Source organism: Lactuca virosa, chromosome 5 (assembly GCF_052849685.1).
Source record: "Lactuca virosa cultivar CGN04683 chromosome 5, Lactuca_virosa_CGN04683_v6, whole genome shotgun sequence".
NCBI lineage: Eukaryota > Viridiplantae > Streptophyta > Magnoliopsida > Asterales > Asteraceae > Lactuca > Lactuca virosa.
Genome location: NC_136430.1, coordinates 83,829,113 through 83,973,291, shown reverse-complemented (window position 1 = coordinate 83,973,291; position 144,179 = coordinate 83,829,113). Strand labels below are relative to the sequence as shown.

Below are 144,179 nucleotides of genomic sequence, written 5' to 3'. Positions count from 1 at the left end.
GCAGTTGACGAGCTTCTGCCCTAAGGGGTCGAAGGTCCGGTATGCTGCAGGGTGCTTGAGAGACAGAGCTAGGGACTGGTGGGAGGCGGTCAATGATTTGTTGGGAGCCCCAAACATTAAAGCTATGACTTGGTCAGATTTTGTTACCAGATTTAGGGCTGAGTTTGCGCCAGCTGTGGAGATTCAGCAGATGGCCGGGGAGTTTCTTGACATGAGACAGACGACTGAGTCGGTGGCGGAGATTACCACCAAGTTTAGGGAGAGTGCCTTACTGGTACCTCAGTACGTGGGGGACGAGGAGATGAGGAAGCCCGATATAATGATATGTTGAGGGCTGATATCCGAAAACATGTCAGCTACTCAGCATGCCCGACTTTAGAGGACATGATAGCGAGGGCGAGAGAGAGGGAGATTGATATAGAGCACATCTGGAAGAGGAAGGCGGAGGCTGGGCAGGTTACTGGGGTTTCAGGGAAGAAACCCAAAGGATCCGACACTAGGTCGAAGGGCCAGCAAGGCCGGAGCCGCTGTGGGAAATGCGGAAAGACTCATGACGGAGTTTGTAGACTGGGATCATCGGGCTGCTATTAGTGCGAAAAACTTGGGCATTTTGGTAGGGATTGTACTGCCCCTACGCCCACCTTTCAGACATCAGACCTGATTTGCTTTCATTGCAATCAGAAGGGCCATAAAAAGCCCAACTGCTTGATATTGACAGCAGCAACGCTAGTGGCGGTGCCAGCTCCAGCGACGCTGTGGATCACGGATGGCCGGCAGGACACGACGGATGTTCCAGTAGTAAGAAGTCGAGCTTTACAGTTGAGCACCGAGGAGGCGCGTGCCGCACCAGATGTAGTGACGGGTATGTTTTCTTCTCCCTAACTCTTATTACATGTCAGTTATGATATTTATGTGCTATGTTTATGTTTTTTTTGTTTAGGATCGTTCCATGTGAACGGCATCCCAGTTCAGGTGTTATTTGACTCGGGGGCTAACCGATCATTTGTCTCTCTTGATCTTAGCAAGAGGTTTTCTGAGCCTTCAGGCATGTTAGATTGTCCTTTAGAGGTCGAGATTGTTGACGGCTGATCTGTGCGAGCATCAGAGGTTTTCAGAGATTGTGTGTTGAGGTTGTATGACGAGCGTTACCTCGTGGATTTGGTTCCCATTCCGTTGCATGGGAACAAGGTCATCATCGTCATGGACTGGTTGAGCCCTAATGGGGCAGTGATCGACTGTGCGTAGAAGTTGGTACGTATCAGGACCCCAAGTGGGGGAGAGTTGGTGGTTCAGGGCGGGAGACCATAGCGTGGACCAACTATGTGTTCGGTAGCGAGGGCTAGGCGCTACCTTCAGCAGGGTTGCGCATGGTACGTCGCCTACGTTATGGATACCCGGGAGGCAGGTAAGGTGACTGTGAGTGGTGTACCAGTGGTGCGAGAGTACCCAGACGTATTTTCAAAGGAGTTGCCTGGGATACCTCCGGAGAGACAGATGGAGTTCAGGATCAACCTAGTCCCTAGTGCGACTCTGATAGCTAAGGCACCATATTGGTTGGCTCCTCCCGAGATGCAGGAGTTGTCCACACAGCTGCAGGAGCTATTAGACAAGGGATTTATCAGGCCGAGCAGTTCGCCCTGGGGAGCCCCAATCCTGTTTGTGAAGAAGAAGGACAGGTCGCATCGGATGTGCATAGATTACCAGGAGCTGAACAAGGTAACGGTGAAGAACCGTTACCCACTCCCGAGGATTGACGATCTCTTCGACCAGCTATAGGGGGCATCTTGGTTTTCCAAGATAGATTTGTGTTCGGGCTACCATCAGATGAGGGTCAGAGACGAGGATGTTCAGAAGACTGATTTACGGACACACTATGGCCACTACGAGTTCGTGGTGATGTGCTTGAGGCTCACCAATGCTCCTGCCGCGTTCATGGAGCTCATGAACCGTGTATGCAGACCGATGCTGGATCGATCTGTGATAGTCTTTATCGATGACATCTTGGTTTACTCCAAGACGCAGGAGCAACATGAGGATGAATTGCGGGAGGTGTTGGATACCCTGAGGAGGGAGATCTTGTACGCCAAGTTATCTAAGTGTGAGTTCTGGTTGCGCGAGGTGCAGCTTCTGGGGCACCTTGTCAACCAGAACGGGATTCTGGTCGACCCGGCCAAAGTAGAGGCCGTGATGAGATAGGAGGTTCCGAAATCTCCATCTGATATTTAGAGTTTCCTTGGGTTAGCAGGCTATTACCGGAGGTTCATTTAGGACTTCTCAAAGATAGTAGTACCCTTGACCCGGCTGAGGAAGAAAGTCGTTGTCTTTCGCTGGGGGGCCTGAGCAGCAGGCAGCATTCGAGACGTTGAGACAGAGATTGTGTGAGGCGCCTATTTTAGCCATGCCAGAGGGCGTGGAGGATTTTGTGGTATACTGTGACACGTCCATCTCGGGTTTGGGCGTGGTATTGATGCAGATGAGGCACGTCATCGCTTACGCCTCGAGGTAGCTGAAGCCTCACGAGGCGAACTACCCGACACATGATTTAGAGTTAGGGGCAGTTGTTTTCGTACTCAATATTTGGCGGCATTACCTCTATGGGGTCCGTTTTACCATATACACGGATCACAAGAGATTGAGGTACCTCATGGATCAGCCGAATATGAACATGAGGCAGCGTCGGTGGCTAGAAGTGGTGAAGGACTACGACATTGAGATCCTCTACCACCAGGGGATGGCCAACGTTGTGGCCGATGCACTTAGCTGCAAGGCAGCCCCGATCAGAGACATTTGCTTGAGGACGACGGTGGTGACTCCGCTTTTGGAGAAGATCCGGGAGGCCCGATAGGAGGCTATAAAGGAGGAACATCGGAAGAGCGAGCGTATTGTGGGTCAGGTTTCCTCCTTCGACTATGATAGCCGCTGGTTGTTGACACTACACCATAGAGTGTGGTTTCCATATCATGGAGGTGTACGCCAGGTATTGATGGAGGAGGCACAAAAATCCAGGTTTTCCATCAATCCCGGGGCGACGGAGATGTACAAAGATCTTCGTCCTGATTACTGGTGGCCCTGCATGAAGCAGGATGTAGCCTGGTACGTTAAGAGATGCCTGACCTGCAGGAAGGCCAAGGAGGAGCACTAGAGGCCTCACGACAAGACGCAGCTGTTGGATATCCCTATGTAGAAGTGGGAGGACATCACTATGGATTTCATCACGAAGCTTCCGAAGACCGCACGGGGAGTGGATTCGATTTGGGTCATCGTGGATCGATTGACCAAGAGTGCCCATTTTATTCCGATCCAGGAGAGCATTTCGGCCGAGAAGCTGGCTGACATCTACATCAGATAGGTAGTAGCTTGACGCGGAGTGCCAGTCTTCGTGATTTCTGACAGAGATGTGCGATTTACTTAGATTCTGGAAGAAATTTCATGACGAGTTGGGTACTCGTCTGCACTTTAACACGACCTTCCACTCACAGCCGGATGGTCAGAGTGAGTGGACCATCCAGAATCTGGAGGATATGTTGCGGGCATGCGTCCTGGACTTCGGTGGTAGCTAGGATACCTACCATCCCTTGGCAGAGTTTTCCTATAATAGCAGTTACCACGCGAGTATAGACCGTCCTCCCTCCGAGATGCTGTATGGGAGGAAGTGTAGAACCCCAATATGTTGGGGTGAGGTTGGACAGAGGGTCATGGGGAGTACTGAGGTGGTACTCAAGATGACGGAGAGGATCCAGCAGGTCCGGAGCAGGCTTCAGACTACTCAGAGTCGGCTGAAAAGTTATGCCGACAAGCGCCGTTCGGACCTAGAGTTCCAGGTCGGAGATATGGTCCTTCTGAAGGTGTCACCTTGGAAAGGTGTCATATATTTCAGAAAACGGGGAAAGCTCGGCTCCCGGTACATCAGAACTTTTAGAGTTGCAGCCCGGGTGGCCAAGGTGGCGTACAAGCTGGATCTGCCGGCCGACCTTAGTCGGATACATGCCACATTCCATGTCTCCCAGCTGCAGAAGTGCTTAGTAGATGACTCTTTAGTGGTGCCTCCGGAGGATATTCAGGTGGACGACAGCCTGAACTACATCGAGCGGCCAATAGCTATTCTAGAAAGGAAGACGAAGGCACCGAGGAACAAAGAAGTAGAACTGGTGAAGGTGCAGTGGCAAGACTGTAAGGGCTCGGAATGGACGTGGGAGACAGAAGACGAGATGAAGGAGCATTACCCCGAGTTATTCCCGGCAGCAGCAACAGACTTCAAGGACGAAGTCTAATTCAAGTGGGGGAGATTTGTAACATCCAGGATTTATAAGCCATTTGAGAGCATCTTAGTGTTGTTTTGGTGTTTTGGAAGAGAAAGGAGTTTGAAGAAGAAGCAAGGATTCAAAGGGAGCTTGTAGATCCAGGAGATTGGCACCATTTTGGACTCATTTGAGGTATCAAGCTTCAAACTTGATCATTCCATGTTTAGATTTGATTTTGGGGGTGTTTTAGGTCACTTTTGGACTCCATTGTTGAGGTTGCTTGAGTCTTGATAGTTTTAGAACATAAGAGCTGTCCTATTGGGCTCTTAGAAGCACTTAGAGCAATAAAAATCAGACCTTGATGGTTAAGCCACAACCATGCAAGTGTTTGAAGGTCACAAAGTTGGGTTAAGGACCAAAAATCATGTTTTGACCCCAACCATGCATGCAAGCACATATAGTTTGTGACTTTATGGACTAGGATGCCTTAAAGGACCTGGATCTACATTCTGGACATGAAGACTTAATGGGTTAAGTCACAAATGAAGTCCCAAGAAAGCTGGTCGGTACACCGTGCGTACACCCTAGTACGCTCCGCGTACTGGGTTAACTTCCCATTTTGGTCAAGGCCAGCGTACGCTGGGCGTACATGCCAGGTACGCCGTGTGTACACATGCAAATTGGAGAACTTGGGATTTTGGGCCTTTGAAGTCTGGTCCTGGATAGTTGGGCCCCATGGCCCACTGTGGAGTAGGGTTTCTGGGCCTAGAACTGAGACTTAGGGTATTGGGCCTTTTGGGCCATATTGGGCCACTCGAGATTATTTATTTTGGGCTAAGCATTTATTGGGCTTGTGAAAAGGCCTATTTGAAGAGTTGGGCCTAATTTAGAAAATTGGGCCATTAGTGGGTTAATAGTGGGCTGGGAAAGATAAGATGGAAATGGGCCTTGGGTATGGTGCAAATTAGACCAAGGGGTAAAATGGTCGTTTTACCCTACGAAGTATTATGGATTTTGACTAAGTGTTGTTATGATAATGATAGCCGGGGAGTCATCGGAGCAGCTGTTAGAGATTCCTTTCAGTGATATTCGACGTTCAGCTTTACGAGGTGATTTACCTTCCAGCAGAAGTGGGTCTAAGGCACCAAGGCCGGCCTACTAGTAAGAGTTATAGTATAGATGATTGTCTTTGTGATAATTATCTAGTATGTTATGATGTTATGTGATATGTGATAGAAGGGGTAGGACAGACCCCAGTACCGGTCGATAGGGACGAAGGGGTATACCACCACCCAGATAAGCTAGGCAGTATATGATTATATATTTATGCACTAGTATGCTATGTGGTAGAGTAGGGGGTGAAATAGTCCCACGTACCGGTCGAAAGGACCGAAAGGGTAGGCCAACACCCTGATATGCTAGGCAAGGTACCGATCGAAAGGACCGAAGGGGTATGCCAGCACCCTGATATGCTAGGCTAGGTACCGGTCGATAGGACCGAAGAGGTAGGCCAGCACCCTGATATGCTAGGCAGTTACCGGTTGAAAGAGACCGAAGGGGTAGTTCAGCACCCGAATATGTTAGAAAGTATGTATGTTATATGGCATGTGGTATGATTAGGGAACTCACTAAGCTTTGTGCTTACGGTTTTTAGTGTTTGTTTCAGGTCCCTCTTCTTCGAAGGGAAAGGAGCCGGCACGGTAACAACGCATCACACACATGATTTTCCGCACATGAGATTCTTTGGATTTGTACTATGACACTATTATTATTTGATGATATGGTTTTGAGACATGTGATTTATGGTTTTATGAAATGGAATAACTTTATGATCTTTTTCTATAAATTGTTTTATGAATCGTTATATCAAAAATGAATTTTTTGGTTTGAAATTATGGGATGTTACATACCTAGCATATCTAGGTGCTGGCGTCCCCTTCGGTCTATCCGACCGGATACGGGGTCCATTTCACCCTCTACCACTACCACATAATAACATACATAAATATACTGTCAAGCATATCTGGGTGCCCGACTTACCCATTCGGTCTCTATCAACCGGATACTGGGTCTATTTCACCCCTACCATTACCACATACATCATAGAACATAAGAAAATAAATCATGACCGATAGTGGCATACCATACAATTATCACACAAACAATCATCTAACTACAAACTCCTACTAGTGGGCCGGCCTTGGTGCCTTAGACCCACTGCTACAGGAAGGTAAGTCACCTCGCACTGCTGAAGTCCCACGCACAAAACCCTAGCTGCTGAATGATAGGTTCTCGAACTGTCAACATCAAAACAACACCCAATTAATAATTGGGTTCCAACACATAACCATAAGTCCATGCTTGGGGTAAAAGACTACTTTACCCCCATCTTAGCTTGATTCAAGCCCAAGGCCCAATCCAAAGGCCCAAAAGTGAAACTATGAACCAAAGCCCAACATATGGCCCAATTTTCCAAATTGGGCCCAAACCTCTACATAGTCTGACCCTAAAGCCCATCAAAATATTCTAGTCCATATGCTTGTTCTTGGATGGCCCATAAATAGCCCAATCACCAAAGCCCAATAGAAAGGCCCAACTCAAGGCCCAAGCAAAATTAGGGTTTTCACATAAAATGACGATTAGGGTTAAGTGTTTCTTACTTAACCCATTAAGGACTTAATCCATTAAGTCCATCACTCTACTAGTTCAAACGTACAATGTGGTAAGGATTAATTCATAATTCCAAGTCAGTGGTCCAAACATGCGAGTCCCGACAATTCCAAATTAACATATCCAAAATTAGGGTTTTCTAAACCCTAATTAGGGTTTCCAACCCAATCGCGATCCAATTAGTCCATTTGTTAAGCTTTTAGGTTAATTAATTGTTAATTAAGTCGGGCACCAGCCACTACCACCTCGGGTAGTGGTGGTTAATGGCTGCTCACGGCGGCGGCCACCACCTTGCGGTGGTGGTGACGGATTTCCTTGATTATTTTGGCAAAAATACAATTATACACACAATATCCAAACGAACACACACACAAAATAAAACACATACACATGCACAACCACCCTTGTGGCGGCTAGCAGTGGTACAAGGTGGCAGCCACCACCTCACGGTGGTGGTGATGGCTTTTCTTCATTTTTCCGGCCACCCATCGCATACTCTCACATACACGATCTACAACAGTAACACACGACACTAATAGGGGGTATAATCACATAAAAACACAACCGCCATGGCTGTCTTCAAGGTGGAAGCGGCGGTCGGAGCAGCGGCAGCAACTCTTCAGCCGCTAGGAGCGGCGGTAGCAACGGTGGTCATGGCTAGAACGTATCACCGGCGACAAGGAGAAGAATGGTGGAACCGTGAGCGACATAAGCATCGGCAGAAAAGGCGCCCACTCAGTCTTTGTTGACGGCAAAAAGGAGCAACCGACGTCGCTGGGAATGGCAGTCGTGACGTCCAGTGGTGGTTCTGTCTTCACTGAAGCGGTAAAGCGACAACAACACTCCCGTCCTTCACAACCCATGTATCCATGTTCATAGCTCCGATTCTGGTCTCCGACGGTTCTCTCTCTCGGCTGTTTACAACGTACGGTGATGGTGGTGGCGTTAAGATGGCAAAGCTGTAGGTGGCATGGTGGCAACGGCTGGAGGTGAAGGGAGGCATAAGGGTGGAGGCTGCATCTTTTTCCTAGGGTTAAGGTTTGCACCCTAAGTTACCATTCAGCCCTCGACATTCCATAATTCTTCCAATTTAGGTCTAATTTTTACCAAACGCCCCTTAGCTTTTGAGATTCTTTGCAAAGCCAATCCAGAAATTACCCTTTTAACCCCCAAAATCTCAATTATGACATATTCAGCCCTTCCTTCTCTTTTTCTTTCAAATTAAATCCAAATTTACTCAAATAGTCCCTCCTCTACAAAATATTTTACATATAAGTCCGAAAACTACAAAACGAGCCCAATTGATTATCCTTTAGCCATATGTTCAAATATTCTTTCCACTACGAACCCCGAAAGCCCTTTATAGACCTCCAAAACAAATTAGAACACTAATTACACACTTTTCACTAAACTCTTTATTTAAAATATATACATATATCAGAATAAAATAATGCTTAAAACACATCTTCAGATTTTAGGGTTTGTCTTAGAAATGGGGTGTTACAATATGTCATCTGTTTGTGTGGTGTTACTTTGGGGAAACTCACTAAGCTTTGTGCTTAGAGTTTTTGTTTATGGTTTCAGGTAGTTCAGAGAACCATGGCAAGGCGAAGGCGTGACCGTAGACATCTTGATCTTACGTTATTGATCTTGGGAGACACTGATTTTTAAATAATGTTATGGAAACAATGTTTTGTAAACACTTTTATTAGTAAATGGTTGTTTTGAAAAGTTTTAATTGGTCGAAATTTTTCGGATGTTACAGTATGTTTAAGTGTAAAGTTCTACAATTCCCTAAAGTTTAATTATCCATATTCGAGTTTGGTAGGCGTTTGGTTGATTTCAAAGGCTCCACATTGACAATATAAGAGTGTTAATGAGATAATTTACACTAGTTAGGTTATAAATGACCTTAATTACTAAAATATGGGTTAATTAGCGGTGTATTATGCTTAATTAGCGAGGGGTTAATTAGTGGTGTATTATGCTTAATTACCCATGTGTTTGATATTTCACTCATTTGTAATAGTTTTTAGTTGTAGCATTTGACACAAACAAGAACCTATCACCTGATGACTCACTTGGTAAGGTATTGGATCCCCATAGGGGATGCCCCAAGTTCTAATCATGTGGGATTAAATTAAGTAGCCATGAGGAGGTAATGTAGTATCGCTTGGAAATGAAAGACAAGATGTATGTGTGTCTTGACCAAATTGGTGAACCACCTTAGGGAGGGGCGGGGGGGGGGGGAGGGGGGCTGCTCTGAGCGGGAATACCTTCTTGTAAAAAATATACACAAACAAAGTGAGTATATAGTAACATGAGAACATTTATAATAACTATGTCATGTGATGACATCTTGTCTAGACTTGGTAAATATGTGGTGTCAACCCGTTTAATCAATAGTTGAATAAGAGGCTCCATAACCTTCCTAGGGAAGGTTTGGACGAATTCTATATGGATAATCTGGGGTTTCTAAATTATCCCATGTGGATAAATAAGGAGCTGGATAATTACCAATTTGAAATATTATTATTATATTCAGATTAGGGTTATCCATGGCATCCTTGTTGGACTATAAATAGACCCTTACTGCTAAGGAATTTTGGCCACTCATAACCTTGAAGAGATAGCCGAAATTCTAAGCTCCCTTCTCCTCTTTCCTCTCTCATCCTCTTGCTAGTGTTGGGTGTAAACCACTAGAGGCACGACATTGGTGGTGCTTGCTCTCAAGGCTTGAACAACACAAGGATTCTTTGTTATTTGTCAATGACAATCAATGTATGTTTCTCTTAACCCTAATCATATTTTTTAAAATGTGCTAGGTATCTTAGGGTTTCCTTTTTGATGTTCAAATTTGTATGTTCAATTAGAGAAAACATAGATCAAGAATTAGGGTTGCGAGCACACATATGAATTTTGTTTGTTATGCTCAAAAGCCATCAGTGGTATCAGATCATTGGCTTGTTTTCTACTGAATTGATTGCAATGGTTGAATCGATCAATTAGGGTTTGTGGCAATTAAACCGTTATTGACTAGGGTTTTAAAAATTAGGGTTGCTTAGGCCCTGAGTTTCGAAATTTAGGAAAGGGTTGAAACCCTTTGCCTTGCCCTACCAGTTTCGATTTTGGAGGGTTTCTTGCCCCCCAAGATTTCTAAATTTAGGTAAGGATTGAAATCCTTACCTTCTTCCCCAAGCTACAAATTTCGAAAAATTGCAAGATGGTGATAGGGTTATCTTATTTTGGTAATTATCATTTTGTCTCATTAAATAGGATAATTATAAAAATGGATATATCCCTATCCATTATTTTCGAAATTAGGGGGAAGGATTAGGATTAAATTATATTGATTAATTTAATTGGATAATCCTAAATTGATTTAATAAATTAATTAAATGTTTAATTAATAGATAATTATTAAATCATTTGGTTTAATTTCATATTTAAAGTAAGTTTTTTTAATTTTCGAAATTTAGTAATTAAAGCTAGTATTTTGAAAAGTTTAAAATACACCTTATGCTATGTGTATAATTAAAAGTTTAATATATATTTTATGTATAAGAAAAGTCAGTCAAACCGGTAGTATGCCTCATTCACGAAGTCATACTATAATGAGAGTTTAAGGAAGTGACCTATAAAATAAACGTCACTGGGTATCCATTCTTACCCACCGCTCTCTTGCATTGTGGAGGATCGTTAGCCGAACGGGTTTGATAGACAATTAATTCTCATTAATAAGTATAATGCGATTAAAAAGTAACTAAACTATATTAAAATACCACTCTTAGTTACTTTAGGAAAAATGTAAATTTGTATGCTAATCCATGAAATTGCACACTACACTTTATAAGTCGTTAGTGGAGTGCGTGTGGTTAACCGACACACTAATGGGGGACTAATAAAGAGTGGTAATGGATGTCTCGAAAATTATAGTTGATTAATGGAGCGTGTGTGGCTAACCGGCACATTAAAATGAGATGATAAATGACATCGAGAGTACCAAGCTAATTTGCATGGTTATTCACATCTCGTTCGTGATCATCAGCATCCCAGTCACAAATGTGAGAGCATAATTTGAGATTAAACATGCCATTGATTAGATTCAATGAATCTCAAAAGATCTAGGAGTTTCATAAGATTGAAACTGGTAAAAGCATTACCTACCTAAAATAGATTCGAATTTGACTACATGTAACACCTGATTCCTGGTATGCATTTAATCCAACTAATTCTTATATCTTTCTCTGGGACTCGGCGAGTTGGGGGCCCAACTCGTCGAGTAGACTCGTGATCCGCGGGAAGTTTAAGTGATCCACTCGACGAGTCGGGAGACCGACTCAGCGAGTTGATGCTGTTTGAGTGAAACCCTAAATTTGAGGGTTTGCACCCTATTTAAACAACTTATCCCTCCCCATCTCAGCCTCCATCATCCCTTATACTTCCAGAAGACATTAGCCTGAAACCCTAGCCTTGTTTGAGTGTTCTAAGGCCATTTTTGTGCATTTTGGTGGATTGTGAAGCTTGAGAAGAGGAAAGGAGCTTGGGAGTTCAAGTTGAAGCTAGAAGATCCAGAGATTGTGTTCCATTTCTAGCTCATTTAAGGTAAAAAGCTTCTATCTTGATCTTCCATGTGTTTATTCATCATTAGGGCTTGGATTTTGGTATATTCAGGGCATTCTATGCCATTTTCGGGTTGTGGAGTGTATTATAGAGTTATGGCTTCAGATCTTGGTCTTTGGAGGGGTCTCATGGCATAAAGGTGCCAACTCTATGGCCATGAGAGCCCCATGCATCTTGTGGGTCTCATTTTTGGTCCTTTTGAGCGTAAAGACCCATGCATAGACGTAAAGTTCATGTCTTTACATGTTGTATCGACCCTAGGAGGTCAGATCTACCCTTTGGATGATATGACCTTAGCAGAAATCGAGTTTATGGGCATGGACCTTAGTGGACTCGGCGAGTTGTTCTTGGGACTCGGCGGGTCGGGTAGTGGTTCCCCAACCTTTACTGTTTTGGGGGCTGGTTGAGTCTAGAGAAGGACTCAACAAAGTTGGACGAGATTATAGACCTGGAAATCATGGGGCTCGGCGAGTTGTTCTTGGGACTCGGCGAGTCCAAGGCAATCTCCCAACCCATGAAGATGAACTCGACGAGTTGTTCATATAACTCGGCGAGTCATAGACTGGACACATTCATAGGAGGGAGATGAACTCGACGAGTTCAAGGATGAACTCGACGAGTCGGATGAAGATGGTCCCGATGGTATGATTGAAGGAAAACCCGTCGAGTTCTTTCTAGACTCAACGAGTAGAGTCAGGGATTTTATTGGGTTAGATGAGTATGGACTCGACAAGTTGGTAGACCAAATCGGCGAGTCAAGTCAACTGGATGTTGACTTTGACCAAATTTGAGTTGACCCTGTTAAGGGTTACTAGTACGATTTGATAACTTAGAAGAGTTGTCGTGTAGTAATCAAGGAGTCGAGGAGAGTCGATTTTCACACCGAGGATAGTTCAGACACTACACGATATCGATGTGAGTTACCTTCCAGTAGAAGTGGGTCTAAGGCACCAAGGCTGGCCCGCTAGTTGTTGTTTAGTTGAGACGATTGTCTTTGTGACAATTGTCTGGTTTCTATGGTTGATATATGTGTAAGATAGAATGATGTGTTATATGTGATAGTATCGGTAGGAGGGGACTAGTCCCCGATTTGGTCGCTAGGACCAAGGAGTAGGTCGGACGCCCCAGATATGTCTGACAGCATGATTATGATATGATATTATATGCTAGAAGTAGGGGTGAAATAGTCCTCGTGACCGGTTGAAATAGACCGGAGGGTAGTTCGGCACCCCAGAATGGCCTAACATGGGTAGGTCAGCACCCCATAACAGCTTTACATGGGTAGGTCAGCACCCCAGAACGGCTTGACATGGGTAGGTCGGGCACCCCAGAATTGCCCGACAATATGTATGTTGTTTGCTATGTGGTATGATGGGGGAACTCACTAAGCTTTGTGCTTACAGTTTCAGTTTTGGTTTCAGGTACCTCTTCGTCCAAAGGGAAAGAGCCGGCGGTGTAGCAGCGAATCACACACACATGATTTCCGCATGGAGTTTATTGGGATTGTACTCTGATTTATATTATTGTTCGATGTTTGGATTTTGAGACATGTTCATGATGGTTTATGGATTGATATGATATTGACAATGTTTTCTGTAAACGATTTTATAAATTACTTAATTACAAAAGAAATTTTTGGACTCGAAATTTGGGATGTTACAAGTTGGTATCAGAGCCTTGGTTTGAGGGATTCGGACACACCCTCGGGGGTGTCTGAACTCAAATCGAGGGCTTGAAATATTTTTACAAGAAAATAGTTTTTCAAAAATCTAAGTTAAAGAATTTTGAGAAAGAACGAGGTGTGTGATGCGTGCGACCGGCCGAGCTCAAGTAATTTTTCCCCAAGATACCCATACTTGTTATATGATATGATTATGAGAACTGCATGCTAGATTAGGGATAAGGATCTAGAAGGATGCCTTGTATGCCTGTTATGTCCTTATGAGAACTGCATGATAGAGTAGGGCTAAGGATCTAGGAAGGATGCCTTGTATGTCTGTTGTAGGAGCTTATTGAGCCGTATGTTAGAGTTGCTAGTCAGGAGTGAGATAGCCTGATTATGTTATGCTTGATTTGGTTACTCATTGAACGAATGTTGCTTACTTTGTGCTATAGGGGTTCTGGCTAACTTTAACTAATTAGTAAGCGAATATATAACAGTATTCGCAAGCCAGTTAGGGAAAAGTGGTAGGGACTCCTAGTGCAGCTGATGGCAGAGAGTAGGATGAGATTAGCGGGAAAGCAGTATTGGTAAGGGACTTGGTGAAGTTGAAGCAATCCTTGAGGAAAGTACGGATAGATGTGGAAGGTAGTATGGGCCCGTACTACTGGAAGCAGAGGATCCGTACTCGAGTCAAGGAGAGCCAAGATGGAACCAGGAATCTTGGGGAGTGTGCGAGACCCCTCAAGAGTATGTATGATCCTGACGTTTATGTGTTTACTTTCAGTATGGTGACCATGATTCATGGAGCGGGAGGTTCAGGGTCTGGATCCGGTTCTGGATCAGGCTCGGGTGCGGGATCCGAGCAGGTTGATGACAGTTTACGCGAGTTCATCACTTCCGAGATCACTTAAGGTATCCTTTCGTCGAACCCTATAATTTTCGGGTCGATCAAGGAGGGGATTATCGAGTTGATGGAGGAACGCCTCCAGGCATTCAGTAGGGACTCGGCCTCCAGCCAGTCGGGTATGCGCACACTTTCCTTCAAGGACTTCAGTGGGAGTGGTGCGCCAGACTTTCACGGGGTGAAGGACCCCATTGCTGCCAGGAGATGGATCACAAACATTGAGTCTGCACAGTTGATGAGCTTCTGCCCGGGGGGGGGGTCGAAGGTCTGCTTTGCTGCAGGTTGTTTGAGGGATAGAGCTAGGGATTGGTGGGAGTCAGTCAGTGACTCATTGGGAGCCCCAGCCATCGAGGCTATGACTTGGTCAGATTTCTTGACTAGGTTCAGGGCAGAGTTTGCGCTAGCTGTGGAGCTTCAGCAGCTGGCCAGAGAGTTTCTTGACATGAGACAGACGACTGAGACAGTGGCAGAGATCACTGCCAAGTTCAGGGAGAGGGCCTTGTTGGTACCTCAGTATGCGGGGGATGAGGAGATGCGGAAGACCCGCTACCATGATATGTTGAGGGCTGATATTCGGGAGCATGTCAGCTATTCACCTTGCCCGACCCTGGAGTCCATGATTGCCAGGGCGCGGGAGAGGGAGATTGATTTGGAGCACGTCAAGAAGAGGAAGGCAGAGACTGATCAGGTTACGGGGGTTTCAGGGAAGAAACCCAAGGGATCCGACGTTAGGTCGAAGGGCCAGCCGGGCCAGAGCCGCTGTAGGAAATGCGACATGCCGCATGAGGGAGCTTGTAGAGCGGGATCGTCAGGCTGCTACAAGTGCGGCAAGAAGGGGCACTTTGGCAGGGATTGTACTGCCCCCGCCCCTACAGTTCAGACATCAGACCTGATTTGCTTCCATTGCAATCAGAGGGGCCATAAAAAGGCCAACTGCCCTAGATTGTCAGCCGCATCAGCAGCAGCGCCAGTGGTGGCGCCGACCCCAGCGACAACACGAGTTGCAGATGGCCGGAAGGTCAAGACAGATGCTCCAGTGGTGCGGAGCCGAGCGTTTCAGTTGACAGCCAAAGAGGCACGCGCCGCACCCGATGTGGTGACGGGTATGATTTCTTCTCTCAAATCTTTTATGTTATGTCGCTATGATCGTGATATGTTATATACATGTGCTCTGTTTAGGATCGTTCCATGTGAACGATATCCCAGTTCAGGTATTGTTTGATTTGGGTGCTACCTGATCGTTTGTCTCTCTTGCGCTTAGCAAGAGGTTTCCTGAGTCCTCGGGCATGTTGGATTGCCCTCTAGAGGTTGAGATTGCGGACGACCGGTCAGTGCGAGCATCAGAGGTTTTCAGAAGTTGTACTTTGAGATTGTTCGAGGAGCGCTATCTGGTAGACTTGGTTCCCACACCTTTGCGGGGGAACAAGGTTATTATAGGCATGGATTGGCTAAGCCCCAATGAGGCGGTGATCGACTGTGCGCAACAGCTGGTGCGGATCAGGACCCCAAGTGGGGGAGAGCTGATGATTCAGGGCGAGAGGCCACATCGAGGACCAACCTTATGTTCAGCAGTGAGGGCTAGGCGCTACCTCCAACAGGGTTGCGTAGGATATGTCGCCTATGTTATGGATACCCGGGAGACGGGTAAGGAGATGGTGGGTGATGTGCCAGTGGTGCGAGAGTTCGCGGATGTATTCCCTGAGGAGTTGCCTGGGATACCTCCAGAGAGGCAAGTAGAGTTCAGGATCGACCTAGTCCCTAGTGCGGCTCCGATAGCCAAGGCACCGTATTGGCTGGCTCCTCTTGAGATGCAAGAGTTGTCTACACAGCTGCAGGGGCTGTTAGACAAGGGATTCATTAAACCGAGCAGTTCACCCTGGGGAGCCCCGATTTTATTTGTGAAAAAGAAGGACGGGTTGCGTGGGATGTGTATAGATTACCGTGAGCTGAATAAGGTAATGGTGAAGAACCGTTACCCACTCCCGAGGATTGATGATCTCTTTGACCAGCTTCAGGCTATCATCAGATTAGAGTCAGAGAGGAGGATGTATAGAAGACGGCTTTTCGAACACGATATGGTCACTATGAGTTTGTGGTGATGCCTTTTGGGCTCACCAATGCTCCTGCCGCGTTTATGGATCTCATGAACCGCGTGTGTAGGCCAATGTTGGATAGGTTTGTGATTGTTTTCATTGACGAAATCTTGGTTTATTCCAAGACGCAGGAGAAGCATGAGGAGCACTTACGGGAGGTTTTGGGTACTTTGAGGAGGGAGAGCTTGTATGCTAAGTTCTCCAAGTGCGAGTTCTGGTTGCGCGAGGTGCAGTTTCTTGGGAACCTTGTCAACTAGAACGAGATTTTGGTTGACCCGACCAAGGTAGAGGCCGTGATGAGGTGGGAGGTTCCGAGGTCTCCATCTGAGATTCGGAGCTTTCTGGGTCTGGCAGGCTATTATCGGAGGTTCATTCAGGACTTCTCCAAGATAGCCGTGCCTCTGAACCGATTGACGAGGAAAGCCATGGTCTTTCACTGGGGCCTGAGCAGCAGGCCGCATTTGAGACGTTGAGACAGAGATTGTGCGAGGCGCCAATCTTAGCCCTGCCGAAGGGCATGGAGGATTTTGTAGTATATTGCGATGCGTCTATCTCGGGTTTGGGCGCAGTATTGATGCAGAGAGGGCATGTTATCGCTTACGCTTCGAGGCAGTTGAAGCCTCATGAGGCGAACTATCCGACGCATGATTTGGAGCTGGGAGCTGTTGTTTTTGCCCTCAAGATTTGGTGTCATTACCTCTATGGGGTTCGTTGTACCATTTACACGGACCACAACAGCCTGAGGTATCTCATGGATCAGCCAAATCTGAATATGAGGCAGCGTCGGTGGCTTGATGTGGTAAAGGATTTTGATTGTGAGATCCTCTACCACCCGGGGAAGGCCAATGTCGTGGCCGAGGTGCTTAGCCGCAAGGCAGCGCCGATCAAGGATATATGTATGAGGAGGACAGTTATGACTCCGCTGCTGTAGCAGATTTGGGAGGCCCAAGAGGAGGCCATGAAGGAGGAGCATCGGAAGAGCGAGCGTATTGTGGGTCAGGTTTCCTCGTGGGTTGTTGACTCTTCACCGTAAGGTGTGGGTCCCATATCATGGAGGTGTGCGCCAAGTATTGATGGAGGAGGGGCACAAATCCAGGTTTTCCATCCATCCCGGGGGGACGAAGATGTACAGGGATCTTCGTCCTGATTATTGGCAGCCCTGTATGAAGAGGGACATAGCTTGGTTTATGGAGAGATGCCTGACCTGCCGGAAGGTCAAGGCAGAGCACCAGAGGCCTCATGGCAAGATCCAGCCGTTGGATATTCCGTTGTGGAAATGGGAGGATATCACTATGGATTTCATCACAAAGCTTCCCAGGACCGCACGGGGGATGGATTCGATTTGGGTCATCATGGATCGGTTGACCAAGAGTGCCCATTTCATACCGATCTAGGAGAGCATCTCGGCCGAGAAGTTGGCCGATATCTACATTCGAGAGATAGTAGCTCGGCGCGGAGTGCCAGTCTCAGTGATTTCGGACCTAGACGTGCGGTTTACTTCCAGATTCTGGAAGAAGTTTCACGACGAGTTGGGTACTCGTCTACACTTCAGCACTGCTTTTCACCCGCAGACGGATGGTCAGAGTGAGAGAACCATCCAGACTCTGGAGGACATGCTGCGGGCATGTGTTTGACTTCGGAGGTAGTTGGGATACTTACCTTCCTTTGGCTGAGTTCTCCTATAATAACAACTATCATGCGAGTATTGACTGTCCTCCTTTCGATATGTTGTATGGGAGGAAGTGCAGGACCCCGATATGCTAGGGTGAGGTTAGTCAGAGGGTCATGGGGAGTACCGAGGTGGTACTCAAGACTACAGAGAAGATCCAGCAGGTTCGGAGCAGGCTTCAGAGTGCTCAGAGTCAGCAGAAAAGTTATGCCGACAAGCGACAATCAGACCTGGAGTTCCAGGTCGGGGATGTGGTACTCCTGATAGTGTCGCCGTGGAAGGGCGTCATTCGATTCAGGAAGCGGGGCAAGGTAGGCCCCAGGTATATTGGACCCTTCAGGGTCGTGGCTCGAGTGAGCAAGGTGGCATATACGCTGGACCTGCCAGCCGAACTCAGTCAGATTCACGGCACTTTTCACGTCTCCCAGTTGTGGAAATGTCTGGTGGACGATTCGACAGTGGTTCCTTTAAAAGATATTCAGGTTGATGGCAGCCTGAACTACATCGAGCGGCCAGTGGCGATCCTTGACAGGAAGTCGAAGGATCCGAGGAACAAGATAGTGGAGCTGGTAAAGGTGCAGTGGTAGCACCACAAGGGCTCAGAATGGACCTGGGAGCCAGAGGACGAGATGAGGGAGCATTACCCAGAGCTTTTTCCAGATTCAGCAGTAGACTTCGAGGACGAAGTCTAAAATAAGTAGGGGAGATTTGTAACACATGATTCCTGGTATGCATTTAATCCAAGTAATTCTTATATTTTTCTCTGGGACTCGGCGAGTTGGGGGCCCAACTCGTCGAGTAGACTCGTGATCCGCAGGAAATTTAAGTGATCTACTCGACGAGTCGGGAGACCGACTCGGCGAGTCGATGTTGTGTGAGTGAAACCCTAAATTTGAGGGTTTGCACCATATTTAAACAACTTATCCCTCCCCATCTCAGCCTCCATCGTCCCTTATACTTCCAGAAGACATTAAACTGAAACCCTAGCCTTGTTTGAGTCTTCTAAGGCCACTTTTGTGCATATTGGTGGATTGTGAAGCTTGAGAAGAGGAAAGGAGCTTGGGAGTTCAAGTTGAAGCTAGAAGTGTTGGAACCTGAAAGTGAACCTCTAGCACTCCTAAGTACTCATTCCGAAGTGTGTATGTTCCGAGGTGAAGAGTGGTCCGGAATCTGTCCGTACAAGTAGAGAAGAAGACATGAAGCTTAAGGCATTCCGGAATGACTCTCATGTCCGGAATGGATGCTGATCCGGAGTGACGCTATTTTGTCTTTTGTGCATTTATTATATTTGTCCTTGTATTGATATGACTTTTCATAGGACTTAGTCTTTTGTTGTATTTAGACAATCAGAATGTTAGAAACATTTCTATTGTCCAGTCCTATGTAAGTACTTTAGTTAATTCACTGTAACCTTCACTCCTATTTATAGGAGAAATCAATACAAGTCAACAATGGATCTTTCACTCAACTTTTGGCACTTTTCTAAGATATTTCAAACCTCTTTCAAACATTCTTCTTGTTCTTCATTTATTAACATTACCTTGATCATTTACTCTCATTCTTCATTTAATGACTTGATCATTTGTTGAATATATTATCTAAGATTTGACTGGTCTTTCCAGGCTTGACTTGAACACTTATTAGCAAGCAGACATTGATCTTAAGCATTCACTCAAGTTTTGAGTTTTCAAACCTTGTCTCTGCGCATCAGATAGATCTTGTTCTTGCAATTGGTATTAGAGCTTGAGTGGTTGTCCTTTGAATCCATAAGATCAGATTATAGTTGGTTTGAAATTACCTTGGTATATCAACCATTTCTGTGATAAGGATAAAAGTTCTTCTATATACCACTTTAGCTTGAAGATATCTTAACATCAATGGCTGCTTCTAATCCTCAGCAAATGATTTCAATGCAAATCGCAAATAGTGTGGGTGGCCCTACTCGTACCCCATTACTAGTTGTGGAAGAATATGATCACTGGAAAGTTAGAATGGAAAGGTTTTACTGGCCAAAGATAAAGGTGAACAAATCTGGAGATCCTTCAAAGAAGGTCCTGATGTTCCTATAAGAACAGTTGTAAGAGATGCAGCTACTCAGCTCATGCGAGAAGATGAAGCTCGCCCAGCTCCTCTAACTGCAGATGATATCGAGAAGCTGCATGCTGATCAAGTTGCTTTCTCAGAAATGGTGTTTGGTGTTCCTCCTTCACTCTTTGAGCACATCAAGCTATGCAAATCAGCCAAAGAGATTTGGGACACTCTTCAGGACCTGATTGAAGGTTCGGAAAATATGAAGGACAAGCGCCTCACCTCAGTTGTCAACGACTTCGACACCTTCACTACCACTCCTGGTGAATCAGTGGCCTCAGCCTCCAACTGTTACCGAATCGTTGTCAACAACATGACTGCTCATGGGATTTTCCGAACTCCTTTGGAGTACAATCTCAAATTCATAAAAAGTATCGGCAAAGGATGGGGAAATGTAAAATCTTGTCTTCAAATCAATGGTTCCTTAAAAAAGTTGAAGCTCTATCAACTTTTTGATGAACTTCAAGGACAAGATTCCAATGTTTCTCAAACCATAAGGGAACTTTCCGGAGGACCTTTTGCCCTTGTCAATTCTTTCGAATCAACCATTCCGAACTCATCTACTTCGGATCCCTTCAAACCCATTGTTCCATCTGTTCAAACATCCACACCTACCTTACCCACACAAATCTATCCTGTTGATGATTCCGAAGCCATGGACTCAGAACTCCGTTTCCAACAGGAGTTCACTCTACTCTCAATGAAGTACAAATGTCCTTTCAATCCTTCTTACAAACCATACCAAAACCGATTTCATGCTCCTCACCAGAACAACCCTCAACCATACTCAGCTCCGGAATCTAAACCAACTTCGGAAAATCCTCCTGCATACAAACCAAACATCACTAAGCCAAACTCTACTCAGGAACCATCTCAGAGTTCTAAATCGGACAAACCAAAAATTAAGTCATAAGTGTGGACATGCAAACCATTTTGCTAAAGATTGTCTGGCTGATGCTCCACAGAAACCAAAAATCAAGGATTCGGCTTACTACGTCTGAAAAGCACAAGAGATGGCTGAAAGCGAAAAAGCCTTTGTAACAATAGTTTCAAGAAATGTTGAAGGATATTGGTCCTCTGGCGATGATGATGATATGGTAACTGGAAGGAACATGTGTCTGATGGCAAGACAAACGGTTGAATGTGATGAAGGATATTGGTCTTCTGGGTCAGAAGATGAAGATGATGTCGCTTAACCTCACTACTGCTACATGGCCGCCAATGATCCACCAGGTCGAAGCATCATTCAGCAGGTAAAATCTATGATCTCTAATAATAAATTTGACTTGTCTCTTTGTGAACCTTATCTGATCCAAATCCAAACAGATATGAGCACCATTTATAAAGCCTATGAGTCTGCCATAAAAGCCAGTGAGAAGAAGGACTGTGAACTAAGTCGTCTTAGGTTACGTTTTGAGGATAAAAAATTGAAAATCGAGTCTTTAGAGCATGAGCTTGTAATGTCAAACGATGAATGTATCATTTTGAAAGATAAATGTGAAATCACCTATTCTGAACGAAATGTTTTAATTTCTGATAACAAACGTCTCAATGCAAAGATAGATGCTTTGCATAACTCTATAGACAAGCTAGAAGCGGACATTCAGACGACTCATAATTTTCGTCATCCATGGTCTAAAGCACCTGGTCTCGGAAGCGAGTTTCCGAAACCAATTGTTAGTCCCTTGAAGGAATTGCAAAGTTTGACATTCATGGGAGAGGTTTCGAACATCAAACATTCGGACACCCCTGTTTCTCCCTTGTATCCACTTCCTGAGACTACAGACCATTTTGAGTCCCTAATTCCTGAGTTCAAACCAATAGTTTTCAAGTGTCCCGATTCCACGCCTCTTCCGCCTCTGATAATCCTGGACCTGAATCGGACCACAGATTTTCATCACAGTCTTACAAATTGTGTAGATTATGTTCCTAGAAGTAATCACGTGAACAATTGTGTGATTGAAGAAATTATTCCGGAGACAACTAAAACTACTGCCTCTGAGTTTATATGGGAATCCTTAGATTATAAAGTTGAAGTCTCAAGATGTGCGTCCTCCGATTCCTACGAATATGACTCCTTAGTAGTCACAAAAACGAAATTGGTTCCCATTACTCCTGAGTTTAGGAATCCATCCGAAGGACAAACCTCAAAATCCTCATCTAATCCTAAGAGAAAACCAATGCTGAATAGGAAGGATATTGTAGATCCCAAAGTAGAAGCTCAAAATGCACATAAAAAGGAAGTTAAGACTAGAGAAAACTCCAGGTTCATTGCAAACTCCAAACCAAGGTTATCTCATAATTCTCATCCATCAACCCTTAGTCAAAACTCCTTTGTTCCCACTAAGATCCTCAAAAGACCTTCTGAATCTCCTAGTCGTGTAGAACCCAAGAGAATAGACAGTTCTACTCAGCCTAAGTCTCGTGTCAATGCCACAACAGTCCAAAACACTTCTCCTCGGACTGTTTCATCTGTTTTTGTTGCAAAATCTGATGGCATAAATTTTAAACCCAATCTTTCAAAAACCAATATGTCATCAAACAAATCCATAAATGCAAGGAAAACAACTATTTCAAAATCTTCAAAGAAAAATCTTGTGTGGAAAGTCAAAACTCTTGTTAATGAAACACAAATTCCGGAGGTGACAAATGTTACCAACACTCCGGATGTCAAAGGTCCGAAGAAGCCAGTTCGGAACCTTCAAGTCATTGAATATGACTACTGGATAGATGAAAATACATTAGCCTTCCGTCTGTTTCCAAAGAATTCAAAGAATACCACCCAGGAACACAAAGTTGTTCCTAAGTCACAATCAAAGTCCAAAGCTCGTGCCTACGTCCCAAAGTCTAATTCGGAGCCTAAAAACTCCATTACTCATTAATTATGCAGGCACTTTGTGCTTTGGAGCAAGAAACAATATGGTATATTGATAGTGCTTGCTCCATGCACATGACGGGGCAGAAAGATTTTCTGCGACATCTAAAGCTTTCTCCAAATGCTGGTTATGTGACGTATGGCAACAACTCTAACTCTCAAATTCGTGGTTATGGGACTCTCACCAATGGAAACTTCCATATTTCACATGTGGCTTATGTAGCTGATTTAAAACATAATTTGATAAGTGTTGCTCAGCTCACTGATTCGAATCGACGTGTGGAATTTTGCAAAAAATACAGCTATGTAATGACTGAAGACCGAAAGGAGTGTTTAATCAAGTCACTTCGTAACAAGAAAATGTACCCGCTCGACATCAACATGATTATTGGCAAACCACAACTCTGCCTTCTCTTCAAAGCTGTTCCTGACATCAGCTGGTTATGGCACCGAAGGCTCGCTCATCTAAACTTTCGGTACATGAATGATCTCGTATCAGGCGAAATGGTGAGAGGTTTACCTCTTCTCAAATTTGAAAATGATCATTTATGTGCTGCTTGTGAGTGTGGTAAGCAATCGAAGAAGGGTCATCCTGTTATCATCTAAAAGTCCATTTCAGAACCATTGGAGCTTCTACACATTGATCTTTGTGGACCATCCACTGTAGAAAGTCTTCATCATAAGAAATACATTCTTGTGATTGTTGATGATTTTACAAGGTTCACTTGGGTCTTCTTCCTAAGGCTGAAATCCGAAACAGCCTCTGAGCTCATCAAATTTATCAAAGGAATAGAAGTTCTTATCAAACTCCCAGTTAGGAGAATCCAAAGTGATAATGGATCGGAATTCACTAATTCCACCATTGAGAAATTCCTCACTGAAAAAGGAATCGACCACAACTTCTCAGCTCCCTATACTCCACAACAAAACGGTGTAGTCGAAAGACGCAATAGAAATCTCGTTGAAGCTGCTCGATCCATGCTGAACTTCGCAAATCTACCACTCTATCTTTGGGCTGAAGCCGTATCCACTGCTTGCTTCACTCAAAATCGGAGTATCATCAGTTGACGCCTCAACATGACACCGTACGAAGCAATGAATGGTCGGAAGCCAACAATCTCGTTTTTGCATGTATTCGGATGCAGATGCTTCATCAAGAACAACCGTGATCAGCTTACCAAGTTTCAACCTAAAGCTGATGAAGCCATCTTCCTTGGGTACTCTTAAAAATCGAAAGCTTACAGAGTTCTTAACCGGAGAACTCGTGTTCTGGAAGAAAGCTTTGACATTACTTTCGATGACAACTTCGTTCGGAATTCTGGCCCCACTCACATTACAACTCACATTATGGAGTCTGATGCTCCTCCGCCAGGATGTCTGATCCCTCAAACAATTCTTGAAGTTGACTTTGAAACTCTCTTTGGTCTTTCCGAAACCGCTCTTGATTCGGAATCTCGATCAAGACCAACTCTCATTCTAATCCTCACTTCGGAAGCTCCAGTCTCACAAAATGTCTCCGGTCCGATCCCAAGCCTCCCTCCATTTGATTCCGAACAATTTCAACCTTCTCAGGTTGAGGGGGAGAATGCTAATCCCTCTCTTGAATCAAATGTGGATGGATTCCAAGATGTAGCTGCTGATTTTGATGACTCCAATCCTCTCAACATTGATGAAAATGAAAACTTCTTTGAGTTCCCTTCTGATGATGATGTCAACCTCTCTGGTTCAGAAGTTCAGGGGGAGTATCTTCGTCACATTCAAACCATTCAGGGGGAGAAAATCAATTCCACTGTTGATATCGGATCGACGGTTGCACAAGAACTCCCACGATTACATGTTTGGACAAAGGATCATCCTCCAAACCAAGTAATCGGAAACCCCAATGCTGGTGTACAGACTCGTTCTGCTACTAGTATCCAAAATGAATGTCATTTCTCAGCATTATATCCATGGTTGAACCCAAATGCATCAAGGAAGCATTGGAGCATGCTAGCTGGATTACAGCCATGCAAGAAGAACTGGCATAATTTGACCGAAATGAAGTTTGGACTCTCGTGCCTCCTCCTCAGAATCATCCCATTGTTGGTACAAGGTGGGTATTTCGCAACAAACTAGATGATGCAGGGGTGATCATTAGAAATAAAGCTAGATTGGTGGCAAAAGGATTTACTCAGATCGAAGGGCTCGACTACGATGAGACCTTTGCTCTTGTTGCACGTCTTGAAGCCATCATAATCTTTCTTGCTTATGCTGCTCATAAAGGCTTCAAAGTTTACCAAATGGATGTTAAGAGTGCTTTTCTTAACGGTGAACTTGACACTGAAGTATACCTTCAACAGCCCCCCAGATTTATTAATCTCTCCTTTCCAAACTACTGTTATAAACTCCAGAAGGCTGTCTACGGACTCAAGCAAGCTCCTCGGGCATGGTACAAGACACTCACTGATTTTCTCAAACGCTCCGGTTTTCAAAGAGGAATTCTAGATCCCACCTTATTCCAAAGATCAAATGAAAAGCATCTCATGCTGGTACAAATTTATGTGGACGATATCATTTTTTGATGTACGGATTCATCTGTGGTTGCTGACTTTGCTAAACTTATGATCAATCGATTCCAAATAAGCATGAATCGGGAGTTAAGCTTCTTTCTTGGCCTCCAAGTCAAACAGACTAACAGAGGAATCTTCATTCACCAAGAGAAGTACATTTCGAAACTCCTCAAGAAATACTCAATGGACACATGTGCCTCTGCCAAGGTACCAATGGGCTTTGGACACAAGATCTTTGTCGACCCTTCAGGTGTTCCTGTTGATAAAAAGAAGTACCGCAGAATGATTGAATCTCTGCTCTATCTCACAGAAAGTCATCCGGATATCATGTTTTCTACATTCCTATGTGTCAGATTTCAATTCAACCCAAAGATGTCTCATCTTTTGGCTGTGAAACAAATTTTCCGATACCTCAAAGGTACAAAGAGTCTCGGAATCTGGTATCCAGCAAATGAGAGCTTCCTACTTCAAGCCTATTCAGATTCAAACTATGGTGGTCTTCAACTTGATAGAAAAAGCACTTTAGGTGGTTGTCAATTCTTAGGTGGTCGTTTGGACAGTTGGTCATCCAAGAAACAGAACTGCATTGCACTCTCTACAGCCGCAGCCGAATACATCGCTGCTGCCAGCTGTACATCTCAGGTTCTGTGGATGAAATCTCAACTCTTGGATTATGGTTACCGCTTTCAACGCATTCCTATCTATTATGATTCTCAAAGTGCCATTGCGATTTCCCACAATCCAATTCAGCACTCAATGACAAAGCACATCGATATAAGGTACCATTTCATAAAAGATCATGTACTTAATGGTGACATTGAACTCATTTTTGTTCCATCTGATGATGAGATTGCTGATGTCTTTACCAAGGCATTAGACGAAACCAAATTCAACGGTTTTCTGAACAAGATGGGTATGATGATACCAGATCCTCTGTTCTTTCAAGAGACTTGCTCTCTTTGATAGACGTATTAGAAAGAAATCTAGTTCCGATCTCAAAATATTTTCATCTCGGAACTACTTTCTCTCGGAATACATAGGATCATTTTACTTGTCTTTATTTCTGACCTTCACTTGAGTTTTTAAGTTGTACAGTTCATCCTGATTGTTTGCTATTTAAAGTCCACATTGTCATAGTGCTCGAATTCTCATCTCGGAATATACTTCATAATAGCATCCCGAAATTCCACTCCAAAATCTCAAAATTCACTCCGGAAGGTCTCTCAATCTCACCCCGGAATGTTTTACAAAACTTGATCCAGAATTTTGTTAAAAATCTCACTCCGGAATGCTTTCCCAATCTTGTTCCGGAAACTCTTTCAAATTCACTCCAAAAATTCTTGAATTTCTATCCCATAATCTTTACTCCGGAATCTCAAACTTTTCAAAATCAAACAAGATTTCCGTTCCAGAATCACACATCTTTTCCTAAATGACACTGAATTTTTTGACTCCTGAATCGAAACTCTCTCCGGATCATTTCTCATTCAGGACCTCTTTTCAAAACGAGCATGTTCCGGAACACAATCTCTTCTTCTCTGGATCATACTCTGTCTGGAACAGCTCATCTGGAATACCAAAGGATTATAAGGTGAAACGTTTTATGTCTCAACGGTTACTTTTTCTGAAGATCCTATCCTATTCTCCTTGATTTTCGTGACACGTTTGCACGTCCCCATAAAGTAGCCATCGACTCGCCGGTTATGAACTTCCATTTTTAGCCACAAACACCCGTACCTTTCACCTCCCAAGTCAAATCAGCCCCCCTAAACCTCATTATCATTTAATGCGACCCATTTCACTTTCGGAGCCTCATCATTACATCCACTGACCCGACCCACTAACCTTACCTATAAATACCAATCCAAACCCCCTTTTTTCCCTTTACGCACCCAATACCTCCAAATCCTCGATTTCTCTCTGTGTTCTTCGTGTTCTTTGAGCATTCATCTTCCCGCAACAATGGCGTCTCCACAGAAACCCACTCAAACTGCCTCAACCCCAAAGAAATCTATTGCAAGAAAGAAATCATCCAAAGGTTCCAAGGGTTCATCATCATCTGCCGATCCATAACCTTTTCTGAGAGACACCACTCAACTTTTTTCAATAAATCCCATGGATTACGATGAATCCATCAGGGTAATGATCGAGTTTATTTCAAATCACCCTATCTCCCTTCCCCTCACTAAAATCCCTGAACCTCCACTACCACTTCATCATCTTCACCATGCTTTTACCAGTATCAAACTCAAAGATGGTGCTCTAGAGACTACAATCATCGGTGACAGAACAGTTCCCATCTACAAATCGACCTTCCTTAAGGCAATTGGTGTAAAAGCAAACCCAAGGGGTTTCAAAGTCCAAGAACCAACGACTGAATTACATCGGGTACACTCAAGATTACAAGGCTAAAGATTTCAAGAAATGTGTTGTCTCCAGACTCTGGACCGTGCTCATGCACTTCATCATCATAGGGATGTCCGGAAAGCATGGAGGAACTGATATGCTAAGCAAAGACTGGCTCAACGTCGTCTGCAACATCTACTCCGGACGCGACAATGCATTGGATCTTTCAGAAGTCTTATAGCAAGATTTTTGCAAGTTTGCCATCAAGAGGAAGAACAATGAAATTTCAAGCCCTATATTCTGGGCACTGATGCTTCGACAAATCTTCAAGGAGCTTTCCGAACCACTTCCAGTTAACACAATTCCTCCGGAGGTATGTGTCTCATTCAAAGTTGTTAAGGCTTATAAGATTCCGGACCAATCCTCTTTTGGTCCGGTCAGACGACTTCCGGACCACATGTTGGCCCTAATTCCTTCAGATTCCATTTATCTTAAACAACACTTAGAGACTTCGGTTGTGTTTGACCCAACACAACCTGCCCCAGTCTCAGTTGAGCCGATTTCGGAAGAGGCCAATCCTACCACGTCCGGACCTAAGGTTAAGAAAGCTGCCAAACGAAAGGGTTCTCCCACCAAGCCAAAGCCTAAAAAGAAAGCCAAAAGTCAGTTCCTCCTCTCAATAGGAAGGCACCCATGACATTCCGGCTGATTCTGGCCGACCGAACACCCCACCTACCCACTCATCGGAGGTACCCCTCGATGTTTCAAAATCACATGCACACACTCACGAGGAGTCTCCATATAATCCACCCTCACCTTCCCAAAAAGGTGATGCCGGTGTTGACCATAGTTCCTTGCAACCCCCTGGAACACACCCACGAGTCACATTTGATATTCCTTTCGATTCCCACACAAGCACACACTCCGGAACCCCTGTTCCGGACCCTAAGCTTTCCGGAGATGGAGCAGTCTCTCTGACTCCGAAAGCCCCAACTGGTCTGAAACCCAGAAGGCGTACAGGACGACCAAGTGCTAATGATCCCCAATGGGAAGATTTTGTTAACAGGGCCGCATCAACACGTCCGGATCTCACCAGAGCTCAAGTGGAGTCAACTCTTATCTCCATGAGGAACAGGGCCATCCAAAGCAATATGCCTTATGTTCCTCCCACTGACGCCGATGCAGCCAACGAACTTACTTCTAAACTACCGCCTGTTACAACTCACCAAAGCATCTTCCAAAACGATCCGGATGAAGAGGTCTCCGAAGAAGTCATGCTAGATGATGAAGCAAAAACCGTTCCGGACGCAAATTTCATGACCTCAATCCACTTTCAATCCAGGGCATCTGTATCCAAGTTTGCCTATGACTTCGGATCCTCCTCCTCAACCACTCCGATTGGTGGTTCGAACTCCAAAATGCAAGAAGATGATGTTGCAACCAAGCCGGGTCCATCCACAAATCCTTCCTCACGCCAAGCTCCTCCGCAACACTCAAACTCTGATTCTGAATCATCAGCTGGTGACTATATTGACCCCTTCGCTCTCCTCGAGATTCAGACCAATGTCTCGGACACTATGAAGAAAGTGTCATCTATCGAAACTTCCGTTATAGAGCTCAACACGAAAATGCATCAAAAAGTCTCCGGACTTGACTCCAAACTTGATGTCATTCTTCAGTCAATATCACAGCAGTCCGGACCATCTGTTGCTGAAAGAGAAGGCCAGCTGGATCAGTTAATATCCCTCCAGATCAAACACACAATGGAGGAAGTTGACACCAAATATGACATTCTGGTTGATCACTACCTCAACACCATTACCTCCATGCTCAAAGTCCATGACGACTTGGTGGCTGCTACCAACGACTTGATTAAGCAGACCCACATTCGTCATGAGAAACAAATCCAAATAATGGAGAAGGAGATCAGAAAGAAGGATGAAATGAACATGATCATTCAGCAAGTCCTCATCAAGCTTCTTCGCTCCACTTGGAATACCGTTGATGTTCCGAATAGGAAGTATGATGAAATGTTAGCCATTCTAGGGCATCTGTTTGATCACCTTGCTGCACAAGCTCCTACGTCCGAAGCCTACGATACCCTCACTCTTCATCTCAACATAGGCCTTCAGAAAGTCTTCATAAAATTTGATGATCTCCAGAACACTTTGGTACTTGCACCTGTTCCAAAGTCCACCGATGCAAGAGGGGGAGAAGGCCCAATCAAACCTTGGAAACCCGCCTCGGAATTTACACTCTGAGATGAAGACCTAGATTCCAAAGAAGAAGTTCAAGTCATCTCTGGAATGCTAGGGAACTCCGTAGAAAAAGAAGGAAGTGAAGATGAAGACGAATATATTCCGGATAAAGCTCCTATGGGAGTTCTTGGTCTTCAAGCTCCCAAGTTGACCATTCCGAAGGAAATGACAGAAGAACAAAAGAGAATATGGTATGTTGTTTCCTGGACATCCTCTCTTCCTGATGCTATCCGAATGGGCATTCAAATGGCTAAGGCAAAATCCTTTCTAACCGCTCAAGCCTTCCGAGCCACTCCTTCCATGCATCCCCCCATTCCGGACCCAAAAATTGCTCCATTCGACCAGGGCTCTCCTCTACAGATCCCTGATGAAATTCCGAAAGAACCTCTTCCAAATCCCACTCTGGAATTTACGGTCGATGAAAACATGAAGCTCGTTATATCTGCACTTCAAAGAGACAAAGGGAAGAAACCTATGACTGATGAGCAACAAGACTTCTTCTCTGGACCTCCTCTCAAGCGAAAACATGGATGGTCTCAGAAGGAAATCAACTATCCATTAGAGGATAGCATTCGGATCCAAGCTCTAAAAGACAATCCCGATCCAATGCGTGGCATCTCTCCTCTTTGCCGTGAAGGCATTCTCCAGGCTGAAGAAATAGTTCCGTACATGTACTACGACGTTCCCACCAATGACTCCAAACAACTGGATCTTCCTCTCTATCCCTACAGCAAATTCTATACCAAATTTGCCCCTCTTCACCCAACAGACAATCCGGAAGTGATTATCATGACTGAGCGAGAAAGACTTAAAACTTTCTACTCTAAGCACGCTCAACCTTTCAAGGAAGTGTGGATGAGGAAGAGAATTACCAAAGTTCAGGGTTTCGGAAGAAAAATTTTGGTCAAATTTGATCTCAATTGTCCTCTATTCCGTTTTCACCTACTCCGGAACAAGCCAACACCTCGGACTGTTACTGATGCTGATTTTCCCACCATGAATCCTAATGACATCCTCACTTTAGCTGCCTACTTCAGAGAAAATCAAAAGGAAGACATCAGTATGGGAGCTTACCATGCTACTCTAAGATTTCTGAAAGATTATGTTGCGGAATTTAGCCGATGTGATTATGATCTTGCACACCTATACGGAACTGAACAATTTGTTGCCAAAATCGACTTTGTTCTTCTGGAAGCTGAAATTCTTGCAGATGGTCCTATTGAAGAACCGGTTCTAGGGTTTGTCTACACAACCAGAAGGACAAACAAGAAGGACTTCTTCCGAGTCCTTGATAAACATCTAGTTCCGACCAAAGCTCTGAAGAAGTTCATATCCCGGGAGTCCAAGTCTGATGCTCCGGAACAAGTCAAGGCAAAGTTTGTGAGTCAATTGGTGTGGTACATTGCGGTCCGAAAGTATTTGTTCAGAGCCTACACCTTCATCAAGGAAGAAATGAACTAAGTTTGCTGGATTGCTAAGTTCACTTACGGGAGATTGTTGGAACCTGAAAGTGGACCTCTAGCAATCCTTAGTACTCATTCCGAAATGTATATGTTCCGAAGTCAAGAGTGGTCCGGAATCTGTCCCGACCAGTAGAGAAGAAGACGTGAAGCTTAAGGCATTCCGGAATGACTCTCATGTCCGGAATGGATGCTGATCCGGAGTGACGCTATTTTGTCTTTTGTGCATTTAGTATATTTGTCCTTGTATTGATGTGACTTTTCATAGGACTTAGACTTTTGTTGTATTTAGACAATAAGAATGTCAGAAACATTTCTATTGTCCAGTCCTATGTAAGCACTTTAGTTAATTCACTGTAACCTTCACTCCTATTTATAGGAGAAATCAATACAAGTCAACAACGGATCTTTCACTCAACTTTTGGCACTTTTCTAAGATATTTCAAACCTCTTTCAAACATTCTTCTTGTTCTTCATTTATTAACTTTACATTGATCATTTACTCTCATTCTTCATTTAATGACTTGATCATTTGTTGAATATATTATCTAAGACTTGACTGGTCTTTCCAGGCTTGACTTGAACACTTATTAGCAAGCAGACATTGATCTTAAGCATTCACTCAAGGTTTGATTTTTCAAACCCTTTCCCTACGCATCAGATAGATCTTGTTCTCACAAGAAGATCCAGAGATTGTGTTCTATTTCCAGCTCATTTAAGGTAAAAAGCTTCTATCTTGATCTTCCATGTGTTTATTCATCTTTAGGGCTTGGATTTTGGTATATTTAGGGTATTCTAAGCCATTTTTGGGTTGTGGAGTGTATTATAGAGTTATGGCTTTAGATCTTGGTCTTTGGAGGGGTCTCATGGCATAAAGGTGTCAACTCTATGGCCATGAGAGCCCCATGCATCTTGTGGGTCTCATTTTTGGTCCTTTTGAGCTTAAAGACCCATGCATGGACGTAAAGTTCATGGCTTTACGTGTTATATCGACCCTAGGAGGTCAGATCTACCCTTTGGATGAGATGAGCTTAGCAGAAATCGAGTTTATGGGCATGGACCTTAGTGGACTCGGCGAGTTGTTCTTGGGACTCGGCGGGTCGGGTAGTGGTTCCCCAAACTTTGCTGTTTTGGGGGTCTGGTTGAGTCTAGAGAAGGACTCAACAAAGTTAGACAAGATTGTAGACCTGGAATTCATGGGGCTCGACGAGTTGTTCTTGGGACTCGGCGAGTCCAAGGAAATCTTCCAACCCATAAAGATGAACTCGACGAGTTGTTCATATAACTCGGCGAGTCATAAACTAGACACATTCATAGGAGGGAGATGAACTCGACGAGTTCAAGGATGAACTCGGTGAGTCGGATGAAGATGGTCCCGATGGTATGATTGAAGCAAAACTCGTCGAGTTCTTGCTAGACTCGACGAGTAGAGTCGGGGATTGTATTGGGTTAGATGAGTATGGACTCGACGAGTTGGTAGACCAACCCGGCGAGTCAAGTCAGCTGGATATTGACTTTGACCAAAGTTGTAACGCCCCGTTCGAAAAGTACTTATTTATGAACTTCCGAGATCAAGAGTAAGGGCGTTTCGGTCTTTTATGGGCAATGGGTTTTATTCGAGAAGGTTTTGGGTCGGGGAGTGTTGCTAGAAGCATAGGGCTTCTCGCCACCTTTTCATGGATATAAAGTTCGTCGGAAGCGGACTTAGAATAAAGGAGTTATGACACTTTGAAGATAGTGTCAACAATGGTCCCTAAAGGAAATATCTGGCAAATGGGTCCTAGGCATGCATGGAGTGCATGCGTGTAATTGGCTGGGTACGCCCAGCGTAAGATAGGTTACGCCCAGCGTAGAGTGGATAAATGAACGCGGGTGTTGGGGGCGTACGCCCAGCGTATAGAGTCTTTAAACCCCAATTTGAGGGTGAGCCACTATATATATAACATAATGGCTTCAACCCCAGCCCCCATATCAGCCTCCCTAACCTCAGAAGAAACCCTAGAACGTTCCAACCTCCATTTTTAGAGATCTTGGCCTTGGAAAGCTCATCTTGGTGGTTTAAGCTTAGAAAAGGAAAAGAGGAAGTTGTCAAGGAAGGAGTTGGGTGGCTGGAGCTCGTGGATCTGGGAAGGCATCATCTTCTGGAGCCCTTTTGAGGTATAAAGTCTCTTGCTTGTCATCTATTTTGTGTAGATCTTGGTGTTATGAAGTTTTGACATCATTTCTTGTCCTAAAACCCCAAAGTGATGCATGATGTGAGTTGGTTGAGATTAGCTGTCCTTTCAGACTTTAGGAGAGGTCTTGAGTGAGAAAAATGAGGTCCCAAGGGCTTTGGTTGTCTCATGTATGATGTAGGTGGGTCTTAATGGATTAAGACCTTGAGTTAAGAGCTTTATGGACGTCCCAAGTGATAAAGTTTGAGACTTTATGGATCCTAGGCATGTTTGGTCGATGGATCTGAAGTTTGGGCTTAAGAGCTTAAGCCATTAAGAACTTATGAGGACTTTTAGTTCAGCGAGTTTAGGCCCCGCGTAAAGTGATGTACGCCCAGCGTACTCACCATTCTGCCTGTACGCTTAGCGTACATGGGGGGTACGCCCGGCGTACTCTGTCTGTATGGATCGTGAGTTTTTGAGCCATGGTTTGGGGCATGTTTGGGTATTTGGGCCTTAGTGGGCCATCAGAAATCATATTATATGGACCAAGGAATATATTTTGGGCTTAGAGTGAGGCCCATTAAGGGATTGGGCCCGATGTAGCAAATTGGGCCATTAGTGGGTCACTAGTGGGCTTGAGAAGCTTACCTAGTGTTGGACCCTTCATATTATGGTGTTGGGCCTTAGTCATGGACCAGATTGGGTTAAGGGTAAAATGGTCAATTTACCCTTAGAAGGATATTGTTTTGGGCTAAGTGTTTTAGTGGCATTGATAGTTCGGGGAGCTAGAGGAGCAGCAGTGCGGGGATTGTCAGATAGCAGCCAGAAGGGTACCAACAGTATTTCGGCAGTCGCAAGGTGAGTTATCCTCACTATATCGACAGGGTCTACGGCACCAAGGCCGGCCCTTTAACGGATGGAAATCCGGGTATTGATTGTTATGTGATTGTTTTGCTAGATCTGCATCCTGGTATTTAGGATGGTGTTATGTTAGCGACCTGGTTAAGGTCGGTACCCGGGATATAGGGTAATGGTATGCTAGTGACCGGTTAGGTCGGAATCCTGGTTAGGATGTTGATATGTTATGTGATCTGTTAGACTGTTGTCTGGTCGAGGATTGTTATGTGATTATTTTTTTTATGTGCACATGGTTGTTTGATGGGGGTTGGGTTGAGGCGGGTCTTGCTTAGTCCTGTAGGCCAACATACCCAGGGCGGACCGGACATTCCGAAGGCCCAGCGAGCGGTCCGGATAGGCTGAAGGCCCCGAGAGGACGGACCAGACGTGCCGAGGCTCGGAGAGTGGACCAGGACGACTGAAGGCCCGGTGTGGGCGGACCAGTCATACTGTAGACTCAGAGAGTGGACCAGGTGGATTGAAGGCCCGGTGCGGGCGGACCAATCACACTGTAGACTCGATGTACATGGCTAGACTCGGAGGGTGGACCAGGTGGACTGAAGGCCCGGTGCGGGCGGACCAGTCACACAGCAGACCCGATATGCGTGGCTGTTCCATTTGTGATATGATATGAGTATGTTATGTATGGTTGGTATTTTGGGGGTAACTCACTAAGCTTTCGGGCTTACAGTTGTAGTGTTATGTTTCAGGTACTTCTGGAGATCGTGGCAAGGCGAAGGCGTGATCGTACCGCTCCTCATGTTTTACGATTTTTATGATATGGTTCTGGGGATACTCTGATAATAAACTATTTTGAAAACGAGATGTATGAAGTTAATGGTTTTTGAATGAATGAAAATGTTTTAATTTGACTCAATTTTTATGGGTGTTACAAGTTGGTATCAGAGCCTTGGTTTGAGTGAATTGGAGGAACATTCGTGTGAATCCAGTCTCAAATCAAGGAGGGATTTTCAAAATGGTTTTCAAAAGGTTTTCGAGATAAGTAAAGGAGGATGCAGAGGGTACGATCAGCCAGAGCCAGTAAGTAGACCCCAAAATACCATTCAAGCTATTTGATTATGTGATATGTTAGAACAGAATGCTAGTGATAGGCCAAGGATCTTCAGGAATTTGCATGATAGAATTGCCTGATTATATGATGCCTATTAGCCTAGGGTTATTCTTATATGAGATATGCAGCTTTCCCTCTAGGAGTGAGGTTTGAGCGGGTGTGTATTTATATGGTTAGAGTGTTGTGGTGATACTTGAGACAAATATAGGTAGGTGTGGAAGGTAGTATGGGCCCGTACTACTGAAAGCACAGGACCCATACGCGTATCAAGGAAGTCACAACTCTCTAGGGTATCGGTTATGTGATAGTTCCCCGGGTGGATATATGATGTGTCTAAGGGTCTTGTTGGTGTATTGCAGTATGGCGATTACGAGACATTTCGGGGCAGGATCCGATTTGGGATCGGGATCAGGAGAGGGTGGTCAGGATGGAGCAGTGCCACCCGAGGTCATCGGTCAGATGAGTACAGACAAGTTGGATGCCAGGATTCGTGAGATCCTGCATGATGAGGTTGCTGCTATGTTCCGGGCTGAGTTGTCGGAGATGTTTGGGTCGATCAAGACCGCCATGGTTGAGTACTTTGATGAGCGCTACGCAGCTCTTGCAGAGACGGCTGCCGCGGCAGCTACAGCGGCTGTAGCAGCGGCAGGGGGAGGAACCGGTCGAGGTTTTCAGTATCGGGACTTCGATAATACGAAGCCCCCTACTTTCGATGTTGTTCAGGATCCGATCGTTGCGATGAGATGGTTGTCATACGTGGAGGGTTGTTTCTTCACGTGTTCATGCCCTGCGGATCAGAGGGTGAGGTGTGCTCTGAACCTTTTGAGGCTCGGAGCGAAGGATTGGTGGAGGTTGACTAAGGGATCTTATTCTAACACGCAGCGGGCTGCGGTTACGTGGGATCAGTTCCGGGAAATGTTCAGTACCCGTTATGTTCCATGGGTTGAGAGAGAGAGGTTGGCTCAGGAGTTTCTGGAGCTGAAGCAGGATTCAGAGTCGGTGACGGAGATCACCAGGATGTTTACTGAGAGGGCGATGTTTTTCCCGTAGTTTGCTTCGGAGCAGGCTCAGATGTCCCGATATCTGAGTATGCTCAAGAGGGATATCAGGCAGTTTGTGTCTACGCAGAGGTGCGAGACTTTGCTGGAGTTACAGGAGGCCGCTCGGCGGCGTGAGTTGGAGATGGAGTTGCAGTTGCGAGAGCAGAGGCAGGCCCCGGTGCAGTCGCAGCCGGCGCCGAAACGGTTCAAAACCGTTGACTCTAGGGTTGGAGGTCAGAGCAGCCACACTTGTGAGAAGTGTGGGAAGGGTCATGCCGGAATTTGTAGGTCCGGTGGTACGTGTCGCAAGTGCGGAAGGTAGGGGCATTATGCGAGGGATTGCCGACAGTCAGCCCCGGTACAGGATATGAGGATTTGTTATCACTGCCATCAGGTTGGACACTTGAGGGCCAACTGTCCACAGCTTGTTACAAGACCGGTGCAGGCTCCAGCGCCGGTCACTTTGAGGATTACAGGTGGAGGTCAGGGTGGAGCGGAGCCTCCGAGGGCTCAGGGACGCGCATTCCAGCTTACGGCAGAGGAGGTCAGGGCAGAGCCAGATTCAGCTGCGGGTATGTTTCCATTTTGATGTCTTGTCATCTATTGATTATGTGGTATTGTAAATCTGTCTGCCTTGTTCCGCATGTTTCATAGTATGATTGAGGATCTTAGTAGTTAGGAGTTGTAGTTAGCGTTCAGGAGGACGCTTGGACAAAAGATAAGGTACATGATCTTGTTGCTAGGAATAGCGACTGCGATGCAAGAAGTGTTCAGTTGGGATTCGAACTTCCTTAGAGTTCGGGTGTATAATGGCGGAAGGGTCATTCGGTGGAGGCTACTCACTCCCGAAGGAGTCAGTTCATGGATAAGAGGGAAAATATGGAGTAAGGGCGATTGAGCTATGCCGGTTTTGGGCATCGGTGGTTAGTAGTCAGTGCACTAAGTGGGGAGAATTGGAAAATTCTCCGGTAAAACAGCAAGTATCTAGGGTTGGTTAGCTGTTTAGATTTATCAGTGTTGTTAGCCGAGAGTGTGGCATGATTAGAGCAAGTGATAGACAAGTGGGGCAGGGAACAGACCATGATTTCAGTTAAGGTAGTTGGTCGATGTGAGGCCTGGCTTTAGGCCATGGAAAGGATTCCGGGAATGGAATTGGAGTTCGGAACCCCAAGAGGGCTAGAACAGACTGCATGGGAGAGATTCCCGGGAAGAATGGATCAGGGTGATGTGCGACAGTCTTTGATCGGTCCGGATAGACTGAAGGCCGGTAGGCGTACCAGTCAGGCCGAAGGCTCGGGGAACGGTCCAGATAGGCTGAAGGCCCAGGAGGGCGGTCCAGACATGTTGAAGGTTCTGAGAGCGGTCCAGATAGGCTGAAGGCCTGGAAAGGCGGTCCAGTCATGCTGAAGACTCTGTATGTGATAGTGGATCGATATGAGGAGAATGAGTAAAAATGTCGCCATGCAATAGTAATCGATATGGTCTGGCCCCAAGTATTGATCGGGATGATGGAGATGGCTGGAGGCCGTACGTGGGCCTTGTTAGTTATGTGATCGGATTCAGAGTATATGGGAGTTAGAGAATAACGGTTGATCTACATGGATAGTGTAGAGCGGAGTATAGCTCTGTGGCACTTATAGGTGCGGTAAGGGTTGATGAGTAGACTTCCTGGAAAGGAAAGGTATGTAGCTCCGGAAGGAGTGTGGGTCCTCTGATAGGAAGGCATGCAGAGTAAAAGGATGATCGAAGATGCTTCGGTTATTGGTAGTAAGCACTGGGATTGTACCATATATATGGAAGCACATACGGGTTGGATGCCCGTTGAGATGCCCGTTGTAGCAATGTTGGATGATGCGCATGCATGTGTTCGGTCTCCTTGGAAGAGGAGAAGGGAAGGGATTCCCGATTGGAGATTGGGACAGAAGTAAGGTAGTGTCTTCAGGTGGCACTCAGTTGATGAGCGTTGTCATCAGAGAAAAGAAGCCGGTGACCGGCTTGAAGCAGTTGATCGGAACCCTACAAGGGAAGAGATGGATTTAGAGATTCGATACCTGTGTTTGAGGGAAACTGAACCAGTTTGAGATCAGTGGATGCATTGTAGGAGTATCATCCGGAAGTTTGTGTTGCCGCAGGCTTCGAGGACGAAGCCTAATTTAAGTGGGGGAGAATTGTAACGCCCCGTTCGAAAAGTACTTATTTATGAACTTCCGAGATCAAGAGTAAGGGCATTTCGGTCTTTTATGGGCAATGGGTTTTATTCGAGAAGGTTTCGGGTCGGGGAGTGTTGCTAGAAGCATAGGGCTTCTCGCCACCTTTTCATGGATATAAAGTTCGTCGGAAGCGGACTTAGAATAAAGGAGTTATGACACTTTGAAGATAGTGTCAACAATGGTCCCTAAAGGAAATATCTGGCAAAGGGGTCCTAGGCATGCATGGAGTGCATGCGTGTAATTGGCTGGGTACGCCCAGCGTAAGATAGGTTACACCCAGCGTACATCCAGAGTCTTTAAACCCCAATTTTAGGGTGAGCAACTATATATAGAACATAATGGCTTCAACCCTAGCCCCCATATCAGCCTCCCTAACCTCAGAAGAAACCCTAGAACGTTTCAACCTCCATTTTTAGAGATCTTGGCCTTGGAAAGCTCATCTTGGTGGTTTAAGCTTGGAAGAGGAAAATAGGAAGTTGTCAAGGAAGGAGTTGGGTGGCTGGAGCTCGTGGATCTGGGAAGGCATCATCTTCTGGAGCCCTTTTGAGGTATAAAGTCTCTTGCTTGTCATCTATTTTGTGTAGATCTTGGTGTTATGAAGTTTTGACATCATTTCTTGTCCTAAAACCCCAAAGTGATGCATGATGTGAGTTGGTTGAGATTAGCTGTCCTTTCAGACCTTAGGAGAGGTCTTGAGTGAGAAAAATGAGGTCCCAAGGGCTTTGGTTGTTTTCATGTATGATGTAGGTGGGTCTTAATGGATTAAGACCTTGAGTTAAGAGCTTTATGGACGTCCCAAGTGATAAAGTTTGAGACTTTATGGATCCTAGGCAGGTTTGGTCGATGGATCTGAAGTTTGGGCTTAAGAGCTTAAGCCATTAAGAACTTATGAGGACTTTTAGTTCAGCGAGTTTACGCCCCGCGTAAAGTGATGTACGCCCAGCGTACTCACCATTCTGCCTGTACGATTAGCGTACATGGGGGGTACGCCCCGCTCTGTCTGTATGGATCGTGAGTTTTTGGGCCGTGGTTTGGGGCATGTTTGGGTATTTGGGCCTTAGTGGGCCATCAGAAATCATATTATATGGACCAAGGAATATATTTTGGGCTTAGGGTGAGGCCCATTAAGGGATTGGGCCCGATGTAGCAAATTGGGCCATTAGTGGGTCACTAGTGGGCTTGAGAAGCTTACCTAGTGTTGGACCCTTCATATTATGGTGTTGGGCCTTAGTCATGGACCAGATTGGGTTAAGGGTAAAATGGTCAATTTACCCTTAGAAGGATATTGTTTTGGGCTAAGTGTTTTTGTGGCATTGATAGTTCGGGGAGCTAGAGGAGCAGCAGTGCGGGGATTGTCAGATAGCAGCCAGAAGGGTACCAACAGTATTTCGGCAGTCGCAAGGTGAGTTATCCTCACTATATCGACAGGGTCTACGGCACCAAGGCCGGACCTTTAATGGATGGAAATCCGGGTATTGATTGTTATGTGATTGTTTTGCTAGATCTGCATCCTGGTATTTAGGATGGTGTTATGTTAGCGACCTGGTTAAGGTCGGCATCCGGGATATAGGGTAATGTTATGCTAGTGACCGGTTAGGTCGGAATCCTGGTTAGGATGTTGATATGCTATGTGATCTGTTAGACTGTTGTCTGGTCGAGGATTGTTATGTGATTATTTGTTTTATGTGCACATGGTTGTTTGACGGGGGTTGGGTTGAGGCGGGTCCTGCTTAGTGCTCTAGGCCAACATACCCAGGGCGGACCGGACATTCCGAAGGCCCAACGAGCGGTCCGGATAGGCTGAAGGTCCCGAGAGGGCGGACCAGACGTGCCGAGGCTCGGAGAGTGGACCAGGCCGAATGAAGGCCCGGTGTGGGCGGACCAGTCATACTGTAGACTCAGAGAGTGGACCAGGTGGATTGAAGGCCCGGTGCGGGCGGACCAATCACACTGTAGACTCGATGTACATGGCTAGACTCGGAGGGTGGACCAGGTGGACTGAAGGCCCGGTGCGGGCGGACCAGTCACACAGCAGCCCATATATGCGTGGCTGTTCCATTTGTGATATGATATGAGTATGTTATGTGTGGTTGGTATTGTGGGGGTAACTCACTAAGCTTTCGGGCTTACAATTGTAGTGTTATGTTTCAGGTACTTCTGGAGATCGTGGCAAGGCGAAGGCGTGATCGTACCGCTCCTCATGTTTTACGATTTTTATGATATGGTTCTGGGGATACTCTGATAATAAACTATTTTGAAAACGACATGTATGAAGTTAATGGTTTTTGAATGAATGAAAATGTTTTAATTTGACTCAATTTTTATGGGTGTTACAAAAGTTGACTTTGACCAGATTTGAGTTGAACCTGTTAAGGGTTACTAGTATGATTTGATAACTTAGAGGAGTTGTCGTGTAGGAATCGAGGAGTCGAGGAGAGTCGATTTTCACACCGAGGACAGTTCAGACACTACACGACATCGAGGTGAGTTACCTTCCAGTAGAAGTGGATCTAAGGCACCAAGGCCGGCCCACTAGTAGTTGTTTAGTTGAGACGATTGTCTTTGTGATAATTGTCTGGTTGCTATGGTTGATATGTGTGTAAGATAGAATGATGTGTTATATGTGATAGTATCGGTAGGAGGGGACTAGTCCCCGATTTGGTCGCTAAGACCAATGAGTAGGTCGGACGCCCCAAATATGTCTGACAGCATGATTATGATATGATATTATATGCTAGCAGTAGGGGTGAAATAGTCCTCGTGACTGGTTGAAATAGACCAGAGGGTAGTTCACCACCCCAGAATGGCCTGACATGGGTAGGTCAGCACCCCAGAACAGCTTCACATGGGTAGGTCAGCACCCCAGAATGGCTTGACATGGGTAGGTCGGGCACCCCAGAATTGCCCGACAATATGTATGTTGTTTGGTATGTGGTATGATGGGGGAACTCACTAAGCTTTGTGCTTACAGTTTCAGTTTTGGTTTCAGGTACCTCTTCGTCCAAAGGGAAAGAGTCGGCGGTGTAGCAGCGCATCATACACACACATGATTTCCGCATGGAGTTTTCTGGGATTGTACTCTAATTTATATTGTTGTTCGATGTTTGGATTTTGAGACATGTTCATGATGGTTTATGGATTGATATGATATTGACAATGTTTTCTGTAAACGATTTTATAAATTACTTAATTACAAAAGAAATTTTTGGACTCGAAATTTGGGATGTTACACTACAGCATCCCTCTTCAAAGTTCGAATCGAAAATATAGATCCTAGCCTTAATTTAAATTTATGGGTTAATAATTAAGGATTAAAATCAACTAACTTGAATTCGCTTTTCTCCTATTATAGATGTCAATTCAAGACAACAATGGTCTTCCTAATTCTTTTGGAAATGGTTTTCCCTTACCATATGAAGATGATCTTCCACATTCTGATCAAGGTGAAAGTTTGTTCCCTTCTTCGAGCAATGGTGGAACTGGAAGTCATGCTTCTCCAACTCTTTCTGCTCCTCCTCCAGTAACTCTCCCCACATCTCAAGTTGAAAGATACAAAACTACTCAAGCTCTATTGGCATGTAAACATCATGATGGAAAATATGTGTGTGTGCATGTTCTGGAAATGAAATCGCACATTGAAAAATTAGATAGAATGGGTGTCGTTTTCCCAAGGGAGAAGGCCATTGATTTGGTTCTACTTTCGCTTCCCAAGTCATATAGTCAGTTCATTGAGAACTTTTATATGAGCAACCACGATGTGAACCTAATTGATCTGACACATATGTTGATTGTTGCTGAAGCAGAAATGCTTAAGAGCACAAGTGAAGCAAAAATGTTTGAAGGATAAAATTCTAAAGTTTCCATTGACATTGACAATGGTAACAAATGGTGGTGCAGAAAAGATTTCTCTTCCCACTGGAAAGGGATCGGCCAAGGTCAAACTGTTTGATCGTATGGCAAAGAGATATGCTAGTTCTGAGATAGTTCCAGGTGCTAACCCTAAAAGGTCCATTTGTTTCTATTGCCAATTGAAGGGACATTGGTTGCGAAGCTGCCAAGACTACCTGAAAGATCTTAGAGATGGTAAAGTCAAGTCGTCTGACTCTACTTCAGGGATATATCCATTATCTAACTCCATCATTTTGATAAGTTCCTAGATTCTTAATACATGATGTGATGATCACATTTTGATGTTTTTCAGGATCTAAGAGAAAGAAGGAAGCTTAAAAAGAGTGAGCTGAATCTGATCGTGAGATATGGATTTCGGTCGCATGGTTCGATGATCAGATTTTGGAAGCTACTACTTAGGAGTTATGATAATTTTATGCATTGTAAGGACAAGTTCCATTTTTTTTAATTTATTATCAATAAAAGTGAAATTTTGGTCTATATAGTTGGTTTACTTTATATTTCCTTGCAATGGCATCTATGAAACTGTTGGGTACATTTCAATTATTAGCAATATTAATTGTGGATTTGATTCTTATTATTTCACTTGTGGTAAATGTCATAATTGAGTAAGTGATAAAGATTTCTCATCACCCAAGTTCCAATTGGATAAAAACTTGGAGTCATTTTGTGACGTATGAGAATCTTGATCTTTAGAAGATTATGAATAATTCATTGATCACATGTTTTATGTGAGTCAAAGTGAAGGACTAATGAATCTAGTCCATTGATATGGACGATTCATATCTGTCACAAAGAATGAAAATTCTATTCGTCATGATTTACTGATGATTCAGTAAATATGGTTGGGTTGATAAGATTAAACATAACTCTGATACTTTGAAAGGTTTCAAAGAGTAGCAGAACGAATAAGAAGAATCTAATAGGCAGAAAGATAATGGTTTCTCCAATCTGAAAGGAAAGGAGAGTACCTTAGTATCGTGTTTTGTGATCATCTTAATGATTGTGGAACTATGCCTCAATTGATCCTCAGAGAACATCCTAATGCAATTGTCTGACTAAGAATAGGATTAATATATTGTTGAAATGGTTCAATCGAGAGATGGGTCATAATTTGTTTCTAATCAAGTTTTAGAGCCATGCTCTAGTTACTTTGAATCATATCTTGAAACTAATTTCATACTAAGTAAGTTTATAACATCTCATGAAATGTGGAGTAATAATGCTTTCTTACTCTAGCACATTGGAATTGGAAGTTGTGATGTTTTGCTTAAAACAAAGGATGAACTAAGACCAATTCCATGAAGTGTTTCTTGTCGGGAATCCACACTAACTTTTGAATATTTGTTTTTGTTCGTCAAGGAATGTTCCTTGAGAGAGAAATTTATATGTCAAAGAGTCAGTTGGAGACTTAATAATCTTGAAGAGTTTCAGGACTCAATCATGAATAAACCTTGTAGTTATCACTAGCACACGACCTGAGGTTGAAAAACTATCGTGTTAAGTTGACACATTCTTGTTTCTATGCACCTTCCAGTTTCGTTGGCAATGCCTATGAGTTCTATGGTTCTCATTTGACTGCAAAAGGCAGATTACGTTGGCCAGTGAAAGTACATTGATCAATATGGGTGAACTGCTTAACAACATGGAAACATTGGTAGGCCTTTGTGCTACAAGATGGCAAGAAATTAAGAATAAGAAAAGTTCAGTCCATATAAGCTAAATTTGAATTTAGTTTTGTCATAAACCTTGTCTTATGATTGTAGGTTGAAAAATAATAGATTCACATGGATGGGAACAAATACACCATAAAATCTAGGTGGCAAAAGGTTTCACTCTAATTCATGAGAATGATTATAAGGGAACACTTACGCTAATAGATTTTAAAGATCTGATAAGTATCATTATGGTTAGGAGTTGTGATAATTGCATTCTCAAATTCACAATATGATTACAGCATCCCTTTTCATAGTTCGAATTGTGAGAGATGGCAAGGAATTGTTTGAACCTTCAGGACATATGGTTATAAGTTCTGAAAGGGTTTGAACGCACACACATATATACTACCTAATGAAAGTGTATAAGCTTGAGAAGTCTAATTGAGGACTTATCGAAGCATCACGTATCAGAAATCTGTACTTTAGTAAGGAAGTCAAGAGTATTGATTTCTAGAAGTCCAGTTGATTTCTAGATACATGTCAAAGCTAGTAGGAGCATAAGTGTTATGCTGGTGGGAGCATAAGTGTTATGTTAAGTGTTGCAAGTTGGCAATACTATTTGTAGGAAACAATGTCTAAAAATTTTCAAGTTGCAAAGTTTGGAAATTGTTTAGCTATAGTAAAGGCTCAAGGGAGAGGGCACTGATACTTCGTTTCGAATCTAAAAAGTTTAGATTGCATAGTTTAAAAAGAACTTAGTCTTGGACATATACGAATATCGTGTTGAAATGGTTCAACATAGGAACTTCGATATATGGAAATATTATAGCAAGAGACCGATCAGATATCAGGTCTTTATGTAAGACATTATAAATCAAGTCTCATATGCTTCAGATATAGGATTGATTGCATATGCTATAATATTCACTTGTTCTGATTTTTCAAAATGCCTTGGGCATTGAGAGGGAAAAGGACTAGAACTTTGTGTGACTAAGGTTGAACAACTATCAAGAACAATCTGAGGTTATACCAAAATATTGGTTGCTTGTGGACACTTGGAAGTTTAGTACTAGTTGGAAGGACCATAGTGACATGTTTTAGATTGGGATGATTCTTGATCAAAATTGATGGTCATATGGGAATATGGAAATGTTTCCGTAATGGGAGTTGATTATTAAAATCTACATGTGAGTTAGAAACTTTAATGCAAGAAAGGTGTTCAAGGAGTGTACACCGAATTTGAGACTTCATTACCATGGAATTGTTTTTACTAACAAAGTTCCAAGCATCGTTGGCTAAGTCTCTGTGACTTTGAAACCTCAACATCACAGAAGGAAAATGCATGTAAGGTTGGAATTCTAACACATTTAGTAGTGACAAGAATTTGGAGTTGTGAAATGAGCATCATTGGAATAGTGTCCAATCGATCTGTTCACAAAGGAAAGACCATAGAGAGACATAGTATGTATGTTCATGACATGGCATGACTGATGTTTAATTCAAGTGGTTAGTTGATTACACGAAACATTATACAATTAATAAAATTTTAATTAATATGGTGATTAAATAATAAGAGTTTTATTTGTATCCAATAGTTTTGAGACCATAGTTAATTAGGTTATTATTGCGTTTCACTTTGCATGTTTTACTTCCTGAATAATTTGATTATTCGAAATTCCACAGTCGCTCGTACTTTTGGAAGTAAGTAGCGAATTAAGACCGACAAGAATTGGATTGTAGATTGTCTGAATAGTTTTAGACATAGCAATAGTTTTGCTACAATGTTCATGAGTACTTTGAAAATGGGAATTTTGAGTATTGGATAAACTCACGCTCAGAGAATTACTTCATGGATTTTATCAAGAGTAATTATGAGACGATAATATCTTATATTCTTGAAACGGAGATATATGAGTTGTTGTTTACAAATCAGTTGTGCATTGGTAATACGTAAACGCATCAATTACTTGATGTTATAAAACGTATTGTTGTGCATGATTTGATGAGTAAATAGTACAAGCATATAAGTCAAAGTTTATTCGTTCCTTTTGCCCTAATGGGAAAAGCAATATCTTTGGTCCACATCTGAAGTGCTTGGCCAAGTCTGGACTAAATTGATGTGTTCAATTGATAGTCTGATTTCAGTCGTCAGAAATCAGAAATCAGGAAACAAAACTTAGAAAATGAGATTGATTATAATCCATGTCTCATGTCTATACGATATCTTATAGAATAAAGGAATATTTTATCACTTATCTTAGGACACGTGACTGACTAGGTCAGAGTTCGACAACAGCTTTTGAGAGCTACAATTTGTTGATCAGTTTGGAAGTTATACTGGCAACTATAGTTATTAGACTTATCTAACTGGGAGACTGTTGGATTAGGTTTCTAAGCCCATAACTATATTGGTATATACTTGAATTGATAGTAAAATAGTCCTTTTGGGTTGTCCTCAAAACTAGCAACTAGACAGGATGGCTTTTGGAGAGAGATGGTGATTTCTTATTTGATTAATTAATTGAAATAAATAATTATTTAATATATTATGATAATAATATATTACTTAGAAATAGTAATATTTAATTAATATTTAATCAAAAATTAATTGGAATTAATTTTTGGATTAAAAGATTTAGTTTAAAGTGCAGGGTCTAAAGTGTAATTATTCAATAGTTGAACAAGAGGCTCCAGAACCTTCCTAGAGAAGGCTTGGATGGATTCTATATGGATAATCTAAGGTTTCTAGATTATCCCATGTGGATAAATAAGGAGCTGGATAATTACCAATTTGAAATATTATTATTATATTCAGATTAGGGTTATCCACGAGATCCTTGTTGGACTATAAATAGACCTTTACCCCTAAGGAATTTCTGCCACTCATAACCTTGAAGAGATAGCCGAAATTCTAAGCTCCCTTCTCCCTTCTCCTCTCTTATCTTCTTTCTAGTGTTGGGTGTGAACCACTAGAGGCACGACATTGGTGGTGCTATGCTCTCAAGGCTTCAACAACACAATGATTCTTTATTATTTGTCAACAACAATCAAGGTATGTTTCTCTTAACCCTAATCATATTTTTCGAAAATATGCTAGGTATCTTAGGGTTTCCTTTTTGATGTTCAAAGCTGTATGTTCAATTAGAGAAAACATAGATCAAGAATTAGGGTTCCATGCACACAAAGGAATTTTGTTTGTTATGCTCAAAACTCATCATATGGTACGTGAGCTCATTACTCATGGCATCATTCCTGCTGAGTTTGTTCGATCATGTGACATCCTCTAATTTTCAGAACCAAAAATAACTTTCTTTACGCTTTAAAAATCATAATGCTTTAATTGCCGAAAATCCAAGTATATTAAAATCTTTTTGAGTACAAATGAATGTCGCAAATAAAATCCTAAGGATGTCATAAATCGATACAGTACATATGATACAACATAAAGGCCTAATGGTCCTGAACATTATTGCATGTCTTTTCTTCATTCACTCAGCGTCCTATTTAAGTCTTCAACATTCTAAACACCGTTGCTTGTGATGCATATAAAATGAGTGGGTCAAGATGGGAAACCTGGTGAGATACTTACGGTTTTCAATCTCACAATGTTATATATATATATATATATATATATATATATATATATATATATATATATATATATATATATATATATATATATATATATATAACAAAATCAACTGTTACTAAACAATATATAAATATATCTATAATTTGAATATCTATAAAACCTTACATCCATACATACACATCCCAATCGATCCTCATAGATTCTAGTCCACGATTAAAATCTTTTTGAGTACAGATGATGTCACACCCCAAAACCGGAACGATGGAAACGTTCTGGGGTGGAGGATGTGATGTTTAGTATCACAAGTCATGCATCATAGTAAGCAACGTAATAAACAACCATTTCATTTAGAAAGAAAGTGTTTACAAAGTGTGATTCACATAATATAGAATACATAGCAAACAACAAAAAGACATGAAGCTATACTGCTCCATCTTCTGAATCCCAGAGCGCGTACCTGTCTACTAGTCTCCTGAGAATACAAGTTATGTTGAAAGAGTAGATCAGCATTTAAGCTGGTGAGTTCATAAGATTTTAGTGATGTAATGTAAGTTGTATGAAAGTTGTAGTAAGTTGTAAGTTCTGTTTACAAAAGTTTGCCTGTTCCTCCAGAAAATCCTATATTTCCTGATTTGATGAAAGATAAGTAAAAATGACTCTACAATCCTTTCTATGAGTACTAAATGGATACAAGTTATATAAAACCCAGAGTAAACAAACAATCGGTTGTGTCTATCTGCCTTAAGCCCACAACCAAACAAGGAACAGGAAATGAGGCGGAAGGCACACATCCCATTGTTTGTTAGATCATCGTTGTATATAACCCTGGTGTATTCACTTGGTACTCACAGAGTTAACTATAATAGTTCCTTTATATTTGATGAAAAGATTCTATAAGAAAACCCTTATTTATTTTAATAAAAATGGTAACCACAGTGGTTCCTTCTATAATCACTTAGTTTATAATAGCTATATATAATCTAATATCGAATAGATAGTTAATTGTGTGAATCTGCCCTAAGCCCACAACCAAACAAGGAACAGGAAATGAGGCGGAAGGCACACATCCAACTACCTATCGGATATTAATTATATATAACCCTGATGTATAAACTAAGGTATTATAGAATTAACCACCTAAGGTCCTTTAAGTTATATTGGTTTAATAAAATGGATTAAACCCTTTACTGGTAAGTTTCTAGTTTTGTATACCAAAAGTTCTTATTTGAAAAGTATGTTTTGTACTAGAAAACGGTGCATTGAATTAGTGTCCTATGACCTGACCCATACATGGTACTCCTTATGATTACTTGGTGTATACGGAATATATACATAGCTATGATCGGATAGACAGTAGGTTGGGTGAATCTGATCTAACACCACAACCAAAAAATAAAGTGGAAAGCACACATCCTACTACCTGTCGGATCCAATTAATATATATCCCGGAATGCATGCACTAAGAAATCATAAAGTTAGCATTATAGGTCCATTTCTACTGAATGTACTAAACCTGACTGTTCTGTTTGTCGTTTGTAAAATGTAAGTTTTCCCTAGTTTATAACTATCTTAACTCGAAAATAGTTTGCATTAACTTTCAAGTGGAACTGTCACAAAATGAAAGTAATGGGAAAATATAAGTACACAGTTGTCTTTTGAATTGACAACCTGCAGTACTGATTACCTTAAGACATGTTTGTTTTATTAAGGTCATAATGTGATGGATAGTACCCATACTATACGCTCTCCCTGCAAGAGATTCTGGGAACCAAACGCGACTTGCGCAAACAAATTGCTAGGCCGTGTAAATTCACATTAAAGTTTTATGATCATGTATACCCAATTTTTCTATCACCTTTTGTTTAGAACAATGAGTTAGTGATTCATTGGTACAATTAGATCCTGTAGTGTTCTTATGCTATAGCATCTTAGTATGTTCGTTCTGTTATAGTATCTTAGTATGTTATCTTTGTATAGTATATAGTATGTCTCTCTGATGTATTGTATCTACCTCCCTGTTTCTCTTTATAGTATTATCTCTATGTTATCGTGTATTGTTTCTACCTCCATGTTTCTCTTTATAGTATGCTCTAGTATCTAGTATGAATTGAATCCCTAAACTATACCCCTTATAGTTTACTAGTATTTTACTTGAACTGTTACTGAAAAGACTCATTTTTCTACTAAGTTATGCTTGTACTTTAAAAACGGAGTTTTGTTAAACTATAAAGTAACATAACTTGAAAAGAGTTTTTGAAATGTTTTGATCACGTATAAAAGACATAAGCAATCTTTTGAATGATGTTTATAACAAATAATTACACAATTATCATTGTGTTCAACTTGTATCCCCCCTTAAAAGCATTTAAAACAGTTACAAGATTCATTATAAGCGTATGCACTCACCTTATGTGGGTAATATGCGCGTAAGGATGAGGAGTTCCACGAGTGAAGTCCCGAAACACAAACGAGTCCTAAATGACATATATGGCATGTATTTGCATGAATATAGTGTTTATAAGCAACAATATGCAAGGAAACACCCTTAGGGACTAGGAAACACTTGGACCAAGTGTTAGAATTACATGTGATTCATCAAAGGGGTGTTTATGGCCACCAAATGGTGTTTACGGCCATGAGTTTACGGCCATGGAGTTTACGGCCGTAAACTCATGGTAAAATGTGCACAAGAGGGTGTTTGAATGCTAGGGAAACTTGTGGGACTATTGCTTTACAAGAGGATGAGCAAAACTAACTTTTTGGAAGGTGTTGAGGTGATTACGGCCACACTAAAAGTGTATGGTCGTAAACTCTCCAAATGGTGCCTTTTTGGGTCTTAAAGGAAAGAGTTTCAAAGGTCCAAGTGTTCTAATGGATAGCAAGTGTCTAGAAGGGTTTAGGGCTCATTAAATGACCAAAACAAGGGTTTACGGCCAAGGGAGATTCCATGGCCGTAAACTCTTGGTATTTATGCCTAGATGGTTGTTTCAAGACTATGATCTAGTGTTTAACATGCCTAACTAGATGATAGATGGAATACTCACACTTTTGAGGGCCTTTGAGGAGTTCTCGGCCACCAAGAACAAGTCTGTGTTCTTGGTGTTCTTGGTGAAAGTTGATGATCTTGAAGATCTAACCAAAAGAGATGATATCCATGGATGAAATCAAATGGGTGTACTATATTAAGAAGAATAACAACTCAAAGATGGAAGAACACTTACGTTTTTGAAGATCTAGGATGAAAGGCTTGATGATACTTGAGAGAGAATGGAAGTTTCTTGAGTTGAAAATGTAAGAATGAAAGAAAAGTGAAGGGAATGAGTCTTATGGGGGGAGTTTACGGCCAGCCTTGAGTTTACAGCCGTAAAGTCATGTGCTATGGCCGTGAACTCCTTTTGATGGTGATTAAGGCTTGAAGGTTGTACAGTGTCTCTAGGAGGTATTTCCTAACACTCATTCCTTGAATGTACTAGGCTTAGAACACTCAAACAGACTCTAAACAGTGCTAAAAGATAGCAGGAGCGAGTATGACTTAAGGTTGATTGCACTGACTTTACGAGGCAAAAATTTTCGGGTTGTCACATCATCCCCCTGTTAGATGGAATTTCGTCCCGAAATTAGCTTTATTAGCAGTACTACAGGGGTTGTGTTCCTCTGACTTGCAGAATACCCACTCGTAGACCTGGCAACTTTGCCCTATTGTTCATGATAGGATTCATACTTGGTCCATCTATCATTACCTCGTGTATACAAGTCGTATATAATTAAGATTAGTAAGACGGTCGGGTGTGAGGCTCTGCTCCAGGTCCACAACCAAACGAAGAACAGGAGATAGGGCGGAAGCGCACATACTAGATCTGCATAATCATAATCATATACCACCCTCATGTATACACTGAATAGTGATAGGTGGGCTGTATTCGTCCTTAGCCTCTGTGCTCGAACTTGGTCTGCTGGACGAGTGGTATTTCGGGAAGGTCTGCGGAACATTCGGCGGCAAGGCTTCGGAGGGCAAAGTACTCTTCGCACGAGTACTTCGGGGTTTGGAATACGAAAGACAAAACTGAGGTTTAGGTCGGACTATCGTTACGAATGATGAAGGTTTCATGAATTTGAAGGTCGAGGCGATAGAAACATATGAACTTAGTATGGTGAGGACCACACCAACTCATGACGCATGATAGCAACGGACTCTTTACTGAACAAAGTTTGGCCGATTTGAAAGAAACGTCTGTTTATACGGTGATGTACTCCCTAGTGTGCTCGAAATTCTACTCTTTGTAAACGTTCTAGTGCTTTCTGTTTTCTCATTGATGTTAACACTTCTACATATCGTACCGCGATGAGCGAGTACATACTATGAAAGTGCTTTGATAACTAGTGTCGATACTTTATACTACGATCCTCCTCGATACCACTATGATCGCCTGTCATATACAAGTTATGAATAATTAAGATGAATATGACGGTCGACTGAGTAACTCTGTCGCAAATCCATAACCAAACAAGGAACAGGAATTAAGGCGGAATCACTCACTCTAGGTCTGCAAAATCTTAGCTATGCACAACCCTGATGTACATACTCAGCCATCATAGCTTCTCTGAACGGATCTTTTAGTTCTCTTCAATACTGTGACTTATTTTAATAAGTGAGTTATAATAATTACTTTTAAGTGTTTTCCCCCATGTTTTAATCTTATATAAATATAAATTAATTTTTAAAGTAATTACTATTTCGAAAACGTACCGCTGCTCGCTGGTGAGTCCGGGGTTGATTCTCCTGCGGTGATCGTCAAAATTCGTCCATCCGCTCCTGAGTTCTTTGTTATCAGGCAGTCCCTCTGGTAGTGTCCTGTCTCACCACAGCCATAGCAGGCTTGGTTTTCTTCAACTCCGGGGACTTGGGAGATCGGTTGAGCCGGTGCCCTGCAGAAACGGACTGTGTGTCCCTTTCTGTGGCAGTTCAGACACTGCATTTCCCGGCATACTCCGGTGTGGTGATAGTTGCACTTTCCACACTTCGGAAGGGTTCCAGCATATCGACTAGTAGGTGCAGGAGTAGCAGGTGTTGTGGCGACGTATATAGAACCCTTTTGTTGCTCCTGGGGGGTTTCCTGTGTTGTTCGCTTCTTCTTCCTCTTATTCCCCGACTTCCGTTTATAGTCCTCTCCCCACGATGGATCGGGAACAGGGACTTCTACACCATGGCGGACTCCATGGTCAATGAGTTGATGTGCCAGGCGTTTGGCACTATCGAATGTGGTTGGGTTAGAAGACAACATATCTCCTTGGATCGGGGCAGTTAGACCCCAGATGTATCTTTCTATCTTCTTGCTCTCCGGGGTAACCATCTCGGGGCATAGTGTTGCTAGGTCGCTAAACCTGTCAGTGTAGGCCACTATGTCTGAGCCGACCATAGTGAGCTCCCATAGTTCTTGTTCCAGTTTTTGAACTTCGCCCAACGGGCAGTATTCTTCCAGCATTAACTCTTTTAGGTTCTCCCAACCTATTGAGTTAGCCGCTGATAGGGTCAGTGACTTAACATGGCTGTTCCACCATGTTAGGGCTCTGTCAGAGAAGGTGCAGGCAGCAAACTTCACTTTGCTCCCTTCTGGGCACGAACAGATTTCGAAGACCGAATATTTTTTCTCGAACCATCGCATCAGAGCGATGACTCCACCATTTCCATTAAAGGAATTGGGTTTGCAGTTCATGAAGTCCTTATACGAAAACTCTCTTGGGTGTCCGCGAGTAACTCCAGGGTTGGTTAAGTGGGTACCGCTACCAGATCCGAAGGTACCACTTTCGCCGAAGTGAGCTAGAGCAGTTGCCACTGCGGAGGATATTGCTGCTTGGAGAGCAGCGGGATTGAATTGTGGCGTTGGAGTTGGAGTTATCGGAGTAGAGCGTCTGTTTGATCTGCGAGGAGGCATCTTTGCTAAAAGAATACAAAGATGACATGGAATAAGTCTATAGCAGTGGATATAAGCCGAAAGCTGAAAGACAAGGTTATCCTTGTTCTGAGTGTATCGGGTCCTGGAAACAATTCATAAAAGAGTCTATACCTAATAAACTTTATGAATCAGAAGTGGCTATCCTCGAATGAATATCTGTGACATGAATAACTGTTACCAGTTGCACGAAAGAAAATAATCCTAACACCTAGTGTGAGCAGTGTTTCCACTAACTCATTAAGTTACACAAGATTATTATTTATTAGTGTGACGCATAAGACGTTTTGGTTTCTCTGGCTGATTACTTCTCTGAAAACTTCCCATGAACCTGCTCTTGTTCCTCCTTGACTCTTATGTTGACTGCTATGAGGAAGTGGTTACATCTATCTGGGTTTGTCGTGCGAGAATGGAAGTATCTAAAGAATCTATAAGATTTAAGTGAAACATTATGGGGTGATCCTTACAGAGTCCTCCTATAATTTCACAAGGTATACAAGTTGTATATAATTCAAGATTAAGTAGACCTTCGAATAAGTGGTCCTACTCCAAAACCACAACCAAACAAAGAACAGGTAGTGAAGCGTAGATCACAAATTCCATGTCTATAAAATCTCAATTACATATAACCTTGGGAGTATACATTGCAAGATTATAGACCTATCTGTAAGGGTCTTTTAATTTATCACATAGGTAATTTATATAGTGCCTAAAATACTCCTATAGTATTTTAATGTAATGAACTTGGTATGTTTTAAACTTGTTATCATGTTATAGTATCATAAAATACTCCCATAGTATCTTATCTTTATGTTCTGATCTAGAATTCCCTTGAATAGAGTTAGGTAAGTTTTAAGACTGTTGCAACACCACATCACTCCCAAACACATGTCGGTCACATCTCGAATGAATATAGTTCATCAGGCTATATTGATCCTAGCTATGATTACATAATTGTCCAGGTTTGACTGTAGTGTTCAACCTTTAAATACTTATGTTCTGTTCTTGTTGTGATACTTGTTCTAGTATGTATATATGTATAAGAATGTATGTATACTTTTATAAGGTATCATTATATATTTAAAATATATTCTTATCCAGAGCACTTCGGCCCATTGTATTTATAGTTGTATATCTTTTATCGGTTTATATACTTAGTTCACTATAAACAATGCTCGGATACCAATCTGTCACACCCCAAAACAGGAACGGTGGTAATGTTCTGGGGTGGAGTACGTCATGTTTAGTATCACAAGTCACGCATCATAGTAAGCAAAGTACTAAACAACCACTTCATTTAGAAAGAAAGTGTTTACAAAGTATGTAATTCACATAATATAGAATACATAGCAAACAACAAAAAGACATGAAGTTATACTGCTCCATCTTCTGAATCCCAGAGCGCGTACCTGTCTACTAGTCTCCTGAGAATACAAGTTATTTTTAAAGAGTAGATCAGCATTTAAGCTGGTGAGTTCATAAGATTTTAGTGATGTAATGTAAGTTGTAGTAAGTTGTAAGTTCTGTTTAGAAAAGTTCGCATGTTCCTCCAGAAAATCCTATATTTCCTGATTTGATGAAAGATAAGTAAAAATGACTCTACAATCCTTTCTATGAGTACTAAATGGATACAAGTTATATAAAACCCAGAGTAAACAAACAATCGGTTGTGTGTATCTGCCTTAAGCCCACAACCAAAAAAGGAACAGGAAATGAGGCGGAAGGCACATATCCCATTGTTTGTTAGATCATCGTTGTATATAACCCTGGTGTATTCACTTGGTACTCACAGAGTTAACTATAATAGATCCTTTATATTTGATGAAAAGATTCTTTAAGAAAACCCTTATTTATTTTAATAAAAATGGTAACCACAGTGGTTCCTTCTATAATCACTTAGTTTATAATAGCTATATATAATCTAATATCGAATAGATAGTTAATTGTGTGAATCTGCCCTAAGCCCACAACCAAACAAGGAACAGGAAATGAGGCGGAAGGAACACATCCAACTACCTATCGGATATTAATTATATATAACCTTGATGTATAAACTAAGGTATTATAGAATTAACCACCTAAGGTCCTTTAAGTTATACTGGTTTAATAAAATGGATTAAACCCTTTACTGGTAAGTTTCTAGTTTTGTATACCAAAAGTTCTTATTTGAAAAGTATGTTTTGTACTAGAAAACGGTGCATTGAATTAGTGTCCTATGACCTGACCCATACATGGTACTCCTTATGATTACTTGGTGTATACGGAATATATACATAGCTATGATCGGATAGACAGTAGGTTGGGTGAATCTGATCTAACACCACAACCAAACAAGGAAGAAGAAATGAAGCGGAAAGCACACATCCTACTACCTGTCGGATCCGATTAATATATATATCCCTGAATGCATGCACTAAGAAATCATAAAGTTAGCATTATAGGTCCCTTTCTACTGAATGTACTAGACCCGACTGTTCTGTTTGTCATTTGTAAAATGTAAGTTTTCCCTAGTTTATAACTATCTTAACTCGAAAATAGTTTGCATTAACTTTCAAGTGGAACTGTCACAAAATGAAAGTAATGGGAAAATATAAGTACACAGTTGTCTTTTGAATTGACAACCTGCAGTACTGATTACCTTAAAACATATTTGTTTTATTAAGGTCATAATGTGATGGATAGTACCCATACTATACGCTCTCCCTGTAAGAGATTCTGGGGACCAAACGCGACTTCCGAAAACAAATTGCTAGGCCGTGTAAATTCACATTAAAGTTTTATGATCATGTATACCCAATTTTTCTATCACCTTTTGTTTAGAACAATGAGTTAGTGATTCATTGGTATAATTAGATCCTGTAGTGTTCTTATGCTATAGCATCTTAGTATGTTTGTTCTGTTATAGTATCTTAGTATGTTCTCTTTTTATAGTATATAGTATGTTTCTCTGATGTGTTGTATCTACCTCCCTGTTTCTCTCTATAGTATGATTTCTATGTTATCGTGTATTTTTCTACCTCCCTGTTTCTCTTTATAGTATGCTTTAGTATCTAGTATGAATTGAATCCCTAAACTATACCCCTTATAGTTTACTTGTATTTAACTTGAACTGTTACTGAAAAGACTCATTTTTCTACTAAGTTATGCTTGTACTTTAAAAACGGAGTTTTGTTAAACTATAAAGTAACATAACTTGAAAAGAGTTTTTGAAATGTTTTGATCACGTATAAAAGACATAAGCAATCTTTCGAAAGATGTTTATAACAAATAATTACACAATTATCATTGTGTTCAACTTGTATTCCCCCCCCCCCCTAAAAGCATTTAAAACAGTTACAAGATTCATTATAGGGGTATGAACTCACCTTATGTGGGTAATTCAAACGAATATGCGCGTAAGGATGAGGAGTTCCACGAGTGAAGTCGCGAAACACAAACGAGTCCTAAATGACATATATGGCATGTATTTGCATGACTATAGTGTTTATAAGCAACAATATGCAAGGAAACACCCTTAGGGACTAGGAAACATTTGGACCAAGTGTTAGAATCACATGTGATTCATCAAAGGGGTGTTTATGGCCACCAAATGGTGTTTACGGCCATGGAGTTTACGGCCGTAAACTCATGGTAAAATGTGCACAAGAGGGTATTTGAATGCAAGGGAAACTTATGGGACTATTGCTCTACAAGAGGATGAGCAAAACTAACTTTTTGGAAGGTGTTGAGGTGTTTACGGCCACACTAAAAGTGTATGGCCGTAAACTCTCCAAATGGTTCCTTTTTGGGTCTTAAAGGAAAGGGATTTCAAAGGTCCAAGTGTTCTAATGGATAGCAAGTGTCTAGAAGGGTTTAGGGCTCATTAAATGACCAAAACAAGGGTTTACGGCCAAGGGAGATTCCATGGCCGTAAACTCTTGGTATTTATGCCTAGATGGTTGTTTCAAGACTATGATCTAGTGTTTAACATGCCTAACTAGATGATAGATGGAATACTCACACTTTTGAGGACCTTTGAGGAGTTTTTGGCCACCTAGAACAAGTGTGTGTTCTTGGTGAAAGTTGATGATCTTGAAGATCTAACCAAAAGAGATGATTTCCATGGATGAAATCAAAGGGGTGTACTAGATTAAGAAGAATAACAACTCAAAGATGGAAAAACACTTACGTTTTTGAAGATCTAGGATGAAAGGCTTGATGATACTTGAGAGAGAATGGAAGTTTCTTGAGTTGAAAGTGTAAGAATGAAAGAAAAGTGAAGGGAATGAGTCTTATGGGGCGAGTTTACGGCCAGCCTTGAGTTTATGGCCGTAAAGTCATGTGCTATGGCCCTGAACTCCTTTTGATGGTGATTAAGGCTTGCATGTTGTACAGTGTCTCTAGCAGGTATTTCCTAACACTCATTCCTTGAATGTACTAGGCTTAGAACACTCAAACAGACTCTAAACAGTGCTAAAAGATAGCAGGAGCGAGTCTGACTTAAGGTTGATTGTACTGACTTTACAAGGCAAAAAATTTCGGGTTGTCACAAATGATTGTATCAATAAAACCCTAAGGATGTCATAAATCGATACAGTACATATGATACAACATAAAGGCCTAATGGTCCTGAACATTATTGCATGTGTTTTCTTCATTCACTCAGTGTCCTATTTAAGTCTTCAACATTCTAAACACCGTTACCTGTGATGCATATAAAATAAGTGGGTCATGATGGGAAACCTGGTGAGATACATAGATTTTTCAATCCCCCAATGTTATATATATATATATATATATATATATATATATATATATATATATATATATATATATATATATATATATATATATATATATCAAAATCAACTATTACTAAACAATATATAAATATATCTATAATTTGAATATCTATAAAACCTTACATCCATATGTACCCATCCCGATCGATCCTCACAGATTCTAGTCCATGATTATCATGGATAATTATCACGCCTAGTAATCATATAGAGTAAGGGTTTGACTACACAGCCAGGGGCTTCCTTTGACTGGTGTAAGTCATAAACGCATTCGAGCCATCAGAGTATTTGATGAATATGGTATCACATTTCATCTACGTTTGTGGGTTATGAAACCACATTAGCAACGTAATTGTAACATCCCGACTCCCAGGTATAACATTTATGTATTGTTTTTTTAGGGTTGACTGAGTGACTCGCCGAGTTGGATGCCCAACTCGTCGAGTAGAGACGGGATTTGACCACGTGGGTTTAATGACCAACTCGACGAGTCAGAGAGCCGACTCGCCGAGTTGGCGCTGTGTGAAGAAACCCTAAATCTTCGGGTTTGTGCCCTATTTTAAGGGCCATAAGCCCTCATTTCTGCCTCACTAGCTACCTTACTCCCCCAGAGTGAAACCCTAATCGCTTAGAGTGAGCTAAGAGAGAAAAGAGAATTAGTCTTGGGCATTTTTGTGATCTTTTGGAGGAGAAGTAGAGAGAATCAAAGCTTGGATCAAGAGGAGGCTTTTGGATCCAGAGATTCTTCAGATATTTGCTTCAGTTGGAGGTAAAAAGATGCTAACTTGATCATTTCCTTATGAGATCTAGGTTTAGGGAGTTTTTAGGGTTTTTTCCCATCCATCTTGTGTCATTGAGTCATTTGAGCATGGCTTGAGGTTGGAACCTCAGATCTGGACTGTAGGAGGCCTTGTGAGTCCAAAGACCCGAGCTTTATTGAGCTGGAGGCAAGATCTTGTGCATCTAACCCTTGTTGGAGCTTGTATTGGCATTATGAGCCTAATATGCCATGCATGAACGTAAAGCTTGCAACTTTACGTGATATTCGGGCCTTAGGAAGATAGATCCGGAGTATGGGGCATCAGTTCTGCCTTAAAACGTCTGAATGAGAATTCGACTTAAGGGACTCGACGAGTCGATGAGCTGACTCGACGAGTCGGTTGGAGTTTGTCCCGATGAGTCTGAGCACGCTGTAACTCGGCGAGTTGACGGTTCAACTCGGAGAGTTGAGTTAGACTTTCATGAGGGGTCTAAGGAACCAAAGGGACTCGACGAGTTGCATAGATGCACTGTACGAGTTGGGTCAACATGGACTGTTGACTCGAGTGTTGACTTTTGTTGACTTTAGGGTTTGGTCAACTTGAGGGATGGAGGTCATGGAGGGGTAAAATGGTCTTTTACCCATCCCAAGAGTTAAAGAGGGACTATCATGAGTTGTGATCTTTAAGTGTTAATTAGAGATGCTTGTTACATGTAGGCGGGGATTAGACTGTTCAAGGGGTATTCAGTTTCCTTGCTTGCTTACGAGGTGAGTCTTCTCACTATACTTACCATGAGTGGTATCTTTGTGCGACCGGAGGGTCCTATGTGCTTACTTGAGTTATATGATATCATGTATTTTGTGTGTGTGATATATATGTTATATTCTGTGTTTACTGAGAGGGTCCAAACAGAGTTGTGGGACTGGAGGGTCTTCACTGAGATACTGGACTGGAGGGTCCAAACCGAGCTGTGAGACCGGAAGGTCCTCACTGAGACACATGACCGGAGGGTCCACACCGAGACGCATGACCGGAGGGTCCATGCCGAGTTATAGCCATGAGACGCTTATTATTTGTGTATGTGGTATTTTGGGGAACTCACTAAGCTTCGTGCTTACCGTGTTATGTGATATGTGTTTCAGGTGCTTCTCAGGAGCGTGGGAAGGCGTCGACTTGAGTGTACACACGATATGGAGTTATGTTTTTAGAGGATCCTGGATTTTACTCAACAATTATGAATATATGTTTTCAATAACTCGACAATTGGGGATTTTGTGAAATGATTTGATGAGGTTTATATGATTTTAAAATGAAAATTTTGTTTGAAAATTTACGGTGTTACAGTAATTCACAAGACCGTATAGAATGATCAATTGTTGTCATCTTATTTTGGGAGATGACCATACATACCGTTACAGTTGCCTGATCTGGACCCACCATTTATGGTCATCCAAAAGGAGTGCTATATTGTACTCCGGTATGTAATCCGTACATCGACACCTAATAGTATCATGGAACAGAACTCTACTCTTTGTTCCTAACTTGCAGACATTCTCCGAATGAGACTACCTAATATCAAACTCAATTGAACTAAGCATCTATAATAAGTCTTTCTCATTATTGGGCAAAACTAAAAGGCTTCCAATACCAACTATTTTTAGGCAACACTATCCTAATTTAATGTATATATTTATTACAAAGTATTTAGGTATTAATATACTTTTATCTTTCTCAGTAATAATGCTTCTATTATTATTATCATGTAATAGTATCATATGTGCATCTTAACACATGTAGAACCATATCTGGTTTGCACATAGTACATCATCAGTATATATCTAACACATATTTCAGGAAATATGTCTACATTTCACATATAACTTTCAACAAATGTCTAATACTTTAACTAATACTTTTATTATAATCATGTTCATTAAAAGAGACTATGCACTCACTTGAATTAGGTGGATGACTGGTGATTTGGGCAATGCTTCGCCTATCACTTCAACTTTTCTTTCGAAAGACTTAGCTATGAATATCACTAAGTCTTAGTCTTTGTGACTATAATAATGATAGTCTAGACCCCTCAATAATCCCAATGAATAGTGATCTATAGTTGATAAGGAACAACAAGGTAAGATCATATCGGAGGTAGGGTCTGTTTGGTATACAGAGTATACTGTTTGGAAATCCCACTTTAAATACCTCACTATATCTAGCCTAAACATCATTCCCAAAAGTAGATAAATCAGTATTATGACTTGGAATCACTTATAAATATTATTTATAGATTCATAATAACGATTATGAATATAAATATAATCATAGTATATGCAGCTTAACTTATAGGAATTTCAGCGAAAACTGGAAAGTTCGCAAGCAAAATCCCGACCTGAAAGCTCCTCTTTTTCGGGCTCCTAGATATCTCAGAGCACCGCTAAAATTCTCAAAGTCCGAAAAAAGTCATACTTAGGAAGGAAAAACGTCTGAGAGAGAAGGGATTGAAAGTTGTGAGAAAATGACTAAACTCGACTGCTATTTATAGAGATAAAAGAAGACGTGTCACGCCAATACAGAGGCGTGCCGTACGCTGGTCGACGTTCGTCCGGTCAGAAGATGCCACGTGTTCGATTCTTCATGGGCCACCTCACTCATTATAGAACCTTGCCACGTGTCCACTTTACGTGGTGCTACGTGTCGCCCGCTCATCGTGCCATGTCACCTGGTCGGTGGAGGATCCCGACCCTCTTGCTGCCACGTGGCGCACTCCGGTGTCGCCACGTCACCCTCAGCGGATATTTTCGTGAACGTTCGAACGACCATAACTTTTGCATACGAGCTCCGTTTTCAACGTTCTATATATCCCTGGAATCCTCTCAACAAGCTCTACATATTTACTTGAGGTCTCAATAGCTAATTCTCAATCTAACTAAATGTTATATTTAGACCATCTTAGACTGTTAAAGTCTGTGCAAAATTCATAACTCCTTCATACGAACTCCGTTCTCAACTATATTTATATCGACTAGTTCATATTCACGAGATCTTTAATTCTCGTTTAGATTATTTCGGCTAACAATCAACCGATTTGAATTTCGATTTCAGTGTCACGCACTGCCTTACTGAACTTCAAAAAATCATAACTTCCTCATATGAAGTCAGATTTAGGCGTTCTCTATATGAACGCTCTCGCTTTTATGACTACTATGAATTTCGTTTAGATTACTTAGGCTAATAAAGAATTTATCTCCAATTCATTTTTTATGACATACATAGTTGTGTCGATTTGATCGCGAAACTTCGAAGAAGCATAACTTCTTCATATGAAGTCAAATTTAAGCGCCCCTTATATCCACGAGATGGTTATTATGACTACTACATCTTTAGCTAAGATTATCTATTATATCTTAAATGTCTAGAGAAACAGATCCCAACAGAGCTTAGTGAATCAGTTAACAAAGGAATTAGCTAGAGACATGGTAAGAAAGTATGTTATAGGGATGGGTTTAAGGTCCACTTGATATCTCTATAGGTGAGATACCTAATTCCCTTCTAATACAATGTTAGAATTTAAATTCAATATAGACAACTTGCTTATGGAGATTGGAACACATTTATGTTATTGCATCCCAAGGTATGTGCTTATAACTTGTATAATTAAAGTAGGTTGATTAAGTTCTTAATAGATTTTTTTGAAAAAATGCATGATATAGAAGAACTACATATGTGAGTGTAACACCCCATTTATTAAATAAATAAATATATAAAATTAACATGAATAGTAGCCCTAGAATCCATAATTTTAGTGGGGTGTTGGTTTTCGGGAGCCAAATGTTATAATTTGGATTATTTGGGGGTTAAGGTGTAAATTCGAGATTTATTTGGTAAAGATTTTTAGAAAACTGGGGGTGTTTGGTAAGTATGGGATTTAATATGAAAGGATTTATGTGAGCAGGGGCTAAAGAGTAAATTCTGGACCTAATTTCAAAAGGTTTTGTAGAGGAGGGGCCATTTGGTAACTTAAGGACTTCAATCGAAAATAATTTGTAGAGGGAGGGGTTGTTTGGTAAAATGTTGGACTTAATTAGAAGGGATTTTGGATGGCTGGGGTTAAAAGGGTAAATTGTGGACTCACTTTGAAAGAAAAGGGGAGGGGAGGGAGGGACCAAAGGTGGCATTATGGGAATAAGTTTATATGGGGCTCGGTGTATAAAACCCGTCACCTCGATAAACCCTAACCCTAGGAGTCGGATATCAGTCGCCACCCCCACCCTTATACCTCCCCACCGGCGCCGCCACCTTCACTCTCTCGACTTCTGGCGCCGCACCACCACCTCTGTTGAGGTCGTCAACCATAGCTGTTAAAGTCAGAGACCACAAAGAAGCCGTTGTCGCTATCTAGCCGTCGACGAAGTTTCATGACGTCTGCTGCCACCCTCTTCCGTCATTATCTTCCTCTTCCTTCTGTCGCTATTGCTTCTATCGTTCACCTCAAACCTTGATCTCCTTCAGTTCGTCGTTGCACCGCCACCAGCTACGTCGCCATCAAAGCGCCACCACCACATTCGGGTCAGCCGCCGCCTCCTGTCGTTGCGCCATTATCGTCGCTGCTCGTTTTCATTGACGACAAGTTGCCGTCGGTTGCCATGTTTTTGTTGTCACCGTTCGTTCAACGCCACCAGGTGGGTGGCTACTTTCGGAGCTCGAACAAAGCGTATGTGTGGTTGTTACCCTAATCTGCCGCTACTAGCCACCATGAAAGGTGGTTGTGTGTGTGCTTTGGTGCGTTTGGGTGTCTTTCTGCAGTGAGTAGCTGTTGTGTGTAGGTTGTTTGGCCGGAAATCGCGAGAAAGGCCACCACCACCACCGTGAGGTGGTGGCTGCCACCATCTACCACCGCCGGCCACCACAAGGGTGCCTGTGTATGTGTGTGTGTGTGTGTGTGTTATTTGGGATTTTGCATCGTAAATTGTAATCGGTGTCGAAATAATAAAAAGAAAACTCATAACTACCACCGTGAGGTGGTAGATGCCGCCACCAGCTGCCGTGTTGGGTTGCGGTGTGCTCTTGCCTGTGTTTAGATTTTGATTCGGATGCATAGACAAAAATAGACTAGAACCATAACACCACCGTGAGGTGGTGGCCGCCGCCGTGAGCCGCCGTTGACCACCACTACCCGAGGTGGTAGTGGGTGATGCCCGACTTATGAAACCCTAGTGGGCCTAATGAAACCCTAACTGATCCAAAGACTTAGCTATTGGGCCTAATTGGGTCGTAATTGGGTTGGAAACCCTAATTAGGGTTTAGAAAACCCTAATTTTGGGCTTATTGGTTTGGACTTATCGGGACGCACATTTTGGGCCATTGGAATTGAATTGTGAATTACAACCGACCACACCGTATGATTTATTTAATAAAGTAATGGACTTAATGGATTAAGTCCTTAATGGGTTAAGTAGGAAACACTTAACCCTAATCGTCATTTTATGTGAAAACCCTAATTTCACTTGGGCTTTAAGCTGGGCCTTTCTATTGGGCTTTGGTGATTGGGCTATTGATGGGCTATCCAAGAACAATCATAGGGACTAAGGATCTATGGATGAGCTTTAGGGTATGGCCCATGTGAAGTTTTGGGCCCAATTTTCCATAGATGCGCCATAACTGGGCCTTGGGGATTATGAGAGGTTGGACCATTGGAATGTCAAATGTTTAGACTGGACTAAATGGTTGGGTCTTAGGGTAAGACCATGTAGAGGTTTGGGCCTAATTTGGATAATTGGGCATATGTTGGGCTTTGACTCATTGTTGACTTTTGGGCCTTTGGATTGGGCCTTGAGCTTGAATCAAGTTAAGTTGGGGGTAGAGTAGTCTTTTACCCCAAGCATGGACTTATGGATATGTGTTGGAACCCAATTACTGATTGGGTGTTATTTTGATGATTGACAGTTCGAGAACCTGTCATCCAGCAGCTAGAGTTTCGTCTGCGGGACTTCAGCAGTATGAGGTGAGTCACCTTCCAATATAAGTGGGTCTAAGGCCACAATGTCGGCCCACTAGTAGGAGATGTTTGTTAGATGATTGTCTTTGTGATAATTGTCTGCTACGCCACTATTTGTTATGTTTATGTGTTAGCATGATAGGTTACTATGTGGTAGTGGTAGGGGGTGAAATAGTCGCCGGTTACCGGTTGAAAGATACGGAAGGCAGTGACCATTGGAAGATACCGAAGGGGAGGCCAGCTCCCAGATATACTAGACAGTATGTGATGTATGTGTTTATATTAGGATATTATGTGGTAGTGGTAGGGGATGAAATAGTCCCCGGATACCGGTTGAAAGATACCGAAGGGGAGGCCAGCTCCCGGTTACCGGTTGAAAGATACCAAAGGAGAGTCCAGCTTCCAGTTATGCCAGTCAAATACCGGTTGAAAGATATTGAGGAATTGGCATTATGTATATATGGTATGTGGTATGATGGGGGAACTCACTAAGCTTCGTGCTTAAAGTTTACAGTTTTGGTTTCAGGTACGTTGTTTTCAAAGGAAAGGAGTCGGCTCGATCGCAGCGCATCACACTATGATTTTCCGCACATGAGATCTTTGGGATTACACTATGATATTATCTTATGATTATATGTTTTGATTATTGACACTTTGGTTTTGACATGGAATGTTATTATGGATGTTTTCTTATACTGTTTGTTTTATAATAACTTAATTAAAATGAAATTTTTGGTCTTCAATTTTGGGACGTTACAAGTTGGTATCAGAGTCTTGATTTGAGGGATTCAGGCACACTCTCGGGTGTATCTGGACTCAAACTGAGGACTTGGTATGAAAATTTTTTCCAAAGAAAAAATCATTTTATAAAAAGAAGTTTGAAAATAATTTACAAAGAGAAAAAGAACTTTAAAAGGAACAAGGTGTGTGATGTGTGCAATCAGCCAAGCTCAAGTAAGTTTTCCCCAAGATACATATACATATTATGTTATGTTATGTTATGTTATAAATTGAGAATATGTGAACTGCATGCTAGATTAGGGCTAAGGATCTAGGAAGGATGCCTTATATGCCTAATGTATGTGCTTGTAGACCTGCATGCTAGTACTGATCAGTCAGTGATAGGATAGCATGTTTAGGTTATGCCTGATTGTATGAGCTCTCGAATTGCATGCTAGTACAGATTCCTGATTAGAGGATAGAATGGTTTGATTGGAGTATGATGGTTAGATTTTCCAATGTCTGAATGTTGTTTTCTTTGTGCTTTGTGGGACTCTTAGTGATGTGAGTTAGCTACTAAGTGAATATGCGAAGTTACATGGGACACAGGGCAGATAATCTCAGAGTGATGGACTTGACCCTATTGCGCAACTCTTGTATGAGTCCAACCGTTCTAGGGATGGGCCTTTCACTCGAAGGATTATCTGATCTTTGTTGCATGTGGCTATATTCATGAGGTAGCTAATTGACATTACTGATAATCCTTCAGCAGTTGAGGACTGGGTGGGTTCGGGAACCTAGGAAAGCCTAGGATATGTTTCAGTGGGTTAGTAGTGAGGTTTAGTGAGACTTGGGTGCATCAGTTTGAGGAAATGGCTTGGAGGATTCGGGAGGATTGTTGAGGTAAGTATGGATAGGTGTGGAAGGTAGTATTGGGCCCGTACTACTCAAAGCACAGGATCCATACTCGAATCAGTGAGAGTCTTGGAGAATCTGAGAAGCTTCGGGGAGGAATTTGTAACCTGGTTTGGGGACAGAGGATGTTCCAACTATTGCAGCTCAGCCATTGGCAAGTGAGCTAGTGAGCGTGACAGGGTGTCAGACCCTGGAGTATATGGTTTTTAAGTCCGAGGATGCGAGATCGATTTGGATCACTTTGATTAGAGAGGGTCGTGTCAAGTGCATGTAGTAGAGGGTCTCGGGGAGAGACCCAAGACTTCTGATCATCGGGTGAAAGGCCAGCAGGGCTGGAGTCAGTGCAGCACGTGCGGGAAAGTACACAGGGGAGTTTGACATTCCGGAGGTTTAGTCTGCTACAAGTGTAGTGGGGTTGGTCATGTCAGCAGAAGGAGTCAGTACCTGTAGTGTCAGACAGGAGAAGTCAGAACTACAGCAGGCGATGTTGCGGTATGTAACCTTGCCTTCTTTCAATTTTATCTGCACATTGTTGTGGGAATTATGTTGTGGTTTGGGATACTGTAGCAGGATGAGTAAGTGTATCCCTGGTTTATTTCTTTTCTCCTGTTGGGTTAGATCATCAAATATCGTCATATGCCAATTGGATACCGTGAATTACTAGTGGTTAGTGTAAGATCGTTTCCCTTTTGCTGGTTCGGGGTGTTCAGTGTTCTCTTGGTTCATAGTACAGATTTGTCGCGAGGGAGTTAGGGGCTCATCTGAAGCCCAAAGCCTGTGAATACTTAAAGTACTTCAAGAAGGAGAATCCTATTGTTAGTTCCTGTCATCGAGATCAGAAGGGAGTTTTGCACCATGTCCTCAGAATGGTCGAGGTATCTCAGGAGGAGGTGATCAGGAATCCTTCAGATGATTACAGATGTGTTTTTTCTGCTACTTCTAGGTGGGTGTCGGGATCTGTGCAGGAGTATTATTTAGAGGATATTTTGTCAGGGTTAGAGCTTTAGTTCTCCAGTAAAGTCAGAGTTCAGAGGTTCTATCATTGTTCAGGTATGGTCGACAATTGTCTGTGGAAGAACTTTGGAGTTCAAGGCACTACCGTTGCTAGGAAGGGATTGGTAACATGAAGATAGTGGAGTCAGTTGTGAGTGTTAGATGCATGGGTATTGGGTCATTGGATGTTCAAGATAATTGTATTTTCGCATGGGTTGTGATCGGTAGAGTTCAGTGGTGCTGCAAGATTGGAAGCGGGAACGAGGATTCGTCAGCCAGGGAGAAGATTAAGGCATCCGGTTGTCAGCATGAGAGGTGGATTGAGGTGTCAGTCTGGACCAGATTTCAAGAATACTCTTCAAGATTTCAGAGGATGGGCAATCTTAAGGTTTGATTGCTAATTGATCGTTAGCATTGGTAAGCACAGGTTGTCGACAGTGGACTATCAGGAAGTAAGAAGGTCTGGGAATCCTTCAATTCTCACATTCTGGGAAGACTTAGTAGAATTTAAGTGGGGGAGAATCGATCCGGTATTCAAGAGCAGAAATAAGTGTGAAACTAGGATGAGTTTCGTATCCCCGTCAGGGGGAAGGCGGTCGAGTAGCCATCTAGGTTGAGGATTGGGTGAGTTGGGACTCTAGAAAACGTTCCAACTTTTGGTTCGTGCTTTTCCTTGGCATCAGATAGCAGGTTTTCGGGAACCATGTTAGAGCTCCAGTTAGGACTCAAGTTCAGTTGAGGGTTAGGTCGAATGCATGTTCGACCGGTATGGAAAGTGTTTTAAGACTACGGGGGTAGCCGTAGCATTCACTGGTGATCAGATAGTATGGAAAGTGTTGTAACACTGCGGGGGGTAGTCATAGTAATCACTAGCGATCAGATAGTATGGAAAGTGTAGTAAGACTGCGGGGGGTAGCCATAGCATTCACTAGCGGTCAGGTAGTCTGGGACGTGTTGTAAGTCTGCGGGTGTATCCGTAGCATTCAAAAGGTTGGCAGATGGTGCTAGAGTGTTGTGAGGCTGCGGGTGTGGCCTTAGCATTTACTAGGTTGGTAGATAGCATGAGCGTGTTGTTAGATCGCGAAAGGAATAGTAGTACCGACCAGTTCGGGTGCAGCAGTGAGGATATGGAAATCCACATATTGGATTATGGAATTACCCGGATGGGGTAGATCTGGTTGAGCCAGTGACAAGACTGTCGGAACGCCACTACAGTTATGAGATCAATGAATCAATGGACTGCTTAAGGTCGTTTGTGATATAAGGCTACCATTGGTCAGGTAGCAATCACTTTTAGCCTTGGATTTGGTGACGTCGGGATTCGACGCATGGACCCGATAGGTTGGATTAGAAGGTCGTTAGAGCCGCAGTGGCATGATAACTAGTGGCAACTAGTTCCAAAGAAGGATTTCGTTCGGAAGTCGTGTGAGGCGACTAAGTGGGAGTCCTTTAGCTCCGCAGCCGAGCTAGAACCTGGTAATTCAGACGATTGGCGAACGAATTGAGACCAGGGAGATCTCGGTGGATTTTGGAGAAACCCCAGGAGGCAGCATGCTATTTCAGGCAGTTCAGTGTTTCGGGCAGTTTCAGTGTTTTGGCAGTATTAGTATTAGGGTTTTAGGCCGCAAGTACGAACGGAATAACTGATTGATTGGGAAGTGATAAGTCACTCACAATAAGATTAAATAATCTCAGAGTAGTCGATTTGATTCTGTTGCGCAGCTCTCGTCTGAGTCTAACCGTTGCAGGGATGGATCTTCTACTCGAAGGATTATTTTAGCCTGTTGTTGACTATGGTCAGTGATTTTGCTCTAATGGTAGCATCGAGGTAACCAAGGCAGAAAGTGTCCATTTGATCGGTCAGTCGAGAATAATTAAGTTTGGTAAAGCTTAGCATGGGTGGTTTGTTAGGGAGTCGGACCATCTCGAGACTTCAGATTTCAGGTTGAGTAAATGTGATTGTTGCGAGGAATTCGTTCATCTGCGGATTTTAGGGACTTGCGAAGGTTGGTCACGGTTACCCTGGGAAGGATAGGATGTGCCTAGGATTGTGGCCATGTTACTTGAGTGGTTTGGCCTGTAAGGAATGGTAAGGAATGATTTCGAGGACGAAATCTAATTTAAGTGGGGGAGAGTTGTAACACCCCGTTTATTAAATAAATAAATATATAAAATTAACATGAATAGTAGCCCTAAAATCCATAATTTTAGTGGGGTTTTGGTTTTCGGGAGCCAAATGTTATAATTTGGATTATACAGGGGTTAAGATGTAAATTCGAGATTTATTTGGTAAAAAGATTTTTAGAAGACAAGGGGTGTTTGGTAAGTATGGGATTTAATATGAAAGGATTTATGGGAGCAGGGGCTAAAGAGTAAATTCTGGACCTAACTTGAAAAGGTTTTGTAGAGGAAGGGTCATTTGGTAACTTAAGGACTTCAATCAAAAATAATTTGGGGTTAAAAGGGTAAATTGTGGACTCACTTTGAAAGAAAAAGGGAAGGGAGGGACCAAAGGTGGCATTATGGGAAAAAGTTTATATGGGGATCGGGGTATATAAACCCGTCACCCCGGTAAACCCTAACCCTAGGAGTCGGACATTAACCGCCACCCCCACCCTTATGCCTCCCCATCGGCGCCACCACCTTCACTCTCTCGACTTCCGGCGCCGCACCACCACCTCCGTTGAGGTCGTCAACCACCGATGTTGAAGCTGGAGACCACCGAGAACCCGCCGTCGCTATCTAGCCGCCAACGAAGTTTCGTGACGTCCCTTGCCACCCTCCTCCGTCATTATCTTCCTCTTCCTTCTTTCGTTGTTGCTGCTATCATTCACCTCATCCCTTCATCTCCTTCAGTTCGTCGTTGCTTCGCCACCAACTACGTCGCCATCGAAGCGCCACCGCCACAGTCGGGTCAGTCGCCGCCTCCTACCGTTGCGCCATTGTCGCTGCTTTCCGTTTTCGTTGACGACAAGCTGCCGCCGGTTGCCATGTTGTTGTTGTCGCCATTCGTTGAACACCACCAGGTGGGTGGCTGCTTTCGGAGCTCGAATAAAGCGTATGTGTAGTCGTTACCCTAATCTACCGCTACTAGCCAGCGTGAAAGGTGGTTGTGTGCATGCATTGGTGCGTTTGTGTGTATTTCTGTAGTGAGTAGGTGTTGTGTGTAGGTTGTTTGGTTGGAAATCGCGAGAAAGGCCACCACCACCACCGTGAGGTGGTGGCTGCCACCATCTACCACCGTCAGCCACCACAAGGGTGGCTGTGTGTGTATTTACCTTAGTGTGTGTGCGTGTGTGTTATTTAGGATTTTGCATTGTAAATTGTAATCGGTGTCGGAATAATAAAAAGAAAACTCATAACCACCACCGTGAGGTGGTGGCTGCCGCCAACCGCCGTGTTGGGTGGCGGTGTGCTCTTGCTTGTGTTTAAATTTCGTTTGGGATGCTTGGACAAAAATGGACTAGAACCATAACCATTACCGTGAGGTGGTGGCCGCCGTCGTGAGCCGCCGTTGACCACCACTACCCGAGGTGGTAGTGGGTGGTGCCCCACTTATGAAACCCTAATGGGCCTAATGAAACCCTAACTGATCCAAAGACTTAGCTATTGGGCCTAATTGGGTTGTGATTGGGTTGGAAACCCTAACTAGGGTTTAGAAAACCCTAATTTTGGACTTATTGGTGTGGACTTATCGGGACCCGCGTTTTGGGCCATTGGAATTGAATTGTGAATTACAACTGACCACACCGTATGATTTATTTAGTAGAATAATGGACTTAATGGATTAAGTCCTTAATGCGTTATGGAAGAAACACTTAACCCTAATCGTCATTTTATGTGAAAACCCTAATTTCACTTGGGCTTTGAGTTGTGCCTTTCTATTGGGCTTTGGTGATTGGGCTATTGATGGGTCATCCAAGAACAATCATATGGACTAAGGATCTATGGATGGGTTTTAGGGTAAGGCCCATGTGAGGGTTTGGGCCCAATTTGGAAAATTAGGCCATAGATGGGCCACAACTGGGCCTTGGGGATTATGAGAGGTTGGACCATTGGAATGCCAAATGTTTGGACTGGACTAAACGGTTGGGCCTTAGGGTAGGACCATGTAGAGGTTTGGGCCTAATTTGGATAATTGGGCCATATGTTGGGCTTTGACTCATTTTTTACTTTTGGGCCTTTGGATCGGGCCTTGGGCTTGAATCAAGTTAAGTTGGGGGTAGAGTAGTCTTTTACCCCAAGCATGGACTTATGGATATGTGTTGGAACCCAATTACTGATTGGGTGTTATTTTGATGATTGACAGTTCGAGAACCTGTCATCCAGCAGCTAGAGTTTTGTCTGCGGGACTTCAGCAGTATGAGGTGAGTCACCTTCCAGTAGAAGTGGGTCTAAGGCCACAATGTCGACCCACTAGTAGGAGATGTTTGTTAGATGATTGTCTTTGTGATAATTTTCTGCTATGCCACTATCTGTTATGTTTATGTGTTAGCATGATAGGTTACTATGTGGTAGTGGTAGGGGTGAAATAGTCCTCGGTTACCGGTTGAAAGATACGGAAGGCAGTTACCGGTTGGAAGATACCAAAGGGGAGGCCAGCTCCTAGATATAGTAGACAGTATGTGATGTATGTGTTTATGCTAGGATATTATGTGGTAGTGATAGGGCTAAAATAGTCCCCGGATACCGGTTGAAAGATACCGAAGGGGAGGCCAGCTCCCGGTTACCGGTTGAAAGATACCGAAGGGAAGTCCACCTTCCAGTTATGCCAGTCAGGTACCGGTTGAAAGATACCGAGGAATTGGCATTATGTGTATATGGTATGTGGTATGATGGGGGAACTCACTAAGCTTCGTGCTTACGGTTTACAGTTTTGGTTTCAGGTACTTTGTTTTCAAAGGAAAGGAGTCGACTCGATCGCAGCACATCACACTATGATTTCCCGCACATGAGATCTTTGGGATTACACTCTGATATTATTTTATGATTGTATGTTTTGATTATTGACACTTTGGTTTTGACATGGAATGTTATTATGGATGTTTTCTTATACTGTTGGTTTTATAATAACTTAATTAAAATGAAATTTTTGGTCTGGAATTTTGGGACGTTACAGTGAGTGTGAAGTGTTGACGCATCAGAAAGCTTGGGCTAGGCTTTTATGCACTCGTGAATGGATAGGACACATGTAACAATGTCAACTATGAAACATTAGATCTTATGTAAAACTTATGTGTATGATATTTTCAGTTACTCAAATGAGTTGAAGGGTTCAATCCTCAGGACACCTTGATTCTCAAGTATTTGAAATGTGTATTATATTAAAATGAAAATTCATTCTTCAAGACATTTACCTTTATGCATGAGTTTGGTTTTGTGTTTGCTTTTAGTTAATTAAGGATTACACTAAAATGGGGGAGGAATGTTGGTGATCTTTTGTGTTATCAACATATTTTAGTGTAATTATTAATATTGAATATTGAGATAGACTGAGTTCTATTTACTCACCTGAGTTCTATTCACTCTCTGAGATTGGAGATGCAGGGTGCACACTCGGAGTGATAAATGTGAACTCGGAAATATGATATAACGCCCGTGTTTCTGGGCTAGGCATTAATGTCGTTGTAATAGTCTAGGTTAACCTTTGTAACTCATTTTGAAATAATAAGAATGTATTATTTGAGTATTATATGTTTATTGCTTAATTGTGTGATTTAAATAAATTAATGATAAAAATAAGCGATAGAATAAAATATTAGATAAGCCTGATATCTATGAAGAAAGTTGTAGTGGTCATGGCAAGGTTTCCGAATATATAAAGAATGCCGAAATCCGAGTTATAACGAAGAAGTTATGACCTGTCGAAGTTTCGCGACAAAACCGACACGACACTGTGTGACGTAAAATACGAATTTAAGATAGAGCGATATTTAGCCTTAGTGATCTAAACGAAAGTCGTAGAATACATTAAACTGAGAGCATGCATAAAAAGAACGTCTAAATCTGACTTCGTATGAGGAGGTTATGATTTTTCTAAGCTTCAACTTAGCGGTATGCAGCCTGACACTCGAATATGAGATCGAGTGATAATTAGTCGAAACAATCTAAACGAGAATCGAAGATCTCGTCGATAGTAGTCCAACGGTGAAAAGACAGACGAAAACGTACGTCAGATGAAGAAGTTATGATTTTATAACGGATTTTTCCTGTCCCGGTCTACTAAAAATAATATAATAAAAATAAAGTCAAAATTTGCCGACGGAGTCTAAATGAAAGTTGAAAATCTTAGTCTCACCTACGCGTGGATATAAAGAACGTCAAAAACAGAGCTCGTATGAGGAAGATATATGATTTTCTGAAGTTTTTAAATAATTAAAATATATAAATTTAATTATTTATTCGGATAATATCCGAAGAGCTGACTCACCTGATCTAATCCGAAAGGTACGCTCAGCGTACCAGTTGTACGCCCCGCGTACATGTCAACACCGAGGTACGCCCTGTGTACGAGATGGTTACGCGCAACGTACTGCTGCATTGCTCGGTCCAGAAGAGTCCACGTCGCCCCACTTGAAGTTCGCCACATGGAAGCCTGATCCGAACTACGCCCCGCGTAGAGCTTCGTACGCCCAGCGTACGTGCGAGGTTCAGCCCCTATAAAAGGGCATGCGAGGCTGCCAATCTTTTTTTCTCAAAATCTTTCTTTCTCTCCCATATTTTCTCATTTTGCGTGCAAGAAATACCCCCGAAGCCCCGGTATTATTCCCGAGACCCGAAGCAAGTCCCGAAGCCCCGAAGATCCCGAGAAGTAAAGTTTCCGAGCCGAAACTCTGCCCGCGAGAAGCCCGGTTTTCAAGAAAAGCATCTCGGTTTTATCGGAAAAGATTATTTTAAGAGACGAGGTGCTGTCCGATCATTTTCTTATCAAGTGAGTGTATTTTCGTTTTCTTCTAACACATGGTTGCCTTTAGGACATCTATTGTTAAGGAAACCCCTTTGCAGTAATGTCCGTCCCGATGAAAATCCTAGATTAGGTCCCTTGTAATAGTTGTCGTTTTAGGGACATAAAGTGAGGATAACGGGAATGGGTAATCGGGTTATTGTTGATCGATGAACTAAATATAATTATTTATTGTGGGTTGAAAACCCTATATGCTCACCAGGCTCCCAGGCCTGACCCACTCAGTTTTTCTTTGTATTACAGGTAGTGGCACGAGAGCATAAGTTGGATGTCATTGTCAAGATATTTTTGGATTATAGACCAGTAGTTATATGTAAATGTTGTAAGCTCTATTTTGTATTGTTTATGCTTTTGGTCTGTATCGGAACATGACATCCCGAGATTTTGTTATATAATGAAAAATACATTTCTTTATGAAATGCTTTGATAAATTCTTATCATACTTTGTTTTGGGAACAAATTCCGCAACTCTTTTAATCAAAGGATTACTCTGATTTTATTTAAAATAATAAATGAAACCGGTCTTTTCTGGCCGTGATTTTGGGGATGTCACAGTTGGTATCAGAGCATTAGTTTAAGCGAACTAGGAATTTGTAGGATTTCTAGACTTAAACTTAGAATGCTAAGTGAAGATTGTGAGATGAGTGTCTGTTATATTTAAGACACGAGCACTAGTTTATTTTAGGAAAGTTGCCTAAAATGCTTTTATGTGCTAAATGTTATATGTTTGGCATATATGATATTATTGTTCGGTTCTATGGTCTGTTGCCGACCGGATCTGGAAACCTTATGTGTTTAGGATTCTAAGCGTATGACGACGGTATTAGAACTAGCATGTAAACGTTTCGGAGTGATAAGGATGATTTGATTATCTATCGTGATTGAAGATCTAAATTTACATTATTCGGTGTATAGATCAAGAATGGCAAGAACAAGAAGCGGAGTTGGAAACGCGAACGAAAACAGGAATCAACCACCTGTAATCGAGCAAATACCTGTTGTAGGTGCTGTACCTGAGCCGGTGACAATGGCTGGTGTACAATTGATGATTCAGACGATGTTGGATCGTCAGATGGAAGAAACTAGACATCTGCTTCAACAAAATCGTGAAGAACTGTTAATTCAAGTTGAAGAGCCTGAAGTGAATGGAGAGCCGTCGGATGGAGGAAACTTCAGTGGGACTGTTGGTCAACCCAACCCACCGATTATTAGACAAAACAATCGTGATGGAGGAAATGATGGAAGAGGATGTAAATACAAAGATTTTATGGCATCTAAGCCACCGTTACTATCCGGAAGCCCGACGCCGGTGCAAATTATGGATTGGATCTCCGAAATGGAGACAATGTTTGAAAGTTGCGAATGCAGTAACAGGCAGAAGACCGCTCTTGCGATCCCTTTGTTAAAATCTGGCGTGTTGAGTTGGTGGAAGCTGTTAGCTGACTCTATGCCCAAGGGAGAAGCGAGCAAAATGTCTTGGGAAGACTTTGTGGAACAACTGAAACTGCAATACTGCTCCGAGCAGGACCTTCTGGAAATCAATAATGAGTTTCAGAATATGAAGAAGGGAAAATTGAGCGTTACTGAATACGCTGCAAGTTTCACAGAAAAGATGAAGCTTATTCCATATTTAGTTCCAACAGAACTCTCAAAGGTCAATAAGTTTGCCCTCGGATTACCAGCGGACTATGGTCCAATGGTTAAGCAAGCAACTACATTGAAAGCCGCCATCTGGCCGGCTAGAAATGTTGAGACCCAGATCAGGGAGAAGGGACTGGAGAGGTTAGAGGTTGGAGAAAAGAGAAAGTTCGACGGACCTTTAGGGTCTAGCAAGAAAAAGAAATTCTCGAAGTCTAGTTCGAGAGGAGGAGGAGGCGAAGCGAAGTGGTGCGACAAATGCAAGAAGAAGCATCATGGGAAATGTGACAGGGAAGTCACATGCTTCAAATGTGGAAAGCCAGGGCACTATGCCAACGAATGCACCCTCACCAAGAAAGTTTGTTATGGGTGTGGGGAGGAGGGGAACATCTCGAGGGATTGTCCGAAAAAGAAGGAGGCAGGAAAACCCAACATTCCACCAAAGCTGAAGGCGAGAGCCTTCCAGATGACACTGGAGGCTGCTAAAGAAGAAGCCGATGTCGCTTCAGGTACCTTTCTCGTAAACGAATTGCCTGCCCAAATTTTATTTGATTCTGGAGCCAACTACTCCTTTATTTCGCATGAATTTGGTAGAAAACTAGCTTTGCCTGTCGATAGACTAGATAATGCTTTATTAGTCGGAGTTGCTAGTGGCAAGTTTGTACCTGTTAGCCATCGTATGAAAAACATCTTAATCGAACTGAATGGGAATAAGTTCCACGAGGAATTATTGCCTATCGAACTTAATGGTTTCAACATCGTGCTGGGAATGGATTGGCTTAGCGCCAATGATGCCAAAATATTGTGACGGAAGAAAATAGTAAAAGTAAACCCGCCAGGGAAGGAGTCATTTATGGTGTATGGGGACAAACGCAGGGTAAATTCTGGAATCATTTCTCTAATGAAAGCCAGAAAGTGTTTGGCCAAAGGATGTACATCATATTTGGCATTCGTGATTGACGCAAAGAAAGAGAAAAAGGAGATGCAGAGCATTCCTATCGTGTGTGAGTATCCGGAAGTATTTCCCGAAGATCTTCATGGGTTACCGCCTGATCGACAAGTAGAATTCCGTACTGACTTGTTACCAGGAACGACGCCAATAGCAAAAGCACCTTACCGATTAGCACCAACGGAGATGAAGGAGCTGATGATGCAACTTCAGGAGTTATTGGACAAAGGTTTCATAAGACCTAGTTCATCACCCTGGGGAGCTCCGGTGTTATTCATGAAAAAGAAAGACGGGAGTATGAGGATGTGCATCGATTACAGAGAGTTGAATAAGGCAACAATAAAGAATAGATATTCGTTGCCAAGGATTGATTACCTGTTCGATCAACTACAAGGTTCAAGTTATTTTTCAAAGATCGACCTAAGGTCAGGATATCATCAGCTGAAAGTAAGAGAGCAAGATATCGAGAAGACTGCATTCAGAACACAATATAGACACTACGAGTTTTTGGTTATGTCGTTTGGACTAACCAATGCTCCAGCAGCATTCATGGATTTAATGAACAGAGTTTGCAATCTGTTCCTTGATAAATCTGTGATAGTGTTCATAGATGACATTCTGATTTACTCGAAAAGCCAAGAGGAGCATGAACAGAAGTTGTATGCTAAGTTCTCCAAATGTGATTTTTGGATTCGGGAAGTCCAATTCTTGGATCACGTGGTCAACCAAGAAGGGATAATGGTTGATCCAGCTAAGATTGAAGCTGTGATGAAGTGGGAACAACCGAAAAGTCCCACGGAGATCTGAAGCTTTTTAGGATTAGCCGGATATTACCGAAGGTTTATCCAAGGTTTTTCTTCGATCGCTACTCCAATAACAGCTTTGACTCACAAAGGAGCTACTTATGCTTGGAATGATAAACACAAAGAAGCATTCGAGTTGCTAAAGAAGAAGCTATGTGAAGCACCGATTCTTTCTTTACCCGATGGAGTTGAAGACTTTGCTGTCTATAGCGATGCATCTGGTGTTGGATTGGGTTGTGTTTTGACCCAAAGAGAAAAGGTGATAGCATATGCGTCTCGACAGCTGAAAGAGCATGAAAAGAACTACCCCACTCATGATTTGGAGTTGGCAGCGGTAGTATTTCCTCTAAAGATATGGATGCATTACCTCTATGGCTCGAAGTGCAAACTTTTCACTGATCATAAGAGTCTCCAATATCTCTTTAGTCAGAAGGAATTGAATATGAGGCAAAGACGTTAGCTAGAATTAGTTAAGGACTACAACTGTGAGATACTTTACCACCCCGGCAAAGCAAATGTTGTTGCTGATGCTCTCTGTCGGAAAGTCAATCTTGAAAGAAAAAGGCCAAGAGCGTTGAGAATAGAAGTTGTCTCGACAATTGTGGAGAGCATAAAGAAAGCTCAAAAGGAAGCTTCAGAAAAGAATGACCGAAAGGAGGAACGTTTGGGCAAAACGTTAGTGTTTGGTACAAACGGTCATGGACTGAAAGTATTCCAAGATCATATTTAGGTACCTAAGTCAGGAGGAATAAGAGATCTTCTGATGGAAGAAGCTCACAAAACCATGTACTCAATTCATCCTGGCAGCACTAAAATGTATAGGGACCTAAAACCCTATTACTGGTGGCCGACGATGAAGCTCGATGTTGCAAAGTATGTGGCGGAGTGTGTGACTTGTGCGAGAGTCAAGGCACAACATCAGAAACCATACGGGAGTTTAGAACCTTTACCTGTGCCTATGGCTAAGTGGGAAGACATCACTATGGATTTTGTCACTAAACTGCCCAGAACAAAGAATGGTCACGACATGATTTAGGTGGTCGTTGATCGCTTCACTAAGAGTGCGCACTTCATAGCAGCCAATGAGAAATGGTCTATGGATTAGCTTGCGAATTCTTGCGTGAAGGAAATTGTAAGGCTTCACGGTGTTTCGTTAACGATTGTGTCGGATCGTGACAGCCGTTTTACCTCAAGATTTTGGAGAAGTCTACAAGAGGAGTTGGGTACCAAGTTGTGTTTGAGTACAGCTTACCATCCACAGACTGATGGTCATAGCGAACGAATGATACAAACACTTGAAGATATGATGAGAGCATGTACCCTGGAATTCCAAGGTAACTGGGACGAACATTTACCTTTGGTAGAATTTTCCTACAATAATAGTTTCCACTCGAGCATAAAGATGGCACCTTATCAAGCTTTGTACGGACAGAAGTGTCGTACGCCGTCTTGTTGGCTTGAGGCTGGGGAAAAGTAGTTTATGGGACCGGAAATAGTCCATCAAACTGCTGAAAAGCTGAAAATAATCTGGGAAAGAATGTTAGCAGCTCAGGATCGTCAAAAGAGCTATGCTGACAAGAAAAGACGACCGATGACTTTTGAAGTTGGAGATTTGGTTGGAGATTTGGTTTTGCTTAAAGTCTCGCCGTGGAAGGGACTTATAAGGTTTGGTAAAAGGGGAAAGTTAAGTCCAAGGTTTATTGGACCATTTAAAGTTCTTCAGAGGATTGGGAACCAAGCTTACAAGCTCGAATTACCCGAAGAACTGAATGGAATTCATAACACTTTTCATGTGTGTTATTTGAGGAAGTTCACGGGAGAAGTTCCCGATATAATTCCAATTTATGAGTTAATAATTGATGAGAACAAAAGGTTAATTGAAGAACCAGAGGCAATCGTTGACCGAAAGACTAAGAAGTTGCGACGCAAGATGGTCGAATTAGTGCTTGTCCGTTGGAAACATACGAATGAGCCAAATCTCACCTGGGAAACAGAGAGTGACATGATGAGTCGCTATCCGCATTTGTTTGTTGATGTGTGATTCCGGGGACGGAATCATTCTAAGGTGGAGAGAATTGTAACACCCGTGTTTCAGGGCTAGGCATTAATGTCGTTGTAATAGTCTAGGTTAACCTTTGTAACTCATTTTGAAATAATAAGAATGTATTATTTGAGTATTATATGTTTATTGCTTAATTGTGTGATTTAAATGAATTAATGATAAAAATAAGCGATAGAATAAAATATTAGATAAGCCGGATATCTATGAAGGAAGTTGTAGTGGTCGTGGCAAGGTTTCCAAATATATAAAGAATGCTGAAATCCGAGTTATAACGAAGAAGTTATGACCTGTCGAAGTTTCGCGACAAAACCGACACGACACTGTATGACGTAAAATACGAATTTAAGATAGAGCGATATTTAGCCTTAGTGATCTAAACGAAAGTCGTAGAATACATTAAACTGAGAGGATGCATAAAAAGAATGTCTAAATCTGACTTCGTATGAGGAAGTTATGATTTTTCTAAGCTTCGACTTAGCGGTATGCAGCCCGAAACTCGAATATGAGATCGAGTGATAATTGGCCGAAACAGTCTAAACGAGAATCGAAGATCTCGTCGATAGTAGTCCAACGGTGAAAAGATAGACGAAAACGGACGTCGGATGAAGAAGTTATGATTTTATAACGGAGTTTTCCTGTCCCGGCCTACTAAAAATAATATAATAAAAATAAAGTCAAAATTTGCCGACGGAGTCTAAATGAAAGTTGTAGATCTTAGTCTCACCTACGCGTGGATATAAAGAACGTCAAAAACAGAGCTCGTATGAGGAATATATGATTTTCAGAAGTTTTTAAATAATTAAAATATATAAATTTAATTATTTATTCGGATAATATCCGAAGAGCTGACTCACCTGATCTAATCCGAAAGGTACGCTCAGCGTACCAGTTGTACGCCCCGCGTACATGTCAACACCGAGGTACGCCCTGTGTACGAGATGGTTACGCGCAACGTACTGCTGCATTGCTCGGTCCAGAAGAGTCCACGTCGCCCCACTTGAAGTTCGCCACATGGAAGCCTGATCCGAACTACGCCCCGCGTAGAGCTTCGTACGCCCAGCGTACGTGCGAGGTTCAGCCCCTATAAAAGGGCATGCGAGGCTGCCAATCTTTTTTTCTCAAAATCTTTCTTTCTCTCCCATATTTTCTCATTTTGCGTGCAAGAAATACCCCCGAAGCCCCGGTATTATTCCCGAGACCCGAAGCAAGTCCCGAAGCCCCGAAGATCCCGAGAAGTAAAGTTTCCGAGCCGAAACTCTGCCCGCGAGAAGCCCGGTTTTCAAGAAAAGCATCCCGGTTTTATCGGAAAAGATTATTTTAAGAGACGAGGTGCTGTCTGATCATTTTCTTATCAAGTGAGTGTATTTTTGTTTTCTTCTAACACATAGATATGAAGTATTCGTTATAAAATATGTGCTATGTGTTTATATATTATTTGTTTATTTGAACTAGTTGTTGAATGGATGTTTTGTACAGGTTCTAAGCTGTATATAAATGAATATATTTTATCTACTAATATGTTGGGTAGAACATGGGTAGACAGTTGGTGTGTGATGAAAAAAAATGATGAGAGGCCTCGATGTTGTTGTTGATCTAGTCATCTAGCGGAGTATGGATGACGACCACGGACTCTTTCTAGACAGTCCAGTGGAACACTAGCAGGCACATAACCTGTAGGTGTTGTGAACGATGTGTTCACCGGTGTACTCTATCCCCCTCATGGTTGCCTTTAGGACATCTATTGTTAAGGAAACCCCTTTGCAGTAATGTCCGTCCCGATGAAAATCCTAGATTAGGTCCCTTGTAATAGTTGTCGTTTTAGGGACATAAAGTGAGGATAACGGGAATGGGTAATCGGGTTATTGTTGGTCGATGAACTAAATATAATTATTTATTGTGGGTTGAAAACCCTATATGCTCACCAGGCTCCCAGGCCTGACCCACTCATTTTTTCTTTGTATTACAGGTAGTGGCACGAGAGCATAAGTTGGATGTCATTGTCAATATATTTTTGGATTATAGACCAGTAGTTATATGTAAACGTGGTAAGGTCTATTTTGTATTGTTTATGATTTTGGTCTGTATCGAAACATGACATCCCGAGATTTTGTTATATAATGAAAAATACATTTCTTTATGAAATGCTTTGATAAATTCTTATTATACTTTGTTTTGGGAACAAATTCCGCAACTCTTTTAATCAAAAGATTACTCTGATTTTATTTAAAAGCATAAATGAAACCGGTCTTTTCTGGCCGTGATTTTGGGGATGTCACATATGAGGGTCGGGGGAAGCAGCCTGTGTACAAGGTTCCAAGGGACATCTCCCCTGACGGGGTCTAGGGGTAACGCCCCTTGAGGGTCCAAGGGGCATACCCCTGGTGGTGGTTCCGAAATGGATGTAACCACAATTTAACTTTTTTTTCCTTCATGTATAATAACATAGTAAATGTTCCAAAAAAGGGTTGGATTTTCCATACTCGAAAATTGATCTTCAGATTCTCTCTGTCTCTGTCTCATCAAACGCAAAACAGTAAGGTACTTTCTCAGTTACAGATTTAGAAGTGGCCATACTTCGACATTGTCATTCTTGAATTATCCCAAATCTGATTTCGTGATACACCAGGCTCTGGGGTCGAAATCACAAATTTTGTAAAGTGATTGCAATCACGATTCTAAAATTATCCAAGTCTATATTGATATTCTTAGACCCAAAATCTAAAAACTTATTAAGTGGTACCTTGATTGATTGCTTGCAGCTTCAAACTGTAATCCCTAGACATTATATACTATTTTAGGTTGTCACCCTTTAAAAGTTTACAACATTTTGAGATAAAGATTTTGCCCTAAAAACTTAAATTTTTAAATACACCCATATCATAATGTTATGTTGTAAGAGCAACTCAAAGTAATACATTCCCTAAGATAAATTTCGTATCATCAATAAAATTTAATGTAAAGAGAGGTTTAAAAAAAGTGATCGAATAGATAAATAGTTAGTGTCTAAACGGTAATATACTAGCCATGTTTTTTTTATTTCTCCCATCAAGTCTTTATGTTCGAACAGTAACACCCCGTTATTTTCTTCTTGTAAATCAATCCAATTCAATCAAAAGTCAGACTCGTTGATGCTATCTGTTTACTGTGTTTAAGGTCATTTTGAGAGTCTCTAAGCCTAATACACTTAAGGATTGAGTGTTATGAAGTATTAGCTCGAGATTAGAAGGCTGCTCCCAAACCAGAAAGCACAACACATGAGGTTCACGGTCGTAAACACTGTTCACGACCATGAACACTCTTCTAGCCGTGAACACTCTTCTAGCCGTGAACCACCCTCCATATATAAGAGATTACTTCATTTTTTTCTTCATTTCTCCAAACTCCAGCCGTGAACTATCTATTCACTCTCAAGTATCATCAAGTGAAGGCTCACTTTTCACTCCAAAACGTAAGCATCTCATCCTTATTCTTGTTCATTCTTAGAAATCCCTTTGTTCTAGCCTTGATTCATCACCTTTCATCATCATCTTCAAGATATTCAAGGGTTTACGACCGTAAACCCTTCATAAGGGTCGTAAACCCTTCATAGGATCTTGGGCCGTAAACCCTCCCAAGGCCGTGAACTCCAAGAGTTTGGTCGTGAACTCCTCGTGATCAATCACATGTGATTCTAACACTCCATTGAGAGTGTTTCCTAGTTCCTAAGGTTGTTTCCGTTACATGTTAGTTGTTTTAAACACTAATAATATACATATATGTATCAATATATGTCAATTAGGACTCGTTTGTGCCTCGGAACTTCACTCGTGGAACTTTTCATCGTATACCAACTCTTCTATTGAATCCCACAAATAAGGTGAGTTCATACCCCCATATTTTCAAGCTTTTTAAAATGTTTTAGGGGGGAATACAAGTAAAACACAAGATTGCTTGTGTTTAAAAACTTAATTTATTTGTTATGTTTTCTTATCGTTTAAATGTATTTTGAACTTGAAACTTGTTAAAACAGGGAAATCAACTTGTAAACCATAATAGGCATAGTTTATGGTTTATAGAAACTATTTTGTATAGTTCAGGTTAAAACAGGGAAATGAACTTAAAACTATAATAAGTATAGTTTATGAAACAAAAGGAAATCTTTTTACAAAAAGTACTTGTTAGTTATAAAAAGGGTTTTCACTGTATTACTTGTAAAGTCGTTAATCAAATTGTGAGTCTCATCTCCGAGTACTTACCTAAGTACCAAGAGAAGTCCGGTCTTATGAACCAGAGTCTCTTGTAGGGAGAGCGTGAGTTTGTGTATAGATCTTTACGGGATTGACAATCTCGCACCATGTTTAACCGACATGTTAATGGGTGACAAACGTCATTTTTCGATATTGACAACCATTCAAGTCATATCATGGTATCTTTCATTTTAGTATGGTTATAAGACCTCACAAAGAGAAAATAACGATATATTTACGTAGTAATATATTTTTACATCGACCGTCTCAAAGGATACCAACTATATGATCTCTCAGTATATACAATAAGGTTATATAAAATTGAAGTCCGATAGACAGTGGAATTTGTGACTTCCGCCTCATTTCCTGTTCCTTGTTTGGTTATGGGCTTAGGGAAGATTCGCCCATTCAACTGTCTATTCGATCTCGGTACTATACAACTCGTGTGTACTAAGTGATCATATGAGGGTAGTATCGTCATGTCGCGTTTTCAGGGTAATTACATGTTCAGATCGATTCACTGATAAACAAAACTAGGTATCATTAAGCTAAGTATGGTAATTATACATGTGCTTCTCGGTCTTGGAGCGTTTAAGACTACAAATCAGTTTTATAGAAAATATAGGATTTTCTATGGTTTACATCGTTATTTTGGAAGATAAACAGTTTTCGATAAAACTTTCTGAAATCAATGTTTCACAATAGAGTTAGTCAAACTAGAAACTAATTTACAAAAGGTTTAATACTTCTTATTAAACTAGTATTACATAAAGGACCTTTATGGTTAATTCTATAATTCCTTAGTTTATACATCCAAATTATATATAAATAATATTCGATAGGCAGTGGAATGTGTGACTTCCGCCTCATTTCCTGTTCCTTGTTTGGTTGTGGACTTAGGGCAGATTCACACATTCATTTGTCCGTTCGATATTAGGTTATATATAGTTAGTATAAACTAAGTGATTATGGAAAGAACTATTTTGGTTACCATTTTACCAGAGATTCATTAATGTTAATTATGTAATTACTTGATGAATACATTAGGATTATATATAATAAAGATCCGGTAGACAGTGGAATGTGTGACTTCTGCCTCATTTCCTGTTCCTTATTTGGTTGTGGGCTTAGGGCAGATTCACCCATTCAACTGTCTAATCGACATGTATTATATATAATTAGTATTCCCTGAATGATTACAGAAGGATTAACTACAGTCATTTTACTTATTAAGAAAATATAGGATTTTCTTAAGGAAGCGTTTTCAAATTAAAGGATCATTAAACTTAATGTACTTAGTAAATACATCAGGGTTAGATACATGAAGATCCGACAGATAGTGGGATGTGTGGATTCCGCCTCATTTCTTGTTCCTTGTTTGGTTGTGGGCTTAGGGCAGAACCACACAATCGACTATCTGTTCGATCTAAATGTATATGACATGTATTCACTAAGTACTAGTAGAAGGAACAATCATGATTCGTTTTTACTTATCATTTATCAGCAGAAAATATAGGATTTTCTGGAGGAACTGGCGAACTTTTCAAAAGAATAAAGGATATACTTTCTATAACAAAAATACTTATGAACTCACCAACTTTAATGTTGACACTTTTTCAAACCACTTGTATTCTCAGGGTCGTTAGTAGACAAGTACTCTCTTCCAGGTGTTGCGAAGACGGAGCTTTATGTCTTATCTTTTGTTGTACTTCTTATACATTTCAAGTAATGTTTTGAACACAATGTAAATATTATATTATCAATACAATGGTTGTTGTTACTTTGATTACTATGATGCATGTGTTGTGATACTTGACATGACGTCCTCCACCCCCGAACGTTTCCGCAGTTCCGGTTTGGGGGTGTGACAGGTTGGTATCAAAGCAATGTTTATAGTGAACTAAGTATATCAACCTATAAAAGATATACAACTATGGATACAATGGGACTAAAACACTCTGACCAAGAATTATACTTTAAAATATAACAATATTTTATAAAAGTATATATATACTAAAACAAGTATCACAAGAAGAACAAAACAAAAGTATTTGGATGCTGGACACTACAGTCAAACCTGGTCAGTTATGTAATGTAAGGGTCGAAATTAGTTGTAATATGTCGAAGTCTTTTGTACCCTTCGAATATTTGTTAATATATTTACTAAGGTGTAATTTCATACGAAGCTTAAGTGTCTAAGCCTTAGTATTTTTTGTATGCTTTCACTGTTCCTATAAATAGGGAACTTTAGTAGAGTTAGATAAGAGTCCTTTACAGAACCTGTCTATTTTTCTCTGTAAACGTTGAAAGCATAATTGAGCAGAAACCAGATCTTATTTACATCGTGTGTTCAATTTACATTTGTTTTACTCTGATTTGATTCATACTTGATTCTACACTTCTTCAATTGGTATCAGAGCAGGAATCATAATCTGCGATCTGATTTTCATTCTGTTTCAAAAAGTTTTTTTTTTAACAAATTATGGTTCAAAAAGTTTCCGCGCTTTTGAAGTGAAAATTCGTTCTAGATCTTCAGTTGTGATTCGATTCTGCAATTGATTTGTTGAATCAAGTGTTTTATTTGATTTCGTGGTTCAATTCAGCTATTTGCTTTCAAATTCTCATTGAATTCTCAAAAATCTTCATCCGTACATCAATGGCGAACTTCAATCTCAACTCGATGACTTCTTACTCTCATCTACTAGGATCTTCAACTAAGATTCATATGCTTATTCCTGAATATTATGATCAGTGGGCTGATCGCATGCAGGATTACTTAAATGGACTCGATGAAGAGTTGTGGTCTTGCATCTCTGGAAGTATCACTCCTCCGATTAATGTTCAACCAATTGGATCATCTTCTGGAACTTCTAGTGTTGAAAATTAATCTGATTGTTTGAAGAAACTGGAGAAAAGATGCATAAGAGAATTGCACGGTGCATTGCCTCCAGTTGTGTACAACTATGTTAGGAGTTGTACAACAGCCAAAGAGATCTGGAATAATCTGAAAGAGAAGTTTCAAGGAAGCGAGAAGACTAAAGTCAATTATGTTAAGCAATGTTTGGTGGAGCTGAAGGATTTCAGACAAAAGGAAATTGAAACAATTGAAGTTTATTACGATCATCTAAATGAGTTGATTTATCGTTGTAATCATTATGGAATCACTAGAACAGCAACGGAATTCAATCTCATTTTCGTAATGGGTCTTCGTAAAGAATGGAGAAGTGTAAGTATGATGGTGAAGAATCAGTAGAGTTTCGATACTTCAACTCTTAATGATTTGTACAATCAATTGAAAACTCACGAAAGTGAGGTGAATGAAATGGTAGAGGAGTCGAAGCTCAGTCTGGGAGGTCCATTAGCACTTGTCTCTAAAGTATCTGAGAAAGAAACATTCGAAAATGGTGAATCTGAGGAGGAAGAAGGGTTTATAATGAACTCGGATGATGAGGCAATAGCTTTTTACTCAAACAACCGTGTCAAAAAGTTTTTCAAGAAGCCGTTCAATCCGAAGGTTAAGCAAAATGAGGGAAAAGGAAGTTTTGTGAGTAAAGCTGCTGGAGAGGAGAAGAATAAGTTTGAGAAGACTGATGCAAAGGTTACTGAGGTGAAGAATGAGAAAAACTTAAAAGGAGATTCAGGTGTGGATTGTCACTACTGCAATGGAGCTAATCATTTAGCTAATGATTGTATGCTTCGTAAGAAAGATGAAAGAAAGAACAAAGTCAAGGATGAAGCATATTATGCTGAGAAGTTGGAGGAGGTCAGGGCTAAAGCTAAGAATTTGTCTTTAGTGGCAAAAGGAGAGCAGGAAGAAGATGGCACTTATCAAATCTGGTCTTCGGGATCAGATGATGAAGAAATGTGTAATCCGACGCATGGTGCCATGTATGCGAAGTATGAGGAAGATTCGAATGAAGAGATAAATAAGGTGACGGGACGATGCTTCGTAACAAAATCTGCTGACAAGTCTCCGATGACAACCAAGGTTCGTTCTATTCTTGAATCTTTTAATATTCCAATAAGTGCCTATGACTCTAAATTAGTATCTTTTGATGAAACTGTTACTTATTTTGACTCAATTGTTGTGTCTGCTAGCAATGAGGCTAAGAAATTGTCAATGCAGTTGCTAGAGACCCAGAAGCGTTTAGATTCGAAAATAAGTAAGATTGAATGTTTATAATTACAAGTCACAAACATCATGTGCGATAGAGATTCATTATCTAGTGATGTAAAACTTCTGTTAGCACAACATAATATCTACTGTAACACTACTAAAAGACTTTATGGAAAATTGACTGATTTGCATCATTCGTGTGAAATTAGCAAAGAGCAACATAGAAAATTATTGCCTTTTCTAGCATTTGAGAGAGAGAAGGTTGATAATATTCCGTATGATTCTGAGAAAACCATTGCTGAGTTTGACAAAATCCCAGATGATAGATATGCTTATGGAATTGTCAAAATTAATGAATGTCTGGATACGAATGCATTAGTTAATATAGTGAATGATACTTTAACTAAATCAGAACAAATCAAAATTTTGAAAAAGACTGAGAATTCGACATCTGATTCTCAATCTAATTTTGCCGATATTGAAGATCACTCTGACAATATTAGCGAAATTAGTGATATTGAGGATGTTGATTGTTCTCAGTTGTCTGTCATTAATGTTGCATCAAAATCTAAAAGGAAAAGAAAAACTTAAGGATTTGAAGGTTAAGATTGACACTGACAAACCTTCTACTTCGAAAGATTGTGATTTTATGGATATCCGAGATAGTAAAACGGATAGCAGTGATGATGAAAATGATGGTGACAATTCAGACAAAAAGGTCTCATCAAATAACGATTCAAAAGAAAAAGAAATTCCACGTGTTGTAGTTGATCAAGTATTTGGGGACACTGAAAATTTCGACAAAGTGTTGTCTGAAAAAGGAGCCCATTATTTGGAAACAAATCAAGTGGTGTATCCGAATTTCAAGTGTACTGATGATGTTGTTTTCCCAAATCAAGTATTTGTCACCACTAGAAATGTTGAGAACATTAAACCAAAATTCAAGAAAATGGTCGAAGATGACAACAAGAAAACAACAGACGAAGGATTCTTTTCAAATCAAAACACTGTCGAAAATAACCTAACAAAGAATTCGTATGATTTTCAAAGACAAAAACCACAATGCAAATGGGTTGAAAAATCGAAAATTGTGAAAGAAGTTACAAAAGAGGTTGTTGTGGAAAATAAAACTGTTGTCAAATTACATTCCAAAGAATTTAAAGAACGAATTAACAAGTTTTTAAAAGAAAATGCAATTTCAAAAAGACAAGCTCGAAAGAAGATTTTTTGGCAAACCGTGGAGTTACGAAAGCAACAAAATGATTTGACATTAAAAACAACTGAAAACACAAAGTCTAAATCTGTTGAGAACAAGTTTTCACATTCAGCAATTCATTCAGATCAAAAGAGAAATCCCGCTCAAACAAACAAAACAAAATCTGAATTTCATCCAAAAACAAATTTTTCGAAAGTTTCAAACTCATCGTTTTCTAAAGATAACAAAAATACCTCAAAGAGTGTTCAAAATCAATCATCAACACAACGATTTTCTTCTAATCAACAAACAAGGTTTTCTCAAAAACAAAAATCTCAAAATCGATTTTCTCAAAATATAAGTGTTGGAAACAATAATAGAAGTCAATACGCAATGGAATTTCGACCTAAATCAAATGTTGATTTCTTCCCACAAAATCCGAATTTTCCAAATCCTACAGGGAAACAAACCTTCAAAGTTTCGTACACAAAAGGGTTGTCTCATGACAAAAACATCAATCATTGGCTTGAAGGAAAAGGATGAATGTATCAATCAAGGAAATACTCTCAACAACAAATTCAAGAAGCTTATGAGAAGTATGTGAATGCTTCGTCAACTGAAAGCTCATCTTCAAAAGATTCGAATGTTGCAGTAAAAACTTGGCAACCGGTTTCGAAAGAAAAGCATCTTCAAACTCAATCTAAAAAGACGAAGGCATATGTCAGTGACAATCCCAAACTAACAAAAATTGATGCTTCTGGTCCTTTACCTAGTGATGTCGACTTAACTGATAGTCTCAAAACTAAAGTTTGTGATTGGTTTAAAGGTTATACATTTCATTCTGTTTTCAAAGCTAATTTCCAAGGACCCAAAAAGCCTTGGGTACCTAAATTCCTTCATTGATTGCAGGTGCTATGTGACAAGCAATATGATGAGAAATGGTATATCTATAGTGGTTGCTCTCGTCACATGACTGGACGAAAGGAAAATTTAAGAGATTTTCGAAGCTTGGAAAATGCAGGGGTTGTGAAGTTCAGCAGTAATCACAAGTGCCAGGTGAAAGGATATGGCAAAGTCACGAATGGAAAGTTCACTGTTAATCGCGTTGCTTATGTCGAACGTCTGAAACATAATTTGATAAGTGTTTCACAACTTGTTGTGGGCACTGGCAATCAAGTTGTGTTTAACGAAGAAGGGAGTATTATTTCAAAGATTGAAACGAACGAAGTGTTGCTGAAGTCGAAACGTTATGGCGATATGTTTACTCTTGATCTAAAACTGATTGTTGGGAAACCTTCAGTTTGTTTACTTTTGAAAGCTACATCTAAAGTTAGCTGGTTATGGCATCGTCGATTATCATATTTAAATTTTCGCAATTTAAATAATTGGTACTTGATGATCTTGTTCGAGGTTTACCAGTTTTAAAATTTGACAATGATACCTTATGTGCAGCTTGCGAAAAAGGAAAACAGCATAGGAAAGGTCATCCACTTGTGATAGATTCGAAAATTGTGGAACCATTGGCACTTCTTCACATTGACCTCTGTGGACCATCAACTGTTGAAACTCTCAACAAGAAACGATACATTTTGGTTATTGTTGATGATTTTTCTCGATTCACTTTGGTGTATTTTCTCAGGTTAAAATCTGAAGTCTCTCAAACAATGATTGATTTTATCAAGAAAATTGAGATGAGTCTGAAGAAAAATGTTCGAAAGATTAAAAGTGATAATGGGTCTGAGTTTAAGAACAAAGTGTTGGATTCATACTTAACCGAAAAAGGAATTTCGCATAACTTCTCTTCGCCCTATACACCTCAGCAAAATGTTGTAGTTGAAAGACGAAATAGGTCACTTTCGAAGCAGCAAGAACTATGTTGACATATGAGAATCTTCCTCAGTATCTATGGGCCGAAGCGGTGTCAACAGCATGTTTTACTCAGAATCGTTCTTTTATTCATCGACGTTTTAACATCACTCCGTATGAAATTATCAATAACCGAAAACCAAATGTTAAATTCTTTCATGTGTTTGGATGTAGGTGCTTTATCATGAATCTCAAGGATAATCTTTCGAAATTTCAAGCAAAAGCTGACGAAGGAATCTTTTTGGGATATTCGCACAATTCGGTGGCATACAAAGTGTTAAACAAGCGCACACGCAAAGTCGAAGAGACATTTAATCTTACTTTTGATGATTACTATGTCAAACAAGTTGAAAAACAATTCGAACAAAAGCCAATTATTAATGAATCAACAAATGAATCTAACATTGTGAGTTCATCTGATTTTGATTATGATTTAGTTTTTAGTATTCCTGACAGGGTTGTGGATGTTGAAGTTCGTGCAAATGATAATCAACAATCTGAATTGTCGAAGCATATTGATGACTCCGAACTCATTCAAAATATTGGTGATAAGATTTCAACAACGAATTCTATAGAAGTTGGCGAAAGTATGCTTAATAATCCAGTGGAGGGAGAGCACTTGGATTCGAATACTCTGGTTGAGAGGGAGCATTCTTTCGAGGGGGAGAATGGGAGAATAGTTGAAGATGTTGAGGGGGAGCATCTTGTTGAGGGGGAGCATCAGAATGATAATTCTGTCGAAAGTAGACATAATGATGACGATATGATAAGTCTTGATCAAAATGATGAATTTCACGAAATAAATGATAATATTTCTGTTACAGGATCTGAAAATGATGAGATATACGAAGATGCACCTGTAGAATTTGATCCAGCATATCAACCATTAGAGAAATGGACAAAAACTCATCTGAAAGATCAAGTCATTGGGAATCCTAAAGATGGACTGTTAACAAGAGCTCAGATTCGTGCGAAGAATGAGGTATTAAATACTCATCAAGAATTTTGCATGTTCAATGTTTTCATATCTAAAATTGAACCAAAGACTGTTAAGGTTGCAATGGAACACTCAGATTGGGTTGTTGCAATGCAATCTGAACTGGCTGAATTTAAAAGAAACAAGGTTTGGAGATTAATTCCTAAACCTGAAAATGTTTCGATTGTCGGGTTAAAATGGATTTTCAAAAACAAAACCGACAAAGATGGAAATATTGTATGAAATAAAGCAAGATTAGTTGTAAAAGGATATTCGCAACAAGAAGGTATTGATTATGAAGAAACTTTTTCCCATGTTGCAAGACTCGAGGCTGTTCGAATATTTTTAGCTTATGCAGCTCATAAGGATTTCGATGTCTATCAAATGGATGTGAAATGTGCTTTTCTCAATGGAGAACTCGAAGAAACTGTTTACGTTGAACAACCTCCAGGTTTCGTAAATGAAATGCATCCTGATCATGTGTACATTTTAGATAAAGCTGTATATGGGTTAAAACAAGCACCAAGATCATGGTATGCAACTCTTACCAGTTTCTTAAAACAGTCGAAATTTAAACAAGGATCAGTTGACCCCACATTATTTCGAAAGAAAGTTGGGAATCATCTAATGTTTGTTCAAATTTATGTCGACGATATTATTTTTGGCTCTACTGACCCTGCTTTGTCTAGTGAATTCGAAAATTTGATGAAAAGCCAATTTGAAATGAGCTTGATGGGTAAAATCAATAATTTTCTTGGCTTAAACATTTATCACAACAGAGAAGGCATTTTCATCAATCAGGAAAAATATACAAGGAATTTGCTCGAAAATTTTGGATTGACAAATAGCACGAAGTTAAGGGTACCAATGGCGATTGGCACAAGGCTATCACCTTCGTTAGAAATGTCTGCAGTTGATCTTACCTTATACAGGAGCATGATAGGTTCATTGTTTTATCTTACTGCAAGTAGACCTGATATCATGTTTTATGTATGTAATTGTGCTAGGTATCAAGCAAATCCATGAGAACCACATTTAACTGCTGTGAAGAATATCTTTCGTTATCTCAAGGGAACGATTTCGTTAGGATTGTGGTATCCTTCAAAAACAGGATTTTTCATTCAGGCATTTTCAGATGCAGATCTAGGAGGGTGTACTTTGGATCGAAAAAGCACAAGTGGTGTAACGCCCCGATTCTTAGGTATTGTTTAAATAAGAATTTAATTGGTTTCAAGGCCTACTCGACGAGTTGGTTGCCCTACTCGTCGAGTAGCAACGGGTTTGGTACGCGTGTTTAGTGACCTACTCGCCGAGTCCATGAAGGGACTCGACGAGTAGGAGCTGACAGAGGAAACCCTAAATCCCGGGGTTTTGCACCCTATTTAAGGAAGCATAAGCCTCCTTTGGCCTCTTTGCAGTTCTAGAGAGCTCTTAAGAAACCCTAATTCGTGTGGTGCTCTATTGTGTGTGTATTAAGCTTGGGAGGAAGATCTTTGGAGAAAAGGAAGTTGGAAGGCAAGGAAATTGGAGCAAGGAAAGTGTGGGAATCAGAATCTACCTCAGTTAGCATCTTCCAGAGGTATCAAGTCGCCACCTTTACTTCTTTTCCCTTCTAGATCTCTTTTTGGTTGAGTTTAGGGCTTTTATGGATCTTTGAGTTGATAAGGTGGACTATGGGCTAGATCTGAAGTTGTAACTTCAGATCTGGACCCTTCTTAAGTCCTAGAGTCATAAAGTTTCTGGTTTGGGCGTGAATGAAACATCTTTGAGTATGAAACCCCCATTGTAAGCTTGGATTTGACATTAAGAGCCTTTGTAGCTATGCATGCACGTAAAGTTTGCAACTTTACGTGAAAAGCATGCCTTAGAAGCTTGGATCTGTAGTTTGGAGCCGCTGCATGGCTCAAATGAGTCTGTATGGCAAAAAGGACTGAAGGGACTCAGCGAGTCGCATGGTCGACTCGGCGAGTCATATGAAGATAGGCATGAACTCGGCGAGTTGGAAGAACAACTCGGCGAGTCCAATGAAGATTTTCGTAGACTCGACGAGTGGATGAACAACTCGGCGAGTCGGATTAGGTTGCCGCAACTTATGTATGCGCGGGTAACTGTCGAGTTGCAAGAAGGAAGCTCGACGAGTGGCCTTAGGGTCTCGATCGTAAACCAAAGGAACTCGACGAGTCACTCAGGTGACTCGGCGAGTGGGTTAGTACTTCAAGGAACTCGGCGAGTAGCCGGGGGAACTCGGCGAGTCGAGGTCAACATGGACTGTTGACCTTGACTGATGACTTTAACTTTGACCAGGATTGATTAGTTGGCTTATGGGTATGATTATACTATGGTTATAGGTGGTGGAGTTTGAGGCAGTGATCTGAGGGTTGAAGTTTATCTACCGAGTCGACGTCTGCAAGGTGAGTTATCATCACTATATCGATAGGGTCTAAGGCACCAAGGTCGGCCCTTTTAGTTGTTATCGTTATGGTATGCTACATGTGGATATGATCTGTTAGATCAGAATCAGGATAGACAGTATGTTATGCTCTTATGATCCGTAGAGATTGATATGTTAGTGACCTGCTAGGTCAGTGCTCTAGTTATGAGAGATTGCTATGTTTGACGCTCAGTGAGATAGATATGTTTGATGGTTCTATATGCCAGTATATGTTAGTTATGCGCACATGGTTACTTGCTTGTGGCTTGGGTTGAGGCGGTCCTGCTTTGTGCTGAAGGCCAACACACCCTATGAGCGGTCCGGGAAGACTGTAGGCCCACGTGGCGGTCCAGTCATGCCGAAGGCTCCGTATAGATTCAGTTGGACTGTAGGCCCTGTAGGGCGGTCCAGTCAGGCCGATGGCCCAGTATGCATGTTGATTGATTGATTATTTCGGATATGGTATTATTAGTGTGGTATTGGTATTTTGGGGGTAGCTCACTAAGCCCTCGGGCTTACAGTTTTCAGTTTATTGTTTCAGGTGCTTCAGGAGTTCATGGCAAGGCAAAGGTGTGACCGTACTGCTCCTCATCCTTATGATCTGGCTTTTGGGACACTCTGATTGAATAATGAATTGAAAACACTTTTGCAAACAATTACTATTTGGTTTTATTTATGCTTGAAAAGTTTAAATTTGGCGTAAAATTTTGGATGTTACAAGTTGCTATCAGAGCCTTGGTTTGAGTGAATTGGGGGAAACATACGTGTGAACCCAGTCTCAAATCAAGGAAATTTCGAAATAAATTCTAAAATGGTTTTCAAAATAAAGGATGGAGGATGAAGAGGGTACGATCAGCCGGAGCCTGTAAGTAAACCCCAAAATACCATACAGTTATTATGATATGTTAGAACAGCATGTTAGTGCTAGGCTAGGGATCTTCAGGAATCGCATGATAGACTTGCCTGATTATATTATGCCTACTAGCCCAGGGTTTTTTGTATATGGAATTGACATCATTACTGTAGTCGTTAGTGTAGGCGCCACGGTTGTGCGTAATCAAGATCTTATAGCCTGAGAATGGTTGATCCAGTCTTCAGATAGGATTGGGTATTCGAAAGTCTATTGGGTCCAGTATTATGTGCGACAAGCCTGCACTAGCACTGCAGGGGTTGATGAAAGTTTCATGGATGTGTGGGTTGTGAGGAGCTGTGAGATCAGTTGTAGGATAGGCGATGTTTCCCTAGGAGTAAGGGTTGAGCGCATATTATGCTGATGATAGTGTTAGGGTGTTGTGGTGATACTTGAGACAAATATGGGTAGGTGTGGAAGGTAGTATGGGCCCGTACTACTGAAAGCACAGGACCCATACGCGTAGCAAGGAAGTCACAACCCCTAGGGTTTGTGGGTTTTTGTCTCCCGATATTATGTTATTTATCTGATGACTTGAATATATATTTCAGTATGGTGGTGACGAGACGTGTTGCTACTGGATCCGGATCAGGATCAGGATCAGGATCGGGAGACGGAGGGTCAGAGGTGCCGATAGCACCCGAGCCCGTGGTACAGATAGGGACCGAGGAGTTGGATGACAGGATCCGGGAGATTAAGCACGGCGAGATTGCCGCAGCGTTCCGAGCACAGCTGCCAGAGATGTTTGGGTCGATTAAGACCGCGATGGTTGAGTACTTTGATGAGCGTTATGCACCTCTAGCAGAGACAGCTGCCGCTGCAGCCACTTCGGCTGTAACTGCGGCAGGGGTTGGAGGAGGAGCCAGCAGGGCTTTCCAGCACCGGGACTTCAATAATACGAAGCCCCCGACGTTTGATGGTACACAGGATGCGATCAGGGCTATGAGGTGGTTATCTGATGTGGAGGGATGTTTCTTCACGTGTTCATGTCCTGCTGACCAGAAGGTCAGGTGTGCCCCAAACCTGCTGAGGCTTGGGGCAAAGGACTGGTGGAGATTGACGACAGGGTCGTACATGGATGATCAGCGAGCTACTGTTACTTGGGAGCAGTTCCGGGATATGTTCCGCACCCGCTACGTTCCACATGTTGAGCGGGAGTGGCTTGCTCAGGAGTTTTTGACATTGAGACAGGATGGGGAGTCAGTGATGGAGATCACTCGTATGTTCATGGAGAGGGCTATGTTCTGCCCGGAGTTTGCTTCAGAGCAGTCTCAGATGACTCGTTATCTGAGTATGCTCAAGACTGATATTCGACAGTTTGTTGCTACACAACGTTGTGAGACTCTTTTGGATCTTCCGGAAGCCGCGAGGCGGCGCGAGTTGGAGATAGAGCTGCAGTTGAAGGAGCAGCGTCAGGTTCCGGCACAGTCTCAGCCGGCACCTAAGCGGTCCAAGACCGCTGATACTCGAACCGGGGGTCAGCAGAGCCGCACTTGTGGAAAGTGTGGCAGGGGTCATTCAGGGATTTGTCGAGCAGGAGGTGGTTGCCACAAATGTGGCAAGGAGGGGCACTATGCCAGGGACTGTCGCCAGTCCGCCCCTCCAGCAGATATGAGGATTTGTTATCATTGTCATCAGGTTGGTCACGTGAAGACCAACTGCCCGCAGCTCGTCACCAAGGCGGCGCAGGGATCCGCACCGGCTACTTTGAGGATTAGGGATGGGAGGCCAGTCAAGGCGGAGCCTCCGATGGCTCAGGGGCGCGCCTTCCAACTCACGGCCGAGGAGGCCAAGGCAGCACCGGATGTGGTTGCTGGTATGTTTCTATTTTCTGTTTCAGTCATTTTATCTATGTTGTGCTTATCGTTGGTGCCTGTGTTTAGGTACATTTTTAGTAAACTCTTTGCCTGCATTGGTTTTATTTGACTTCGGGGCGAGTCGGTCGTTTGTATCTCAGACTTTCAGTAGAGAGTTCAGTGTGTCGGTAGATGAGCTTGAGTGTCCGTTGCGAGTTTCGATCGCCAACAAGCACGGGATTTCTGCTTCTTCAGTTTACCGGGGATGCGAGCTGGAGATTTTCGGGGTATCATTCCCGATAGATTTGATTCCTATTCCCATGGGGGAAGTATGTGTGATCGTAGGGATGGATTGGCTCAGCCAGTTTGGCGTAATGATCGACTGTGAGGGACAGCGAGTAGTAGTTCGAACCCCAAGTGGGGGAGAACTGGTGGTATATGGTGAGGGCACCAGAGTAGGATCAGGGTTTTGTTCGGCCGCCAGGGCTCGGCAGTATATTCAGCACGGATGTGCAGGTTATTTAGCGTGTGTGGTGGACACGTGGTTCAGGGATCAGACTTCAGTTTCAGAGGTCCCGGTGGTTAGAGAGTTTGCTGACGTGTTTCCAGAGGAGTTACCTGGAGTGCCTCCGGAGAGGCAGGTGGAGTTCAGGATTGATCTAGTGCCGGGGGCGGCCCCTATCGCTAAGGCGCCGTACCGACTAGCACCGCCAGAGATGCAGGAGGTATCATTTCAGTTGCAGGAGCTGCTGGGTAAGCAGTTTATTCGTCCGAGTAGTTCCCCATGGGGAGCACCGATCCTCTTCGTCAGGAAGAAGGACGGTTCGCACAGGATGTGCATCGACTACAGGGAGTTGAACAACCTAACGGTGAAGAACCGTTATCCACTCCCAAGGATAGATGATCTTTTCGATCAGCTGCAGGGTGCATCTTGGTTTTCCAAGATCGACTTGAGATCCGGGTATCACCAGGTCAGGGTGAGGGAGGAAGACGTGGAGAAGACCGTGTTTCGGACTCGTTATGGTCATTACGAGTTCGTGGTGATGCCGTTTGGGCTCACCAACGCACCGGCAGTATTCATGGATTTGATGAATCGGGTCTGCAGACCGATGCTTGATCGCTCGGTCATTGTGTTCATAGATGATATCTTGGTGTATTCCAAGACCCGAGAGCAGCACGAGGAGCACCTCAGGGAGCTGCTAGAGGTTCTGCGACGAGAACGGTTGTATGCCAAGTTCTCGAAGTGTGAGTTTTGGTTACGAGAGGTCCAGTTCCTCGGACATCTCGTTAACCAGGAGGGGATTTTGGTCGACCCGGCCAAAGTCGAGGCGGTTATGCAGTGGGATATTCCGAAATCTCCCTCTGACATCAGGAGTTTCTTGGGATTAGCAGGGTACTACCGGAGATTTATTCGAGATTTTTCCAAGGTTTCAGTACCCCTCACTCGTCTAACGAGGAAGGGGGTGGATTTCCGGTGGGGCCCTGAGCAGCAGAGGGCGTTTGAGACCCTCCGGCGATGTTTGTGTGAGGCGCCAGTGCTGACGCTCCCCGAGGGAGTCGAGGATTTCGTAGTATTTTGTGATGCGTCCATCACAGGTCTGGGGGCGGTCCTCATGTAGAGGAGATGAGTGATAGCCTATGCATCGCGGCAGCTGAAGCCGCATGAGACGAGATACCCTACGCATGATCTTGAGTTGGGAGCGGTGGTCTTCGCTCTCAAGATTTGGAGGCATTATCTGTACGGGGTCCGGTGTACTATATACACGGATCACAAGAGCTTGAGGCACATCATGGATCAGCCGAACCTGAATATGAGGCAGCGCAGGTGGCTGGATGTAGTCAAGGACTATGATTGTGAGATCTTTTACCATCCTGGTAAAGCGAATGTAGTTGCGGACGCTTTGAGCCGCAAGTCAGCTGGGTCTTCTACCCCGGCAAGGTGTATGAGGATAGGGGTGGATTCCCCGCTTGTGAGCTTGATTAGGGATGCTCAGGTCGAGGGCATGAGACCAGAGAACTGGAAGATGGAGCGGATTAAGGGCGAGAACGCCCGGTTTGTTCAGGATAGCCGCAGATTATTGACCCGACACGGTCGGGTTTGGGTTTCGATATCCGGAGGGGTCCGGCAGACAGTGATGGAGGAGGCTCATAAGTCTCACTTTTCGATACACCCGGGGGCCACCAAGATGTAACGAGATTTGAGTTTGAGCTACTGGTGGCCGTGCATGAAGCGAGAAATCGCTTGGTACATCGAGAGGTGTTTGACTTGTAGGATGGTCAAGGCCGAGCATCAGAGGCCGCATGGTAAACTGCAGCCCCTGGAGATTCCCATGTGGAAATGGGAACAGATCACGATGGACTTTATTACCAAGTTGCCGAGAACGGCGAAAGGGCTTGATGCTATATGGGTCATCGTGGATCGATTGACCAAGAGTGCCCATTTCTTGGCCATACGGGAGAGTTTGTCGGCCGAGAGATTGGCCGATATGTACATCAGCGAGATTGTCTCTCGCCATGAGGTTCCAATCTCCATTGTCTCCGATCGGGATGTCAGGTTTACTTCCCGTTTTTGGCAGAAGTTCCACGAGGAACTGGGTACGCGGCTGCACTTTAGTACAGCATTCCATCCGCAAACCGACGGTCAGAGCGAGCGGACCATTCACACCCTCGAGGATATGTTAAGGGCGTGTGTTATTGATTTCGGTGGGAGCTGGGATTCTCACTTACCGCTGGCAGAGTTCGCCTACAACAACAGCTATCATTCCAGTATTGGCGCCGCGCCTTTTGAGCTGTTGTATGGTCGGAGCTGTAGAACCCCGGTCTGTTGGGGTGAAGTTGGACACAGAGTGATGGGTCGAACAGAGGTAGTCTTGCAGACTACCGAAAAGATCCAGCAGATCAGACAGCGGCTGCAGACCGCTCAGAGTCGGCAAAAGAGTTACACTGATAGACGCCGATCGGATTTAGAGTTTCAGGTTGGTGACATGGTACTTCTGAAGGTCTCGCCCTGGAAGGGTGTGATCCGCTTCAGGAAGAGGGTGAAATTGGGTCCCCGTTATATTGGGCCATTCAAGATTATTGCCAGGGTTGGCAAGGTGGCTTATAGGCTTGAGCTACCGGAGGAGCTCAGCCGAATTCATAGCACGTTCCATGTTTCGCAATTGCGGAAGTGTATTATGGATCAGGAGGCAGTAGTATCGATGGATGATATTCAGCTCGATGAGCGCCTGAATTACGTGGAGAGGCCTGTAGCCATCTTGGAAAGGAAGAAGAAGATTTTGCAGAATAAAGAGATACCTTTGGTAAAAGTGCAGTGGGAGCATCAGAGAGGATCCGAGTGGACGTGGGAGCCGGAGGCGGAAATGCGGGAGCATTACCCGGCATTGTTTATTCCAGCAGACTTCGAGGGCGAAGTCTAGTTCAAGTGGGGGAGAATTGTAACGCCCCAATTCTCAGGTATTGTTTAAATAAGAATTTAATTGGTTTCAAGACCTACTCGACGAGTTGGTTGCCCTACTCGTCGAGTAGCAACGGGTTTTGTGACAACCCGAAATTTTCATTTGTATAAACTCCGCAGTCAAGCACATCAAATAATGGTCAAATTCATCTCGGAACATTTTTGGCCGGTTTTGAGTCCGTTTGAGTAGTTTTATTTTTTTTTTTTTTTTCGTCAAACGAACAAATAAATGGAAGTGTCCGTTAGGAGTGTTGTGTAACAAATAAACATCCAACACCTTGACTAGGTGTTTACGGCCAAACAAGGGAGTTTGGGCCGTAAACTCCCTTTGACCATGGACTCATGCATATAGCGTGAGCTTACCCCTCATTCTTCATTTTTCACTTCCCACCTCAAGAGCACTCAAGATTCTCTCTCAAGTATCATATCTCATTTCTTCAAATCCGCCAAAAATGTAAGTGTTTTCTTCCTAGATTCGTTCATATAACACTTTATCTAGTGTTTGTACTCGATTTCATCCATGGAAATCTCCTCTTTTCTTAGATCTTCAAGTGTTCTTCAAAACACCAAGAACACACACTAGTGTTCTTGGGCTCTAAACACTCATTCGAGCTTCCTATAAGTAAGTACACTCTTCCTAACTAGTTGTTTGCATAGTATACATGTTAAACCCTTGAAGAACATCAAAATCCCCAAGATTTTATGTGTTTACGGTTTGGGGAGATCTCCCAGAACCGTAAACACCTTCAAATGGTGTTTAAGTGCCCCTAACACCTTCCATGGCTTGTATAAAGGACTAGAACCTTGCATGCATAAGCTAGAAACACCAAAACACGAAATGGATGGGAAAACATGAGTTTACGGCCGTAAACTCATGTGTTTACGACCGTAAACACAAGTGTTTACGACCGTAAACTCCCAAGGAGTGGTCCAAGGACCGTAAACTCCAAAAGTTTTCCATTTAGAGCCCTAACTACTTCCTAAGCCTTTGATTCGAACCTAGGACATTTCTTTGTGAAGTATAAGACCTTAAAACACTCAAATACACCATTTCCATGAGTTTACGGCTGTAAACTCATGGGGGAAATGGTCCCAAAACCGTAAACCCATATGGTGCTACCATATGGGGAGTAAACTCCAATGTGAGGTCATACTCTCTTTAGACGCAACCCTTAGTACTCTTAGCACTTGAAACAAAGTGTTTTCATGTATTTGAGTGTCTTTACTTGCTTAATTAGTTATTAAATGACTAATTAGATACATAAATGTATCATTGCATGCTCAATAGGATCCGCGTGTGTGTTCAAGCCCTCACTTGACACTTAGCATCCTATAACACCCGTTCATCCGAATCACCCACTTCAGGTGAGTTCATACCCCTTAATCAACCTTTTTAAATGATTTTAAATGCTTTTATGGGGGGGAATACAAGTTGAACTGTAAAGTTATTATATCAACCACATGTGATTAATAACTGTATAGCAAAAAGATTTCTGCATGTTAAACTGTTTTATCCAGCTAAAGGTTTTCATATTTTGTTTTCAAATCTCTTTTAAAGTACCAAAGTCTCTTTTAAATTACCAAGCTTTTATCAAAGTCTTTTAAACTTATATTCTTGATAGATTCATGTCTATATAGATATAGTTATATAAGTAGGGTTTGAAGGACTTAGGACTGATAACCCGCTTTATTTCCTGTTTCTTGTTTGGTTGTGGACTTAGAGTATCCGGTTATTTGTCCGAGTGTCGTTGAAGTCCTAGTTATATATTATGTATATCTGGTTAGATGTTAATACTCTTATTCTAGTTCAACACCTTTGGGTAGCAAAGGCATCTAGATAACCTCTCGAGTAAACTATAATAGGTATAGTTTAGAAACCAACCATAACTTTCATGAAGGAGAACTTAGTTATATCTATATTCTAAGAACTTGTACTTTTAGTTAAAAAAGAAAGGTTTATAGAAATCAAAACACGAGATACATCCTCATTACGCGGATTTCACCGTTGTCAAGTTGGTAACCAGAGTCTCCTGGAGGGAGAGCGGGCATTGTGTGTATAGATCTATACGGGACAGACCATCCCACATCATGACTGCTAGCTACAGTCTCGGCCGACCAAGCCAAGGGGTGACAAATGTCACATTCATTCCGACGCCAGCAGGTCGTCATGTTTACATCCGTCAATCAGTATGGTTACGAGTATCTTTACATTTACCTTATAATTCATGGCTTTAAGGTAATCAGTATTATCACGGTATTTTCTACATATGAAACCATCCTAATATATTTTCCTAGTTATACACTAGGCCACATTTTAAACCTTTAAACTAACCTACTTAGGATTAAAGGTTACTTTAGACTCCCCGAGGTGTATTGTCCATTTAATACTACCTGGAGTCTGTATTTTATTACTTTAGACTCCCCGAGGTGTATTGTCCATTTAATACTACCTGTAGTCTGTATTTTATTACTTTAGACTCCCCGCGGTGTATTGTCCATTTAATACTACCTGGAGTCTGTATTTTATTACTTTAGACTCCCCGAGGTGTATTGTCCATTTAATACTACCTGGAGTCTGTATTTTATTACCTTAGACTCTCCGAGGTGTATTGTCCACTTAATACCGCCTGGAGTCTGTACTTCATTCCTTTAGACTCTCTGAGGCGTATGGTTCATTCAATACCACCTGGAGTCTATGTTTTATTCACTTTTAGTCAGCAGCGTTACTGCTGAGGTAAAATAGTATTTTCCCTATTACTTTTACTTGTGATCTTCTCACATATTCCTTAAAGTATAAACTATATTTTGATGATAATAGTTACCTTTGGGGGAAATTACTCCTTAAACATGAAACAATTGGGTCTTGGTAGAAGACTACTTTTTTGAGAAAATATAGGATTTTCTGGAAAGAATTCTAATACTCCGTAAACTCAAATCACCATTATCTAGTGAGTTTATTTTGAAGAAAAACATGTATTTATACCAATGTCATTAAATACTTATGAACTCACCAGCATTAAAATGCTGATACTCGCTTTCAAAATAACTTGTATTCTCAGGTCATCAGTAGACAGGTACACTCCGGGAGCTTTTGCGAAGTCAGCCTAGTACCAAGCTGCAGCTTATGTTATTTCCTATATCTACTTTTGATGTTGTTGTTAAATGTAACCTATGTAAAATTTTTACTATTAATGCAATGGTTGTTGTACTTTGATTATTATACTGCATATGTTGTGATACTTGACATGACGCCCTCCACCCCAGAACGTTTCCGCCGTTCCGGTTTTGGGGTGTGACAGGTTTGGTACGTGTGTTTAGTGACCTACTCGCCGAGTCCATGAAGGGACTCGACGAGTAGGAACTGGCAGAGGAAACCCTAAATCCCGGGGTTTTGCACCCTATTTAAGGAAGCATAAGCCTCCTTTGGCCTCTTTGCAGTTCTAGAGAGCTCTTAAGAAATCCTAATTCGTATGGTGCTCTACTGTGTGTGTATTAAGCTTGGGAGGAAGATCTTTGGAGAAAAGGAACTTGGAAGGTAAGGGAATTGGAGCAAGGAAAGTGTGGGATCAGAATCTACCTCAGTTAGCATCTTCCAGAGGTATCAAGTCGCCACCTTTACTTCTTTTCCCTTCTAGATATCTTTTTGGTTGAGTTTGGGGCTTTTATGGATCTTTGAGTTGATAAGGTGGACTATGGGCTAGATCTGAAGTTGTAACTTCAGATCTGGACCCTTCTTAAGTCCTACAGTCATAAAGTTTCTGGTTTGGGCGTGAATGAAACCTCTTTGAGTATGAAACCCCCATTGTAAGCTTGGATTTGACATTAAGAGCCTTTGTAGCTATGCATGCACGTAAAGTTTGCAACTTTACGTGAAAAGCATGCCTTAGAAGCTTGGATCTGTAGTTTGGAGCCGCTGCATGGCTCAAATGAGTCTGTATGGCAAAAAGGACTGAAGGGACTCGACGAGTCGCATGGTCGACTCGGCGAGTCATATGAAGATAGGCATGAACTCGGCGAGTTGGAAGAACAACTCGGCGAGTCCAATGAAGATTGTCGTAGACTCGACGAGTGGAAGAACAACTCGGCGAGTCGGATGAGGTTGCCCCAACTTATGTATGCGTGGGTAACTGTCGAGTTGCAAGAAGGAAGCTCGACGAGTGGCCTTAAGGTCTCGATCGTAAACCAAAGGAACTCGACGAGTCACTCAGGTGACTCGGCGAGTGGGTTAGTACTTCAAGGAACTCGGCGAGTAGCCGGGGGTACTCGGCGAGTCGAGGTCAACATGGACTGTTGACCTTGACTAATGACTTTGACTTTGACCAGGATTGATTAGTTGGCTTATGGGTATGATTATACTATGGTTATAGGTGGTGGAGTTTGTGGCAGTGATCCGAGGGTTGAAGTTTATCTACCGAGTCGACGTCTGCAAGGTGAGTTATCCTCACTATATCGATAGGGTCTAAGGCACCAAGGCCGGCCCTTTTAGTTGTTATCGTTATGGTATGCTACATGTGGATATGATCTGTTAGATCAGAATCAGTATAGACAGTATGTTATGCTCTTATGATCCGTAGGTATTGATATGTTAGTGACCTGCTAGGTCAGTGCTCTAGTTATGAGAGATTGCTATGTTTGATGCTCAGTGAGATAGATATGTTTGATGGTTGTATATGCCAGTATATGTTAGTTATGCGCACATGGTTACTTGCTTGTTGCTTGGGTTGAGGCGGTCCTGCTTTGTGCTGAAGGCCAACACACCCTATGAGCGGTCCGGGAAGACTGTAGGCCCACGTGGCAGTCCAGTCATGCCGAAGGCTCCGTATAGATTCAGTTGGATTGTAGGCCCTGTAGGGCGGTCCAGTCAGGTCGATGTCCCAGTATGCATGTTGATTGATTGATTATTACGGATATGGTATTATTAGTGTGGTATTGGTATTTTGGGGGTAGCTCACTAAGCCCTCGGGCTTACAGTTTTCAGTTTATTGTTTCAGGTGCTTCAGGAGTCCATGGCAAGGCGAAGGCGTGACCGTACCGCTCCTCGTCCTGATCATCTGGCTTTTGGGACACTCTGATTGAATAATGAATTGAAAACACTTTTGTAAACAATTACTATTTGGTTTTATTTATGCTTGAAAAGTTTAAATTTGGCGTAAAATTTTGGATGTTACAAGTGGTGGTTGTCAATTTTTGGATGGAAAGTTGGTTAGTTGGCAGCCGAAGAAGCAGACGTGTGTTTCGATTTCTACTGCTGAAACTGAATATGTTGCAGCTGCTGCGTGTACATCACAAGTTATTTGGATCCAGAGTCAGTTGCGAGATTATGCTGTAAATATGAAAAAGATTCCATTGTACTGTGATTCTCAAAGTGCTATACGTATTTATCATAATCCAGTACAACATTCGAAAACAAAACATATTGCTCTTCGTTATCATTTTATCAAAGATCATGTGGAAGATGGAAACATTGAAGTCCATTTTGTAAAAACAACTGATCAGCTTGCTGATATTTTTACAAAAGCTTTGGATGAAAAATCATTTATTCGAATTTTGACAGGTTTGGGAATGATCGAAGCGAGTTCAGTTCCAGGAATGATTTTAAATGCATAATAAAGGAATGATATACAAATATGTCAATTCAGAGGCAATAATACTATATTCAGTGGTTACTGTTCATAGTCAACGCTTCGACACGCTTCGAATTCGACAATGTGCATCTTGGTTATGTGGTACAAAGTTTCGTTATTCTGTCAAATTTTCGTAAGCTTGTTAAATTTTCATTAGTTTACAAATTTTAGTATGCTTGTAAAAATGTTTTTCGTAAGATTGTATCTTAGCTTTATTTTCGAAAAATCAAAAACTGCAAAAAGATTTTATTTTTGTTTTGTCACTTTATTTTCGAAAATCAAAAATTCCAAAAAGATTTTTTTTGTTAATTGTTTTCTTTTTCGAAAAATTCACAAAACCACAAAAGTATTTTCTTTCTGTTAGAAAAATCAAAAATATCAAAAAGATTTTTGTTATTTTCTTTGTTTTTAATTTGTGCAGATTTCACGAAGGTTATACAAGGGTCATGCTTGTGTTTCTCTGGGAAGGTCTAATTCCGACAACTTTGTACTAGTTAGACTGTCCCTAGAAGCATGCTGCAGCATGTCGACCCAAGCCTCTGTAGACTCAATGTGTGTTTACGAAAGCCTTAATGAAATTTTTTATACGAAAAATTTCTTCCCAAGTCAGGCTTATATTCACATTAGTCAATTGAGCTATCTTACTCTTCTCACATGAGTTAAGAGTTTTCTGTTTTGTCCGTAAATAACAGAGGTACAATTCGTTTCTCAAAACCAATCTTTTTCATCACAAAGTTCTAACACATTTCACACACAATGACATATGTCCGAGAGGTCATCGATCAAACCAATCATGACTTAGGCATGTCAAAAATCTGTGTTAATGATCTAACATCATGAGGCCGTGATGGAAGTGAAACCCAAAATTCTATCTTCGTAAGGAATTGACGGGGAACTATGTTCCAGTTTTGACGAAACATTTGTTTCAGTACCATTTTTCGAAACTCCAAATAATATTCATTTCTTATGAGTGGTCTTGATCAAACTATCGGAGCCCACGATGTTTGTTACCCAACAAGATCCAGTATAAAAAAATTTTATGAATATGATTTCCGTGTGAGTTTCATTTGCTTTCCAAGTCACATTCAAAATAATTCAAAGCATACTTGTCACTGACTACACTGGTCAAACAGGTAATTTCGGTTACAATTACTCACCTTATGTTTAGGTTGATATGTAACGAAATTTGTAAACTACCCATGAAGCTTTGCAAAAGAAGCCCTTCGATACTTTTCTATAAGTATTCGATTGAAATTCAAGGGAACATACACAAGCAGTTGATTATCTCTCTTGATAATTAACGAAGCAACCTTTGTCCGGGGTTTATCTTCTTTTGTGTCGAAATTTTTTTTGACATCACAGATCCAAATTTTCGTTAATTTGCTTCTTATCTTTTCTTTGGCACACTACACTCACGAAATCCTTGAGGCTCTGAGTACTACCAACTCAGGCTGATGATTTCGAAAGTCTAGTAAATGACTTCGTCTCTAAACCCAAAGACGAAAGAGCTTTACCTCCATCCGAAGGTTGGTGACAGTTACTATTCTATGAGGCGACACGAACAGACTCTCTGATGAGACGTTATGTATTCAGTCCGGCTTTCTAGGCAATGTGACAGTTACTTTTTGACGCATGGCAACTTTATCGGCAGATTGTACGACTTTCAAGGTGCCACGTCAGATCTCAGTTAATGCTCATCCCGCGTTAAATTCAAATTCCAGGGTTACATATAAAAAGGGGATTCAAGGGTTCTTTATACTTTTACGCTCACAAAAGAAAAATTCCCTAATTCTCTCTGTTCTTCAAATCTTCAAAACCCTAATCATGGCTGGTGCTGATTCTGCTTCCCGAACAACTGAGGACATCACTTCTCAACCAATTATGAAGATTCAAAGCACGAATTATCAAGTGGAAGGGGATGTTTCTTTATATCCTGAAGAATTGAAGATGTTAATAGTCGCATTGAAGGGTTCTGTTCTTTCAAAGGCGATCTTCAACTCGTTTGCTGTTCCACTCTCATGTCTTTCACAGGCAGGATCCACTGCTACGTATAGCAAAGCAATGGATATCATCACTTTCCAACTGGTGAATGAAAAGAAGATTTGATTGTCCAAGAAGATTTTTTGTCAGATTCTTGATATCCCGAATTCTCCAATCTATACTGATCTTTCTTCTGCACAAGTCATTCACATGTTTAATGAGATGGGTCATCAACCACCACTCACCAAGATCAGTGATTTCAAGAAGTCTGGACTTCCGACGGTTTGGAATTTTCTCTTCGGAACTTTTCTACGCTGCTTGACTGGTCGCAGTGTTGGCTTGGATAAAGGTCGCATGGAGGTGTATGCGATGGTAGCTGGTTTGTATTATGATATCACTATGGATTATTCTACACAGTTGTGGAAGGAATTTCAGAAGGGTGTAGAAAATACGAATGTTGTTCAAGGCATTTCGTGTGCAAGGTACTGGAGTTTGATCATTGGTTATTTTTATGACAAAGAAGGAATTGAGGTGCCTGATAATGAAGAGAAAGCTGAGTTCACGAAGTATCACTTCCCAAAGGAAGTTTCTAATGATGTTGAAGTGTTCACACACATTGCCAGGATTCCTAGTGCAATGTTGAAGAGGGCTGAGCCAACAAATTCGGTGTTGGTTGAGTATTTGAAAACAATCAACCCCGATGATGAAACTGGACGATTATTATCTAAAGAAGATGCTGGTCCTTCGAAGAAATCAAAACGTTCTAAGAAGGATGCAAAGGCTACACCGGAGAAGCCTGTGCACGAATCTAAGAAGTCACCAAAGAAGCCTGAGAAGCCAGAAGAACATGTTTCGAATGTTGTGATAGAGCCTGTGGAACCTGTTACTGATGATCATGTCAAGGAAACCATTCCATCCAAGTCTGGTGTTTTTCGAAGACTAAAGAAGAAAGCTTGTGGTCAACGACAATCTCCAGATGGATCATCTCGATTTTCTCCTTCAAATGTTCGTAAACCACAAATTACTCATCAAGGGGTAATTATTTGTGAAGTTCCAGCTCCTGTTTCACCTTTATCAAAGAAACGAAGAGCTGAAGACGTGGCTAAACATATTTCGAAGAAGAAGAAAAAGCAACGGAAGTTGGTTATACAAGAGGAGCCGTCTGAAGAGGAGATAGTTCTTGAGACACCCGAAACTATTTGTAACATCCTGTTTCAGATTGTTGCGATTCAATACTTGTGGGTCGTAATTTGAATATGAGAAGGTTTCGAGATTTTTCAAAGAGAAATGTTTAGGCCTTTCTGAATATGAATAGGGTGTATTGTGTCAGAAAAAGGTTCGAGTTGTGCTTTAGGTCCCAAGGGTATCGGCAAGTGTTGGTTTGAACTTTTCATGAATTTTGGATCTGAGTTCGAGTGGGCTTTAGGAGAAATAAAGTTGATATAAGTGTAGAGCTTCTTGTTACCTTTTCCTGGATATAAATTTCGTCGGAAACGGACATCGGGTGAGGAAGATATAGCACTTTGAAGTTTCTGACATAAATGGTCCCTGATGGGAAAGTTGGCAAAGGAGGGGCCATGCATGCAAAGTAGGAGGCGCGTGGGTACGCCCAGCGTAAGCTGGGTTACACCCAGCGTATGAAAGGAATATGATCGCGGGTATCAAAGGCGTACGCCCAGCGTACGTCTGGAGTCCAAAAATCCTAAATTGTTGGGTAAGCCACTATATAAAGAACATAACACCCTGGTTATCAGCCTCCCTCTCATCTTCACTCAGTTCCCCCGAAAACCCTAATCCTCTTGGAGCATCCTTGGAGCTTGGAAGGCTTTGTGAGGGCATTTTGGTGTTTTGGTTTCACTCTCCAAAGAAGGAAAGGTCAAGGCAAGATGTTGGTGCAAAAGAGAAAGTCCAAATTTGGGATTATTGCTTCACTTCAGACCATCTCAAGGTATAAAGATCTAAACTTGGTGATTATTTCCTTAGATCTCTTAGAGTGAGTTTTTGGACCATTTTGGTCCAAAGGTTGAAGCTTTGTGGTTCAATCCGACCTCCAGGACTTGGAGTTGCTACTCTTAGTTCTAAAAGTGTCCCTAAGGCAGAAAGTTGCCATCTTGGAAGTCTTAATGGAGCCATGCATGAGTTAAGACCTTTTCCTTGGAAGTAGATTATTGTTTTTGGAGTTTGAGCTTAGGTGGGTCATGCAAAGCCATCAAGTAAACAACTTTATGGTTTAGGTCATGGAAAAGGACCTGGATCTGAATTGGTAGCCTCTGGAAGGGAGTATTAAGCACTAAATGGGAAAGTGTCTTAACAGGAGGATTACGATGAGCGTACGTGCAGGTACGCCCAGCGTACTCGCCATCTAGTCGTTACGCTTAGCGTACATAGGAGTACGCCCCGCGTAACTTGTCTGTGTTGGACATTGTGTTTTGGGCCAAGCCTTGGGCCATGTTTTGGGTCTCTAGGCTGTTGGGCCATCATAGTCTGGATTTATGGGCCAAGGATATACTTGGGCTTGGGGTAAGGCCCATTGGAGGGGGTGGGCCCAGTTTAGCAAAGTGGGCCATTAGTGGGCCTGGGGAGTTTATGTAATGTGGGTCTGTCGTTTAGATTGAGAATTGGGCCTTGGTGATCCCAACGGGTTTTAGGTCATTATGGGCTGGTCAGTGGGCTATCTTGGACCTAAAGTGTGAGGGTTGGACTTAGTTCTTAATTGGGTTAATTGTGGGTTGTCACAGAGTTAGTGGTTGGTACGTAGCAGCAGCATTTCTAGGGGATGTTCATCACCCGAGCTGAGTCTTCTCACTATACATTACCTAGAGTGGTATGTATGTGCAGACCGGAGGGTCTTATGAGTTATGTTATTGCTTAAGATTATGTGCATTGTGATTATGTATGCTATGTGTTATATAGACCGGACCAAAGGTTCCAACGATTTAGACCAGACCGGAGGGTCCAACGATTTAGACCGAACCGGAGGGTCCAACGAGCTAGACCGGACTGGAGGGTCCAACGAGCTACGGGACTGGAGGGTCCCGCTGAGACACATTGACCGGAAGGTTATACCGAGTTATAGCCTCGAGTGGCTTATGTGTTGTATGTGGTATTTTGGGGAACTCACTAAGCTTCGTGCTTACCGTGTTATGTGTTATGTGTTTCAGAGGATCGCAGGAAGGCACCGGCTTGATTGTACACACCAGAGAAAGAGTTATGTCTTGAGGATCCTGCATTGTTAATGGAGTTCTGTTTTGTAATTTGAATAAACGAGATTTCTATACAATATGTTATGAAAAGTATGCGATTTTTAAATGAAAAATTTGTTTGAAAAATTACGGTGTTACAAGTTGGTATCAGAGCCTTGGTTTGAGGGATTCGAATGCACCTTCGGGTGCGTTTGAACTCAAACTGAGGATTTGAGAAAGATTTTCAAAAGAGATAATTTTTTCTAAAAATGAGAACGAGTTTAAGGGAAATGAGTTGGAGCAGCGTGTACAATCAGCCAGAGCCCGAACGGTGATTTCCCAAAATACCCTTACGTTTGTATTATGAGATATTTATAAGATATGCTATGAGATATTATGCATGCTAGAGATAGGCTAGGTATTTCATATGTTAGGACTAGAGTGGCCTGATTGTGATGCCTTAGCCTAGGAGTTACTGTTACCTGTGATGTGCTTACGAGCATGTGCTGGATAACAGTATCCAGCAGGGATCCTCTTAGAGAGGGATGTGAGTAGAGGAGTAATCTAGGAGAGATACCTAGATGAGCATTTGAGGAGTCTACTGAGAGAGTAGTCAGATGCCCGCATGGGGTAAAGTTGCTTGAGTTCGGTGGTATTCTTTGAGTATGAGGAGAACAAGTGGGTAATAACCTAGAGTGGTTTTACATGTTGGTAGAGATTATTCGATGCCCGAACGTTGCTTGCTTCGTGCTTTTTGGAACTCTTGATGATGAGAGTCAGCTACTAAGTGAATATGACGATATTCAGGAGGTAGATGGCTGGGATCATAAGGAGTTCTTCAGCAGCTGATGGCGGAGAAGTGTGAGAACCTAGGAAGAGCCTAGGAAAGGGTGACCCTAGTCAGATGAGTACGCTGACAGAGTAGGATATTTCGCAGAGGAGCGAACACGCATGACGGGGTTGGTCAATGAGAAGGTCGAGCAGCTACTTAGGAACTCGGGGATGGTCCGTGTGGAAAGTATGGGTAGATGTGGCAGGTAGTATGTGCCCGTACTACTGAAAGCAGAGGACCCATACTCGATATAGGGAACATTCCGGAGGTTTTAAGTAGCAGATCGAGAGGTGATTTCATGGTTCGTGTACCATGATTTGTAGCAGACCGAGAGGTGATTTCATGGTTCGAGTACCATGATTTGTAGCAGATCGAGAGGTGATTTCATGGTTCGAGTACCATGATTTGTAGCAGATCGAGAGGTGATGTCATGGTTCGAGTACCATGATTCGTAGCGAATTGAGAAGAGATAACATGGTTCGGGTACCATGATTCATAGCAGATCGAGAGGTGGCCACATGCTTCGAGTACCATGACCCGTGGCGGTTAGTGTTACTGGTTCCACCAGTTATTCCGTTGTGATTGGTTAGACTGAGGTCAGATGTGAAAGAGTATGGGGCCAGAGGGCCATGATGAACGAGTTTTAGTGGAGCATCCCTTGAGAGGGAAATCGAGTTAGCTCTGAGGGATTTTTGGTAAGATGTCAGATGAAGTCGCAAGGCTCAAGGATGAGTAGAGATGGCGGTTATGGAGGATTGCGGCATGAGTTGAGCAGTCAACCGATAGTGGAGATGTCACCTTCTGTGAAATGGATGGTATTATTTCCGTTTCTTGTGGGAAACATAAGAGGTGTTGAGAATTCGGTTTCCGAGCTTGGGGGTAAAACCCTGCGGATTAGAATTGATGGCGACCTTCCATCAGAGTATTCGGGCAGTATGTCTGCCGAGAGGTAATGTTAGAGCATGAGCAGGTTGTCAGTGGGGACTGAGACGGTTAAGGACAAGGATACGCCCTATTTGAGCATAGTAGGGCATGTATTAGCTGCAGAGGCAGACGATCAAGAAGAGGATATTGGGGCGGTAGCTCTTATTATCTATGATGGGTATCGAGTGTGGTAATGAGGTCTCCGCTCTTATTACAACCCACGTGATGGAACGTTGGTTGAGGAGTCGAGAAGGAGGAGTATGATAGTTCATTATTTCAGATTAAGGGTCAGAGTTACTACTGGACAGTTGAGATGTCCGGTAATGGGATGGTATGAGATTCTGTATGATTAAACGCAATCATGATGAGAAGTTTCTGAGGATTTCACCGGAGATTCGGGGTATCTGGAGTTGTGGGGTCTCTATCGGGGGGACCACCGAGCATTGTGTAGTACCTTCCAAGTGTAAGTGTGATGTTCCTGGTGGAAACAGTCTGTAGAATAGATTTTTGGTGTGCCAAACGGTGATGGTTCGAACCCTGAGTGGGGGAGAACCGGGTATTCTATCGATAGGATCAGAGATAATGCATGTTGTACGTGTTAAGGGAAGGATGAGTGTCTCCACGGCAAGTGGCCGTCGGTCGAAGACCGTGTGGTGGCTAGTAAGGATAATTTCGTCGGCTGGGAATTTCCAGCTCAAGGTATGGGATTCTGAGCAATAGAGGAAGGAATTTCGGATGTTCATCAACATGTTTTGAGTCATTGAAAATTCTTCCGTGTTTCAATCGAGAGTTAGAATATTCCGAAGATTCGTGATGTGTGGCATGAAGATTAGTTGTGAATCCTGAAGGAATGCATTGTTGTATCTGTGTATGATGTTGTAAGTAGGAGATCAGTGGTTGAGACAGGACATCATGATGTTCTGTGATGGTGTGCCGAGGTATCCGAGTATAATGTTCTAAATTTCATATTATTTTGAGACTTGAGTTATGGGATGACGAGTGGTGTATCAGGTGTCTACGGTTCCAGTGGGGGCCCTTTCAGCTAATTGACATCAAGCGGGATTATTCGAGAATGTGGATTACAGCAGGAAAAGGTGTTTTTTTATGGCGGATGTCGTCAAAAATAGCAATGCATAATTTGGGTAAGTGTGTACACATATGGTTGGTCCGCAGGGCATGAGTTAATGATCGCAGTGTGGCGTCGGCTTGAGCATGAGATTGTGAAGTGGTAAGAGCAAGGGCGGTAAGACTACGGGGAGCCGTAGTACTCACTATTCAGTGAGAGGTTGTGGTGATGCTACGGGGAGCCGTAGTACTTACTATTCAGTGGGAGGTTGTGGTGATGCTGCGGGGAGCCGTAGTACTCACTATTCGGTGAGGGGTTGTGGTGATGCTACGGGGAGCCGTAGTACTCACTATTCAGTGAGAGGTTGTGGTGATGCTACGGGGAGCCGTAGTACTCACTAATCAGCGAGAGGTTGTTGTGATGCTGGGGGGAGCCGTACTACTCACTATTCGGTGAGACGTTGTGGTGATGCTACGGGGAGTCGTAGTACTCACTAATCAGTGAGAGGTTGTTGTGATGCTGCGGGGAGCCGTAGTACTCACTATTTAGTGAGAGGTCGTTGTGATATTGCGGGAAGTCGTAGTACCCACTAGTCAGCGAGAGAATGATGTGATGAAGTACTCTCTGGTCAGAGCGTGACGCGGAAGAGATTTAGGCTTGGGTAGCCCTAATATTTGAGTTTGTGGGAGCCTGGTGGTCGAACCAGGGGCGAGACTGGGGTCTCCATATTTGTCGGGAGTCGTTATATTCTAAATTGAGTAGTGGTTGTCGCAACCAAAGGGAAGTGGATAAGTGAGGAACGCATGGGTTGCGGGTCATGAGTCATGAGTTGAGTGGTTCGTTGGGACGAGTGGTTCCAACTCTGTGCCGGACCAGACTCTCGAGTTGAGTTCGATTCTAATGGTGTATTGAGTAGGCAGAATGAGATTCCGGATTCAGAAATGAATTTCGTTTGGAAGGGGGGTATTGGTTCCATCTGGTGTCTTAGACCTGAGTGGGTCAATTCGTTGGTATGAGAAAACCGCGAAACGCATGGAACTAATTAGCAGTATACGGCAGAGGTCGAGAGTGAGTCGAATTCCGTATTCGCTTGAGGTGAAGCGAACTTCGTGACTTGTGTGTCACACAGGGCCGAGATAGTTGCATTGATAAGGAAGTCAGTGAGGCGTTTTGGTACACGCAGTGGGTAACCTTTGAGAGGAAGCTGGAGCTTATGATGGTTAGAATCAGAGAATAGTTCCGACCGGGTTGGATCGTTCTTTTGTGTCTGAGGACAGAGTATTGAGGATCATTATTTTAGGGGTTCCGATTTGGTTTCGGTTGCCTTGGGGAGATCGTTTATTGTGTCTATTATCGGATGCACTCCTCGGGTTGTTGATTTGATCTGAGTATTGGAAAGGAGTGATTTTGAGGACGAAATCGAAATTAAGTGGGGGAGAATTGTAACATCCTGTTTCAGATTGTTGCGATTCAATACTCGTGGGCCATAATCTGAAAATGAGAAGGTTTCGAGATTTTTCAAAGAGAAATGTTTAGGCCTTCCTGAATATGAATAGGGTGTATTGTGTGAGAAAAAGGTTTGGGTTGTGCTTTAGGTCCCATGGGTATCGGCAAGTGTTGGTTTGAACTTTTCATGAATTTTGGATCTGAGTTCGAGTGGGCTTTAGGAGAAATAAAGTTGATATAAGTGTAGAGCTTCTCGTTACCTTTTCGTGGATATAAATTTCGTCGGAAACGGACATCGGGTGAGGAAGATATAGCACTTTGAAGTTTCTGACATAAATGGTCCCTGATGGGAAAGTTGGCAAAGGAGGGGTCATGCATGCAAAGTAGGAGGCGCGTGGGTACGCCCAGCGTAAGCTGGGTTACACCCAGCGTATGAAAGGAATATGATCGCGGGTATCAAAGGCGTACGCCCAGCGTACGTCTGGAGTCCAAAAATCCTAAATTGTTGGGTAAGCCACTATATAAAGAACATAACACCCTGGTTATCAGCCTCCCTCTCATCTTCACTCAGTTCCCCCGAAAACCCTAATCCTCTTGGAGCATCCTTGGAGCTTGGAAGGCTTTGTGAGGGCATTTTGGTGTTTTGGTTTCACTCTCCAAAGAAGGAAAGGTCAAGGCAAGATGTTGGTGCAAAAGAGAAAGTCCAAATTTGGGATTATTGCTTCACTTCAGACCATCTCAAGGTATAAAGATCTAAACTTGGTGATTATTTCCTTAGATCTCTTAGAGTGAGTTTTTGGACCATTTTGGTCCAAAGGTTGAAGCTTTGTGGTTCAATCCGACCTCCAGGACTTGGAGTTGCTACTCTTAGTTCTAAAAGTGTCCCTAAGGCAGAAAGTTGCCATCTTGGAAGTCTTAATGGAGCCATGCATGAGTTAAGACCTTTTCCTTGGAAGTAGATTATTGTTTTTGGAGTTTGAGCTTAGGTGGGTCATGCAAAGCCATCAAGTAAACAACTTTATGGTTTAGGTCATGGAAAAGGACCTGGATCTGAATTGGTAGCCTCTGGAAGGGAGTATTAAGCACTAAATGGGAAAGTGTCTTAACAGGAGGATTACGATGAGCGTACGTGCAGGTACGCCCAGCGTACTCGCCATCTAGTCGTTACGCTTAGCGTACATAGGAGTACGCCCCGCGTAACTTGTCTGTGTTGGACATTGTGTTTTGGGCCAAGCCTTGGGCCATGTTTTGGGTCTCTAGGCTGTTGGGCCATCATAGTCTGGATTTATGGGCCAAGGATATACTTGGGCTTGGGGTAAGGCCCATTGGAGGGGGTGGGCCAAGTTTAGCAAAGTGGGCCATTAGTGGGCCTGGGGAGTTTATGTAATGTGGGTCTGTCGTTTAGATTGAGAATTGAGCCTTAGTGGGCCCAATGGGTTTTAGGTCATTATGGGCTGGTCAGTGGGCTATCTTGGACCTAAAGTGTGAGGGTTGGACTTAGTTCTTAATTGGGTTAATTGTGGGTTGTCACAGAGTTAGTGGCCGGTGCGTAGCAGCAGCATTTCTAGGGGATGTTCATCACCCGAGCTGAGTCTTCTCACTATACATTACCTAGAGTGGTATGTATGTGCAGACCGGAGGGTCTTATGAGTTATGTTATTGCTTGAGATTATGTGCATTGTGATTATGTATGCTATGTGTTATATAGACCGGACCGGAGGGTCCAACGATTTAGACCCGGACCGGAGGGTCCAACGATTTAGACCGGACCGGAGGGTCCAACGAGCTAGACCGGACCGGAGGGTCCAACGAGCTACGGGACTGGAGGGTCCCGCTGAGACACATTGACCGGAAGGTGATACCGAGTTATAGCCTCAAGTGGCTTATGTGCTGTATGTGGTATTTTGGGGAACTCACTAAGCTTCGTGCTTACCGTGTTATGTGTTATGTGTTTCAGGTATCTTAGAGGATCGCGGGAAGGCACCGGCTTGATTGTACACATCAGAGAAAGAGTTATGTCTTGAGGATCCTGGATTGTTAATGGAGTTGTGTTTTGTAATTTGAATAAACGAGATTTCTATACAATATGTTATGAAAAGTATGCGATTTTTAAATGAAATATTTGTTTGAAAAATTACGGTGTTACACTATTCTTCCTAAATCAACTCCTGAGAAGACTGTGGTCATTCTACCTGAAGTTTCGTTAACTGAGTCGATTCTTGAGGAGGTTCGAACTTCAGACATCACTACACACGTATCTGATACGGATGTAAATGTCACTATGGGTGAAGGAAATTCAAATAAAGAAATTGTTGTTTCCACTCAAGGTATTCCTATATCTACTGATACTTTTGTTTCTTTACCGCCATTCATTGTTCCTGTTTCGAACACTACCAATTCACCCACTTTTGAAACCATTCTCACTCAACCCATCACTACTTTGTTCTCGTCTCAATCCACTGATCCACCCAAAATCGATTCACCCATTGTTGAAACTGATAATGAAAACGAAGGTTTTGGGGGAACTTTCGAAGATCTTGAATTTGATGAAGATGAAGAAAATTTTCGTGACCACATGTTGATGTCGATGAAACAATTCAAGATTCTGAACAAGAAATTGAATTCTATTATTCAATCTCAAGCAGATCTGTGGGGTAGTAAGTCTGTGTCAAGTCTGGAAGTTGACAGTATGTTGAAAACATTCGAAGCAAAGCTGGTGAGTAAAGTTTATGGGATGGTTAGAGACTCGGAGTCTAGAATCTTGGAGAAGGTTGATCACAATGATCAGAATAATGAGTTAAGAGTAAATTCTCAATCTTCGATGTTTATGGGGGAGGGGAAAGAATTCAAGCATTTGGTGAAGGAAAGACATGTTTTATTTGTTCAGGATGTCAAGAAGGTCAGGGAGGATGTGAATTTGCAGATTCAAGAACTTCGTGATGACATGGTAACAGAGATTGTTGTTGTTCAGAAAGATTATGCATCTCTCAGTCAGAAGATGGACATTATTTGTGATGCAGTCACCAAATACGTCAAATTGTACGAAAGTTTGAGTCCTCAAATTACTCAACTTTCTACAAATGACAGTCAAAGTTTCGTGGAGGTTATCACTTTACTGAAAGAACTGAAAGAATTGTCGGTTCAGCCTGTTTCATCCTCGATCATAACTCCCGAATTCCTGTCTCAGAAGTTTACACAGTTCGAAGCTGTTTTACACAAACAGTTGGCCCCTCTTTCCAGAATTTCAAGCCTTCTACCAACAGATGCCCCGCCTGTTAGCACAGGGGTGCAAGGGGGAGAAAGAAAAGTTGGTGATGAGAAAGTTAGTGGAGTTTCGCATGAAGGAGGGAAAACGGTTGGCAAAGTTTTTTCATCAAAGGTTTCAACAACAAAACCAATAATTTCGACTGTTGGGCCAGTTACTTCAACAGTGGTTACTGCAATACCAATTATAAAGCCAATTTCGAAAGGAATTGTTATTGGTTCATCTGCAGGAGGTAGTAGTAGTTCAAAGCCCAGAGGAGTTGTTGATGATTCTTCGATCAAAGACAAAGGGAAAACAATTTTGGTCGAAAAGTCAAAAGAAGAGAAGAAAGCTGAAGCAGAGGCTGAGATTGAAAAGTTACGAATAGTGCAAAGCATAATGCGACTTCGTGCAAAAGATCCACCTGGAATGAACAAGGGTGATCCTGCTAAGCATTACAACTATGAAACAATTGAGTCGAAAGTTGCATATAATCATATGTATGCTTTTGAAAAGAAGCCGAAGCAGAGTTATGCTGTTGCCAACTCAGACATGAATCAACTGGATTTTCCTATAAATGAGATGATGTTCATCATGGCTCAGTACAAAATTGCTGACAAGTTTGACAATGATGATGAGTACACATACATGAAAATCAGGTTTCATGTTGTTCTTTGAAAACTTCCAGAGGAAATATGGTCACTTGTGAAGATAAAGAAGGTGATCAGTATAAAGAGGGATGTTTTATTCGAGAATATGATGCAGAATCTTCGATTCTTTGTTTCAAGGGCGAATGGTCAAGTTTGTGATTTCTCAGTAGCAGATTTTCCATTGATGAACTTGCATGATCTTATACAAGTTGCATTGTTGTTAAAAGATATAGATGCTTCATATCTTCGAGAAACTGATCCTGAAGTTTTTCGTCTTGGGCTTGCTCACATCAAGATATTTATAGACAATTACTATGAGTGTTTAGCTCTTACTGATGTGGAGTTAGCTACTGCGAAGGGAATGGAAGTGAAAGTTCCAATGGAAGTTCCGAAGACTCAGGCTGAACTGAAGAAGTTTGCAGATGGGGAGATCTGTTTAAAGCCATTTGGAATGGTCTTCGCAGGAAAGGACAAGAATGGGAAAGTGAAAAGGTTTTTGTTCCAGACCACTGAAATTGAAAGATATACAACGTCCTAGTATACGAACTTTATTGTTCGTATGAATAATTGTTCGGAAAATAATGCTGGTGACAAGGAGTTGAAGAAGATTATTTCATGGTACTCTGAAATCCGAAGGGTAATGTTGTATGCTATACAGATTCTCTTGAACTGAAGAAGGTCGACATTATTACAAAGGGGGAGAATGTAAGGGTCGAAATTAGTTGTAATATGTCGAAGTCTTTTGTACCCTTCAAATGTTTGTTAATATATTTACTAAGGTGAAATTTCATACGAAGCTTAAGTGTCTAAGCCTTAGTATTTTTTGTATGTTTTCACTGTTCCTATAAATAGGGAACTTTACTAGAGTTAGATAAGAGTCCTTTACAGAACCTATCTATTTTTCTCTGTAAACGTTGAAAGCATAATTGAGCAGAAACCAGATCTTATATACATCGTGTGTTCAATTTACATTTGTTTTACTCTGATTTGATTCATATATGATTCTACACTTCTTCATGTAATCATATCTGGGATCACTACAGCCTGATCAACTATATTTATTTGAGATATGACCAACATGTGTTTGGGAGTGATAGCGGTGTTGCAGCAAGTCTAAAACTTACCAACCCTATACACAAAGAAATCCTAGAATCAAACATAAAATACTATAGGAGTATTTTAGGTACTATAAATAACTTATGTGAAAAATAAAAGATCTCTACTGGTAAGGTTATAATTACTGAGTGTATACATAAGGTTATATATAATTGATATTTTATAGACTTAGAATTGGTGGTTTTCACTCTACTTCCTTTTCCTTGTTTGGATGTGGTTTTAGAGTGGGATCACTTATTCGAATGTCTATTTGATTTGGAATATATATAATCTGTATACACTAAGTGATTATAGAAAGACCTAGTAAGGATCATTCTCGTAAGAATCTATTTTTAATAAAGGTGTTTTATTAATCTCGTAGATTCTTTAGACATTTCCATTCTCGCACAACCGATACACCTAGACCTCGCAATCAGCCAACAGAGGAGTCGAGACAGAACCAAAAGAGGGTTTATAGGGAGAATTTCGAGAAAGGATCGAACAAAGAGAAAGATCCTAGAGAGATCATTATCAAACGTTACCTTATTAGGAATAAACTAGAAAGTGTTGTATACATCATACTAATAAGAAAGAAACTAATTTAACTTAGTGAGGGCTTTGCCAGAGGGAAGATTGAGACGAATAACTTTCTCGAAGCAAAGGATATCAGCACGATTGGGGCTCAACCAATCCATGCCGATTATGACATCGAAGCTCTTTATGGATACTGGCATGAGATCGATGGGAAAGGAGTGAACGTTCAGGGTAAGAGTACAGCCTATGAATATGTCGTTAGTGCTCTCTTTCTTTCCGTTAGCCATCTCGACGGTAAATGTTTCAGTTAAAGGTTGGGATTTACATTTGAGTAGATGTTTGAATGCATGACTAACAAATCTCCTCTCCGCACCATAATCGAAAAGAATGCACGCATAAGAGTGGTCAAGGAGGAACGTACTCATAACAACGGTAGGATCAGCGACCGCTTCCTCCTGGCCCATAGCTAGTACCCTCCCTGTGTTGCCCGCTGTTGTTGCCTTGGGGCAATTTCTTTTGAAGTGCCCAACCTCTCCACAGCCATAACAGGCTTGACCAGCGCCCGCTCCAGGAGCCTGATTGGTTGGTTGGACTGGTGCCTTGCAGAATCGAGTTGTGTGCCCCTTTTTACCACAACTGGTGCACAACATCTCTCGGCACTGCCCATGATGATGGTAGTTGCACTTGTTGCACAGAGGCAGGTTTCCAGCATAACGGCTGGGGGTTGTTAGAGTAACGGGAACTGCAGCAGGAGTGGTAGCAGCGTGGACTGCCACTGTTTGTTGTTTCTTGGAGGGCTCCTGTGAAGACTGCCCCTTTCATTTGTTCCAGAACTTTTTCTTCTTCCCGCTACTCTTCTTTTGTGGCTCGGGAACGGCTGTCACCTCATCAAGATTGACCCCGTGATCTATCAGAGTCTGCGCCAGGCACTTGGCACTGTCAAAAGTAGTGGGCTTAGCAGCCAAAACATTCCCTTGAGTTGGGGGCGTCAGTCCCCAGATATACCTCTCAATTTTCTTGCTTTCCGGGGTGACCATTCCCTGACAGAGGAGAGCCAGATCGCAGAATCTAGTTGTGTAGGCAGCAATGTCGGAACCCTTCATCTTCAGGGTCCAGAGCTCATGCTCCAACTTCTGCATCTCGCCCCTTGGGCAGTATTCCGTAAGCATGAGTTCCTTTAAGTTATCCCAACCCATGGCATTTGCTAGCGGCAAGGTTAGGGATTTGACACGACCATTCCACCAGGTCAGTGCTCGGTCAGTGAAGGTGCAAGCGGCGAACTTCACTTTGTTGGCTTCGGAACAGGCACAAATTTCGAAGATGGATTCGATCTTCTCGAACCATCGGGTTAAGGCAATGACTCCACCATTGCCGTCGAAGGACTTGGGTTTGGCATTCATGAAGTCTTTATAGGAACACTCCTGTTGGTGTCCCTGACCTCCATCATGGCTTTGGGAATCGGGTCCACCTCCAGATCCACCAGAGATGCCCTGATTAATCTGCGACATCGCCGCAGCCACAGCAGCCGTAACTGCTGCCTGGAACATAGTTGGGTCGAACTGAGGAGGGGGCGGTGGCGGAGGGTCGTTGTTCCTTCGGATGGGTCTTCTTCGGGGAGGCATCTTGTTCTAAAATAATCAGGAAGAAGAGGATGGTAAGTCCCTTAGAATTTTAGAATCAAGAGATATAATACAAAATATATCTCAGCCTGGTAGACAAAGTGTTCTACGAAGCGATAAATAGATACGGGTTACTAATGAAAGTAAACTATCGCTAAGAAGAAATATGTAGCAACACTTGGAATGAATCTTTACGTTGTATTCGGCTCTAGCTAAAATACTCCTATAGTATATTTTAAGTTGTATGTTCTGTTCTATCGATATCTTGATGTATATATACTTGGTAAGTTTTAGGCCTGCTGCACACCACAGTCACTCCCAAGCACATGTTGGTCATGTCTCGAATAAATATAGTTGATCAGGCTATATTGACCCTAGACATGATTACATAACTGCCCAGGTTTAACCACAGTGTCCAACATCCAAATACTTTTGTTTTGTTCTACCTATGACTCTGGTTCTGTTATGTATGTATACTTGTATACTTCTTATAAAATACTTATATTTTAAAAGTACACTTTTAGTTCATAGCACTTCAGCCCCTTAGTGTTTATAGTTGTATACCATGTAAGGTTCGGTATACTTAGTTCACTATAAACAAGAACTCTGATACCAATCTGTCACACCCCCAAACCGGAACAGCGGAAACGTTCGGGGGTGGATGACGTCACGCGTAGTATCACAACAATTGTATCATAGCAATCATAGTAAACACAACCAAACATTGAATACATATATGATAAAAAGGTTTACATCTTTTTGAAACATAGTTTGTATACATCAAAAGTATAATCAAAAATAGAAAGATGTGACTCTATGCACTCCGTCTTCTCAAAACTCCAGGAGGTACCTCTCTACTGATTCCCTGATAATACAAGCAGTTTTGAAAGAGTATCAGCATAAAGCCGGTGAGTTCATAAGCGATGTTTTTGTAGAGAAAACTTGTCTTTGAACTTGTAAAATGTTTGTATGCTTTCCAAGAAAATCCGATATTTTCTAACATATGTGTTTGATACTGTGTGTTGTAGTAGTGTTAAATGTATTACTTTGCATGTCTGTTTACCATCAGCTGTATTGTACAACGTTGTTTTGAATGAAAATCCCTTTGTATGAAAACCCTGGCTATCACCAGTAATGTATAGAAAGTTATGTTTGAAAACCCTGGTTAATACCAGTGATGTATAGTAGTTTCATTTCTTATAATAAAACTATGAGTTGAAATCTCTGGAATCCTCCAGTTATATTATGAGCTAGTTTTATTAATGAAAATAAAACTAAAGAAGAATGAAATCCCGTAAACAATAAGGTTAGTTTATATTATTGTGAGTCGTATAACCATGCTTGATATGACCTAGTGACCTTTACAACGTTCTTCAAGTGTTGGTTAAATGACATTTGTCACCCCAGGCATGCCTGTCTAACTGTAGCTAGCAGAATAGATTTATTCACAAATCTCACGCTCTCCCTCCATGAGACTCTGGTTATACTATGATAGGATTTAATACAGTACACCAAAGGGTACAGTTTTGAAGTAGAGTCTCACAATTCTGTATTAACTTGTTTACATGTAGTTCTGTGGTGATCTACTGTAGTGAAATCCATGTGTATACTGTATGAGATAATAATTATACTTAAATAATTATTAAGTGTTGTACTCTTGTAGTAGTGTATATCATAAACTAAATCAGTCATAGTTTATATGTGTAGTAGTGAATAACTCTGAATTCGTAAAAACTGTATATTGAAAACCCCAAACTATACCTATTATAGTTTGCATGCATATAGTGTAGTTGATGTGAATATTGAGTCTGAAAAACTATGCAATTATGGTTGTAAGTTGAAAACGTCTCTTATGCTCAACATGGTACAAAAGGGATAAAATAGCTAACTGTTTTGTACAAATACGGAAAACGTTTGTCTGTATCAATTGCATAAGTTTTATACTTGTTAAAAGTCCTTTTGTATTAGTTCACAAATCATTTTTATTTGGCTTGTATCCCCCCCCCCCTGAAAACGTTTAAAAATCATAAAAGCGTAGGGGTATGAACTCACCTCGAGTGAGTGGTTTGTGTGAAAGATCAATGTGAGATGTTGAGTGTCAAGTGAAGCCTCGAACACAATTGGATCCTATTTAACATGTAATAACACATATATGATTCAAATTAGGGTATTTCACGACTAGACATGATAGGAAACTACCCTAAGGACTTGGAAACACTTGAACTAAGTGCTAAAATCATATGAGATTGAGTGAGGAAGGTGTGCGGCCACACTAAGGGTGTGTACGGCCATGGGTGTACGGCCCATGAGTGTACGGCCGTACACTCATGAAGAGGTGTGCTTTTGAGGCGTTTCTAAGGTCCTAACTAGCATCCAAGAAGTGTTCTAGGTCCCATGCTTAGTTGAAATGCAAGTTTGAGACCTAAAATGATCATCAAAGTGGGTTTACGGCCCTAAGAGGTGTGTGCGGCCGTACAAGGGGTGTGCGGCCGTACACCCTTCATGTTTATGCCAAATTTGTCGACTTTAAGGTGAATCAAGGCTAGGATCATGTCCAACTAGAAGATAGGGGCCAAACTCTCACTTTGGAGGGCCTTGAAGGTGTGTACGGCCAACCTTATGAAGGTGTGCAGCCGTACTCCTTCAAATGATGAAGAACATGATGAAACTTGAAGAGTCAAGGCTTAAATCAAGAGGTCTTTCAAGTATAACAAGATAAAGGATGGAATACTCACGTTTTTTAAGCCTTGGAGAGTTCACTGTTGAAGAAACTTGAGAGAAAAGGGAGTAGTGTGCAGCCAAGGGAAGAAAGGAATGAAGGAAGGGAGGTCTACTCATATATATAGGGGTGGGTGACCCACCACCTTGAGTGTGCGGCCATGAGGGGGTGTACGGCCGTACACCCATGTGTGCGGCCGTACAATCCTCCTGAAAGAGTGTATGGCCCGAAATGCTACTTTACGACTTGTTAACTCGCTCCTAACTTCAACCTTGGTTGTACTTAAGCTTAGAACACTTAAACGAACCCTTAAACAGTGCTAAATGATAACAGAAACGAGTTTAACATTGAATGAATTGAATAGTTAAACAAGATAGGAGTTCCGGGTTGTCACAATGTTCACATAGACTTCTATTATGAATTGATTTCAAAACACTTTCGGAACATGATACACTCAATATTCTGGTATTATATCATTCGATTTATAATATCGATATTTTGTCAACCTTTCATCTTTAAACTTTATGTCAGAAAGATGTCACCTCGTAGAAATATCAGGCGTAATAACAACACAACCATGAATCCACCGCCACCACCTCCACAGTATGATCCTGTTATGTTCCAGGCTGCGGTGACTGTCGCCGTAACAGCCGCCATGTCTCATATCCACGCAAGTGGTGCCAATGGAACTGGAAGTGGTGCTAACACGTCTAACTATGGAAATATCCACGGACTCCCTAGGGAGTGTACGTGTAAAGACTTCATGAATTGCAAACCCAAATCCTTTAGTGGAATTGGAGGAGTCATTGCTTTAATGTGATGGTTCAAGAAAACAGAGTCAGCTTTCGAAATTTGCATGTGCCTAGAAGGGAGCAAAGTCAAATTTGCTGTCTGCACTTTCTCCGATAGAGCCCTGACATGGTGGAATGGCCATGTCAAGTCACTGACCCTTGCAGTGGCTAATTCGATGGGATGGGAGAACTTAAAGACAATAATGATGAAAGAATACTACCCGAGAGGCGAAATACAAAAGCTAGAGGAAGAGCTTTGGGGTCTCACCATGACGGGCTCGGACATAGTGGCCTACACTAATAGATTTAGTGACCTAGCGGCACTATGCCCCGAAATGGTTACCCCGGAGAGTAAGAAGATAGAGAGGTACATCTAGGGATTATCTCCCCAGATTCAAGCAAGTGTTTTAGCCTCCAAATCAACTACTTTTGACAGCGCCAAACAATTGGCGCAGAGTCTCGTGGACCATGGGGTTCGCCAAGGAATAATGACCCCCGTTCCTGAGTCAACAAAAGAGAGCAACAATAATAGAAAGTCTGAGAGCAAGAAGAAAGTACGGTCAACACAAGAGGCCTCGAAAAGACAACAGATAGTTGTTGCTCGTGCTGCCACGACACCTACCCCTCCCGCACCCGTTAGTCGATATGCTGGAAACCTTCCGAAGTGCAACAAATGTAACTTTCATCATACCAAAGTTTGCCGGAAGATGCACTGCCAGAACTGCAACAGGACTGGGCACACTGCCCGTTTCTGTAGGGCACCAGCACAACCCCTTAACCAAGTCCCCGATATTGGAGTAAACTCGGCTTGTTACCAGTGCGGTGAAATTGGACACTTTAAGAGGGATTATCCAATAATTAAGAATGTTGGCGGGGATGGAAGAATACTGATGATTACCGCAGGAGATGCTGTCTCGGAACCCCTGTGAACAGTGGTACGTTTTCCCAATGATGATATAATAAAACTTAAGACTTTTTATAAATAATTATAAATAATTGAACAAAATACATCATTCATAAAAGAAACTAAGAACCCTTTGCAGATAAGTTGTGATGGTTTAGTGTATACATTAGGGTCATTTATAATTAAGATTTGTAGGACCTTATTTCATGTTCCTTGTTTGTTGTGGGATTTAGAGCAGAGTTACTCAGTCAACTGTCTTTCCAATCCTAATTATACATGAATTGTATACACCAAGCGATTATGGAAAGATCTGTTAGGGATTATCTTATGAAAATTAATCAGTCTCAAATATCATAACACTCATACTGCTAGTACTCGCTTAATGCGGTACAGTTTGTTCGCAGTAATAATAACAATGATAAAATCGGAGGGCACTGAAAACACATACATAGAATAGTACGTAGTTCTTTTCGACTTAATAGTCATCACGATAAGAAGTTCCGATGTCGTCTTTAGAAATATATTGGTTTGGTCCTTACCTTACCAATTTCTTGTTACATAAAGACCCTTCGCTTTAATCAGCCGTCTAACGAAACCCTTTCAATCTATAACAACAAAACTTGACACGAACCTTCGTATCATCTCTCGTTTCAAAACTCAGAAGTACCCATGCGAGGGGTACCACGTCTTTCTAGTTTACTCCGTAGACAAGGAACTTAAAGGGAGACACCGAGGATATTCTGAAAGTCTCCATTTCTTCCGGAGTATTTCCAATAGATCTCCTAGGAACACCACTTATACAGCAAGTCAAGTTCGAGCACAGAGGCTAAGGACAAATACGGTTAACCTATCACTGTTAAGTGTATACGCGAGAGTGGTATATAATTAAGATTCTATAGATCTAGGATGTGTGTTTCCGCTCTATCTCATGTTCCTTGTTTGGTTGTGGACCTGGGGCAGAGTCGCACATCCGACCATCTTACTAATCTTAATTATATACGACTTGTATACACAAGACAATGATGGATGAACCAAGTATGAGTCTTACCATGAACTTCAGGACAAAGCTGTCCAGAACTACGAGTGAACATCCTACCAGTTGGATAAACGTAGTCAAGTAAGCCAAATCCACACACTCTCTACCATTTAGAACAGAAGATCAGATAGAACCAAGGTACCCATCTGTTTCCCAAATTCATGAGTAACCACTCAGAATTCTGAATTTCGGGACGAAATTCCCTTTAACGGGTGGATAATGTAACACCCAGTTATTTTCTTCTTGTAAATCAATCCAATTCAATCAAAAGTCAGGCTCGTTTCTATTATCTGTTTACTGTGTTTAAGGCCAGTTTGAGAGTCTCTAAGCCTAGTTTATGGTTGTGTCTAAAAACATAATTTATTTATTATGTTTTCTTATCGTTTAAATGTATTTTGAACTTGAAACTTGTTAAAACAGGGAAATTAACTTGTAAACCATAATAGGCATAGTTTATGGTTTATAGAAACTATTTTGTATAGTTCAGGTTAAAACAACGAAATGAACTTATAAACTATAATAAGTATAGTTTATGAAACAAAAGGAAATCTTTTTACAAAAAGTACTTGTTAGTTATAAAAAGGGTTTTCACTGTATTACTTGTAAAGTCGTTAATCAAATTGTGAATCTCATCTCCGAGTACTTACCTAAGTACCAAGAGAAGTCCAGTCTTATGAACCAGAGTCTCTTAGAGGGAGAGCGTGAGTTTGTGTATAGATTTATACAGGATTGACAATCCCGCACCCTGTTTAACCGACAGGTTAATGGGTGACAAACGTCATTTTTCAATATTGACAACCATTCAAGTCATATCACGGTATCCGTCATATTAGTATGATTATAAGACCTCACAAAGAGAAAATAACGATATATTTACGTAGTAATATACTTTTACATCGACCGTCTCAAGGGATACTAACTATATGATATCTCAGTATATACAATAAGGTTAGATAAAATTGAAGTCCGATAGACAGTGGAATGTGCGACTTCCGCCTCATTTCCTGTTCCTTGTTTGGTTGTGGGCTTAGGGCAGATTCACCCATTCAACTGTCTATTCGATCTCGGTATTATACAACTCGTGTGTACTAAGTGATCATATGAGGGTAGTATCGTCATGTCGCGTTTTCAGGGTAATTACATGTTCAGATAGAGTCACTGATAAACAAAACTGGGTATCATTAAGCTAAGTATGGTAATTATACTTGTGCTTCTCAATCTTGGAGCGTTTAAGACTACAAATCAGTTTTATAGAAAATATAGGATTTTCTATGGTTTACATCGTTATTTTGGAAGATAAACAGTTTTCGATAGAACCTTCCGAAATCAATGTTTCACAATAGAGTTAGTAAAACTAGAAACTTATTTACAAAAGGTTTAATACTTCTTATTAAACTAGTATTACATAAAGGACATTTATGGTTAATTCTATAATTCCTTAGTTTATACATTCAAATTATATATAAATAATATTCGATAGGCAATGGAATGTGTGACTTCCGCCTCATTTCCTGTTCCTTGTTTGGTTGTGGACTTAGGGCAGATTCACACATTCAATTGTCCGTTCGATATTAGGTTATATATAGTTAGTATACACTAAGTGAGTATGGAAAGAACTATTTTGGTTACCATTTTACCAGAGATTCGTTAATGTGTATGTAATTACTTGATGAATACATTAGGATTATATATAATAAAGATCCGGTAGACAGTGGAATGTGTGACTTCCGCCTCATTTCCTGTTTCTTGTTTGGTTGTGGGCTTAGGGCAGATTCACCCATTCAACTGTCTAATCGACCTGTATTATATATAATTAGTATTCACTGAATGATTACAGAAGGATTAACTACATTCATTTTACTTATTAAGAAAATATAGGATTTTCTTAAGGAAACGTTTTCAAATTAAAGGATCATTAAACTTAATGTACTTAGTAAATACATCAGGGTTAGATACATGAAGATCCGACAGATAGTGGGATGTGTGGATTCCGACTCATTTCTTGTTCCTTGTTTGGTTGTGGGCTTAGGGCAGAACCACACAATCGACTATCTGTTCGATCTAAATGTATATGACTTGTATTCACTAAGTATTCGTAGAAGGAACAATCATGAGTCGTTTTTACTTATCATTTATCAGCAGAAAATATAGGATTTTCTGGAGGAACTGGCAAACTTTTCAAAAGAATAAAGGATATACTTTCTATAACAAAAATACTTATGAACTCACCAACTTTAATGTTGACACTTTTTCAAACCGTTTGTATTCTCAGGGTCGTTAGTAGACAAGTACTCTCTTCCAGGTGTTGCGAATACGGAGCTTTACGTCTTATCTTTTGTTGTATTTCTTATACATTTCAAGTAATGTTTTGAACACAATGTAAATATTATATTATCAATACAATGGTGTTGTTACTTTGATTACTATGATGCATGTGTTGTGATACTTGACATGACGTCCTCCACACCCGAACGTTTCTGTCGTTCCGGTTTGGAGGTGTGACACGAACCAAGTCAAAAAGAAACAACCATATATAGTTGTCCAGATTAAAAACTTAACTCGTTAAGACCATTAAGTCAAATAAAAAAAATACCAATTACTTTTTTAATTACATTGTGCCAATATGCATTCAATCAAATCGTAAGCTATAATACAAGTGTTGTATTTAGTTTGTGTCGAGTATAATGTATTAACAAGGTCAAATTGGTAAATTAGACGGATATAACGCCTTCTTCTAGAGGATAGTTAGCCATACCTGGAGACAGAAATCTCCTGCAAGCATGCAACATTGATGAGTGAAAGCCCTTTGTATTGTCCAGAAACACAAAGTGACCAGCCTACAAATCATATATTACATCAGCACATGTTAAACAAAATCAAATACATAAAAACAAAATAGATACTTCTATTGAAATATATAAAAACAAAAAGAACAACCATTTGTGTCAATGCATAAGGAAAGAGACCTGTGGGACCCGAATGATTTCACACGAGACATTCATATTCTTCCGTGCTGCCTCCGCCCCCTTGTAATCCATCCAATCCTGAAAACCGTATATAAAGGTCGTTGGCACTTTCCATTCAGAAGATCTGCAGCCAAACCATAAAAATAAATGTCATTTTTACCCTTGATGGGTGGTGGTGGGTGACCTAAACCAAACAAAGAAGAAGGGTAAATAGGTCATTTACTCATCATATTCAAACAGTAAAAGAAACAAATGTTTCTTTTTTCCCCCATTAAGTCCTATATAGATAAAGTGGCTGAACGGGTAATGATATCTGTACGGATAAAGTGTTGCATTCAAAAAGTCTGTTTCTTTATTTTCTAGACCGAATAAACCGCCTCAATGAAACCAAATGACCATTTTACCCTTAGGCTCATTAAGTATAAAAGAATCAACCCCTTAATAGTTACCCGAAAAAGATATCATTTATCCATTCATCACTTGATAGAATAAATGTAGTATGAACATAGGCTGTTTCTTTTTTGAACTATCTAAATAAGAGTCAACTACCATTTTACCCTTTTGTATGAATACAAAAACCCTCCCTCCTTTCTAAGTACACATCAAGACCTTTTCGTATCGAGTAAAAAAGAAATCTATGTATGCATGTATGCATGCGATATGCATGCATGCATGCACGCTGTATGTGTGAGTGTATATATATATATATATATATATATATATATATATATATATATATTTGTTTGTATTAAGTCCATCAAGTCAAAAAGAAAGACGGACCCTTGTAATAGAGAACTCCGAGCAAAGGCCCCAAATGAAAAAATATGCTTCAAACAGAGCTCTCCACTGGCCTTTGCAGCCAAAGTATGGTACACATAATCTTCAATAAAAACATTAATAATTAAATATTAATACCCATTTATTCCAAAATATTAAAATGTCAATATGGTCAATTCGGTCAACTTTCAATCACCTGTAAGTAATGCAGACTCTTGCTCAGCCAACCCTTCACCTTCACCAAATCTTGCACTTGTATATTTACGGACCAAATTTGGACCAAATGGCCCTAAACCTCTGCAATAATTTAAAAAAAAATAAAAATAAATAAATTTGAAACATTATAAAAATAAAGATGATAATTAAATAAAGAAAACATATTTTACCTGACAACCTTCATAGGAGTAAAATTAGACTCCCATAAATGATTCAAAATAGCTCCTGTCCATGTTTTTTGGAATTTTGCAAGTCTTTCGGATTTTTGTTCGATTTCTGATGTAACTCCCGCGGGTCCCACCAAAATCAGATGTTGTACGTGCTCCGGGTGCTTCAATATTTTCAATAATCAGTATAAAGGGTCATCTTATTTAATTATTATTTTGTTTTTTATTGATATATATCAGTAAGAAAACTTACTTTGAGAGCATATTTGGATGCAATGTATCCTCCAAACGAGTGTCCAAGCAAAATAAAGTTGCTGAGGTTTTTGGCCTTACGCCATTCCTCAAAGGAATCGATAAACCAAGCTTCAGTTTCTGCACTAAAAAAAATCTCACAGTTAGTGATGTTTCTTTTTTACTTAATGACCATTTTACCCTTATTGTATAGAAAAGGGCTTAACAGAGAAAGAAGGGGAATGAGGTTTTCCCCATTAGCGCAAACTTTTAACAAGTTTATCCTCAACTATTTTTTCCTTCCATTTCCCCAAGTGTCATGTCATTTTTTCAAATACTTTTCAAACATCATTTATAGGTTTAGCTATTCATGGAAAAGAAAAGTAATAGGCTAGTAAAAACCTAACCTTCTGTACTTGTGCAAGTGAAATCAGGCCTGCTAGATGCACCCCAACTGCCATACAAGAAACAAAACTACAATAAATAAGCTAGAAAATTGAAACTATCTAGAAGATAACGAATCACTACAATAATATGCAGAATTTGGTCAAAGATTATGTAAAAAACTGACCCTAGCTGATCGATTGCAATCACCCTGAAGTGTTTGGCAAGAGTGTCGAAATTTTTAAAAAAGAAACCTTGAGAAGCTGCATATCCATGCACCATTACAAGAGTAGGAGAATCCTGTTTGCTGTCAAAAGTGATGGTGTTGATAAATCTTGATTCATTGCTAGCAGAACGAAACCACCTGACTTTAGATCCTGGTGGGCCAGATCCGATATCAACCAGCTCTTGAGTATATGGTGTCCTGGTATTCAATCCAACACAAACAACAACATCTACATTACATATCTGTCACTACGATCAACTTTATGTAAAATAAAATAACCAAAGAACTTTATGTAAAATAAAATAACCAAAGAACTTTATGTAAAATAAAATAACCAAAGGATGTCTGAGATTAGATAGACCTCAAGCTTCCATTGCTGGAGATATGTGAATATCTGCATACTTTTTTTTGCTTATAAACTGATCTCCCAGTTTACACTCTCCAGAAGATCTAATTTGATTAAGATATTATTTACTAGAATTTAGGTATTCTAGCTATTCTAGGACGAGGGATGATCAGAAGTAGAGCATTCCAAATAATAAGAGAAATTTTACAATTTTGATGACTGAATGATAACAATTGGCCAAGGAAGAGAGGGAATTACTTGACAAGAGATAGAAGGCGTTTTTCAGCGGAAATAATGTGATCAGTAGATGTGGGAATCCAACGAAGAGCAGAAGGCCATAGCGATTTCTTCGTCGTTGACGTTGAAGTTGCAGTGGCGGCTGTTGCTGTTGCGGTTGCCGGCGCAGATGAGTTCAATTCCTGCGCCATAGCCTTGGCCAGGGAACTCGACTCCGCACGTCGCAGACCAAGTCTATAGCTCATAAACTGGATTCTGTTAACTGCTTAGACCGATTGGTATCCAAAACAGGACTTGAAACGAAGATCGAAAACAGGCAATCTTTCGTCGGGATTGAAATACAAGTGAGGAAAATGGTCGCGTTTGCCGGCTTCCCACGTCAATGGCGGTTGAAGACCATCTGAATTTTGCCTTTAATGGAAAAGGAAGGCGAAACGAATTCGAACTTCTGCACTTTAGTAAAAATGAAGAGATATTTTTGGAAACTATATCTTTTATTTATTATATTATGACAAAATTGCAAAAATGGTCCCTGTGGTGTGCATTTTTTTGGGTTTTAGTCCAAACCACGAATTTTTTGGATTGTTGGTCATTTTGAGCTAGTTTCGTTGCATTTTTGGTCCCTCAGAAAACTGAAATGACTAAAATGCCCTTCTGATACATTTTTTATGGTTTTTTCTATTTAATTTAAAGTTTTATTAATAAAAATTATGGGGCCCACCTCTCTCTCTCTCTCTCTCTCTCTCTCTCTCTCTCTCTCTCTCTCTCTCTCTCTCTCTCACACACACATTTCTTGATCGCCAGCCAAAGCAACAATGGTTCTTCCTCCTTCAACCACTGCCCAACCACCCATTGCAGCTGCTTTGCTCCACTAGTGTGACAACCCGAAATAATTAGATCAAGCAATGTCTAAATTGTAACCCTATTACAATGAAAACCTTGAAGACCGAAAGAGCATAGGTGCTTGTACATGGAAGTATACACTTAGGAAATCACATACAAGGTAATCTCTTGAAAGTAAACAAGTTTATCAAGGCAAAAACTAGACAAATGGATTTGGTTAAGAATCACATGAGATGGATATAAGAACTTGTGTTATGTTGCAACCTTGAATGCTTGAACTTTAAGGCCATCATTTTAAGCTTTCTAAGCACTAGAATCATATACACACTTATAAAAATCATCCAAAACGTAAACACACTTAAGGATACATTCTAAGACCATAAACCCTTTTCATTAGGCCATGTTTGGTCGTGAACCCCTTCATTTGGGCCATGAATGGACGTGAACACCATCCTAGGAAGGATCCTAGGGCGTAAACACCCCTTAGTGGACCTTACTTGGGCGTAAACTACTTTAGGAATTAATCTTAGGGTGTAAACACCTTGGTGGACCACATTAGAGGCGTAAACTACCTTAGGGATGTGATGTTTGGGCGTAAACACCTTCCTAGGGAGCATCTTGGGCGTAAACACTTAGATATTTTAAGTGTTTACGGATTTATGAGTTGTCTTTTGCCATTTTCTCATGCAATCACAGATCCTTATGAATTATCCAACAGTTCCCCAAGTAAACTTCAAATCAGCTTCACTTCCCTTATTTAAACGAGAACCCATTTTGTGAATCCTCACCATTACCTCATTTTATTCTATGAATACTTCATACTTCCTCTAAAAATCCCTCCCTCACTCCACTTAACAAATAAATTAAACTCCTCTCAAGAACAAGTTGGTCATTCCAAAAATCATTATCATCAAGGTGGTTCTTTGAATTTTGGTGAGCCATTTCGAAATCTCCTAGTATTCTTACATATTATTTGGTTAAATTCATCTTATTTACACACAAAGTTGTGTGTTAACCTTCTTAGGATAATTTAGGCTTCAAGGAGTTCATCAAGGACATTTTAGTGCTTAGGCTCAAGATCTCTTCTCTGCACTTCAAAAACCTCCACAAAATCAACTCAGGTGAGCTTCATACCCCCATATTTTCAAGCTTTTTTTCTATGTTTTAGGGGGGGGGGGAATACAAGTCAAACTTTGTTTATTCCACAAATAACTACTAGTTTATCCTCTGTATGTTAAGGATAAATTATTATTTTGTACAGGTTAATGTATACTCTAGTTTGGTATAAATATTGTGATATGAATATATTTATATTAGCAAAAACTAACATGATCAAAGTTATAAAATCATAATAAAAGTTAAGATCTGTAAACTATATGGGTTTTGGGAACTTTTATTAAAGGATGGTTTTATTTGCAAAAAAAGTACACTATAGTCAAACACAAAATCTAGGGAGTTTTTAACATCAACATACTATGCTTTGATTTCATATTTTTCATGTTGGAACACACCTTTATATTTATATAAAAGAATAAATAAATAATTTCAGACCAACAAGATAAACTATAATATCGGTATAGTTTGGAAGTCACCACCCACACTTTTCAAAGGCATGTTGTGACAACCCGAAATTTCTATTCTGTACAACCATTCAATTCAATAGAAGTCATAAAAGTTTCTGCTAACTTTCAAGCTTTTTGGAATAAGTTTGAGTGTTTTAAAGTTAGTGCTTCAGGAGATAGCAGGAGAGAGGATGCCTTAGGGTTTATTGTGCATCAATAAAGTTCCAAAAACTCCAAGAGTTTGGAGTTTACGGCCCAAATGGTATTAGGGTCGTAAACCCTAATGACTATATAAGTGACACTTAGTTTATTTTTAACTTTTTTCACACTTCCAAGTCTAGAACCAATTCTCTCTCAAGTATCATCCAAAGTTCTTCAAAAATCTTCAAGAAAGTAAGTGTTTTCTTCCTTGTTTAGTTGATATCTACCCTAATCTAGTGAGCTTACATGATTTCATCCATGAAATCATTCCATTTGTGTAGATCTTCAAGTGTTCTTAGTTTCACCAAGAACACACACTAGTGTTCTTGGACTTCTAGCACCTTTTCAAGCTTCTACATAGTAAGTACTCTTACCTTGGCTTGTTATAAGACTTGTTACACTTCTAAAACATCTAGAAATCACAAGGAAACACTAGATCAAAGGTGTTTACGGTCCAAGATGTTCTTGGACCGTAAACCCTAACAAAGGGGCCAAAGTGTGCCCTAGTCCCTTACTAAGCCTTGGAAACTAGTCTAGATCCCATCCTTGATGTGCTTAGGACTTAAAACATCAAAAAGACCATAAACCATATGGGTTTACGGCCGTAAACACATGGAGAAGTGGTCCATGGGCCGTAAACTCCATTTAGAAGTGAAATGATGCCACAAACACTTCCTAAGGCTTATACTTGAAGTAGGATGCTTCCTTATGCCTTGAAAAGCTTCAAAACACAAAATGGTAGAAGTGCCATGAGTTTACGGCCGTAAACTCATGGGTTTACGACCGTAAACTCCAAAGGAGTTGGTCACAAAACCGTAAACTCCAATAGAGGGTCCCCTTGAACCCTAAACTCAATAGCCAAGTCCTACAACCCTTAGATGCAATCCTTAGGACTTATAGCACTTAAATCAAGTGTTTTACATGTCTTAGGATGTCTTAACTTGGTTAATTAGTTGTTTTATAACTACTTGGATACATATATGTGTCTTTATATGTTAACTAGGATCCTTGTGTGTGCTCAAGTCTTCACTTGACACTTAGCATCCTATATCAATCCGTTCATCCAAACCACTCACTACAGGTGAGTTCATACCCCTTAATTAACCTTTTAAATGTTTTTAAATGCTTTTATGGGGGGGGGGATACAAGTTGAACTATTATAGTTATTATATCAATCACATGTGATTAATAACTACCAAACAAGTGGATTTCTTACTTTTCAAACTGTTTTACAAACCCTTTTACATATCAAATACTTTTATCAAACTCTTTTGCATGTCAATTCCTTTTAGTAAATCCTTTTCATGTCAATTACTTTTACTTAAACTCTTTTACACTTATATTCTGTTATATGTGTATCTTTATAGATATAGTTATATAAGTAGGATTGAAAGGACTTAGGACTGATAACTCACCTTACCTCCTGTTCCTCGTTTGGTTGTGGACTTAGGGTATCGGTTATTTGTCCGAAGGTCGTTTGAATCCTAGTTATATATTATGTATATGTATATAGATATAAAAGTTCCTTCTTTCTATTCAAAACCTTTGGGTAGCAAAGGCATACATACATGTTTATACATTCAAGTCATATTACTAGTAAACTACGATAGGCGTAGTTTAGGAAGTTACTAATACTATTACTAGAACAATGAAACATACAATGAGTCAGTTCATTCATGAGTAATACATAGTGATGAGAAACAAACATAATACATAGTGATGAGAAACAAACATAATACATAGTGATGAGAAACAAACATAATACACAGTTATGAGAAACAAAACATACAGGCTAGACAGAGAAAGAACACACAATACAGCTAGCACATACATATACATATACATATACATTACTTACAGTTATGTGAGCCACTTAACGGGGGCATGGCACTACCTGTCATGACCCGTTTTGTATCCAGAATCTCCTTAATTGGAGAGCATATGAGTTTGTGTATAGATCTATACTGGATTGACTATCATACACCTTGTTGCTCGCTACAGTGGGACTTGCAAGTCTACGGGTGCCAAACGTCATTTCTTACGACGTCTTACATCGTCGGTTTTCTATGAGTCTGTAGCAGGGTACAGGCCGATCACATGGTACTTTAAATAATAATTGGTTTAAGGTAGTTAGTACAGCAGTACTTACTTAATACAACACTACAGTACTATTTCATTTTCCCATTACATTCACTTTGTGAACATTCACACAATGCACTGTAATGTAAAAACTATATTTTTGGTTAATGATAGTCAGATTTGGGAAAATACATACTCTTACAAGAGACACACATACAGACACTAGATGCCTTGGTAGAAGGCTACTTTTAGTAGGAAACATAGGGTTTTCTAGGAGAGTTCAAAACGTCTTACAAAACATCTTACAAAACATCTTACAAATACTTTCGTACAAATACAGACACTAATATACTTATGATCTCACCAGCTTTAAAGCTGATACTCGCTTTCAAAATAACTTGTATTCTCAGGTCACTAGTAGACAGGTACCGGAGCCAGGTTTTGAGAAGATGGAGCTCGTTCAAGACTCATCTTTCATTTTGAATTATATTTTGGTGTCTATTAAATTTGGCAAGACATACTTGTATTAAAATTATATTATTAATGCAATGGATGATGTTGTTGCTTGTTTACTACTATTCATTGTTGCGATACTGTACATGACGTCCTCCGCCCCATAACGTTTTCGCCGTTCTTGGTTTTGGGGTGTGACACATGTTTAATCACCTAAAAGTATAACAATCTTGTTTTCACAAGAAAAGGGAGTTATAGTTCACGTAAATCTGTTAAGGCTCTTGTGAGACACCTTTAGTCATACCTACCTAGCGTACGCGGAAAGTCCTGTTAGTTACAATCAGAGTCTCCTGCAGGGAGAGCGTGATAGTTGTGTATAGATCTATACGGGGTTGACACCCCACGCCTGAGTTGTTCGCTACAGTTAGACTAGGCCAGTCTAGGGTGACAAATATCTTGAAACTGACGCCTGAAAGATGGCAAGTCAGGCATTTAGTCATTAGTATGGTTGTAACGACTCACATAGGGATAAACAAAACAATTTTTGGTTTATGGGAAGCTTATACTCCATTAGTTTTATTGAAATAAATGAAACTATAAACTATTTCTGTACGATATTCACTTCCATCAGGGTCTTAGAGTTTAAGACCACAGTTCATTTTTAAGGAAAATACTGCATTTTTTTGTAACAATATATATCCTTACTTTACAAGGACAGGATATACACCCTGCTAGTTTTATAAAATTCCGAACTATGTTTCGTATATTTTGTAAACTGATTTCACAACTTCGGTCTTAGGGGTTTAAGACCACAACCTTTCACAAAACAGAAAATATAGGATTTTATGGGAACACATTCTTACTAACACAAACCAAGGAAAACGAACAACATGCATGCAACTATACACGGTTTTTGAAACGAGACTCACAAACTACTTTTATAAGAAAATATTGGATTTTTTGGAATCTTACAACTTACTATGAACAAAGATATTACAAAGTTTTCTTACAAAAATGCTTATGAACTTACCAACTTTTTAGTTGACACTTTTCAAAACGACTTGTATTCTCAGGGATCTAGTAGACAGGTATTTACCACGTTCGAGGCCCGGCGTCGCTGCACTAGGTTTTCTACTGTACAATGACGTCATCCGCCCCCCGGACGTTTCCGTCGTTCCGATTCAGGGGTGTGACAACTAGATTCGTGACAACCGGTGATGGAGATTCGACCAACAAAGGAGCGTCGGTCTCGACGGACCCCCCCCCCTTTCTTCACGATCTGGCTCACACAACCACCCCAATCAACCCCATGCCCCCGCTATCACCATGGATCGAAGGCAATAGCCCCGTCAGAAGCTTGCATCCGAGAGAAGACACGCCGGAAAACCTGTTGTCCCCTCTCCCTCTCGGCATTTCAGATTCAAAAACCATTGTCTCCAGCCACCACCCTTTTTCCTCCTTCGACTGCGTTTTCTTCCCGATCGATTGAAGAAGACGCCCAATCCCTCTTTTTGTACATTTGGTGGTGTTGGCAAAACGAGTCCCTACATTTGGTTATGCAGCCATCGGTGAACAATGTGTATGTTTGTTCATCAGATATAGATTGAGGAAGATGAAGAAGTAGGTAGGGGGTTTGACTTTCTTTTTCGAGAGAGAGAGAGAGAGAGAGAGAGGTGAGCCCGGTTTTATATTTAATAATAATAATAATAATTTTAAAAAGTGAAAGAAAAATGAAAACTAAATTCATTAAGGGTATAATAGTCTTTTTAGTTTGGACAGGGACCAAAACTGCATGTAAACTAGCTCAAAAGGACCAACAATTCAAAAAAGTCGTTGTTTGGACTAAAACCCCAAAAAAATGCATACCATAGGGACCCTTTTTGCAATTTTGTCTTATATTTATTATAAGAGTGTTTGACAAAAAAAAAAGTTAGAAATATTTTGAAATGTATAAAGTTATATAAAAGGATAATTGTTTAAAAAACATATTTATATAAATATATTTTTAAAAGCATATGAAAATTGATTTTAAAAGTTTAATAGTTTTTTCTTAAACTCTAGATGAAAGCTTAATAGTTTTTTCTTAAACGCGAAGTAATGTTTAGATTTGAAATGTTTTATTTAGATTAAAAGTTAAAAATATGTACTATCAAACAAAACCTTTTATTTAAATCGAATGTTTTGTCAAAAGCTAAAAGCTAGAGGCTCCAAAACATTCGTTTCGAAACATGCAATAAACGTTTATTTTGATGCTAATCAAATCAATTATTTTAAGTTAGACAATAATATCTTTTATTACTTTATTTTTATTTCACAAAGGTATCATATAAAATAAAATATATTTTCATCCGATCGATTTCTTTTTTTAATATTGAAGCAAAGTAACCACAAACCACGCTAAATAGTATTTACAAACTTGGCATAAAACTTGTAGGTTCCTTTTGTCATATAAAACCCTCGCTACACATTCACAAGAATATTTTATTTTTACGTGGTTAATTTGAGATAATTTCAACGTCTCCACTAAACAACAATTTTTAAACATATGCGATAAATATTTTTTGTACATTTCTAGCGCTTCATTCAATCATTCATACACAAATGCTCATCGTGGTCAAGTAGTGAGGTTCTACATATTAAGTGTTTGTGTGATTGTACGTCTCCTTCCATTTGTTGGTGATTTATTAAATTGTCCGTATGCAACAACACATTTTAAGTATGTTGTTCTCATGTAGACATGGTTATAGAACTCGCTACTCGGTACTTATTCAGCCGACTACCGAGTAGCGAGTACTCGGGGAGTACTCGAATTCGGTAATTCCTATAGAAATATTTTTAGGGAAATTATATATGTCAAAATCATAAGTTGAAACTATAAGTTGATTTAAATATATAACAAAATTAGATACATATGAATACACAAAAACTTGAAAACACACAATGGTCTCACTTCGTGAATAATTACTGAAAATTTAATATATATATATATATTAATAATCACATGTGTGTGTGTTAAATAATAAATCATTAAATATATTATACATATTAATCACCGAGTTGGCCGAGTTTTACAACACTGCTCGCTTCAGTAAATGGCCGATCGGTGAGTACTCGAATTCTGTAACTCACCTCTGTAAGGGGCCAAGTAGGGAGTACTCGGCCGAGTAAGCGACCAACTCGACGAGTTTTACAACACTACATGTAGATACGCTTTGTCATGTGTGTATGTGTGTTTAACATGAAGACTAAAGTTAGGAGAAGTCAAACATTCAACTTATAATGAAATTAAATCACACTTCTATCATGTGACAATGTTACAACATTGTTAATGTTTTTATCATCATTGAGTTCAAAAAACGATTGTGCAATAATGAATTAGAGGATATGAATATCGTTCACGATATGCCCCTTAGTTGCATATGAAATCACCAAAATTATCCCAAAACAACTTATAGGGTCCTTATCTAGTATATGTATTGTTTGTTGTTGATTCCTTTTGGTCATTTAACTTTGCTTAGCTTTTTGTTATATATTGTAATATCCAACTTTTTAAAACAAGGCACACCAAAAAATTTCTATTTATTATTTATAAAATCACATTGGTGTACGTTTACATTAATAATCCAATATTCTAGTATTCTAGGGGTCCGCTTAGTGTTATTCTCAGAGTGACCGTTAGTTGTATTGGTTGGATGATGGAAAAATGTTATTGTGTCGCGATCCTACATGCCCGGAGTGGGATAAGGACAAGAACGGTGTTGTGTTGTGAGTCTTCAGGAAGGAGTCATGATGAGATCATGGGCATGTATTAGTATGCAATACGAGGGTGTGACCCGACTAATGCGATTAGATGAGAGTACTGCGTGAGACTGAACACCTCTTCTCACCGACCACCATCTTCGCACACCGTCCAACATCAGCACTCGCCGGTTACAACATTTTAACTCCTAAAAACACGTAAGGGTTGTTTTTTTTTTTTTTTTTAATCTTGTATGAATAGATAAGTTGGCTCACTTTTTAGGTCTAACTTATTTAGGTAGTCACCCATTACAACAACTTGAACTAGAGATTTTGCCCTAAAGACTTACTTTTTTATACACCTATCTCATACTTTTTATGCAAACTCTCTTACATACCGTAACAAAAGTATCATTTATAATTTTATATTGTAAGAACAACTCAAAGTAATCCATTCCATAATTATGTCTATATCTTTGTAAGCTTCAAATAACATAAATATTCTTATAAAACTTATAAACTTACATATATAACCAAATACTTAAATTAGTCATAACTAATTTATTTAAAAACTAAAAACACTATCTTTAAATTGATTTTTTATATAAAAAAAATAATTATCTTGTAA

The 144,179-nt window shown here is 41.2% G+C and overlaps 1 protein-coding gene across 4 annotated transcripts; it reads right to left on the bottom strand.

The window, feature by feature from the left end:
- Positions 1-55,320: 55,320 nt before the first annotated feature.
- LOC145117366 (1-acylglycerol-3-phosphate O-acyltransferase-like) lies at positions 55,321-135,123 on the bottom strand. Of its 4 annotated transcripts, none has more exons than XM_079053665.1 (10): positions 134,697-135,123; positions 134,054-134,290; positions 133,890-133,936; positions 133,505-133,623; positions 133,255-133,415; positions 133,065-133,165; positions 132,872-132,971; positions 132,092-132,215; positions 131,881-131,962; positions 55,321-55,348 (listed from the first exon to the last, which is right to left on the bottom strand). In XM_079053665.1, exons 1-10 carry the CDS (start codon positions 134,918-134,920, stop codon positions 55,341-55,343), a joined length of 1,203 nt encoding a protein of 400 aa, XP_078909791.1. In that variant the 5' UTR covers positions 134,921-135,123; the 3' UTR covers positions 55,321-55,340. The 4 variants fall into 4 exon arrangements, with proteins under 4 accessions (XP_078909791.1, XP_078909790.1, XP_078909788.1 ...); XM_079053664.1 differs by lacking the exon at positions 55,321-55,348 and adding an exon at positions 124,463-124,540; XM_079053662.1 differs by lacking the exon at positions 55,321-55,348 and adding an exon at positions 131,362-131,471.
- Positions 135,124-144,179: the final 9,056 nt, after the last annotated feature.

Excerpts from the sequence above, each read along its gene's own strand:
- LOC145117366 (XM_079053662.1), bottom strand. The coding sequence starts at position 134,920 with ATGAGCTATAGACTTGGTCTGCGACGTGCGGAGTCGAGTTCCCTGGCC. Across the intron at positions 133,166-133,254 it reads ACTCCTATGAAGGTTGTCAG|AGGTTTAGGGCCATTTGGTC; the intron begins GTAAAATATGTT and ends AAATTATTGCAG. Across the intron at positions 131,472-131,880 it reads CAGGAGATTTCTGTCTCCAG|AAATACAACAAAAGATAAGA; the intron begins GTATGGCTAACT and ends GAAATGTATAAG.